The sequence below is a fragment of the Ochotona princeps genome, chromosome 4 (assembly GCF_030435755.1).
Source record: "Ochotona princeps isolate mOchPri1 chromosome 4, mOchPri1.hap1, whole genome shotgun sequence".
Lineage (NCBI taxonomy): Eukaryota > Metazoa > Chordata > Mammalia > Lagomorpha > Ochotonidae > Ochotona > Ochotona princeps.
This window is the reverse complement of record NC_080835.1, coordinates 6,260,265-6,384,865: the sequence shown is the minus strand read 5'-3', so window position 1 is coordinate 6,384,865 and position 124,601 is coordinate 6,260,265. Positions and strand designations below refer to the sequence as shown.

General features: G+C 51.6%; 3 protein-coding genes across 5 annotated transcripts; all 3 read right to left on the bottom strand.

The window, feature by feature from the left end:
- Positions 1-6,066: 6,066 nt before the first annotated feature.
- On the bottom strand, positions 6,067-15,818 carry LOC101536794 (phospholipase A and acyltransferase 2). The gene is made up of 4 exons (XM_058662883.1): positions 15,778-15,818; positions 12,539-12,647; positions 9,523-9,791; positions 6,067-6,214 (listed from the first exon to the last, which is right to left on the bottom strand). Exons 1-4 carry the CDS (start codon positions 15,784-15,786, stop codon positions 6,104-6,106), a joined length of 498 nt encoding a protein of 165 aa, XP_058518866.1. The 5' UTR covers positions 15,787-15,818; the 3' UTR covers positions 6,067-6,103.
- An 11,170-nt stretch (positions 15,819-26,988) lies between these two features.
- LOC101524436 (phospholipase A and acyltransferase 3) lies at positions 26,989-59,870 on the bottom strand. 2 transcript variants are annotated; one of them, XM_004596744.3, is made up of 5 exons: positions 59,734-59,866; positions 59,392-59,463; positions 50,504-50,606; positions 44,994-45,262; positions 26,989-28,726 (listed from the first exon to the last, which is right to left on the bottom strand). In XM_004596744.3, exons 2-5 carry the CDS (start codon positions 59,404-59,406, stop codon positions 28,625-28,627), a joined length of 489 nt encoding a protein of 162 aa, XP_004596801.1. In that variant the 5' UTR covers positions 59,407-59,463; positions 59,734-59,866; the 3' UTR covers positions 26,989-28,624. The 2 variants fall into 2 exon arrangements, with proteins under 2 accessions (XP_004596801.1, XP_058518868.1); XM_058662885.1 differs by lacking the exon at positions 26,989-28,726 and adding an exon at positions 34,746-34,778 and having other exon boundaries at positions 59,734-59,870.
- An 11,397-nt stretch (positions 59,871-71,267) lies between these two features.
- Positions 71,268-117,109, bottom strand: ATL3 (atlastin GTPase 3). 2 transcript variants are annotated; one of them, XM_058662876.1, is made up of 13 exons: positions 116,797-117,109; positions 104,156-104,370; positions 103,884-104,027; positions 92,840-92,944; positions 91,965-92,015; positions 83,870-83,926; positions 82,410-82,502; positions 81,321-81,459; positions 76,772-76,899; positions 76,123-76,179; positions 75,368-75,439; positions 73,354-73,785; positions 71,268-71,493 (listed from the first exon to the last, which is right to left on the bottom strand). In XM_058662876.1, the coding sequence occupies exons 1-13, from the start codon at positions 116,873-116,875 to the stop codon at positions 71,407-71,409; spliced, it is 1,659 nt and encodes a 552-aa protein (XP_058518859.1). In that variant the 5' UTR covers positions 116,876-117,109; the 3' UTR covers positions 71,268-71,406. The 2 variants fall into 2 exon arrangements, with proteins under 2 accessions (XP_058518859.1, XP_058518860.1); XM_058662877.1 differs by lacking the exon at positions 116,797-117,109 and adding an exon at positions 116,461-116,710.
- Positions 117,110-124,601: the final 7,492 nt, after the last annotated feature.

Sequence of the window (124,601 nt, the reverse complement as noted above, 5' to 3'; positions counted from 1 at the left end):
GAGGGGATTCCCACATACAGGTACTCGGGTTCGGGGGTGGGCATCGGGATGTAATTGGGAAGTTCGAGTACCGGTATCTTCTAGTCTTTGTAGACACATTTTCAGGGTGGGTAGAAGCATTCCCTACTAAGAAGGAAAACAGTCAGGTGGTGGCTAAGGTATTGCTTGAGGAAATTATGCCTCGATATGGGGTTCCAGTAATGCTAGGCTTGGACCACAGCCCGGCTTTCATTAATAAAGTCGTACAAGGGCTGGCCCGAGCCGTGGGAACAGATTGGAAGCTACATTGTGAATATAACCCGCAGAGCTCAGGGCAAGAAGAGAGGATGAGCAGAACCATTAAGGAGACCTTATCTAAATTAGCCTTCAAGACTGGAGGAGACTGGGTGACTCTGCTTCCCTTCGCCGTCTTCCGAGCTAGGAATTCTCCTTATGTGCATGGATTGACCCCATTCGAAATTATGTATGGGGCTCCGTTCCCTATTGTCCAACGAACAAGCGGCATCCCTGAACAGGGACTTGAATAAGATAGAAAGCGCAGTAGAGACTACCACAGAGAGAGGTAAGTGGGAATACTGGGCCAGAATCAGTGTAGAATGCAGTCTTTTATCTCTTGTGCAGAAACTTTTAGTGAAATGAAGAGTGGAGTAAAGGTAGCTAGTCCGCGATGCATTCTTATTTAAAGGTTATTTGTGCGTGGACACTCGGTGTCCCAATGAAGGGACACTGAGACCATCCAGGCCTGCTGAGGTCTTGGCCACACCTCCAGGTGGGCGGCACTAGCATTGCCCACCCATTTCCTGATTAAGAGATCACCAGTGGGGGGACATCTTACCTGTAGGTTCCCACCCAACAGGGAGGGGTCAAGGAACGCTTAAAACCCCCAAGAGCCTTCCTCAAATCTTTGGTGTCTCTCCCCGCTTTCCAGAGGCACCCCACCTGCTGGCTTCCTCTCAGGAGGTACTCTCCCCTTCTCTCTCTCTTCCCTGCTCACCTGGTCCCTTCACAAATAAACTTTCCTGTCTGCAACAGATTCCCAGCTTTTTACTTCTATAATAAGCTGAGGAATGACTGGTAACAGACACTAGAAAATGAATTTTAAGGATTTTGCCTAGAAAAATGGTGAAAAGCTCCAAAGGATAGAAGATATTCATGTTAGTTTTTGGATTACGTGTCCTTTAATTAAAGCCATTATTATAATTTTAAAAGGGGAACCTGCAAGAAACTCCCCTAAGAGGATACCCAGCCAAATACAACTGAAAAAGCAATGCTTCATTGTACACATGAGGAGGATGGAAAAGAGAAACCAGTGAGAGGCTTCCCTGAAAGGAGATACCACCATAATGTGACTAAAAAGGAAGTGGCTTATACTACAGATGAGAAAGATAAAAAAGAATATTTAAGAGACCCTCCTAACAGGAGATTCCACTGTAATGCAGCTAAAAGAGAAAGGCCTTATACTACAAATGAGAAAATTAGAAAAAGATAATTCAGGAGACTCCCTTAGTGGGAGATGGCTTCTGTAATGTTGCTAGAAAAGAAACTAAAACTTTCATGTTAAAAAAGCAAAATTGCAGGATTTCTCAGAATCTTCTAGCGGAATAAAGGAGTAGCTAAGTATCAGCGCACGCCGTCTCACCCTCAAGTCTTACCGAGAACATGCACAGGTGTTGGATATTCCCTGGAGACCTCATGAACTACAACCACTTTTCCCAATTATACATAGCCAAAAAATAATAATCACTATCCCGGCTTTTAAGAAAGCAAGTGTGTCCTATGGACCCACTTCTTCCTATGTGTGGGAATATTTAAATTGCTGGATTGAGGGAGCAAATTCTATTCCTTAAGATTTTGAAGTAATAGCAAAAATAGGGCTTGGTCCTTCTCAATATTTACAATGGAAAATGTGGAGGAGCGATATGGCTAAGGAAAAAATTGGAATCTGTAGGACAAGTAGATCAACAAATCCCCAAGGGGGGGGCCATTGGCCTATGTTGATTGGAGATAAACAGTGGACTGCTACAAGAGCAGCAGATACAACTGCCTCAAGCTGCATTTACCCATATGTGGGATGCAGTGCTGTGGGCATGGGAGAAAATTGAAGGGGAGTCTGAATTTGCAGGAACTTACACAAAGGTCATCCAGGAAGCTGTAGACACTTCTGCAGATTTTATAGGACGTTTGACTGGCTCCATAGAATAACCACTACAAAAAAAAGCACTACAAAATAGTCATTAAAGCAATGCACTTCTTTGAACAAGGTCAGATGGCAACGCAGAGAATAGAGAAGCCTGGTACAGGGGGGAAGAAAAGCAGACATGTTTCCATGTAGGATGCACTGATAAGACATGCAGTTAAAAACCATATGACCAAGAATGAGATTCTTTGGAGACAAACCTGAGGTTCGCAAAGGCAAGCTTATCTTCCCCAAGTAGAGCAGATTATAACAGGAGTACAAGGTTCTATTGTGTTCTTATTGGGGTAGGAGCGTAAAGGGCTTTTCTCACTGAATCTGTACAAGGATGCTGTGAGCTGAAGAGCAGCCTTTCACAGAGATGAGGAAATGGACATGGGACCAGGACCTGATGCCTGCTCTGCCGGCTTCTGGAGCCCGGGTCCCCGACTGTCCTGCCGTACATCTCCAGGCTGCATCAGATACCTAGAACCTGGCCCAGAACTCTTCCCATCACATAGACTGTCTTCTCAAAGACTAGCTCTAGCAGTTCACCTTGAGTTACTGTGAGAAAACACTCAAGATTGGCACTTCATAAAGAGAGATTCATTTGGCTTCTTCTTTTAAAAATCTATTTTTATTGAAAAGGCAGATTAGATTTATGGAGAGCAGGAGTGACAGAGAAAAACATCTTCCGTCCACTGGCTCACTCCCCAGATGGCCACAATGGCCAGAGCTGAACCAATCTAAAGCCAGAAGCTTCCTCTGTGTCTCCCACACAGGTGCAGGGTTCCAAGGTTTTGGGCCATCCCCTATTGCTTTCCAAGGTCATAAACATGAAGCTGGATGGGAAATGCAGGAGCCAGGACAAGAGCCTCTGCTCTTACAGGATCCTGACATTTGCAAGGTGAGGATTTAGCCACTAAGCCGCTGAGCTGGATCTTCATTTAGCTTCTATTCCTGGGTGATCAAGAGCGTGGTGCCAGTATCTGCCCAGGGCTGGTGAAGACTTCATGTGCCTGGATCACAATGGTCAGGAAGCCAGAGATCTGGATGGTGCCACGTTCACTGTGCATAACAACCCATCCTCATAGGAACCAGCTCCATCTCATGAGACTCGCATTAATCCTTTGAGGGTGGCACCCATGACCTGATGACCTTCCATGAGGTACCACCCCCTAAAGGTCCCACCATGCAAAACCAGCACACTGGAGATCAAGCTTCCAGCATGTACATCTGGGCCCTAACAGTCACCATGGGCTTTCACAGTCAGCTGGAGGAAAGGAAGGAGCAGGGAGAAAGACATTAACAGAAGCAGAAAATTCTCAGGCTTTCTGAAAAAAAAAAAAAAAAGGTTATTTGTTTATTCATTTGAAAGGCAAAAGTGAGAGAGAGAAAGAGTTAGAATGAGCTGGACCAGGCTAAAACCACCGAGCAGTAACTCCATCTGGATCTCCCTCGTGGGAGGCAGGGACTCAAGTACTTAACCCATCACCTGCTGCTTCCCAGTGACATTAGCTGGAAGTGGAATTAGAAGTGGAGTGACCGGGACTCAGAGCTAACAGTGTAATACGGGATGGGCCATCACCACAATGCCCAGGCCAGTTTCTCAGGGATTCAAAGCGTGATTTCCCATGCTTCGATCCTCACCTTGGGGCCTCACATCTTCCCTTATCCTGTCCTGCTCATGGCCTTCTAGAACAGGGTGGCTGCTGAAGGCCAACAATCATCTCCCAGCCCTTGCTAATCCACTTAGAAGGTGTGGCTCCTTATATCTGACCTTCTACCTAACATGAAAGTGTTGTGAGCTGAATGTCTGACGCCTTTGGGAGGTGGAGAGATCCTGGGGGGAGACGCTGGTGGGCCGGGTTAGCGCTCATATAAAAGCGGCCGGAGGTGACTCCAGCCACACACAGGGGACAGGTTCGGGTCATCTCTGGCAAGGTTTTTTTTCCTCCACCGATCAGATGTAACCCCCTGGCATCTTACGTGAGAACCCCCCACCCCCCACCAATATCTCGTGGCCCCTTCCCCAACTCCCACCCACTTACCAATCACCCTCAAGCAATCAACTGTGACAATCTCAGTCACCAATCCCTTGGGCCCCCCCACACACATTGCAGGCTCACCTGGGTTGAAAAAATGAGCCTCCCCATATGCCCGCTTCCTCTCTCTTCACTTCCCTTTTTCCTCTTGGCTCTCCCACCGCCCCTGTCCCATTCCTACCCTGATGGAATGAAAACTTCCTACGTACCTCATAGCGTCTGGTATTTTGGGCTTAAGGTAAAAGAGGACTTAGCTGTGCAAATCAGCTGCATGTAAGAACTTAAGTGCATTTAAAACCTAACACCCCGAATACTCTGGAATACTAGTCAGCCATCAGAAAAAGCAAATCTCGTCATTGTGACAAGATGGGACAGCAGGCCACTGGGCTCAGTGAACGAAGCCAGGCTTGGGAAGTCCAAAGTGCTTGGCATCTCTCCTCTGTGGCACCTGTAGAAGCTGAGGGTGGAACAGCAGCTGCCAGAGGCTGGGCAGACCGGGGCAGGAGACCGTGGAGAAGTTGGCCAGCACGTAGGAAGTCCCAGCTGGAGGGGAGAAGTGAGTCCTGGCACACCATTGCCCAGCAGTGTGACTATACATGGCAGCTGCGGGCCGTGTATTTCATCACAAATTACAAAAGTAGGAGGAGACACAGGCATCTCCTATTTGGAACATGATCCAAAGCTGCATGCATTAGAGCATCGCATGGCATGCCATGCACATGCGTAATTTCTAGTGTGGATTTAAAAGATCAACACACAAAGAATCAGGCATTCGAGACTTCCTGGTCTGGAGGAGGTGGTGACTGAAGCAGATAACACACAGATAGTCTCCCGGGTGACAGCGCTCACAGGTACAGGTGCTGGGCAATGCCCCACTCTCACAGGACGAGCTGTGGAACTTCAGTCTCTTGCCAGTCATTGGAGTCAACCCTCCCTGGTGGATGAACTCTCTGGGGAAGCCACACAGGTTGATGGGATTTCCCGTGGAGCCAGTCTCTGAGCAGACGGGAAGTTCCCAGAAGCCTTTGGTTTAAGATCATTACAAACCAAAGTTCCATTCTTCAGGGTCATCTGAGCTGCTGGAGATCTAAAGCAGGCATCCACTGGGCCCGGCTCTTCCCACAGGGGCCCCGGCCCTGGAGCCCAAGGACACACAGAAGAGACCATGGTGACAGTGCGCCATGGAGGGACAGGGACCAAGGCTCTGGGCCCAGCTTATCAGAAGCTCACTGTTACAGAGAGGGAGAGTGATCACACAAGACACAGGGTAGGATGTTAGGAGGAGTCTTTATTGGCCAAGCTTGGCGACAGCAGCTCCTGCTACACTCCCGGAGCCACTACACAGCACAGCCAAAGTCAGGGGTCTTTAAGCTCTCATCCTCCCGTTAGCTGGAGAGGCCCACAGCACAAACACAGGTTCTAAGCATTCAACGAGCTAAGTGGCAGGAAGCCAGTTGACAGAACCCAAAATTTCTGTGTAGCCAATCAACATAAGCGGCACGGTGGGGGGCAGGAGTGTGCTGAGCCTAAAGGAAGTAGGAAGGATGGGGTTTCCAAACCTCCATGTTCTCACAGTCTCCACTATCAATTAACCCCGCAAGCAGGTGCTAGCTACCAACAACTGCACCCTAGCACACTCACGCCCCAACAGCTTTTCCTGCCAAGGACAGGAACTGGTTTTCCTGCAAGTGTGTTTGACCCAAAAGTTGCTTCTTTGTGCCTGCAGGGGAGGGCAAAGAGCACAAGGGTGAGGTCCCTGACAGCGGGACTTCACCCTCCGCTTCATTCCTCCCACAGAAAGGCTTCCCGCAAAGCTTCCAGGAGCACAAAAAGCACACACGTGCAGGCGGGCTTCCCTGACAGGCTCGAGGGCAGGGCCTTGGAGTTAGTGTCTCTCCCGCCGGCTTCTGCTCACTGCAAGCCCCAAGAGGCCCAGGACACCCAAGCCTGCTATCACTCCTGCTGCCACGCCCACTGTTTGGACCGCATCCGTGACCTGCAGTGGAAGAGGGAGAGGCATGGGTCAGTGCCAGGGATCTGACGGGGAACGCACTCCGGCAGCCTGGCCCTGTCCACTGTGCCCTCTCTCACGGTCACAGACAGAGACCAGGACGTCCATTCCTTCCCCCTTCTCTCTGCCTCTCCTCCTTCCGTCTCCCCTGCCGTCCCCCATCTTTCCCCTCATCCTTCCCTTCCCTCTTCCTTCCCCCTTTCCTTTTTCCTCTCCTTTCTCTCCCCACTTCTCTCCCGCCTATTTCCCCTTCTCAACCCCCCTCCTCTCGCTTTATCTCTCCCTCTCTCTATCCCTTCTCTTCTCCCCTGACCGGTTCCTCTCCCTTCCCTCTCCCCACCTTTGCCATCCAAATACATAAACGTTTTAAAACAGGAAACAGACACCCTGAGAAACCACAGAGATGGGAGGAAGGACCCCCCCACACCACCGAGCATAGCTGCCCTGCGCCTTTGAGACCCCGTTTCTGAGAGATCCATGGAGAACCTTTGAGAACCACTGCTTTCTAGGGTCGGCCTCATGCTGGGCATGCCCCAGGCCTGGACTTTGCTTCCTATGCCCCATCGCTCTGCACTGCAGGCGTTTTAGCACCACCTTCCAGAGGTGAAGCCTGAGGATGAACCCTGTCAAGAACAAAATCCCACGGACAACAGGTGTCAACAAATTCTAAAGCACACATGGCCGGGGACTAAGAAGCAGGCACAGACAGCCTGTTTCTTCCAAAGACCAAGTTCATCTCCCAGTGACCTGCGTGAATGTGGCCAGACATCATTTCATAGAACCTGCAAAGACACCTGAGTCACCAGTGATGGAGGAGGGGAAACTGAGGCAGAGGCCCCTGGGCAGGGCGTGGCAGGGGACCAGCCTGGGCTCAGCAGAGTCAGAAACATGGGAAAATGCAAAGCATGAGGTTGAATGGCAGTGACCTTCCTGATGCTGACCCTGTCCAGGTCCCTGAGGAAGATGTCAGCACTGTGGGTGGCACCTGGGCAACCCTCATGGCACCAGAGGAAAAAGTCAGAGGCCCATGACAGGTGTCTGGAGCACACCCTACTGCCAGGCGGGGCTGTCTCAGCAGCTGGCCTGAGGGACGCAGCCTTGGCTGCCACAGTGTGGCTGTGCATGAGGTAGGGCGCTGTCCTTAGATATGCAGTGCCTATAGCCTTGTGTTCCTGAAAGGAGAGAACAAGCAAAAGACAGAACAGCAGGCTGACAGCGAAGGCACTTGCAAACTGGCAGAGTCTGAAGAGAAGGCAGTGAGAGGGAGAGGGACAGCCAGGCTCCTGAGCTTCCTGCAAGAGCAGAGGCGCCAGGGCGAGGCAGGAATGAAGTAGAAGACAGGTCCTCCCCAAGGCATCCCACCCATTTGAGCTGTAACTGATGGAAGCACAGAGGAGGCCCAACTCCAAGGCCAGTGCTTGGGAAGAACACAACTGTTAGGTTCGAGTTTGGTTCTAGAAGCAGGCAGCCACACAAAATAAAGTTCAGCTCAAAGTAAACTTTACTGGGAGCCATCCCAGGCGAGGGTCACTGGTCCAGCACAGGCAAGGGACCAGGGAAGTTACACCCAGAAGTTGTCAGGAGGAGACAGCAGAGAGATGGGCAGTTCTGCTAGCTGGCACTGTGGCTCTCATGGCCTCCTTCTGCTGGAGCCCAGGCTTTACTGTAGGTGCCTCCTTTGCCATAAGCAGAGGGAGGGAATGAGGGCGCACAGGACTAGAAGTGGCTGGACTATCTCAGACCAGAGCTCTGTGCTAGAACGTACACACTATATGATCCAAAGCATTTTTGATCATATATGATAGAACGTACACACTATCATAGAACAGACACAATATGATCAAAAGCATTTTTCTTTGCCACAACCATGCATGCTACTTTGTTTCTTCTTTACACCCTGTTTCTCAAGGCCTCACTAGACAATCTTTTAATCAACTCTTCCTAGGCCAGTATAGGCCTCCACTCACTCACGTTCTAGTCTAACCCTCTCAGCAGCCGCTCTTCCACCGGCACCGTAATACAAAAAGACTGGACTGAAAGGCTGAACAGAAGGAACTGCTGAAGTACAGTAGGGAAACTTATCACAAGCCAGGAACACCCGGTAACCTTGGAACACCAAGCAGCAGCCCGGGTTCCACTGCTGTCTCTCCTTCCTGCCTCCCTCTGGCCACAAACAACAGAAACGACAAAAAAAAAGACCTCTTTGCCGAGGTCAAGCAGATATTCCCATCCAGAAATGTTTCAGATGCTGAGTCTGTGCGTAAGATCAATACCCCATCACAACACGTCACAAGCATGCACAAACTAGGAGCTGCCAATGCCCCCAACCCTCACACCTATAATGTGCAAAAGCCCAGTGCTGTAAACCCTGGGTGGCCATTTCCTTCACAGGGTCACCCTGCCAATGTGGAAGTGGTAGGGGCTGTCTCCCACCAGGGAGCAGTACGTCACACCCTGTCTCTCTCTCTCATTCTCTCTCATTCTCTCTCCCCTCCCATTGCCTATCTCTCTCTATCTCCTCCTCACAACCTCCAGGTGCAAATTCCCTGGCCCACTGCCTGTGCTGAACCAATAAACCTCGCCTGCAAGCACTCCCAGTAAAGTTTACTTTGAGTTGAACTCAACTCCTTCGGGAGGGAGGCCAGGTCCTAAGGACCACTGCTGGGCACAGCAGGGCAGTTCCCACACCTGGCAGCTCTCGCTCTGGCGTTCTCTCTGCCACTGCCCAGTATCCAGAAGGTGAATCGTGTATAAACTGCACAGAGACATTTTTCATTGGCTGAGTGAGCTGAATGTGAGAATATGAAGAGAGCTCACGAGGGAAGCATGCATGCCATCAGCAACTGACTAGATTCCAACCTCTGCTGAGTGTTCAGAATCGGGAGGTGTTTAAAAAAAGAAATCCAGTACCACCAGGCACAGATAAAGAAATCACCGGTTCTTCAAGTGACTTTAGAACAGGAGTTGGTAAGCTACACCCCGGGACAGGATCCAGCCCGCTGTGACCATCTCTAATATAAATGCAGAGACATGGCCTGTCATGGGAACATGGATTTGCCAAATCGGCCACTCCCTTCCATGGCCGTCACCTCCATCTGCACTGATCTGGGTCATCCACGTGTGGTTGTGGTCATCCCCAACCGAATGTGATAGCCACAAAGGTGACAAGTCCTTCTCTGCTGTCTTGTCCATGTTCCCTGTTGTACCCCTGGCCCAGCCATGGCAGGTGACCAGCACATGTCCTGAGGACATGGTCTGCTCCTGGGTCAAGGGAGACCCCAATGAGCACTCACCTGGTCACTGCGGGAGATCCCATAGCGCAGCTCATTCACGAAGTGCTCACAATTGTCATGGGTCAGTGAGTAGGGCACCTCATTGCCCACCTTCTCCTTGGCCAGCTGGACAATCTTGTTGGGAGGCAGTGGTGGGTACCTGCCGTCATGCTTGTTATTAACCCGGTACTTGTCCTTCCCAGCCACCTTGGACAGCAGTTCCTTCTTCACTATGGCTTTCTCAGCCAAGACAGACATGACACTGGATGCCCCAGCTCCTGCAAATTCACCTGTGGAAACCATCATGTCAGCCCGGCGCAGGGTCACCAGGGCTGAGAGCAGGTTCCAGCTGAGCCAGCCTCAATGCCCTTGGCCCCATCTCTAAGGACCTGTCCATCTTGCATAGGCTGAAATTCAAGAACAGGTCAAACTGAAGCCTGGATGGCTTTTTGGGAAGTCACCAGGGATCCCAGGTCTCTGGTTTCTTCCTGTCTTAAAAAAAGGTTTTCAAGCACCAGGTGGGTTCACATGTCCCTGAAAGAATCAGGGCTTGAGCTAGTAGACAGCCATGTCTCCATCACCAGCCTAGAAAAAATCGCTGGCTCCCCAACCAGGACCAGCACCGTGCAAGCACCTGCAAGTGAGGGGACATTTGCAGTAGTATGAAAGAGGACCCCTGAACATGACCAAGGCCCACCCTCAGAATCTTGGCTCACTCACCATCAACCTTAGCCAGCCCTGTCCCCACTCATCTCGCAACCTGGCCCCAGGGCCCTGTTCTATGACTTCATCCAAACCTCCAGTTTTCTGATTCATCTTTCCTGGGAGGTCCCCACCTCCTCCGTTTCCCAGGCTGCTGGAAGCTGAGCTGAAACAATGGTTAGTGACCGAGACTAAGTCAGTGGGGAGCAGATGGACCACAGGAAACAGACCAAGCAGACCTGCTGAGAGCTGAGCCCTCCTGGGTGCTAGGGTGCATCTGCCCGTTCACCGCAGGCATGTGGGACATGAACCAGTAGATGAGGCTGCTTTTGCTGTCAACTCTGTGTGTGTGTGTGCGCACGCGCACGTGCGTCTCAAGTAAATGAATAGTTTGTATTGGATTCTGTGATCCATACCCCTTGTTACAGACATAACTGAAAAGAAAAAATAAATAAGTAAATAAATAAATTTTTTAATTAAAAAAAACATAGCTGATGCTCCAGCCTCTGAATCTATGTTTCTCTAATAAATGCTTTAAATTTGGGCCCAGCGATGTGGCCTAGCAGCTAAAGTCCTCGCCTTGAACATGCCAGGATCCCATATGGGCGCCAGTTCTAATCCCAGTGCCTCCACTTCCCATCCAATTCCCTGCTTGTGGCCTGGGAAAGCAGTCGAGGACAGCCCAATGCTTTGGGATCCTGAACCCGTGTGGGAGACCTGGAGGAAGTTCCTGGCTCCTAGCTTCGGATCGGCACAGCACCGGCCATTGCGCTCGCTTGGTGAGTGAATCGTCAGACAGAAGATCTTCATCTCTATCTCTCCTTCTCTCTGTATATCTGACTCTGTAATAAAAATAAATAAATCTTTTGAAAAAATACTTTAAATTCATCAGCCTCAGGGCTGGCACGATGGCTCATCCTCTGTCCTCAAACACCAGCATTCCTTATGCGCATCAGTTCATGTCCCAGCTGCTCCACTTCCCATCCTGCTTCCTGGTGACGACATGAGAAAGCAGCGGAGAATGACCCAAAGCCTTGGGACCCTGCACCCACGAGGCAAATCCAGGGGAGGCTCCTGGCTTCAGATTGGCTCTGCTCTAACCTTTGCGGTCACTTGGGGAGTGAACCAGCAGATGGAAGATTTTTCTCTCTGTCTCTCTTTCTCTCTGGAAATCTGCTTTTCCAACAAAAATAAATAAATCTTTTGAAAAAAGAAATGAAAAAACATTTGGATATGTATTTCTGAAAATTAACCAAAATGGAAGGCATGGTTTGAATATAGCCTCAAACCAAACTCCCACAATAACGTAACTTAATCCTTATTTCTCCCCAAAATACTGGCTCTGTCTACAAAGCAAAGCTACTCTCACATGAACAGGATCTTCCACAAATTGTAGCCAGTCAGCTACAAAGATGCTCGGCCTGTACTCCCCACCTTAGCGGAATGTGGGTTCCAAAACAAATCAGGCAACAATGTGTGCAGAGTCTTCAAAAAGTTCATGGGAAACACAAACCATGAACAAACTATGCGTGGATTTCATTTCTTTTATCCTAGGATTCCCTGGGTCTTTCAAAGATCCCTTATACTTCTTCCTTCATGCTATGCCTGCTCTAAGCCAAGCTTCTTGCCAATTTCGGCTTGAAGTTCCCTCATTCCTGAATTCTTCTTTTCAGTGTGCAATAAGCCTCTCAAAGGTACATACAAGTGTGTACATACACCTGCTGTGTAGCAGCCCAGGACATACAGGGGTGATCTATTTCATCTGAGTCCCTGCTGTTCAATAGGTGAGTGGCTTCCAGGGTCCACCATTCTCCTTGAAGCCATGATGCTCCAACCCTACACCTGCACCTGCTCCTGGGAGGAAGGGAAGTTTATCCTGGCTCCACAGAGAATGCAGCCACATGCTCCAAGTCAGTCAGTGAGCAGAGCAGCCAGGATTCCCCAGTGTTCTGCTTCCATCACACAGCACAGCCAGCCAGCCAGGGTGGACTGTTAGAAGGAAATGACTGTTGTTGGCTGTGGCTTACACCTCCAGAACAACCAACATGTAGGCTATGGGACGCACATGGGGGATGCTGAGCAGGTAGAGAAGGTTTGGCTGGGGCTGAACCACTCACCCCCATAAAAGGGAACAAAGGTCCAGAACCATCTTTCCACCAACTGACTGATAAGAACAGGCAGCTTCTGATACACCCAGCAGGGAAAAGCGTGATTCATTCAACCGAGACTTCATGAGTGCCAACTCCACCGGGCAAGAAACAATAAACATGTTCCCATGACTCTGTTTACCCTCCTGATCTCAGTTAGTGTACTTAGAAACAGAACCCTTACTCACTTGGGGGAGCCAAATGGACCACGTAGCCACATCCCACATAGATGGCCCAGTGTGAGTAGCCAATGCGAAAAATCTCAATCAGATCTCCAACTTTTGGTGTCTGTGAAGCCTACAATAAAAAAGCCAGAGACAGGTAGGGGTAAAGATTTGGAAAGAACATTCTAGAACCTGACCTGCAAGGACTCTTGACCCAGATTGCAGTCTCACTCTGCTCATTGCCTGCAGGGAGAAGGGAGCACTCCTCACACTGGGAAGAATCCCCTCCACTGGCTAGGGCTGCTGGTCCATGATGGTGTTCCACAGGGGACCTGGAGACAATGAAGAGAATTATGGCTAATAGCGATCAGGAGTGTGAGAAATGATGCATATGAGCTGGGAATTGATGTACCATGTGTGTGTCAGCAGGTGACACCTGAAACGTCTCAGTGACGACCACCTGTCACACACGGTTAGCCTGGATCATTCATGTGAGTCACAGGGCTCCAATGTGCAAAGTCCACAACACCAAACCCAGTGTGGAACACTCAACTCATGTCTCCCATCGCATCTTTGGGGGAGAAGAGCATTGCTCCATCTTGAGAGGAGCAGACACTTAAGTCTAAATGACTTTTGATGGAGGTAAGCATTGTGGTGCAGTGGGGCAACCCACCCCTTAGGATGCCCACCTGCATATCAGAGGGTTTGGTTCAAGTCCCAGATCTCTGCTTGCTACTCAGTCTCTTCCTAATGTGCACCCTGGGTGGCAGCAGGTGATGGCCCAAGTGCCTGGGTTCCCACCTCCCGTGTGGGAGGCCTGGCCAGACTTCCTGACCCTTGGCTTCAGCCTGACCCAGCCATGGCTGCTGTGGGCATCTAGAAAGTGAACCAGTGATCTCTCAGCTTCTCTCTCTCTCTCTCGCTCTTTCAGTTTCTCTCTCTCTCTCTCTCTCTCTCTCTCTCTCTCTCTCTGCCCTTAGCAATCCAGACCATCCCAGGAAGCCTGAGACGGCTGACATCTGGGCTCAGGCCAGAAGCAGGGTGACAGATGGCAGGTGTGCCTGCAGTTCCTAATGGGGCAGTGCGCTCAGCTCAAGCAGAAGGAATGCTGCCCTTGCCACAGCGTTCTATTTCTGAACCACTCTGAGGTCAGCAATTGCCACTCCACCCTCTGACTAGGTTGAGCCAGGCCACAAGGGTCAGGTCTACCCTGATCAGGAAGCTAAGGCACAGCTGGGTGGTGCAAAAACTGCTGGCTGGGAGGCTGGGGTCGGATACAGCTGGCAAGACGTTGATGGCCAGATCAAGGGCCACCTGGAGGAGTGGGCATTTGGGCACAGGAGACAAGAGACATCCAGGACACTGGCATCCCATTTTGGGGTGTCTGGACTTGGGTCTCAGCTCTGCTCTCCGTTCCAGCTCTGGGAACCAGAAGGTGATAGTTCAAGTACTCTGATCCGTGTCACCACAAGAGACCCAGATGGGGTTCTGGGCTCCTCACTTCAACCAGGTCAATAGGCATTTGGACAAGTGAACCAGCAGATGGGAGAGCATGCTCTCTCCTCGCCACCTCTTGTTTACAAATAAAGTAAAAACGAATTATTTTTTCCCAAAAAAATTAGCTCGATAAAAGGACAGACAGAGTTATCAGAAGCTTGGGGCCACACATGGGCTGCATCCTATCAAATATGCTGAAACCCAGATGTACATAACAATATTTTTTTAGATTCATTTTATTGGAAAGTCGGAAATACAGAGAGGAGGAGAGACAGAGAGAAAGATCTTCCATCTATTGATTCCATCCCCAAGTGGCCATAATGCACAGAGTTGAACCCATCCAAAGCCAAGCGCCAGGAGCTTCTTCCAGGTCTCCCACAGAGACCCAGTGCAGGTTCCCAAGACTTTGAGACATCCTTGACAGCTTTCCCAGGCCACAAGCAAGGAACTGGATGGGAAGCGGGCCACCAGGACACAAACTGGTGCCCATATGGGAGCCTGGTGCAGGCAAGGCAAAGACATTAGCCACTGGGCTACCATGCCAGGCCCATAACAATATTTTCAAAACTCACAAGGCATCACCAAATTATACAAAGGAATCACCATTTTATTCCCAAAAACTGATAAATAAGGAAAAAGAATCAAGAATATTCTATATAAACTGTGGTCAAGAGACCATATTAAAAACTGCAGTGGGGGGCTCGGCAGCTTTGCCTAGTGGCTAAGGTCCTCGCCTTGATCCCATATGGCCGCTGGTTCTAATCCCAGCAGCTCCACTTCCTCTCTCTCTCCTCCTCTCAGTATATCTGACTTTGTAATAAAAATAAAATAAATCTTTAAAAAAAAAAACTGCAGTGCGGCCTGGGGCAATGACTCAGTGGCTAATCCTCACCTTATACACGCCCAGGACCCCATATGGATGCTGGTTCATGTCCCAGCTGCCCCACTTCTCATCCAGCTCCCTACTCTTGGCCTAGCAAAGCAGTGGAGGGTGGTCTAAATCCTTGGGACCTTATACCTGCATGGGAAACCCGGAAGAAGCTCCTGGCTCCTGGCTCCTGGCTCCTGGCTTCTGATCAGCACAGCTCCAGCCATTGCAGCCACTTGGGGAGTGAACCAGTGAGTGAAGGATCTGTCTCTCCTTCTTCCTGTAAATCTGCCTTTTCAATTTAAATAAATACATCAATCAATCAATCACACAACAAAACCCAAAGCCAAGGGCAGACAGGTGCCACAGAGGTGAAATCATTTCTAGAATTATTTGCCTCCCCTACCGGAGGACTTGGTTTAAATTCTGATTATTCAGCTGCCTATCCAGCTTCCTGCTACTGCACATCCCATGATGCAGCAGGTGACGGACCAAGTGTTTTAGTCCCTGTCATCCTCAGCTTCCTTCCAGGACCTCCACCACTGCCCACACAGCTGTGGGCATCATCCTGAACACAGGCTCCCCACACCCCACTGCCACCCTGCACCCTGGGAGGCCAGGAAGCCACTAGGAATGTGGCCAGATGACACTTGGAAAAGCATAAATCCAGACCCTTGCAGGTGCCACCACTCCCTCCCCAGCCTCTGTGGACCAGAACCCCCACCGCAGCTGAGGCCAAGACACCTTCTGGGCTTTCGTTCCAGGGCCAGGCCAGGGTTCTGTACGGACTGCATCTGAGGGAGCCAGCCCATAGGGCTCAGTGTGTGCCAGAGCTCCCAACGAACCAGGACCCACACAGAACGACCCCTCCCTTCTGATGCTGTGTCTGGGGACTCACCGAAGCCATCCTGTGTCCAGCAGATGACCTGTGTCCAGCTGCCTGCAGGTCCAACCTTTTATTGGCAACGAAGAGTTTCGTTTTCCTTTCTCCACCTGCTTATGCATGGAAATATGTCACATCAAAGACCAAGATTCATACACAAATCATTTGATCATCAAACAAGGGCAGGGCACAGGTATGGAAACTGCAGGAGAGAGGAAACCAGAGTTCAAGAGGGAGACTCCGAGGAATGGGCTTAGGTGTGGTCAGCAGCATCAGTTAGTTAAGCCATGGTCGACAGTGCCAGCATCCCAGACCAGAGCACTGATTCAGGTCCCAGGTACCCCATTTCCCGTGAAACTCTCTACTAAGTGTCTGAAAGGGCAGCAGAAATTACCCAAAGCTTGTGTCCCTGCACCCGTGTGGGAGACAGGCTGGAGTTCTAGGCTCCTGGCTTCATCCCGACCTAATCCTGCTGCTGCAGTCATTTGGGGAGTGAACCAGCCACTGCAAGGTTTCCTTCTCTCTCTCTCTCTAACTCTGCCTTTCAAATACATTTTTAAAATTCTTTAAGTGACCAAGTAGTAAGAAAGGAGGAGAGAAGGGGAGAGAACAAGATCAGAGGATGGGCAAGGGGGAGAGAGAGCCTGGAGCCCACAGGGAGAGTTTCCCAAGGGAGTGTCCACTGCAGAGTCAGCCAGAGGCCAGCACCTCTGCCGTGGGCATGCAGCACAGGAAGGCAGGGACGAGGGTGTTTGGAACCTGGGGCCATGACTTGGACAAGGCCCAAATAACAAGCAGAACAGCCCAAGTTGATTACGGGAAAGATCCTGTGCTTCTTAAGGGCGGGGGCCAACAATCACACAGCCAGGCTGAGCCTCCAGGCCCGGAGACAACGGGGGTCTTGGAAGAGGGACCTTCTGCTGTGTAGACACAGCTTCTCACTGAATGGTTTCTGAAATTTTCCCAGCTGTAGCAGCCCTTCTCTGTCTCCTGCCTCAAGCCCAGGATAAGGGAGGCAGAGCCGGAGATTGAATCGTAGAAACACAGAGACCGCAGGCTTTGCTCGGATTCCCTTAGCTGTCTCCCACCTCACTGCCATGCACTGCAAAGCTGATGGCATGAGAGAAGACACCAGAACACAGGTGTGGCCCCCGCCCTGGCCCTTCCCCACCCAGGCAGCTGCAAAGCAAGTGAGCCTGGCCTGAAGACAGGCAGGAACCATTCTCCTACCTCCCATTCCCAGGTGCCAATCAGAGTCAAAATCTAGGACAGGTGGCTGTGGGAAGCTGCTTTTTGAAAGGCACGGAATCGCAGCACCCCCACCCAAACCCCAAATAGGTTCTCCTCTCCTGATAGCCAATCCCAGCCAACACCCCCAGGCCCGGTGAACAGGAAAGGGTGGGTAGGACTCAGAGAGGCCCTGTGTCCACAAGTGGAGGGCATATGGATGGGCAAACCAGAACTCACAACCTACCTTCTGCAGGCTCTTAGCAAAACAGGAGCTTCTGTGTGAGAGGCTGAGGCCACAAGTGAAACTGAAACGACCAGGTTCTGGCACTTGCTCAGAACAGTTTCTCCTGTGCTGGCCACCCCCTCCTCCTCGGGGTCACAGAGGGACAGTCCTCCCCTTCTGGCTGGAGGGAGGGAGTGGGGTTGGCACAGCCACTTCCCTCTGCCCCCAATGGCCACGGCCACTTGCTGCTCCTTGGTGGTCAGGCGACCTCACAGTGGCATCACTGCCCCGTTGCCCTGAGCAGGAGGACTCGGCTGACTGCTCTCACCTGCGGCAGTGTCTGGCGGGGCTGGCCCAGTGACCAGACTGTGCAAAGCAGAAGTGGGAAGAAGCACCATGTCCTGGCGCTGGGGTCGTAGCTCGCTCCCCACCCCGGGGTGGACAGATGGCGGGAACTGAGGCCCTGGGAGCCGTGCGAAAGGAGAGACCCAGGGCAGGTGGCAATCATTGCATCCCTGCCTGGGCAGAGAAGGCGGCAGTGCAGCCACACACCCAGGCTGCAGGCGAACCCTAGGACCACAGCCTAGAACACGTATATTTTTGGTCAAGTATTTTTTTTTCTTTCATTGAAGAGGGGAAAGTCCCAATATCTTACAATTTCATTTTCCAAGAACTTTTTGTTGTGCCCTCGTATTCTTTTTAGTGAGTTTTATTCACTCTTCTATAGAAGAATATTTGTAACATATGTCTACTATACCAAAAACCAATAAAGCACATATGTACCCACCACCTTGCTGAGGAAATAGAAGTGGCTAGTGCCTTTTTTAAGATATAGATATAGATACTTTGTTTAAATTCAGCAACAGAGGAAGAGAGAGACCTTCTGTCTGCTGCTTCACCACCCAAATGACCATCACAGCCACTCCGGGCCAGACGGAACCCAGGGGCCGGAAACTCCATCCTGGTCTCCCACATGGATGGTAAGGACCCAAGTCCTTGCCCCATCTTCTGCCGCCTTCCCAGGAGCATTCACAGGGAGCTGAGTCACCTGCGGAACAGTCAGGATTTGAACTAGAGCCTGGATGTGGATGCCTGCATCACGAGCGGCAGCTTAAGGTGCTGCCCCACAGCACTGGCCCCAGGTGTGAGCTCTACCTTACATGTGTGCTACAAACGCCTCCCTACTGGTGTTCATAGTGCTACCAGTGTTTACAGTAGCCATGGTGATGAAGGATGTGTTATTGGCTTCTCTGGGCCAGGGGAATTCCAGAGTCGACATCTCTAGGTGTGCCTTTGAGAACACTCAGGATGGACTCTGGGTTAGACTCAGCAGATTGACTAAAGCCAGTGGCCCTCCCCAGTGTAGGCAGGCACCACCCAAGGCACCCAGGACCTGATCAAAACCAAAGGCAGGGGAAGGAGGAGCTTGGCCGGCCAGTGCTTGCCTCACAGCTCAAGCAGGGATGTCTCCCTCATCTTTTCCCAACCTGAGACTGGGATTCACACTTGGAACCTCAGAGGGATTTGCGTCACTGGCTCCCGAGACAGACCCTGCTGGCTCTCCGATATGCAGCTGGTAGATGGTGGCACTTGGTGGCCCCCTTGGCAGCAGGAGCCAATTCCTCATAACAGAACAAGGTATCCAGATAGGGATCAGTGATAGAGGTGGATACATACATGTCTCGATGACAAGATAAACACATACATTAGGTGACTACAAGCAGATGCTGCATGGATGGATATAGTCTTCAAAATGTGTGTGGACATGCATAGTATGATAAGATCACAAGTGGATTTCAAAAATTTTGCCTGGAAATTACTTAATTTTTTTTAATTTGAAAGGCAGAGAGGAAGAGATCAATAAACACAGATCTTCCATCAGTAGATTCATTCCCCAAGAACCTTCCAGGGCCAGCAAGAGTCAGGAACCCAATCACATTTTCCCATGCAAGCAGCAAGGACTCAAGTACAAGGACGTCGTCACCCACTCCCTGTCAGGTTGCAAATTACCGAAGATGGAGAGAGACGTGACACTAGGACGTAAGTCCAGCACACTGATGCAGGATATGTGGGTCCCAAGCACTGTGTTAACCACTGAACCAAACAACCACCCCCAATTAACTTACAATTCCGTTTTTCCATAGACTTTTTTTTAAGATTTTTTTTATTGGAAAGTCAGAATTACAGGGAGAGAGATGGAGAGAAGGATCTTCCATCCACTGATTCAACTCCCCAAGTGATCACAATGACCAGAGCTGAGCTGATGCAATCTGAAGCCAGGAGCTTCTTCCAGATCCCAGGTGCAGGGTTACAAGGCTTTGGGCCAACTTTTACTGCTTTCCCAGACCACAAGCAGGGAGCTGGATGGGAAGTGGAGCAGCCAAGACACAAACCAGTGCCCATAAGGGATCCCAGTGCATGTAAGGCAAAGACATTAGCCGCTAGGCTACCATGCTAGGCCCTTCCACAGACTTTTGGAATTTCCTCGTGCGTGCATCCGTGTGTGTGGGTGTGTGTATTTGTGTGTAACTTAAGTGCATACATAAAGCAAAATTCAATCACCTAGAACACAATGACTACTACACCTCTACCTGAATTACTTGTTCTTAGGTCAAACACACTCTTGTGAAGTTAAATGACTGATAAGGGAAAGCATGGCGCCCTGATGGGGGTAAGGCAGGCAGCCGAGCTGGAGGTCACAATCCACAGGTTTCTCAGAAACTCTCCTGGTTTCTCAGAAACTCTCCTTTTCAGGATGCTTTGCTGGCCTCTGGGGCCTGGGGGGAAGTCTCCAGGTCAATGTGGATGTTAAGGTATTGTAAAGCTTCCAGGTAAGCACATCACCTCACAGCAGGTGGTGCTGGGAGAGCTTCCCTCAGAGACAGACAACAGGAGGTCCTAAGCTGGGACTCCGTGATGGCTTCCCTCCTCCCGGTCCTCAGTTACACCCACTGTGTGTGTGTGTGTGGGTGTGTGGGTGTGTGTGTGGGGGGTGTGTTTGCCTTCCCAAATCCCACCACTTTGTGTGCCCTCCCAGTGCCTGTGCTTAGAATGCTCTGTAATTAGAAGGCAAAAACCACTCCAACCAGCAAACACAGGCACAAATCTATGTTGACAACTCTGAAAATATCTTTAGCTCTTGAAAAAAAATCCCATATGGGATCCCAGAGGATGCAAAGCAATGACTTTAGCCCTCTAGGCTGGCGTGCCAAGCCCACTTTAAAGCAAATCAAAGATCCATATACGCAATATAAATCAACAGGCATTTTTATTACCATAATCTTCCCAAATCACTCTGTATTGGCTCACTTTAGCATAACAGCATGAAAGCTTACATATATGGAACTTATTCATATATATATATATCATATATATAAAGCACTCATTATATATGAGTCATGTATCTTTTTATATGTGCATTATATTTTGTATATTTACATATAAATATATGTGTAGATCATGTGTGTGTGTGTGTATTTAAGACTCGTGTATATACGTATAAAACAACTCTCACTGGAAAACAGTGGCATAAACCAGAAATCTATTGAGTGGTCATTCCCCATTTCATCTCAAGAAGTTCTTATGCCAAGGATTTTCATTCACAGATTTAAATTAAATTTTCTGAACTTTGTAAAACATACACTGAAGGTGATAAAAATAGGATTCTAACCACCCACTGGTATTTTGGCCTGACCCACTGAACTCCCACCCAGGACTCAAAGAACCAGTTTCCTTCATCCATTGCCTAGCAGCCAAAGACCTTGTGTTAACACACCACAGTCCAATTTCAAAGTAGAGGAAAAAGGGGCTAAAGTTCTCACCTTGTATACGCAGAGATCCCATGTGTGCGCTGGTACATGTCCTGACTACTGCATTTCTCATCCAGATCCCTGAATGTGGACTGGGAAAACAGTAGAAGTTGGCCCAAAGCCTTGGGACTCTGCACCTGTGTGGGAGACCTAAAAGAAGTTCCTGGCTCCTGGCTTCAGATTGGCTCAGCTCTGGCCATTGGCAGCCAGTTGAGGGGTGAACCAGCAGATGGAAAATCTTTCTTTCCATCTCTCCTTCTCTCTGTAAATCTGACTTTCAAAATCTCTTGAGCAGGACTCTCAGAGCATGCCCTACTTCAGAGACCCTGGGGTGGTTATCAGGTAGCTGTCCTCCATCCCAGGGTGCAGAGGCGTTTGGGAGGCTGGTGTGGCTTCACTCCTTGTCTTCCCCCTTTCCCCAGATACAAGAAAGGGGAAAAAAGGAATGCGGAAATGGTGCCCTCACCCACCTTCCTGTAGCCCTTGAGCTTTTTTACCCTAATCAACTATGGAAAAATGATCTAAAATAAAAATAATTAAGGAAAAAAAAAAAAGGAAAGAAACAGCATACACAGGAGGTAGGGGAAAGAGTGGGGCTTAACAATTCAGGCCTTCACACAAACACAGTGGAAGCTTGGCGTAATAACCAGATACTGACAGAGTGGAGTCGGAGGCTGGGTGAACAAGCTAAACCAAAGGCTAGGTTTTTTGGTAAGGGGTGCGGATGGAAAGTACCCCAGTTTCCAAGGACACATCCCAGGAGGGGTACGACTGAAGTTTAATACTGCCCATCTAGGTGGCCCTACCCTCCTCCCTCAGGCTGAAGCAAGCCAGGTCGCTTTGACCACCACCGTCCCCTGCTCCAGCAGCCCCACTCCTCCCAGCCTTCTTCACCATGGGATCCCAGCAAGTCAGCCCTGGTGGCCATGTGCCCTTCACACTGTGTTTTGTTAACCTGACAGAGAAATGCTGGCTTCTCTAACTTTAAAGTACATTCCACAAGCCCGGATCCTAATGCAAGCTTCAGCCCCAGCCCTTCCGGTGCCCCTAGATTTCCCCTGGCCACTCACTGCCAGAGCTTTGCCCTGAAAGGAAACCAAGAATGTCAGGAAAGGGGAGCTAGAGTGAGGCCACCTCTCACCTGCTCACACTCACCGTTGATGCACTCAGGGAACTTCGGGGCCAACACCCCAGGAAGTTCCAGCTGAAGGTGAACCCCGGGAGCCAGGGGTGTGGCTGATCAGCAGCTGGGAGGGCAAGTCCCAGGAATATTATGCTGAAGTGAGTAAAGACAGCTCCAGCAGCAAGCGAGTGTGTGGGACCTTCTGAGAGAGGCAGCCCGAATGCTCAGAGAGGGGACTCCCAGAATCACAGCCAGGAGGGGCTTTCCTCTGCAAGAAAGCACCTGGAAAGGAAGTGAGGTGTGTGTGTTGCACCCTCTGCAAAGTTTAGTGCACTCATGTGCACTAAAACAAGCCATCCTGCAAAAGCGCCTGCTTCATGCTTCCCCCGTGAGCCCAGAGGCCTCCCAGCCCGGCGATTTCTGTGCAACGCCCCTGTGACTGTGCAGTAGTCTGACTGCCATCTGGGAGGTGGGGCTCAGGCAATCACAGCCACAGACACTCCTGTTTTGTTTTGCTCTTGTTAACTAAATGAAAAGCCTGAGGTTTAGTTTTTCTCTGAAGATTCACATAGCTGGCTTCTTTATGTCACTCAGGTCTCTGCTCAAGTTTCATTTTTGCTTTTTGTTTTGTTTTTAAGATTTATTTATTGTTATTGGGAAAAGCAAATTTAGCAGAGAGAAGGAAAGACCGAGAGAAAAATCTTCCATCTGCTGTTTCACTCCCCAAATGGCCACAGCAGGCAGAGCTGAGTCAATCCGAAGCCAGGAGCCTGGAGCCTCCCCTGGGTCTCCCATGCAGGTGCAGGGTCCCAAGGCTTTAGACCATCCTCTACTGCTTTCCCAAGTCATGTGCAGGAAGCTGGATGGGAAGTGAGCAGCTGGACACGAACCAGTGCACATAAGAAATCCCGATGCTTGCAAGATTAGCCAATTGAGCCATCATGTCAGAGCCCGAAGCCAGTTAGTCTTCTTCCTGGTTTGTGCAGCCCACGAGCTCAGAAAAGTCTGTGGGCTCTCAAGAGTTGAGAAAAAAGAAAACAAATCCTGACTGGCACATGAGAACTGGATAAAATTCCAGTCTCACGGTTGGTCAGGGACATGGTTGCCTGCTCACTCACCATCGACGGCTGCCTTTGGGACACAGCAGAACCAAGTCACTGAACAAGGGCCAAAGAGCCTAAAACATTCACCACCCACACCTTAACCTCTTTAGCACCCCCATGCACACACTCACACACACACACACACACACACACACACACACACACACCCTGAACAGTTTCTCTTTCACATCACTCATCTGAATGTCATCTAGGCTCTAAATTACACTTTCACTGACTGGAGAGTCTGTTCTGGAGTTTCTACTCAATTCCAAGGGTCAATATCATTATTGCCGCATCAAAGACACCACTTGGGGGGCAGGCAGTTCAAGCACTGTTTAGAGGCTGGAGACTTGGATCAGAGTGCCTGGGTTGGGTTTTCAGTCTACTTCGGATTCAGCTTCTTCCTAGCTTCTTGCCCGGGAGGCAGCACTGGTTGACCCAAGTATTTGAACCCCCGCCACGCATGCAGGAGACTCCAGTGGGGTTCCTGGCTCCTGGCGTCAGCCTGGCCCAGCCCTGGCTGCTGTGGGCATCTGAAAGGTGAACCAGTGAATGGAAGATACAGTTCACTCATTCAGTCTCTCACACTCTGCATTTGAGATAGAACAAAATAATAAAGAACTTTTTAAATGCACCATCTTGATCTCCTATTGGCAATAAGCTTTACTATTTGGTGGCACAAGTCTCCTTACTCAGTGTTCCTTCGCTCATGCCACAGGTGACCCTGCCCACTTTCTCCCATACCAGTTTTAGTGTAATCTGGTTGAAATTCCAAGAAAGATCCTGTTGGCATGTGGTTGAGAACCGCACTGGATGGGAAACATACTCTCTACCTCTCCTTTTTTTTTTTTTTAAGATTTATTTATTTATTGTTATTGGAAAGTCAGATTTACAGAGAGAACGTGAGATAGGGAGAAAGATCTTCCGTCCTCTGGCTTGCTCCCCGAATGGCTGCAAAGGCTGGGACTGAGCCAATCCAAAGCCAGGAGCCTCTTCAGGTTTCCCATGCAAGTGCAGGGTCCCAAGGCTTTGGGCCGTCCTCGACTGCTTTTCCAGGCCACAAGCAGGGAACTGGGTGGGAAGTGGAGCTGCCGGGACACAAACCAGCACCCACGTGTCATCCCGCTGGATGCAAGATGAGGATGTTAGCCTCTAGGCTACCGCTCTGGGACCCTTTCTCTTTCTCATTTTTTTAAACCTCTACTATTGATGATGTTTACATAGTTGATTAGGGTGGGAAGGGTCGAAAAGTGGGTGACATCGCTGTTTCCAATTTTTTTTATTCTTCCTGTAACCAGGGGAATGGGAGAAATAATAAGAGAAGCCGCACCCAACCTCCCAACCACTCAGCACCCAAGAGTGGGTAACGGCCACCTGATGTCATCCCAGGGTCCCCAATGTGGAGCGTGCTCCAAGGGTTCTGTTCAAGTGGTTTTGATAGTTCTCAAATGCTGTTGATTTCACAAGGATGAAGAAATCCTTCCAAGGTCCATTGACTAACACAGTCCTTCCCAGAGTCTCCATTTGCCCAGATACTTGCTGTATCAACACTTGGCTGGGGTAGTTGACCAATTTATTCTGTCCTCCCTCCTCCACTATGGTATCAAATGTCCTCTGCAGGCCCCAATGGACTGCCATATCCTCCATGTTCATGTGGGCATGCTATCCACTGCTCCGTCTTAACCACTTAGGAGGCCCAGTTCTGACACATCACTCCTCGGTCAGACCACAGGTCCTATGATTCTCCCCATGGTTGGAGTTCTGTGTCCAGCGGTTCAGTTGGGAAGATTCCCAAAGAAACCTCATCTGACATGATCCCAGATCCGACTCTTGTATGTGCTTGCCAACACAGGGTCCATCCGAGTCCATCAACCACACTCACCTACACATACACTGGTGGTTGCAATTGCTGGGTCAGTTCTGCCTCCAGCCCCATCTTTTATATAAGCCAATGGATGCTGTGGCCCAACCCAACCCTGCTCACCACACACTCTGCCCTCACATACACCAGTAGGAATTACAACCTAGTCAGAGTGACTCCCAATTACTCTCACCAGGCCCACCCCAGTCCTTGTTCATAAGCTTGCCAGAATATGCAGCAGACCAGTCCAGTCTGTCCCACACCCCATTCAGCTCTCCTACATGTCAATGGGTGTTGAAATCTAGCTGAACCCAACTGCCCAGCCCACACTCATGCTAGCAGGTAACACTGCCAGTCTAGCCAGCCCAACCCCCAGCCTTGGTTCTCATGCCCACCAGTGGGAGGTACAGCTCATCAGAGAGATACCCACCATCTCCCTACTGGGCCCACTCCCAATTTTGGATCTTGTACTCTCCTGGAGGTTCTGCAATCTAGCTGGACAGGATTTACCCCCAGTCCCAGCACTTGCCCGCTGATGCTGCAGCAAAGCCCAAGCAGTCTGCACATACTCTGGCCTGCACATGTACCAGTGGATACATCACTTAGCCCAGCCTGGCTCTCTGCCTAACCCAGCTCACATGCAGACCAATAGGTGTTGTAGCCCTGCCTAGTCTGATCTGCCCCCAATGCCAGTTCTTACACTCACCAGTGGGAGCAATGACCCAAAAGGAGAGTCCCCACAGCTCACCTAATGGGCTCACACCTTATTCTCACCATGTCTCACGTGTGCTGGTGGGTGCTGCAGCCCACTCTGACTTAGCCCACCTCACCTCAGCATTGGTTGGCAGGTGCTGTAGCTTGGCCTGGTTCAGTCTACCCCCAGTTCCAGTTCAGGTTGATGGGTGCCATCACCCAGTCCAGCCCAGTCTGCCCTCAGTCCTGGCCCTAATGTGGACTGTCTGGTGTTACGGCCAACTCAGCCCACCCTGCATCTTGTCCTGTCCCTCAGATCTGCCACTGAATGTTTTGAACTGGCTCAGCCTGGCCTCCTCTGGTCCTGACCCACATGAATGCTGGCACATAACCTGGCTTGGTCTGGGCTGCTCCCAGCTTTGGTTCTGTGCTCACCTGCAGGGACTGCATCCTGACTGAAGAGTTCCCCAAGCTCCTCTCATTCTTAATTTCAGTGTGTACCAGTGGGTGGTGATTGGCAATGGTCGATGCTAACTAGCTCAGCTCAGGTCTCCCACATGGGCAGGTGCATCAGTCTGACCCAGAAAGTTCCTCTAGCTTCCCTCCTCCAAACGGCCTGGTCTCAGCCCCCTCGCTCACCTGCAAGCATCATAGTCTTGTGGGCACGAGTCCCCTAAAGTCATTCCTCACCTGTAACATATCCACCTCCCATACATCCTATGTCCCCTTTCCCTGATCAAACCACAGCCCCTGTGCCCGCAAGCACATGGGTTCCTCCAGTCCAGTCTTCTGGCAGGGTGGTGTGTTGGCCTGAAGTCCTGCCCACCCACCCATGTGCCCAGATCCAGTCTTCCAGCACAGATGCCAGCCTGGGACCCTGCCCCTCTGCCCACCCAAGACTCATGTTAACCAGTCCTCAAGTCCAGTCCAACAGTACACCATGCCAGCATGCCAGCCTGAGCCCCAGCAACCCCTACCCAGCCTGGAACCCGAACAAGCATGGGAGTTCCCAGGTCTGCTCCGTTCTGCCAGCCCCCACCATGAGCCCCCAGGGCCCCCAAGGCCACCTAGGGGTGCCTTATCAGAACTTCTTATCTTCCTTGTCAAGTAATAATTTTTGACTTGAAGCCTGTATCTTCAGGTATCAATATGCCAGTTTTTAATTGATCTTTGCTTAGCATATCTTTTTTAAAACCAAAAGATTTATTTATTTTTATTGGAAATGCAGATTTACAAAAAGAGACAGAAAGATCTTCCATCTGCTGGTTCATTCCCCCAAAGGGCTGTAACAGGTAGAGCTGAGCTGATCCAAAGCCAGGAGCCAGGAACTTCATCCAGTCTTCCATATGGATGCCGATCCAAGGCTTTGGGCCATCCTCCACTGCGTTCCCAGGCCATACGCAGGGAGCTGGATTAGAAGTGGAGCAGCTGCAACATGAACACACGCCTATATGGGATGCAGGTGGAGGATTAGCCAGCTGAGCCATCATACCAACCTCTGCATAGTATACCTTGAGATTTAATTCTTTAAGATTATGTGGTTTTCTTAAAGTAGATTCAAGAGTATTGTTTTATATAAATTTTCAAATTTTATATATTATTAAAGATGTTTGCTATGTAAAACTTTTAACATACGAACAGCAAGAAGTACTAGAAAATCTAGGGCAATGAGTACCCACCAACCACGCACTCGCTGGTTCCATTTAGAGCATATTGTTTTGCCATTTTTATCTGCATTAATTTTTTTATTAGAGCACATTTTTATATACATCTAACACCACTGTTATTAGGTTTTAGTAAAATTAATAATGCCTCCATATTAATACCCAGTTCCTACTCAAACTTTCCCAGTCGCCTTGAATTGTAGTTTGTTTTTAATGTTCTCCTTCCAACACTTCCCTGACCCTAGTTTTCATATATCCTCACTTCTCCTTAATCATATAAAGTTTCTAAAGAACCTGAACAGCTGTCATGGAATATTCCTGTGCCCTTGCATGTCAAGGGTGTTGGCTGTGGACCATGTTCTCTGTGGTAGTCTCTTCAGCCAGTGGGACACTTACCCTTCACTTTGCCAGCATCTTCCATGTACTCTTATTGTGATTACCAAAGTATTTGAAATAGTTCCTCGGATTTCTTAGTTCTATCCATGGCATTATATGAAAGGTTAGTTTTTCCTGCTGGGTTGTTTTTAACTTAACTGAGCATCCTGGTTTGACTTTTTCCTGCATTTGCTTTCTCCTGCTTCCCTCTTCCTCCACGGTTAGCTTGAAGGTCTACACCTTTTGTATCCCTTTCCCTGAGCTTGCCCTATGTCCCTCGGGCTGTGTTTACCCCCTCAACCTTTGAAAGTCTGGGCACAGCTCATGCCATGTGACCTCAAGCCAACAGGCAGTTATTGGCTGAGTGAGGTGATCTGCTCAAAGACAGCCAATGGGTTGGCAGAGCTAGTTGGTGGGCTGAGCCAATCAGATTCTCTCTCAGAAACTTGGCACTGGGAATGCAAGAGCCACCTTAGCCAACCAGAAAAGATGGTGCTGGGCCTCAATCAGAGGAACAGAGCTCACAGCAAATAGTAGCAGCCCAGAGGTCCCTCCCCACCCTGACCCCACCCACTCACCCCACACACAGATTTCACAGTGGGTGGCTTGCTCCATTTCCTCCAATAACACCCCTCCCTTGGGTGCTTTATTCTGGGAAAATAAGCCTTGTATAAAAGCAGAATGAAATCCACAAACTAAGCCCTGAACTCCTGCAAAACAAGCTCCCCCCCCCCCCCCCGCCCACGTATAAAGGCATTGCTGATGGGACAGTCATTCCAGCTTATTGCTTTTGTCTCTTGTTTCTTGAAAACATGACCCCGATCAAGCCCATGGCTGCCAAGCCCACTCCTGCGATGCCCGCGGCCATGACCACATCCCGGACCTGCAACAGACAAGAGGGTGAGTCAGGCACAATCAGGACTCCGAAAACAGGGCAGCCTCGCCTCCCCTCAGGCCTCCCCAACAGCCTCAGGGCTCACCAGGGATGGGAAGGTCAGAATGGGATTTTGCCAGGAACTGACGTGGGTCTGAAGGCAAGAGACTTCACGTACCCTGTGACACTGCTAACAGCTTATAAATGCTCAGGCAAGGCATGCCCTTTACATTCTTCCATGACTCAACACTATTATCCTCAAAATTATCTGAATATCTGATTTATCTTGCTTTTAGCTTTATAAAGAAATTACTAGAGAAGTTAACAATCTCTAGTAAAAAGCCAGCTATGCCTCCTGGGGCCAACAGGGTGGCCATGCTGACTTGGTATCAGAGCCAGTTCAAGCCCCAGCTACTGTTGCTTGTTGCTCATGCGCCTGGGAAGGCAGCAGAAGATGGCTCAAGTGCCTAGTGCTTGGGTCCCTGCCACATTCGTGGGTGACCCAGATGAAACTCCTATCTCCTGGCTTCAGCCTGCCCCAGATCTGGCTGTTGTAGCCATCTGGGAAGTGAACCAATGGTTGAGGATTCTCTCCCTCTGTCTCTGTCTCTCTCTCCAACTCCTCCTCCCTCCCTCTCTGTTACTCTGCCTTTTAAATACATAAATATTAAAAGGAAAAATAAAGTAAGGGTCTCTCAGCCTTATTAAAAAAAAAAAAGACTACTCTCTCCTGATACCCAACTAAATGTGTGTGTGTGTGTTTTTTTTAAGGCATTTGTTTTAGGCATAATTCCATATTGACACAAATAACACCAAACCCTAAGGCCCCAGCAGCAAAGCTTTGGAGGACACTAATTCTACAACCCCATGTGCAATTGGAAACAGGGGCACAGAAAGACAGAGGTTTCATTATGACCTTGGACCTTGACCCCAATGGACATGAGAACATTTATTCCCTGGGGGTAAGAGGGTGGAGGTGCTCGATGTCAGGAAAGAACTGATATATTGTGACGTATCACAACACAAACAAGGAACAGATGCTGTAAATGCAACCCTAACTGCAATGACTCAGTTACATTACAGATAGCTTAAAAATAGCTAACAGCAATCTCCAAACTGATCAGACTTGTTTAACTTAGCCTGGCTGTTGGCGGCCATTTGGGGAGTGAAGCAGTGGATGGTAGGTAGAGCTCTCTCTCTTTCTGTTTTCAAATAAATAAAGTATATCTTAAAAAAAAAAAAAAAGAATTCTCTGTTTCTCCTCCTGTCTGCATATCTGAGTTTCCAATTATAAATATATATTTATATATATAGTGACCTGAGGCAAGCTAAGACTGCAGGACTTCATCCTGCTGTGTAAGTGGTCAAGCTCAAGGTCACCGACCACACCTGGCCAGTTTCAGGATGCTCATCAGGACTGACCGCCTGCCCACAGCCAAAGAAGCTACTACCCTCACTTTCTTCCCTCCCTTTCTCCTTTAAAAAGTTCTGAAAACTTGAGAATCTGAGATTTTGGATTTTGTGACAAAAAGCCCACCGTCTCCTCAAGTGGCCAGCCTCTTGAATAATCTGATTCCTCGCGTCACCTCTCTCATCTGACATGTGCTGGCTTTAGAGTTGGCAGATCCTTGTGTCAGTAACATAAGCATGGGAGGCTCCCAGGCCACCTGTCCCTCAGCACCTCCAGGAATTCACTTCCCACGCAAGAGTTTGGGAGACCTCCAAGTAATCTGAGCAGCCCGAGTAGAAACCACAGAAGAGTCCAGTACCAGGACTCCTTAGAGCCCACCCAGACCACCTCGCATTGGCACATGGTGAGGCCCACTCCACTCTCTCAGAGCTCCTATCAGAAGCAAGCCTCTCACCCTTAACCATGAACTGCAGCCAAGACGCAAGCCTCAGAAGCAGACCTGTAAAAGTGAAGATTAGAAAAACAAAAGCCAAAACAAAAGAAACAGGCTGCAGAGCCAACGGGAAAAAAACTGCCCAGAGAAACAGAAACCGTCTCCAGGAAAGAAAGCAACTGTTGGAAAACTGCCAGTGGAGAATAAGAGAACACACTGCAGTGAATAGGAACTTGGTACCGTGAAAACAACTTAAAGTTGGGAAAGCAGAAACGGTCCACAGAAAATAAACTTAGTATAGAAATGACAAACTCTATAGAAAAAAAAAATCCAAAAAACCAGAGATGAAATGGTAGGGACTAGACCCAGAATCCTTATAGGCACACCCTAGGAAGCAAAAGATGATGGCTCAGGTACTTAGGCTCCAGTGCCCACATGAGAGAACAGGGCTAGTTCCTGACTCCAGCCCCAGCTGTTGCACACATGTGGGGAGCAAACCACTAGAAGGAAGATCTCTGCTTGACTCTCCACCTTTCAAACAAGAAAAAAGTCCAGTTTTGCAAAACAGACATTCTACAAAGGGAAACAATAAGAAGACTCAAAGGAGAAATGATGCATGAAGACTTAACAGAGCCTAACCATGTATATTTTCACATTGAAATGTTATTCTGAGGTCTATCTTACTGGATACAAGCAGACATACATCCAACACAGCACCACGAAATTTTAGAACATGGCGTTAAAAAAAAAAGGTACCGCAACATTTTGAGCAACAGTGGAAAGGTCAGGAATCATAATGACCCCAGATTTCTCCAAAATCACACAGAAAGCAAGAGGATTCAGGAGTGATGCCCCCAAAATTCTGCAGTAAACCTATTTCCAAACTAGGATTCTACTCTCAACCTCTCGAATCAAGTGAGAGAGGAACATTTAAAATAACCCAAAGACACAAGATCTCCAACAGCGTACTTCACCGGCCTCCATTTTCAAGACACCGTGAAGGAAGTTCCACCAAAACAGCGAAGACACAGGATACAGAGGATGGGTGTTCCAGAATGAGACAGACTAGAAAGGCATTTCCACAGCCACGGCAGTGAGAGTCAGTCTGAGGACAGCTCGTTACCAAACAGAGAGAGTGACCGAGAGGCAAGAGCATGGCCAGATGGCACTAGGCCAGGGGCAAGGAGGAATTAAGGATGCAGGTTGACTCAACGTTGCTAATTAAGTCATCCTTAAAATAGGGAGGAGATCCTAGCTAGCACAGCTGGGGCCAATATAATCACAAAGTTCCTTAAAAGACAGAAGTCAGCAGGCAAGGTGTTGGCATTGGGGTGTAATGAAGTAAGCCACTGCCTGCAATGCTGGCATCCCACGTGAGTGCTGGTCCTGCTTCTGATCCAGCCCCCTGGATGCACACGACAAACAAGTGGAAGATCGCCCAAGAGCTTGGGCCTCTCCATCCACATGGGAGGCCAGAAACTCTTGGTTCTTGGTGCCGGCTGACCCAACACTGGCTTTTATGGCCATTTGAGAACTTCCAACCAGATCTCTTTCTGTATATCTCTACCTTTCAAATTAAAATTTTTCTATAAAAAAAGGGTAAAATTACTTTAACGAAAGGCTAGTATCACAAGGATGCTAAAGGGTGAAGGATGCAATCATCCATTGCTGGTTTTGAAAGATGGGAGGGAGCATTAGCCAAGGGATGCCAGCAGCTGCTGGAAATTTAAAATGGCAAGAAAGCAGCTTCTCCCTGAGAGCTTCTAGAAAGGTCTAGAAAAGTCTCACCAGCAGCTGAGTCCGGTGAGACCCATTTGCCTCCAGAACAGAAATCTAACTGTTCTGGAGCTTATGCGATTTTGAGTCACGCAGTATGTAGTGATTGTTTGCAGCCTCAAGAGGAAGCTGAGACATGACCCAGTACAGATGACAGCCTGGTGGCTCCAGAGCCTGGCCCCCTGAGGACTGTCATGGCTTTGTCCTCTCCCACTGTGCTGTCTTCCAGACCTGAACTAACTTCCAGAGGTGACATCTGCCCCAGTAAGGGCAACAGCAAAACAAGAGGTTGGGGGACCAGAAAATGCTACCTAAGAAAGAAAAACCCCAAAGGGAAGACCTGGGCCGAGAAGCAACCAGCATGGACAGAACTCTGGGATGGCTGTGTCCACGGAAAACACAACAAACAGCAGATCCAGACTGGCACTGTGGCACAGGGGGCCAGCGTCTGGTAGAAGCACTGGTTTGGGTGTCAGCTGCCACACTTCCAATCCAGCTCCCTGCAAATGCACCTGGGAGAGCAGCAGGCCATGGCCCAAGTGGCTGGGACCCTGCCGTTCCTTTGGGAGACTCAGATGGAGTTTCAGAGTCCTGGCTGATCCTGCCCCTGCCCTGGCCTTCTGGGGAGCAAACCAACAGAGAGAAGATTGATGTATCTCTCCTCTCTCTCCTCCCTCTGCCCCCTGTCTACAAAAATGAATTTTGATAAAAGATAAAGAACCAGTAGATCACTTGAAATGATTTCCCTTGTTGGCTCATGAGGCAGTGTGGGGAGACGTGACAAGAGGTACAAAGAAAATCAAGCGATGAAAAGCACTCATTGTCATCAAGGAAAAAGAACCCACAGGCAAAACTAAAAGGCAGCTGTCCCAATACACCACAATGCCCAGGTGTGAGTAAAATCTGTGTAGATATACATCAAACATCAAGGACTGATGTAATTATAATGTGTGATACGGAATTGCGCTGAGACAATGAGGCGGCGGGGCAGACAGCGGTCATGAGCAGCCGACTAACAGGGTCTGGGCTCCTGGCTTCCAGCGAGCCCAACCCGGCTGTTCCAGGCATTTGGTGAGTGAGCCAGTGGGTGGAAGATCTCTGCCTGTCTTTTTCTTTGTCTCTGCCTTTCAGATAAAACCAGAAAAATCAGAAGACCACGCAAAGAGAGCGCTGCTCCATCCTCTGCTTTGTTTAAAACAGCCCTGTTTCCCTATGGCTTCTGACCCTGAAGCTGGTCCATGTTAGGTCCCCAAACATGTGGCCGGCACCGCTGTGGGCGTCCCATACTACAGGGACATGTCTGCTGTGGCCACTGAGTTTTCAGTCATCACACTAGACCTGGGTGTTCTTTCAGCTCAAGTACCCGTTCCTTACAGTCAAGTGTTGCAATGGACACCAGACCTGCTCCCGTCCAACCTGAAGGCCTCCCTGGCAGTCTGCGACCTCAGTGAAGGCCAGCAGGCACGACCTCGGCCCCAGCAGCATGAAGAGCCCCAGATCCAGCACGTACAAGTGTCAGCATGAGTGGCACTGGGCATACCCCAAAGTTGAGGCACCGTTCCCCACACAGAACTCAGCTCCCCTAATCTGTACTTTGGCTAGAAGGCCTCTCTGTACCTCTTAAAGTTTGAACAGAATTTTCAAAACATGGAGGAGAGAGACAGAGAAAGAATCTTCCATCTATTGATTCACTCCCGAAATACCTATACAGCCAAGTGTGAGCCATTCCTATGCCATGAGCCAGGAACTCCATCGGGCTCTCCCACACGGCCGGCAGGGACCCAAGAATTTGGGCCACCACTGCTGCCTCTGCAGGCACATTAGCAGGAAGCTGGACTGGAAGCAAGGTGGCCAGACTCAAGCATTCCAAGTGGTACTTAACCCACCACACCACAACACCTGCCCCCTGAACAGGATTTTGCCCCTCACCGCCCAAACTCAGGCAGACATTTAAGCCCAACATTGTGTATTAGTGGTCAATGGATTAATATTAACAGCTGAATCTTATCAATGGCTAAGGTGGACACTTGATTTAATTACCACATCTAAGAGGGCAGCATGTGGGAAGCCTTTAGGAAACTAGAAGTTTGTCTTTGGAAGGCAGTTCTTACCAGATTAGCTACATGAGCAACCATGTTTCTCTCTCTTTCTCTCTCCTCTCTCTCTGCTGGCTCACCATGCAATCATCCCTGTTATCTCCTCTGTCCTCACCAGCCTGAGCCAATAGGGTCCCCCGATGATGGCTGCGAACTTCAAACTAGAAGCCGTAGTAAACCTTCCTGCTTCCTCAGAAGCCCCTCCCGGGTGCCTCAGTTCAGCGTCAACAAGCTGACTTACACAGCAGCCCATGGCCTGCCCCCACCTGCCTTCCCAGTTGTCACCGCCAGGTGCTGTCAGCCATTGTCTCAGACCCATATGTCGGGTCAGGCGCAGCAGCAACCCTGAAAATGAGTAGCAGTGACACACAGCAGCCACAGCGGCGGAGAGCTCAGCTTCTTCCTCTTTCTGGAATGGTCCAGGGCCCGATCCCAGGCCTATCAGCTCCTGTGACAGAGTGATGGACCCCTCCTCAGTTCATAACAACTGTTCCCAGTAAAAGGACCAAGCCCCAAATCAGCAAAACCGCACTGGTCATGAATCAGAAACTCCCGTCCTGGACAAGGGCTATTTGCTCAGTGGCTGAGCCATCAGTTAGGATGCCTGGGTCCCGCCCTGGAGTGCCTGGGTTACATCTCCAGCTCTGGCTGTGGGTTCCGGCTTCCTGCTAGTGCAGACACTGAACACAGCAGTGAGGGCTCCAGCCTGCCACCCACACAGGAGTCCTGAATCCAGTGTCCAGCTCCCAGCTCCCAGGTCCAGCCTGGCCCAGCGCTAGCCATGGCAGGCATTTGGGGAGTGAGCCAACAGGTGGAGGTGCTCGTTCTCTCGCTCTCTCGCTCTCTCTCTCTCTCCCTTTTTCTTGCTCTCTCTCATCTCAAATAAATAATGCTTTAAAAATTAATATATCTGGAGGGCATGAAAACTAGGATGGGGGCTGGGATGGCTAGATAGAGAGGCACTAAACAACACCCGTGAGGGCTGGATGGTTGAGTTGGTTAGATAGAACTAAGCTTTAATATCCATTGACAAGTGCCAGAGCCAAATGGGATGGGGGACAGACTGGTCTTCTGCTACACATACTGGCAAACCAGGGTAGGGGGCGGGCCTGGTGTGGGTTATCGTGGGTCGCCCCGACTAGGCTGCAGCTCCCACTGGTTAGTGTGAGGGCCGAGTACGTGCTGGGCAGAACCAGACTGGACTGCAACACCCATTGGTTCCAGTGCAACTCAGGACTGAAAACAGAACCAACCCAGCAATTGCAACCACCAGCTGATCGTGGTGATGGACTGTGCCGGGCCCTGTGCTTGCTAGAACATACAAGAAACTAGTCTGGGAATACCTCAAAGTTTCTTTGGAGATCTCCCCAATCGAACTGCTGGACTCAGAACTCTAACCAAGAAAAGACAGAAGACAGAGCAGATCAATCATTCACCTCAGCTATATGTTGGCAGCAAAAAATGGGGCAAACGGAGACTTTATGATGGACCATATCAATCAGTGGACGACCTCATTGAGCAAAACTGGCAGCGATTCATAACTGGAGAACTATTAACACCACTCGAGCACATATCTCAAAGCATGCCCCACATCCGGGACTCGGGGTGGGCGGGAAACCGGGTGGGGCTTCCCCCTCAATATCCCCCTTTACCTCAGATACAAGATGGAAACAATATGGACATAATAGTATTACCCACTTCCCTATTCCCCTGAACCTTTTTTTTTCTTTTTCTTTCTTTAACTGTAATTAACTATGTAAAGATTGTCAACAACAACACAATAAAATAGATTATAAAAAAAATTAATATATCTCACCCTAAAATCAAGCCAGGCATTTCAGCAAACTCAAAGGCAATGAAGAGAAAGATTCTTAGTCATGCTTGTATTCCAGGAAGACTAAGACAGTTTATTTAAAAGTAAACAAAAAAGCAATAGAGAGAAAGAATGAAAATGGAGGCATAAGAACCAAAATCTAGGGCTGGTGAGGTAGCATAGCACACTAATCCTCCATCTACAACACCAGCATTCCATATGCAACAGTTCGTGTTCCAGCTGCTGCACTTCTGATCCAGCTCCCTACTTATGGCCTGGGAAAGCAGCAGAGGATGGCTCAAGTGCTTGGGCCTCTGCAGCCATGGGAGACATCTAGAAGAAGCTGCCAACTTCGGACCAGCCTAGCTCTGGCTGTTGTGGCCATTTGGGGAGTGAACCAGCAGACAGAAGAACTCTCTCTGTCTCTGCCTTTCAAATAAAAATAAATAAATAAATCTTAGAAAAAAAAAGATCCAAAATCCACATCCCCACATGACATGATCAACACCATCCTTGCTACTCTGAGCTGAAAGCTGCCAAACATCCTGGCTGACCAACACATACAGCCTACAGGCCTGCCTTCGATGGGTGTTTTAGTTTACCCACAAAGGCACTGCCCAGGCTCATCTGGGCTGCCAGGTGGTCAGTGTAGCCACCAGCACAGGTGGTCAGCACTGTCATTCTTAGCTAGCAAAACTTATGAGGACAAAATGCGGGATGACGCCTCCCACCCGAGGCTGGACGGTCATCCTGCTTTCACCTGTCCTCCTTAGCTTTGCAGTTAGCTGCGTCATGTGTCCCATCTGTGATCCCCTACTCTGTATGCCTGCTAGTGCACGCCCAGGAAGGCAGCCAGGGATGGCTCAAGTGGTCAAGGCCCTGCCATCCTTGGGCAGACATGTCCTGGACTTACAGCTCCTGGCTTCGGCCTGGCCTCGCTGTTATAGAAGAGAAGGGAGCACTCCCTCGCTCTTGCCCTCTCTCCCTCTCAAACGCTGAGTGAATGAACGAATAAGCGTATCTTCCTCTTCCAGCCAGATAATGAGGCATGGTGCAGCAGCAGCCATGATTCCAGTGGGTTAACCTGCATAAGACCACTCACTGTGTGGAGTGCTGTGTCACCATGTCACAGAGCAGGAACACCATGCCCCCAGCTCTTTCAGAACCTCACCAGGGGAGGGCAAATGCTGATGCAGCAGGTCCACCACTACACACGCTTTGTTGAGGGAGACAAGCTGCCTGTGGTCACGCTCTGTGCATAGTGTTGAGCGGGCAGCATGTCCAGACGCACTTTGTCAACCCATAGACCTTGGAAAGATTCTGTCAACTCTGGAGCAATGAAAGCAACAACTTCTCAGAACTATCAAAACCACTCAAGTGGACCACATGTGGTAGCCTAGTGGCTAAAGTCCTCGCCTTAAATGCACCGGGATCCCATGTGGGCACCAATTCATATCCCGGTTGCTCCACTTCCCATCCAGCTCCCTGCTTGTGGCCTGGGAAAGCAATAGAGGATAGCTCAAAGCCTTGGGACCCTGCACCCACATGGGCGATCTGGAAGAAGCTCCTGGCTCCTGGCTTTAAATCGACTCAGCTCCATCCATTGAGGCTACTTGGGAAGTAAACCAGCAGATGGAAGATCTTTATGTCTTCCCTCCTCTCTGTAAATCTAACTTTCCAACAAAAAAATTAATTAATTAAAAAACAAACACCAAGTAACATCCTTGGAGCACTCTTATCTGCATCGGGGTCTAAGTCATCATCAAAGAACCATCTCCCATCCCCCAGTGCTGATGTAGTTTGTCAGCAAGGAGCAGACCCCTCCCTGTTCCCTCCTGTGGACACAGGAGAAAACCTGTGTCCACATCATGTGAACAGGCTCCTGAATGTGTGTCACGCATCTAAAATCAGAATACTAACAAAGAAAGAAAGTGCCCTTTCATAGAAATTCTAAAAAACCTGAGGGCCTGAGCCACAGCACAGCATTTTAGTCCTCCACTTGCAACACTGGAATCTCATATGAGTGCCACTTTGAGTCCTGGCTGCTCCACTTCCCATCCAGCTTCCTGCTTATGGCCTGGGAAAGCAGGAGAGGACAGCCCAAAGCCTTGGGAACCTGCGCCCACATGATGAGACCCAGAAGAAGCTCCTGGCTCCTGGCTTTGGACCAGCCCAGCTCTGGCTGTTGCAGCTTTTTGGGGAGTGAATCAGTGGATGAAAACCTCTCTCTGTGTGTCTCTCCTTCTCACTATGTATATCTGTTATTCAAATAAAAATAAATAATTTGAGAGGGAGAAATGGTAAAGAAATCAGGTTTTTCCAAAGCAGCTGAATTCTAGCGGGCTACATGTGGTGCTGTGTGAACCACACAGCACATGTCTGACTCCTGAGCCATTTCTGAGCTAAAACTGTACTTTCCCTCTCACCACTGTTCTAAGTAGGTTAATGGCAAGCGGAAGTTCAGACTTACCCTGAAAGCAACTGCACTTAGACTGTGCTGGGTCACAAAATATTTGTATAGGAATCAGGTTTCATTTGTAGTCATTTCAAAATAATACCCTCTGTTTATCCAGATTTGTGTCATTTGTATGTTACCATTGGGCACATCTTTACTATTTTACTTAAAAGACATATTTTACAGAGAGAGAACAAGAAATAAATTTTCCATCTGCTAGGTCACTCCCCAAATGGCCACAACAGCTGGGAGTTGTGCCAGGTCAGAAGCCGTGAGTCCAAAACTCCATCCAGGGAGCTGGATGGGAAGTGGAGCAGCCAGGACGTGAACTGGCGCCCATATGGGATGCCAGCACTTACAGGTGGAGAATTAGCTTACTGCATCACAGCACCAGCCCCTGTGATAGCTGGAAAGCATTGCGGAGCTGCCCAGACACTGCTAACTCAGTGTAACTGCTCACAGCTCACATTGGCATCTTACCCATCTTGGCCAGCAGCTCTCAGATGGGATGGGTTGGCCAAGTGAAGAGGAATTTTGGGCTCCTATACCTGGCAGTGTTGAGGGGTACTCAACCTTCCCCAAGGCACATGGCAGGGCACAACAGTGACAAATCATCTGACCCAAAATGTCAATGGTGCTGAGGTTGATCATCCTCATCCTAACCAACTCATAAAAATGAATCTTTGGGGGCCAGTTCCTGACTCTGACTCATGGCCCCTGGTTGTCTCAGCTCCAGCCAATGTGGCCTTTTGGAAAAATGAACCAGCAGAAGGAAGATCTTTCTCTCTGTCCCTCCTTCTCTCTGGAAATCTACTTTCAAATAAAATAAGTCTTAAAAAAAAATAGAGGGTCCAGTGCAATGGCTAATTGGCTCCATCTGCAAATGCTGGGATCCCATATGGGTGCTGGTTCATGTCCCAGTTGCTCCACTTCCCATCCAGCTCCCTGCTCTGGACTGGGAAAGCAGAAGAGTATGGCACAGGTCCTTGGGGCCCTGCACCCATGTGGGAAACCTGGAGGAAGGTCCTGCCTTTGGAAGAATCTTTGAAACGCAATAGATGGTCTGTCTGTTGGTTTTGTAGGACGCAATGAGGCGAGTAGCATTGTTCAGAGTGGTATTGTTCAGGCTGTCTCATCACCATTTTGCCTCTGTCAGTGGAATTGGTGAGTATATAGCATGAAAGCCACAGAAACCAAAGTGCGATATGTCCAATTCATAGTGTTTCACTTTTCAAAGAAGAGTCAAATTCTTACTTCCAAAAGGAACACATGGTAGAAAAGATTCCTTGGCTGTCCACGTCAAGAGCTGGGAGGGAGGCAGCAGCATCACCGAGCAGAGGGTTCGGTTTCGGATTGTGATTCTGGCAGCCCATACGGTTTATGTCCTGACTGCTCCACTTCTGATCCAGGTTCCTGCTAATGCATCCTGGCAAAGCAGTAGAATATGACCCAAGGACTCGGGTCACTATCACCCATGTAGGAGACCCAGATGGAGTTCCTGATTGCTTGGCTTCATCCTGGGCCACACCTGGCTGTTGTGGCTATTTGAGGAGTAAATCAATGACCTGAAGATATCTCTTTCTCTCTCTCACACCCTCCCCCATTTAAATAAACCATATTTAAAATAAATAATAGTGCCAGATGCAATGACTCAATTGGCTAATCCTCCTTTAGCAAGCACCAGGATCCCATGTGGTTGCTGTTTTGTGCCACAGCTGCTCAATTTCCCACCCAGTTTCCTGATTATGGCCTGAGAAAGCAGCAGAGGATGGCCCAAATGAGATCCTACACCCACATGGGAGACCCAGAGGAAGCTCCTGGTTCCTGGCTTCAAATCAGCTCAGCTCCTGCCATTGTGGCCATTTGGGAAGTGAACCAGCAGAGAGAAGATCTTTGTTTCTGTCTCTCCTTCTCTCTGTAAATTTGCCTAATAAAAATAAATAAATCTTTCAAAAATAGTAAAAAGATGGGCCCAGCGTGATGGCGTAGCGGTTAAGGTCCTCACCTTGCACGCGCCGGGATCCCATATGGGCACCAGTTCTAATCCCGGCAGCTCCACTTCCCATCCAGCTCCCTGCTTGTGGCCTGGGAAAGCAGTCGAAGACAGCCCAAACCCTTGGGACCCTGCACCTGCGCGGGAGACCCGGAAGAGGCTCCTGGCTTTGGATTGGCTCAGCACCAGCTGTTGCGGCCGCTTGGGGAGTGAATCATCGGATAGAGGATCTTCCTCTCTGTCTCTCCTCTCTGGATATCCACCTTTCCAATAAAAACAAATAAATCTTTAAAAAAATAGTAAAAAGATGATAAAGAATAAGGATTTTATTTCATCACTCTAAATGCTATTTGTGTCTAAGGAAATGTGTTGCTCTCTAAATTATGCTGTTATTTTGCATTGACACAAAATTCTTTTCTGATATACATTTATTCTTTATTCTACTAATAACTACTGAAAGGATAACCAAAACTGAGAAAATTAAGATACACAAGGATACCTCAGATAGTTCTGGGAAAATGGAATCAAAGAGAAGTTTCCGGAATGCAGGAGGGGTCTTTAAAGTGCTCATGAAAAAATGCATTCCATGTTTGGGCTTAGCCGCAGCATCAACTGGCAGAAGCTGGCACTGGGGACTAATTCTGTCAAGTCAAACCACAGAACCACCCAAAGAGTGCATAAACCGGGACTGAGAGAGACCTGGGAGGGAAATAGTGGGTTCCCCACTCTTGGGTCACTACTCCCACGGGAGGGCATGAAAACTAGGATGGGGGCTGGGGTGGCTAGACAGAGAGGCACTCAACAACATCCATGAGGGCTGGATAGTTGAGTTGGTTAGAAGGAACTAAGCTTTAATACCCACTGACAAGTACAAGAGCCAAATGGGATGTGGGACAGACTGGACTAGTCTGCTATATATACTGGCAAACCAGGGTAGGGGGCGGGCGTGGTGGGGGTTATTGTGGGTCGCCCCAACTAGGCTGCAGCTCTCACTGGTTGATGTAAGGGCCGAGTATATGCTGGGCAGAACCAGACTGGACTGCAACACCCATTGGTTCCAGTCGAAGTCGGGACTGAAAACAGAACCAACCCAGCAATTGAAACCACCAGCTGATCGTGGTGACAGACTGTGCCGGGCCCTGTGCTTGCTTGAACATACAAGAATCTGGTCTGGGAATACCTCAAAGTTTCTTTGGAGATCTCCCCAATCGAACTGCTGAACTCAGAACCCTAGCCAAGAAAAGACAGAGGACAGATCAAGTCAATAAACCACCTCAGCTATATGTTGGCAGAGAAATACTGGGCAAATGAAGACCCTATGATGGACTGTGTCAATCAGTGGACGACCTCATTGAGTGAAACTGGCAGCGATTCATAACTGGAGAACTATTAAAACCACCTGAGCAAGGATCTCAGAGCATGCCCCACATCCGGAACTTGGGGTGGGTGGGAAACTGGGTGGGCTTCCCTCAATATCCCCCTTTACCTCAGATACATGATGGAAACAATATGGACATAATACTATTACCCACTTCCCTATACCCCCTGAACTTTTTTTTTTACCGTAATTAACTATGTAAAGATTGTCAACAAGAATACAATTTTAAAAAAAAGAAAAAATGCATTCCTTAGAAGCTACGAGTGAATTTCATAAATTGTTTGCACTAAAATAAACATCTTTTAATAGTTGCATGAATTTCTGAAGAACCTTCCTTGTTTGTGGACCTAGCAGATATTCGCGATAGCATTCTGAATCCCTCAGAGTAGCTCAGTGCTCTTCAGGCTTGGGTTAGAATCTACGTGGAACGTATTCACCCAATGGGAACCCATGAGCACAGTGCTACCACTAATGAAGGCGCATTCCCCTGCAACAGCTTCTCCTCAATGATGATACTGCCGCTTCTCATTCCTTAAGAAAAACTGGAGCAAGGCCTAACAGTAAATGCTTGTTTTCTTATTTTATTAGATACCTAAATGGGAACCAGAAGAGAGGAAACTAAGAACAGTGCAACAACAGGCTCAGCCAACGTCCTCTTAACCAGAGTCAAAGAAGAAGCAAAATTTCTAAGGACCCAACAGAGACTCGCACAGGACTGGCATGTCCCTCCGTGACATGCCGGGATTCAAGTCCTAACTAAGCCAGATTCCAGCTTGGCAGCAATGACAGCACAAGTGATAGGGTGAACCATGGAAGACCAAACTGAGTTCCAAGCCCTTTGCTTGGCTCTAGCCCGTCTCAGCCATGGCAGGGATTAAGGAATGAGCCAGCACATGGAAGATATGTCTATTTCTATCTCTCTATCTCTCTGCCTTCAAATACCTAAGCAAGCAAAACTTTTCACAGTGAAATTTAAGAACACTAAGGAAAAAGAGAGGATTCCATAGACTTCTAGAAAAGGAAAGTGGGTCACATCCAACAGATTAGAAATGAGAACAATTTCAGATTCATTCACCAAGGCCAGACAACAAAGAGGCAATGATCTCAAATATCTGGAAAATAAAATTAATTCCAACCTAGGAATCCACAGTCAGGCAAGCTGTCAGTCAAACACAAGGATAAGACGGAAATGACCAACCATTTCTCCGTAAACCAGCATGGACAGCAGTTCCCCCCAAAACAAGTCCGCAAGCCAAGAAAGAACACCTGTGAGCCCTAGAGGGTACCCACAGGGACACGGGCGAGAGCCAGAAGGAATCTCCAGAACACTAGAAAAGGGGTGACCCACATTCTGAAGGTCACGGGCCCCCTCCCAGACAGATGCGCTGGTGTTGTGGTCCCAGACCCATCCTCTCCTTCATCACCTTTGTGACGTGGCATGACACAGGTGCTGACAAAGTCCCTCTCCCCGAACTGTCCCCAAAGGTCACATACCCAAACTCTCAGGGAAACAAGCTAGACTGAACTCAGGGACCAAACACGGGTAGCCACTGCCCTTCCCTTAATGACTTAGATGGACTCCTGCTACCTGAGACTCATGGTAATCATATTTGACATTCATATCCAGAAAGAGTTACACAAGGGAGGCTGATGATTGGAAGATGTCTAACATCTCATCACAGCAGGATATAGGGACCTTCCGAGAGACGTGAGGGCCTGTGTGGGAAGCTAACCCCCTTGCGCCAACCACATGGCAATCCTCCAGGACTGCTGTGATAATTTGTGCTTAGCTACATCTCCCAAGATCAAATGAGTCACCCCAAGTTATTTCTAAATGACCCAACTCAAGCCCAAGGTCACGGTTGGATAGTGTTCAACTAGTGGAAACTTAATCCAATTACGGAGTCTTGGGAGATGGGCCTGGTAGGAGGTGTTTGGTCATGGGAGGTGAGCCCAGCTGAGGTGGTCTCATGAATGGATTGGTTATGAAAGCCCAGTAGGGTCTGGCCACTCTCCCTCCTCCATTCATGCTTCACCATGGCCATCTTCTGGCCTCACCAGACTGCCAAACCAACAGCAACCCCTACATCTTGACCTCTGAAGTTTCAAAACCTTGGGTCGAAACAAATCTCATTCCTTCATAGGTCGTTTGCATGGGTGTTTTCCTTATGGGAATCAAACGCTAACCAACAGAGCTGGCCAAAGGCAGAGTCCAGACCCAGCCAGGGTCTGCCTGACTTGGGGAGTCCAAGCCCTCGACCACAGTGCCCAAAGGAGAAGAGATCAGTTTGAGCAATTTTACAAACTCAATGAGAGCAGACAACCCAACAGATCTTAACATCATCACTCGCGGGAAGGAGGAAGATTCCAGGAAGAGAGCATGGCCAGAATCAAACCAAGTCTCAGAATAACACCACATTCCTGGGCTTTCCAGGATTCACCTGAGGATGTGGGCACAATGAGGCTATGTCAAACACACCTGATTCCAAATCCCACCCGTGCTCAGTTGCCAGTGACCCACAGGGGAAGGAAGCCCTGAGGAGGGAGACTCAACACAGTCCTGATGGATGACACGAATGGTCACAGGCAGGTGATGAGTTCTGCAAGTCTCAGTTTCCCAGTCTTTCAAGTGGGGATAATAGAACCCATTACTGCCCCCTGGTTTGTGGCAAGTGGGCATCTCAGGGTCCTGGAGCCTGGGAACACTTAGGAACAAGTCTGACCACCGTGGCTGTCCATCCTGCCAACCATCCTGACCTGTGCGGCCGACTTGCCTGGCTCCACTCTCTTGCCCCACCCTCTCCACCCATCACATCTGCCAGGACAGGTGCCCATCAATGATTTGTGCATGGCTCCACTTCCATTCACACTGATGCCCAGGTGCTGCCAGAGCAGTGAGGGGACAGGCACTGGGAACACACCTGGTCGCTGCGGGGAACTCCATAGCGCAGTTCATTCACAAAGTGCTCGCAGTTCTCGCTGGTCAGCTTGTACAGCACCTCCTGGCCCACCAGCTCCTCGGCCCGCTGGATGATCTTGCTGGGAGGCAGCGGGCTGTACTTGTCATCGTGTTTGTTATTGACCTGGTACTTGTCTGTCCCGGCCACGTCATACAGCAGCTGCTTCTTCACCACGGCCTTGTCGGTCAGGGCAGACATAATGCTGGCTGCACCTGCTCCTGCAATTTCACCTGTGGGACAACCATGGGAAAAACAGAAGGATCAGTCCTGGGCAGGAGCCACGGGGGCTCAGAGCCAGGGGATGGAGAGGATGGATGAGATGTGGAAGGGCCAGGAGAGAGGGCTCAGAAGCATGGCTGTGTGGCTTTGGAGAGGCCACTTGGAGTCTCTGGGTGTTGGTGGAGAAGGCCCCTGATTTAGAGTGACCTGGAGAAAGTGCATCCCAGAACACCTGTGTGGCCCTTTTGATGAGGCAGACACGAGCCACATGCTCACTTGTCCTTCAGGGAGGACAGGGTTCCAACAGGGCTGCAGCCCCTGGACTGCAAAAAGCTGAGGCCTACAGAGAAGGGGAACAGTATATGGGGTCGACCACAAGGACCAAGATGGCAGCAAGGGAAGAGGCTGCCCACACAGAGTGGGCGTCACTCCCAAGGCAACCAGTCTGCACCATGCCAGGGTAAGCACACATGTTGGATGTGGTGGCTAAGATGTGGGCAGGCAGGTGGGCAAAACAGGGCCCAGGAGGCCAGAAGCATCCTAAGAAGAGGTTCCGTGTCCTTGAAGCTCCATCAGGGGCCAGCGTCATGGCCCAGGCTAGCTGGGTAGGCCACTGGAGAGTGAACCAGCAGATGGAAGGTGTCGGCCTCTCCTTCTCTCTCACTCTGCCTTTTTGATAAATCTTTTTTTAAAATTTGCTTTGATTTTAAAAGCAGAATTATAGACAGAAGACACGGAGATCTTCAACTTCTTTCCAGGTCCCCCATGCAGGTCCAGGGTCCCAAGGCTTTGGGCTATCATCTACTGCTTCCCCAGGCCACAAGCAGGGAGCTGGATGGGATGTGGAGCAACCAGGACTTGGACCAGTATCCATATGGGATGCCAGTGTCAGAAGCAGAGGATTAACCACAGCTCCAGTCCCAAGACATAAATCTTAAAAGAATCACTGAGGCCTGGTCCTAAGGCCCCTGCTTCACTGGACAGGACAGGCTACTGTTGTGACATCCATGTGACAGAGACCAGCCTTGGCAGGAAGGAATGATGGGATTCCAGGGCCGGCCGTGCTTGGCTCTCCAAGGAAGCCAAGGCTCTCACCCTTGGCATCCTCCTGGTATTTTAGAAGGGCAGGAGTCTGGCACCTGCTAAGGACAGTGATGACAGGCCTGGGGTCACCGAGGTTCACGGGAGACGGGGTGCATTACTAGAGCCCTGAGTGTGGGGTAGGTGACAGGGCTAGGACAAAGGTGAGCTACAAAACTGCTAGAAGCATCAAAACTCAAGGTGGCACCAGTTCCTGGGCCATGTGAGCAGAGCCAACACTCCTCCATGTCCACCAGTCACCCCTCCCCCGGGATACAACACACACAGGCACCACCAGAGACTCCAGCCCCATGCCTGACCACCTCAGGGGTCTGCACAGGTCCCTGATCTTAGCTGAGCCACCAACATCGCTGCAAAAATACACATCAACACAGGAACCTATAGTTCCTTTCCAACTCATTACTTCATTACATTAGCCTCTTAAAGGAAATATTAAGAAAACAATCACAGAAAAGACATGGCTATGACAAACCAGGAAATGCCAGGCCAGGCACATAAGCACAGAATCAGTGATCCAGCTTGTGAGGGCGGAGTGTCACTCACGCCACCTACCCCCCGTGAGCCTGGACAGCCCCTCATCCCTGCGCCCTGCTTCCTGGTAAAACGGGGATCATGGCAATCCCCGCTGCACAGGGAGCTGTGAGGACTAACAGCCACTGGGGGCAGGCGATTGGTTAGCAGTTGTGACATCAGCTAAGACCCCACACACACATCCCATGTTGGAGTGCCTGGCTTTGGCTCCCAGCTCCGTTCCTGACTGCGGCTTCCTTCCAGCGCACACTCTGTGAGGCCACAGTGAGAGCTCAGGTAACTGGGTCCCTGCCACCCACACAGCATACCTGGGCAGCCTTCCTTGCACCCCAACTTTGGCCCCACCCTGGGACACAGTGCTATAGGAATCTAGGAAATGATTGGTGGATAGGAGTTGCTTGCCCACTCTCTTTTCGCTTTCTCTCACTCTTGCCCTCCCTCTCTGCCTCTTTCCTGGCAGCCATACAGGGCGCCTCCCCTAATCAGGGACAGCAAGTGCCAGCTGCTATTACCACTGTGTTTGTTGCTAAGCTTCCTTCCCACTCGATGACGCATGCAGTAGCCAACCAGTCCTCCTGGCCTCTGCCATGCCACTGGGTCCCTGCAAAGCGTGGACACAGGACAAAGTGTCTTGAGCATCACTAGCCCTCCATACCATGTCCACCTGTCTACCCAAGGCCCTGCCTACCCTTGCCAGCTGTCTCCAGGCGGCACAGAGTGCCGGGCCTCGTGCTGGAGATAAGTGGTGTGAACTATACACATGCCTGCCCGGAGAAGCCCACATTCCTGCCCAAGAGCAAACACACAGCATAAGATATTCCGGGATCCTGAAGGATGCGATGGAGATAATGAAGTAAACTGACATGGAAGACGATGATGGGGGCAGAACAGCAAAGCCAAGGCCTCCGGAAAGATTGGGGCTGGGGAGGATGGGGAGCCAGCCGGACGACCACGTGGATGACATCTGGAGATGCAGAAGGGAAGAGGAGAAAGCATGGTGCTGGGCGACAGCCACCCGGTGCCCCCAGCCCACAGCACAGACGTGGAGGCTTTCTCTGCAGGTACGGAGTTCTCAGCAGAGTGGCAGGACCCAGTTTACTCCTGAGAACAGGGTGCTAGCCGCCCTGTGCAGGCAAGATGCAGGGAGACCAGTCAGGGGCGCCAATGAAAGCAGGTGCAGACAGTGGCCCTGGACACCAGGGGGCGCTGCCGTGAAGGATGCTAAAAAGCAGTGAGATCCACAGTCAACTTGAAAGAACAAAAGCCAACGGGATTTTCTGGTGGATTAGACAAAGAGCAACCAAGATCAAGAATGACACCCCAGGGGCCAGCACGGTGGCATATCAGGCTAATCCTCCATAGAGGCACCAGCTCCCAGCTTGTGGCCTGGGAAAGCAGCGGAGGATGGTCCAAGCCCCTGGACCCCTGCACCCACCTGGGAGACCCAGAGGAAGCTCCTTGGCGCCTGGCTTCAGATTGAAACAGCTCTGGTTAATGCAGCCATTTGGAGTGTGTATCAGTGTACAGAAAAATCTGTCTCTCCTCTCTGTAAATCTGCCTTTCAAGTAAAAGTAAATCTTAAAAAAGAATAGCTACAGCTTTGGGCGCAAGCAGCTAGGTGGCGTCACAGGTTACAGGCTTCCATTCAGGGGACGCCCACGTGGAGACTGCACAAGTTGGAGGCTGGGAGCCGCCAGGCGATCTCCTGCGTCCACTTAGGACATGGGATGCCCCGCCCCCACCTTCTGCCCTCAGGAGACTAAGAAAAAGGACCCCTTGGGAGACAAGTAAACAGCAGACACTCACATCAAAGCTACCAAAAGGGACCGGCATCCCGAGCAGCAGCTGGCTAGCCTAGCAGCTTGGGAAGCCAGAGGAGGGCCTGGTCCTAGCTCTTCCACTGCCCTTCAGCTTCCTGCCTGTACACACCCTGGGAGGCAGCTGCTCAGAGCTGCAGTGCCCCGCCAAGCACATGGGGAGCCCTGAGGGGGCTCCTGGCTCCTGGCTTCAGCCTGGCCCAGTCCCAGCTGTTGAGGGTATTTAGGGAGTGAACCAGTAGATGCCAAAATCACTTTCTGAAAGTTGTAAAAAAAAAAATTAAAGCTACCAAGAGCCAAGTAGGTGAGCCAAAATAAAGGCCTCCGGATTCGTGGAGCCTTGGAAGGTCTTCGGCTGGCCTTGATAGGGGAGCAGGAACTCAGAGGGGACCGGAATGAATCCCAACCCTCCCACTGAGAAGGGGCTGTGAGCAGACGTGCTCTGCGGAGGGTTCCCAAGGACAGGGGGGTGTCCGTGTGGTCACCAGGAGGTCTCTGTGTCACTGGGAATGACCCCACTTACAGGGCTGGGGGCAGGAAGCATCCCAGGCCCCACTCACTAGGCTCTCTCTCTTTTTTTTTTTTTTTTTTTTAAATAAGGGCAGGGTCACCTTCTGCATTTTAAAGAAGAAAAGGGGGCTGGGTTGATGGGGGTGGAGAAGATGGCATCTACTCTGAATACCTCTGGTTTCTCTGTAAGGACACAGGGAGGACGTGGGTTAGCAGCTGTGTTCAAGGCAGCCAACCCAGAGCCAACCTGAAAGACACCTGTGGTGTCTGCACACCAAGGCAACACACAGCCAAGACTCAACAAACAGCAGGCCCTCGTGGAGGTCATGTGACATGGAAGAAGCCAGAATCAAAAGCACAGACTCTGCGTTTCCTGCTCCACAGAGTTCTAGAAGCTGGAGCAGCGGTCACCTGGGCAGAATGGGCAAGAGACTCTCGGGCCACAGACATGTTCTAGATCCTGATTTGGGTCATGGTCACACAAACATGAGAAACTGGCCGATGGATGTACGCTTGCTTTGCTGATAAAGTTTTTGCTACACTATGTAAAACCCTAGTTCCGTAAAAAGCTTCCAGAAAAAGGTGGAGCATTCTCTGCGCCCAGTATTCTCAGCCTCAGATGAAGAAGCAAAGGTGGGGCCGGCATGGTGGCATGAGCTAAGCCACCAGCTGCAATCCAGGCACCCTGTCAGAGCTCTGGTTCAAATCCTGGCTGCTCCACTTCCCATCCAGCTCCCTGCTAGTGGCCTGGGAGAGCAGCAGAGGATGGCGCAAGTTTGGGGTCTCTACCCACATGGGAGACCATGGGAGGACAGGTGATTGGATCTGTAGGCCTAATTTACAAAACAGAGCTATCTCCAGGCAAGGGTGTGGAAACAATTGATGGAATTTATATAGCTAGGCTTATGGGAACTCCCCAGCCTTCCTCCCTCATCGTATGTGACCCTCAGTCCACAAAAGCCTGAAACTACCAATAAATCTCGGCTATTAACCTTCAGTCAGTGGTCCATGTGTGTGATTATCGGCCCTGTGCACCAAGTCCATCGCTGCCCGACAGCGAACAGGAGGCCCAAGTGGGTGCCCTGAACAAGGCCACAGTACCTAAACATAGGGCAGCCCTATGCATGCCCCCGCCTCAGCCCCTACTAGAACAACCTGGGGTCCCAAGGGGCAGAGTTGGGAAACCACTACCCCACACCAAACTGGTAACACTGAATCAGGGAGCCAGGAGCATCCTGGGGTCACCAATCCCTCTCCTCTGCCCACCCACCAGGACCCCCAGGGCCCTCTTACTTGGTGGGGCCAAATGGACCACATATCCATCACCAACATAGATGGCCCAGTGTCGGTAGAATGGGCGGAAAATCTCAATCAGGTCTCCAAGCTTGGGCTCTGGCTGCAAAGGCAAGAACAGGGCAGTCAAAGACAGCGTGAAACCCTAGGAACCAGGGCAGGGATTCAGAGGAGCTGCTGGCGGGGTTGCTCCCCCTCCCCCCCTCCCCCCACCTCCCCGCACAGCCCAGCAGGGCGGAATAGCTCAAGCCGGAGCTGCTGCCGTGCAGAGTGGTCCACCTTCCCCCACACACACACTGACGGGCAAGTGAATGCCATGGGCAATTTGACTTAAGCTGCCCACTGGGGGCTGCTAACCTGAAGGGCATCCTAAGGACATTCCTCTACCTGGTCTCAGGCCACGACAGAGAATTGGCATCAGCTTCAGCAGTTACAGATGAGAGGGCAGGTGTGTGTGAGGAACGCCTCAAAACAGTGACCCTGAGACTGAGCCCGCCAACCAGGACTCAGCGCCAGGCCTTGGTCCCCTTGAATACCTGTTTACCCAGCACTACAGTAAATCTCTTAGGTCTCGGCCCCCTTAAAGCCCACCTGCCTAAGTAAGCTTAGTGACCTGCAGGTTTAAACCGAGTGCTCCCCTGAGGCATTTATCCCTGGCGCCTCCCTCCCTCACAGCTGCAGCCGCCAATCCCTGACCCCGCCTCCAGGCCATAAAGGTGCCTCTCCGGGTGCTCTCGGGTCTCTCAGCTCTCCGCTTTCTCCCTGCCCCAAGGCTACCTCCCGCCCCTGAGATAAAGACCTCCTTGAGTGATTTATTACATCTGGCTTTTGGGTTTGCGGCAATAAAAACTAACAGTGTAGGGCCAAAGGCAGGTGTGCCCAACAAGCCAGGGTGAGCACAAGCAGCCAGTGCACAGGTGTGAGCCCAGGGCTGTGGAGTGCTCATGGGCCTGAGTGTGCAGGTGCGAGCCGGCAAAGGGAGACAAGGACTGTGCTGCCTCCGAGGGGCCCGGCTGCTGGGAGCACAGGGCACAGCGCTGAGGAAACTTCAAAGATCTGAATCATTTCCATCCTTCAATGTCACCAACAGAAACTGTCACACCCTGTGCTGGGTGCTGGGCCTGGGGCACCTCGACTACAACCAGAATCCAGGGTGGCCCGCCCTTGGTCCAGGCCCGCCTTGAGTCTTCTTAATGAGCGAGAAAGCCCTCCCTTGGCGGCGGCCCACTTTCCCTCACTCAGTCTCCAACCACAGGGAGGACCCACACCACAGAGGCGTGGGCAGGGGTGGGACCTCTGGTCCACCACTCTCACAGGCACTGCCTTCATCCCACACCAAGCCCACTGCAGAGACAAGAATCAGGGCCTGGAGGACTCCCCCCGGGGGGGGGGGTAAAAATGACAGGCAGTAGGAGGAGCCAACCAGAGCTCTGCAATGCCTTTGACGCAGGGCCAATGGGCCCGTCTTTGGCTGTTTCATAGCAACATTAAAATTATAAACAGGCACCAGATATAGCAGGGGAGAAAATATTTCCATGGGAGGTTTACAGACAAGTCATATTGTTATTACATGATGCCCAGTTCCTCCTGAGAACCTATTTTAGCACAATGGACAAGGGTCAACATTTATGAATCCCATGTTTCCCAGATAAAAAGGGGGGGAAACTGCCTGGAGTTTGGGCAGGTCTTCAGGGATTCTCAAAGGGAAAGACTGCCAGGAGATCTCTCTGATTAGACAGGGAGAGGGTTGGAAGAAACCCTGGGCTTCAGGAACACTTCTCGGGTCACCTTGGCCTGAGGCGCCCAGACCCTGGGGGCTCACTGTGACCCAGACCCACAGGATGACTCTGTCCTCCCACCACCCCAAAAACAATGTGCCAGCTTAAACAAGAAAAGACAACATCAAGGTAATCAAAGGTAACTGAAAATATTAATTCAGGACCACTGACCCAGCCAGCACACACCTCACGGGAAGCAGGACAGACAAGAGACTCATCACGCTCACCAAAGGACACACCCGAAGCCCACAGCACAGGGGCCACTGGGGGGACGGAAATGAAGGACAGTGAGACAGGGAACACACACACACACACCCACACACACACACACACGGTGGGAAGACAGGTGCCAGGAGGAAGTGTCTAGGTACCCACCCCCATCCCACCATGAGATCTTACTAGAAAAACAACTAAGTGGCTTAGCAAGTTAAGATTTCATCTGTGGGGGCTGGCACTGCAGAGGAGCAGCTAGGTACCTATTCAAGTCCTGGCGTCTCCACTTCAACCCACCTGCCTGTTAATTCACCTGGGAAAAAGCAGTGGAGGATAGCCCAAGTATTTGAGTTCCTGCATCCATGCGACAGACCAGGAAGAAGTTCCTGGCTTCTGGCTTCAGCCTGTCTCTCTCTCTCTTGCTCATTCTGTGTAATTCTAGTATTCAAATAAATTTTATTTATATAAATTTATATATAGTAGTCTAATATATATATATATATATATATATATGAAATTCTATCTGTGGCTCCAACATCCCATTTGGGCGCCAGTTCAAGTTCTAGGTGCTGTCCTTCAGTTCTTCAGCCAGCTCCCTGCTGGTGGTCAGGGAAAGCAGAAGATGACCCACTTGGGTCCCTGCATCCGCTTGGGGAGCCCAGAGGAAGCTCCTGGCTCCCAGCTTCAAGCCCAACCAGCACTGGCTGTTGGGTCTTCTTGGAAAACAAAGCAACAGATGATATCTTTTTCTATCTCCTTTCTCAGTAACTTTGCTTTTCAAGTATAAATCAATACATTTTTTAAATTTTTATTTTATTTTTACTTGTTTTGAAATTATTATCATCATTCTATGATACAGTTCCATAGGCCCTTGGATTTCCCCTATCCCTTCCCAAATCCCCTCCCCACCACAGAATCCACCTATATTATTACTATAGCATAGCTCTTCATAAACAGTCACATGTTCATCGTTGCGGGCATGGACAAAGGCAGAGAGTCCAGCCATTGTTAAGGTACAGCTAACAGTTTTATTAGTAGTCCATCTTTGATCTGGAAGTAGAAATGCACACTGCACTGCATCCTCACATCTGGACTAAATCAATAGATCTTTAAACAGAAAAGAAGGCAGAGGGGGAAAGCAGCTACCTGGTCTCTCTCTCTCTCTCACACACACACACACACACACACACACACACACACAGAGCTACCTGGTCTCTCTCTCTCTCTCTCTCTCTCTCTCACACACACACACACACACACACACACACAGTCAGCTGAATCAAAACCAAGAAAGCCCAAACTTCCATTCTCAAGTCAGAAGCAGACACACAGTAGCCCAGGGACCTAACAGCTCGTGTCTGCTTGCATCTGCAGCCTCAAAACAGCTTCAACTTTTTTTTTTAGTAGATAATGGGAAAGTTTAAAAAAAAAAAGAAAAGAAAAAGAAAAAAAGGGGGGCGGAGAGAGATCATTTGGTGTCGCATGAAATTTGATTTTTCAGTGTCCACAGAGTTGTACCAGGACACAGGCATGCTGTGCTATGTGTATATTCCTGAGCCCTCTAGGACTGGGTGTGTCATCCTTTTTTTTAACATTTATTTATTTTTCTTGGAAAGGTAGATTTACAGAGAGGAGAAAGAGGGTGCTGCCCTTTTACAGAAACAGTTAGCCAGCTTCCACTGTGAATGGACCAGCACCAGCCTAGGGTTCCAGCTGTAGGCTGTCCCAGCTCAGGACTGAGAGGAGGCTGGGGTCTGGGGGGTCTCCTCACAGGGGAGACCTCAGGCCCCCATCAGCACTTGACCTGCAAGCGCTCCCCCACAGCACAGGCAGTGCCAGCAGCGTGAGACTGCGCCCACGGGATTCCAGAACAAAAAGTCTTTCTCTCCCCCATAAAAGCAGGCTTACAGAAAGCTGCACAACAGCCATTTTTCTTAGCAAGCAAACGGAGGAGCTGTTGCTGGCCTGCAAAGATTCCTGTGGGTGATGTGGCAGGGAGCGGGTGGGGGACGCAACAGTCATCAGTAAGGACCAGCAACACAAATGAGCCTGCAGCCCAGGCACGGCCGTCAGAAGGGGAAGGCAGATTGACGGGGAAGACACAAGGTGGCCTGAGCAAGCAGACACGGCATTCCATGTTCACTTAAAATGTATTTTCTATATGTAAGTGGAAATGGATTATACAAGGGTACTTCCAAAAGCTCATGGAAAATTAAATCAGAAGATAAGTATATTTGGAAACAAAAATGTTGCCAAGATACAAGGAGTCCTTAAAAGTTCGCGGAATGACGGCTGGCGTTGCAGCACAGTGCGTTAAGCCACCCTCTGATGCCACAGTAGGGGCAGCAGCACCTGCTGGCCCTTTGGAGGCCCTTGGCTTTGACGGACAGGACCCCTCAGGGTCTGGAGCATGGTAGACTTCGTCTGACTTGGAGTTTTAAGGTCTCTCTGGCTGAGATTATATGCAGGCACAAAGAAGTAGCACACCCCTTAGGGGAGATGCTGTGCAGCTCAGATGGACTGGGAGCGGGGCTGGGGAGAAGGCACAGATTCCAGGTGACCTGAGGGGGCAGCCAACACCCTGGCTGTGGGTTTGCAGAGGATAGGAGTCAGATGCTCCCAGGAGGGGCCTGCACAAGCAGGAGGCTGAGGTGGGTTGGCCACACATGGAGCAGCTGAGGAACAGCTGGGTTCAAAGTGTGTTCCCCAGGCAGCCAAACAGAGAAGCACCTGCATACAGGAGCCTGGAGCCCAGAAGAGTAGCTGGGGGTCGGGAACATCAGTGGTTCATATGACCACAGCCTGGCTAAAGCAGTTCAGGAGTGAATAGGAGGGTCCATTGCAATGGCTCAACTGGCTCATCCTCCCCCATCAAGTGCCAGGGTCCCATTTGGTGCCAGTTCGGGTCCCAGGTGCTCCATTTCCCATCCAGCTTCCTGCTTATGGCCTAGAAAAGCAGGAGAGGAATGGCCCAAAGCCTTGGGACCCTGCATCTCTGTGTTTGACCAGGAAGAAGCTCCTGCTCCTGGCTTCAGAACAGCTCAGTTCCATCCATTGCAGTCATTTGGGGAGGAAAACAGTGAATTAAAAAGCAAAGAGGAGGAGAGGAACCGAAGACCACTTGCAAGAGGCAGCCCCAGGAGAGATGGGAAGTTGCATGCATGTGGTGGAGAAAGAATTCCGATCTAGACCTGAAACACCCAGATCCCGTGAGCAGGAGCTCAGGGAGGCCTTGAGGGACTTAATGCTTCAGCCTTAAGGGATCTCGGAGCTGGGCGGGCAGAGAGCAGAACCCTCAGGACACTCCTGGGCTTAGGCCAGAGCAGGGGCCCTGGGGTAGAACCCAAGCCTGGCAGGTTCTTTTGTTTGTTAAATTTTCCAGGTGATTGGTCAGTTAGAGCCCCAGAGGAGCAGTGGGAACGGAAGAGTAGGGCTGAGCAGTCAGACCACAATGGGTTGTCACACCTCACCTTGCAGGTGGGGACACCAAGGCGGGGGAGCAGCAGTCACCTGCCGAGGGCCAGCCAGAAAGTGCCCAGCCTATTTGTATCTGACAGCCCCTTCCCCACGCCCACAAGGAGGGACGAGCTAAGGCAGTCTCACTCCCTGCCAATACCGCCAGCACAGGTATTGCACAGGATGGGGAAGCGGGCAGTGGGAGAGGAGTGAGGACACTCAGAACTGCTCTCACCTGAAGGGCTGAAACACACAACAAAAAGCGGCTGGCATTGTAGCACAACACATTACAGCCGCGGCCTGCAGTGTGCTGGTTTGGGTCCCAGCTGCTCCACTTCCCATCACGCTCCCTGCTAACGCACCAGTGAAGATGAGCCCTAGAGCTTGGGCCCCTGCGCCTCCAGGGAAGCTCCTCGCTCCTAGTTTGGTCAGTGAACCAGCACAGGGAAGCTCTTTCTGTCTTATCCTCTCTTGTCACACTGCCTCTCAAAAAAAAAAAATATATATATATATATATATACACATATATATACATATATATATACATACATATATATTTTATAAGAGCATTTTCTTTTCATTGGAAGGTACTCAGGAAGATTTCTGTCCACCCCTGCCCCCGCCCCTGTCCTCCCCTGCTTGTCCCCCTCTGTCTCCACAGGGTGTGGGGGTTTTGTGTGTTTGTATGAAGGACCGCAGGAACCTGAGCACTCTGCTTCCAGGACAAGCTGGCTGTGACTTCCAGCAGTAACACTGAGCTGTGCAGGCTCTGCCTGGGCCAGCCCCCAACCTTGTCCCACCTCACTGTCCCCGGATGATGACAGCATTGACTGGTCCCCAGGGACATCCCCAGAAAGCGCTCAGCACCCAGCCAGGAGCAGCCCATGGGTGTCAGGGTTATAGCCAGCACGTGTCAGGGGAAGCCGGTAAAGTGGATTTGGAGAGCTCGCCCAGAGCCCCTGCCCCTGAGACCTGGTTGAGGGGCTGTGAGACCCATCCAGAGACAGCGCTCAGGCTCGTCTCCTACCAAGTGAAGATCCCCAAGCTGGCTTCTTCCTCTTCAGAGTCTCTGGGGGAAGAGTGGGGGCACTTATGACAAAGCAGGCTGAAGTGCAGGCATGTGAGAAGGGACTCCCTGCAGGGAGCTAGGGGCACCCCAGCCAAGGGCTCCACCACCCCACCCCGCACAGCCCTGTTTCTGGGACGTTGGAGAATGTTTGTCTGAGCCACCTCCATGTTCTAGTCCCAAGCAAGCATCAAACCCCCTACCCCCTCAACACACACACACGCTGCTGCTTGAGAAGGGTCCAGGGACAAACCAGAAGGCCCAGCAAGCTCAAAAGATAACAAAGCAGCCCAGACAGGGAGAAGCCAGTTCCAATCTCCCAACCACCCCACACAGTAGTTGCCCAGCAAATTCCTGATGCGCGAGGCCAAGGTGGGAGGTGGAGCAGGAGAAAAGGCAAACTCCCAACCCATCCACTGCGGCACTCTGGAACCCTGGCGAGGGGACATCTCAGATCGGCCCACATCGTGGGTACCATGGGTGCATGAAAGGAGCCAGCGCAAGGGGGACGTGGCTTCTTCCCCAGGAGGTGCCCTGGGAACAGCAAGTGGGGAGAAGGACAAACAGGGACCAGCTGACTGTGGAAAACCTAGATGCAACAACAAACCCCAGCCCAAGCCGGGCTGCTTCTGGCTACTGCCACGTGCTGGCAGGTGTTCACACTCTCCCCGATTGAGTTCTAATTGCTGCAGTCACCCAGGTCCAATGGTTTCTAGACAAAAGAGCACATTTTTTCTTTTGCAAATTTTTAAAATGTATTTTTCCTGTCATTTATTTGAAAGGCAGAAATAAACGCACACGAAGAGATTGTCACCCACTCATTTACTCCCCAAATGCCCACCACAGCTGAACCTGCACCAGACAAAAGCTGGGAGCCAAGAACTCCATCTGGGGGTCTCCCCGGTGCATGACAGGGCCCCAGGGTCTGAAGCAGCAGGAAGCTGAGGGCGGGAGCCACAGCCCAGACTTGAGCCAGCCACAAAGCTCTCTTTATGTACTTTAACTGTGCGTTAGGCATGCAGGCTATTTCTGTTCCTTTTAAAAAAAAAAAAAAAAAAAACAGCACCTTCTACATCTTAAAATGGAAGATGTCCTTTGTACAGTCAGTCCCTGACACACGACCCAGTCACTTCGATGGCTTTGACTTTTTCAGCAGAAGGGAAACTTGGGGGATTTTGCCAAGCAAGAAGACATACTTCAGGTGGATTTTCTGCTGATGATGTCTTAGTGATACGGTTGTGAATCTGGAAATATTTAGAAGCTGCTAGAACTGATTTTTTTAAAAATTAAAACTACATAACGTGTTGTAACATCTGGAATGATGAAATTGGATTTTAATAAACTTCTGTCAGTGCAATCCAGGGCTCAAGGCTTTGCTGAACTGTTGCTTCATGTAACAGCAGTTTTCAAAATCAAAATTGATACAAACACTTCTTCCTCCAACTGTGGGCAAAGATGGGTTGAGAAATCTAACTCTATTCAGTACCCAACATGAATATGCAAGGAAGATGGAGCCTAACAAGGTCAAAGGCAACTTTGTACAAGCACAGAAACTTAAGTATTAAAATTATTCGTCCTGATGACTAACCCATATGCAAGAACACATTCCCATGAAACAGGCATTGAACCTGGCAGTTCAGACCCCTGCATCCCACATCGTGGAGCACCTGGGTTCACGGCGTAAATCCAGCTCCCAGCTAAGGCAGACACCCCCTCTCCGGGGGGAGGCAGCCGCTGAGGCTCAAGGCAGTGGACTCCTGCCAGGCTTTAATGTCTCAGACATTTTTACTATCCATCGCATGACTGTGGCTGCGGGTTTTGCCACGTGGGGGAGAGAGGGCTAGAACAAAAGGGACCAGTGGGGGGGGGTCAAATATGCCAGATACACACACCATGTCACCCACCCGGCTGAAGCTCTCCATGTGACCGAAAGGATGGCGACAATGACACAGCGCTGACACATTCAGCGCCCCTGGCACGGTTCCCAGCGTTTCTGGACCTGTGCTTGATCAAAACACACAACCTAACTCCAAGTTACTCTGCTTGCTCGGGTCCTGCCCAGCTAGCTGCGGGCCGCGTGCTGAGCCGCGACCGGGTCAAAAAGAGGAAAGGCGGGGCTGGCCAGGAGCTGAGTCAGCTGACCCTGGGAGAGCTGACCCAGAGAGAAGACCCTGGGGCAGCTGCAGCTCCAGGCTGGTACCACTGTCCCAGATCCTGCCTCCGCTGACCTCAGGGCGGCCTCCCAAAGGCCAGGACACCACAGATGACACCTGAGGGCTGGGCGGTCCCGCACCAGCCCCGGGCCACACACCCAAGCTCCAAGGCTGCGGGTCACCATCCCCGCGCGCCCTACCCGTCCCAGGCCTGGTACTCACGATGGGCGCGCGCATCTTCGTGCCGGACGTGGACACTCAAGTTGAGGCTCAGTAAACTCGCAGCGCAAACACCTGATACACGGGGAGGAGGGACTCATTATGTCAGTAACAGGAGGCGGGGACCCCGTACCAGGACCGTCCCACCCCGTCCGCCACAACAGCCAACCTCTCCCTGTGCTGGGAACGGGGACGATTTCTCCCGGCCCGCGGAGAGCGGCTGTGTGCCGGAGGTTCGCAAACTTGTTTACTTGCTCCGGGCCGGCAGTCAGCGGAGCCCGGGCGCGGTGCCCGCAGCGTCTTCCCTTCGCTGTCATTCCCCCAGAAAACCACCGCTCCACCCACCTGTCGCACTAGGGAGGTAACGCGGCAGCCGCGGAGACCAGAGCCGGTTTAATGGCGTGACCTGGCTCGGCCCCTCCCCGAGTGGCCGACTAATGAGAGCCTCGCCAGCGCTCCCATCCCAGCCTCTGGGTACTGCTGGATGCCGCCCGGGGCCCCACCCCTTCCTCCACCCCGCCCCAGTGCCAAAGGGCCCAGTGGACACAGCCTGTGCCACATTGCAGTTACCCCAGCGTCCCTCCCCTGCGAGTGCACTCTGGGTTTAAAAACAGATGGAGGCCCGGCGTGGTAGCCTAGCGCTAAACCTTGCCTGCTCTGGGATCCCATATGGGTGCCGGTTCCTATCCTGGCCGCTCTGCTTGCCATCCAGTCCCTGCACGTGGCCTGGGAAAGCAGTCCAGGACAGCCTAAAGCCCTGGGACCCTGCACCCTCGTGGGAAGAAGCTCTTGGCTTTGGACTGGCTCAGTTCTAGCTGTTGCAGTCATTTGGGGAGTGATCCAATGGATGGAACATCTTTCTGTACATCTGACTTTCCAATCATGAGAGAGAGAGAAAAGAGATAGAATCCTGTGCTCAAGTTCAGTCGCAAGGAAACTCCGATCTGACTGCTAAAACAACTCCTTTGGCGGGGGTTGGGGGAGTGGTGGCGGGGGTACCTGTGCAACAGAATAATCCTCTTCCTTGCAGCGTCAGCATCCCATATGGGCTGTGGTTTGTGTCCTGGCTACTCCACTTCCCCCATTCAGCTCCCTGCTCATGGACTAGGAAAGCAGCAGAGGATGGTCCAAGGATTTGGGCCCCTGCGCCCATATGGGAGACCCAGAGGATCCTCTCAGCTTTGGCCATTGAGGCTGCCTGCTGAGTGAGCCAGCAAATGGAAGATCTTTCTCTCCTTCTTTCTTGCAAGCCTCCCCTGATAAGGTGTGGTAATGTTGCCCAGAATCTGACACGAAACACAGCAGCAGCCTCATTTCTTGTCTTACATGAAAGAAGAATTTTCCTGCAGACAACTCTAGTTTGCAAAGCAAGATTTATTTAGGAAAGAGAACTCACACCCCTCTTGTAGTGACAGGAGGGGGCTCCAAGGAAAGGTCCCCAAGAAACAGTGGTGATGGTGTCTCAGATACCCTGTCAGACGGGACAAAAGGACAAAACGAAAAGAGAAACTCATTCAAGGGGCAGCGACGTAGCACCTTGTCCAGAACCAAAGGGCATCAGGAGGGTGGGGGCACCTTGTCCACAACAAAAGGGCATCGGGAGGGTGGGGGCACCTTGTCCAGAACCGAAGGGCATCAGGAGGGTGGGGGCACCTTGTCCAGAACCGAAGGGCATCGGGAGGGTGGGGCTGGTGGCTTGCTCTTGGCGTTCTGCGAATGCTGAAACGGTACTGACACGTCGATTCTGTCCTCAGCTCTCCTTCAAGGGGAAAATACACTCTTGGAAAGGTAAGAAATGGGGAAATGCACGATTTTACATTTTATTTTATATATTTTTCAAGATTTATATATTTTTATTGAAAAGGCAGATATACAGAGAGGGGAGACAAAGAAGAAGATCTTCCATCCAATGATTCACTCCCCAGGTGGCCACAATGGCCAGACCTGAGTCAACCTGAAGTCAGAAGCCAGGAGCCTTTTCTGGATCTCCCAAGGCCTTGGGCTGTCCTTGACTGCTTTCCCAGGCCACAGGCAGGAAGCTGGATAGGAAGCAGGGCTGCTGGGGTTAGAAACGGTGCCCACATGTGATCCTGGGTGTACAAGACAAAACCTTTAGCCACTAGGCTACTGTGCTGGGCCCTGATGTTACATTTTAAAAGGTAACTTTACCAGGGACCAGAGACCTTAACCTCCTGCTATCCCGTCTGACTCCTTACAGTAGCTTCTCACCTTGTCCAGTTCAGTACAGAAATAACCAGCTGTTTCTCGGGTCTTCCGTGACCATAGAAGGCTCCCAGCTCTGTGAAATTTGTTTTAAAGAAATTTTAGGGTCTGGTGCAATGGCTCAGTGGCTAAATTCTTGTCTTTCAGGCACTGACATCCCATGTGGGCACCAGTCCATGTCCCAGCTGCTCCTCTTCCCATCCAGCTCCCTGTTTGTGGCCTGGGAGAGCAGCAGAGGACGGCCCAAGGCCTTGGGATCCTGCATCTGTGTGGGAGACCCAGGGGAGTCTCCTGGCTTCAGATCAAGTTGGATCCAACCATTGTGGCCATTTGGGGAGTAAAGCAGTGTATGGAAGTTCTTTCTCTCTGTCTCTCCTTCTCTGTAACTTTGCCTTTCCAACAAAAATTTAAAAAAAAAAATCTTTAAGAAGCAGAAGAGGAGGGCCTGGCGCGATAGCATAATGGTTAAGGTCCTTGCCTTGAACATGCCAGGATCCCATATGGGCGCCGGTTCTATTCCTGGCAGCTCCACTTCCCATCCAGCTCCCTGCTTGTGGCCTGGGAAAGCAGTTGAGGACAGTCCAAAGCTTTGGGACCCTGCACCCGCGTGGGAGACCCGGAAGAGCTCCAGGCTTCCGGCTTCGGATCGGCGCAGCACTGGCCGTTGCAGCCACTTGGGGAGTGAATCATCGGATGGAAGATCTCCCTCTCTGTCTCTCCTCCTCTCTGTACATCTGCCTTTCCAATAAAAATAGATAAAAATCTTCAAAAAATAAAAAAGAAGTAGAATAAGGAAGGGAAGTAGGCAAAAAGAAAGAGAGAAAAAGAAAGGGAGAGAGGGAAGGAGGGAAGGAGGAAGGGAGGGAATGAGGGAGGGAGGGAGGAAGGGAGGGAGGGAAAAAGAAAGAAGCAAACAAACCTTTAGGGTCTTACATTGGAAGAAATAGCTCAGATGCAACTCAGGGTATCTGGCTTTGAGAACTGGCTCCCCACCCCAGCAGCAGCAGCAGCAGCAACGGAGTTTCCACTCCTGGGAAACCTGGACTGAGTTCCCTGTGTTTTGGGTCTACATATCTTTACCCTTCTTCCTGGGTCTGTCCTGCCCCCACTGAGATAAGGATTCAAAGCTGAGAAGCTGTTGTGGACATTTGGGGAGTGAACCAGCTGGTGGGCAATCTCACACACGTTCCCGGCCTTTCCAGTAAGTTTTTAAAAGCAATCTATATGACTTTTCCTTTCTCTTATGTTACCATCTCTTACCTCAGTTTGAACTTGGGCTCAGCCAGGCCCGTGGAGGATGAAGCTGGATGCTTGCTGCCCACTGTGTTTCTCAGCTTTTCCTGTGACAGTGAAATACACCAGGGAAGCAGCTAGTGGAGGAAGGCAGCTGCTGGCTCAGAGCTGTGCAGGCTCCTAAGTGGCCCCCAGGGATGGCCATCCTTGCAGGCAGAGTCCCCAGGCAGCCCAGAGGAGTGCACAGCTGTCTCTGTGCCTCTCCAGATCTGACCTGAGGACTCCACCCCAACAGCCTAATCTGCCATGGTCACGCCCCGGAGCCCTACCTCTGAATGTCAGAACTGGTCTCGGCTTCCGCCCTCTCAGAATCATTAATGTAGGACTTCAGGGGTGGAACCTTTAGCGTGTGACCACTGGGGACACCCACACTCACAGCCCAACCACAGCACCCCTCCAAAGCTGTATTCAATGTAAACTCATTCAGAGGCAAAGGCAGGGTCTGGCAGAAAGGAAGAACTTTCAATTATGCTCTTCAGACTTTATGATTGGTATTATTTCAAGGGCAAAGTTACAGAGAGAGCTTCCATCCACTGGTTCACTCCCCCGCCATAAGAGACGTAATTGGGCCAGGCTACAGTCAGGAACCTGGAACTCCATCTGGGTCTCTCACATGGACCAGCAGCAGTGACACTAAAACGACAAGACACACTCTTGAGGGTCTGGGAAAAGCCGGAACCGCAACCAGACCCCTCACCGCCAAAAGAGGCTGCATTTAAAACCTTCTCTCCTCTGCTCCTGTCCCCATCGGTCTAAGCTTTCCCCCCTGCTTCTTCTGACACCCTTCCTCCCACCCATCCTCCTTCTCCCTCGGCCCGTCTTTCTCCGTCCGCCGTCCGTCTGTCGTCCGTCATCTCAGTCCGTCTATCCTTTGACCGGCCACTTTTATATCATTCTCCATCAATCACTTCTCCCCGTGGGTCCACTTGGTGCTGCGTGATAGGCCAGTAATCACAGCGAGGGCATTAGCCTATCCCTGTGACATCCTGTTTACCTGCTGGCGAGACCAACTCTGCCTCCTGGCCCTGGGCCAGCCGCCATCTTGAGACAGCCCCTATCAATCCTGGAGTGGCTTCAGCAGCCCGCTCCCCACAGATGGCAGGGATCCTGGGACCTGGACCATCCTCTGCTGCTTTCCCAGGGAGCTGGACCAGAAGTGGAGCAGCCAGGACTTGAACCAGCTCACTGATAGGCCATGTCATAAACATCCCAAACAGGAGGGTAGCTACACCTGCATTGCCACAGCGCTATCCCCAGAAGGTACTTGTAACTACTGGATCCCAAGCCACCGGATATCCTCCAGACCTCTGCATAGATGCATAGATGCATAGATGAACGGGCTCCTGGCCAGCCCAGTCCAGAACAGAGTAGCTCTCCTCCCTCTCTGTTCCTGTCTCTCCCACTGCAGCCCTGCATTGTGGGGTCAGGATGCTTGTGCCAAACCCTGGCCTGGCCAGGCCACCGGCTAGCTATGTTCATCTGTAAAACAAGGTGGTGGTGATACTGTGTACTATGCAAGAATACACCCCGCCCCAGGTGACAAAGGAAATCACGAAGTGCTGAGTGTGCGCCACGTGCTGGCTGCTATTGTCCCGCAGAGGCACAGGCGCTCGTCACATGCTCACTGGCTTCCCGACCAGGAGAGTCAGAGGCCCCAAATGCCAGAGCTTTATGTGCATTCACTCACCGCAGGAGCCAGCAAGCACACCAGCCAGGACCACCTGCCGGGCCATCCAAGCCCAGCCTTGAGCACACCACACTGATTTCCACCTCTCTACCCTCCCCTTCCAGAAGGAACTAGATGCCATCCCCCTTGCCTGGGGTGTGTGTGTGTGTGTGTGTGTGAGAGAGAGAGAGAGAGAGAGAGAGAGAGAGAGAGAGAGAGAGAGAGAGAGAGAGAGAAGGCTATGTCAGGAAAAATTAAAGGCAAAACAAGACAAAAATCATACAGAGCAAAGAAAGACGCGGGTCCCAAGACACACAGAGCTACCGACCTGTGTCCTGAAGCCTCTTCACCCTGTGCCAATAGGAGTGCCAACACCAGGAGGTTTATAGAGGTCAGAGGCAGTTTGGCTCACAGTCCTGCAGGCTGGCACTAGCCTCTGCTTGGCACCTGATGAGCAACTTCTTGCTGTATCAGTACACCAGGGAAGGGCACCATGTGGCAACACCAAGCTGGCATGCCAAGAGAGAATCTTCCATCCTCTGGTTCACCTGCCAAATGACTGCAATGGCTGGGGCTGGACAGGCTGGCAGGGACCCAATCACACAGGCCATCTTCCACTACTTTCCCAGGCATAGTAGCATGGAGCTGGATCCAAAGTAAAGCAGCTGGAATTTGAACCAGCACTTGTTTTGGATGCCAGTATCACAGGAGGTAGGTTAATCCACTGTGCCACAATGTTGGCCTATAGAGACCACTTATGGGTCTCGTAACAGGGCTACGGCCACGGGAACCCACCAATTCATAGAGCCACAAAAGGATTCATCTTTTTCTCAGGTCAGAGCGCTCAGGAGCCAATCAGCTGCCAATGACCCTGCCTCTGTAAGATAACTGAGAGCTTGGGGGATCAACATTCCAACAGGTAGAATGTGAAGGGCACAGTCAAGCCCTGGCTGGCATACAGGTTTGGTGGACAGGTGGGCAGCAGGCTGGGCACTAACTACTACCTGGCTCCCAGACTGGTCTGCACCCCTCAGGCCACAAGCCCCATTGGGATATGGCCAGCAGCAGGGAGGAAACTTTGATTTTGAAGCTTTTTTTTTTTTAATTTAATTGTTTTTTTTGGAAAATAAGATTTACAGAGAAGGAAAGACAGAGAGAAACATCTTCCATCCAATGGTTCACTCCCCAAATAGCCAAAACAGCCAGAGCTGAGTCAATCCAAAATCAAGAGCTTCTTTGGATCTCCCACATGGGTCCAAGGTCCCAAGGCTTTGGGCCATCCTCTACTGCTTTCCCGGGCCACAAGCAGGGAGCTGGATGGGAAATGGAGCTGCCGGGACACAAATTGGTGCCCATATGGGATCCTGGTGCATGCAAGGCAAGGATTTAGTCACTAGGCCATCACACCGGCCCCAAATTTAAATTCTTAATCTCTATTTTCCGCTTTCTAAGATATGCTCTTCTCAGAGAATTCACGGCTTTGCTGACTCTCCGAGGAAGGAGCAACAGAGCAAGTCTCAGTGGCTGTGCACCCTGGGGAGACCCTAGGGGAAGCTGAGCAGGTGTGGCGGGGTATGACAAGGGCAGGGCAAGGAAGCAGGGGGTGGTGTGAGTCGGCCGTCTGCCCCAGCTGCTCACAGCAGTTCTGAGCATGGCAGCATGGCAGCACTGCTCCTCTGCCAGCCAGCCACTGCAGTGTGACTATCCCCGCTCACCCCACCAAGGGGAGATCCATGAAAATGCCAATTTTGACACTTGAACCAGAAGATTCAGGCTTTTATCAAAGCAAGGGGGTGACATGTAACTTCCTTCTGAAACCATCTCTCTGAAATCTGTCAGATCCTACTGAAGAGGCAGAACAAATCTCTACTGAAATTTCTACCATGCCGGTTCTGCTGCCTATCTCTCCTTCAAAGAACATTCCAGAACATTTGATCTGGGAAAAATGTCCCAGGCTTTCAATCCCAGGCCTATAGTGCAGTATTACATTGCTTAGGACACCAGAGTGACTGGGATGGAAGCCCACCTTGCTGCCAACTCCAGCTTCCTGTTAACGTGCACCCTGGGAGGCAACAGGCAATGGCTCATATGCCCACCCTCCAGCTGCAACCCAGGTGTTACAGGTGTTTAAGGAATGAACGAGTAGATGGCAGTTCTCTCTGCATTCTGAATAACCAAAAGTGGATCAGTATTGTGGCATAATGGCCTAAGCTTCGGCCTGCAGTGCCGGCATTCCATATGGACACCAGTTCAAGTCCTGGCTACTGCACTTCTGCTTCAACTCTCTGCTAATGTGCTTGGGAAAGCAGAAGTTGGTCCAAGTGCTTGGACTCCTCCATCTACGTGGGAGACCCAAAAGAAGCTCCTGGATCCAGCCTGGTCCAACCCCAGGTACTGCAGTCATGTGGGGAAGAGAAGCAGCAGACGGCAGATCCCCGTCTCGCCCTTAAGCCCTACCTCTGCCTTTTGAATAAATCAACCTTTTAAAGTAATAATTATAAGTGGCCAAGCTGCCAGCGAGTTCTGGTCTCCCAGCGGTCTTTGATCTGGTGACTGAGTAGCTCCAAGTGGGGCCGTCCATCAGAGCATCCCATCACTCTGACCCACACCTGTGACCCTAGGTCAGGCTGCTCAAGGTGCCCAAGCCCCAGGCTACAGGGTGGACCTGGAAGGAGCATGACTCAAGCCAAACCAAAGAGAAGGCTTCCCGGGATGGACACACACACACACACACACACACACACCTTTTTAATCAACAGTAATGGGGAAAGCTCCTGCCTCTGGGGACGCTAAGTGGAATGCAGTGAGCCTAGACCCACCTCCGCCTGTCCTCCCTGGGGCATGCAGGAAACACATCTGCAAACAGATAATTTGGCCACTGCACATTGAGATAAGAGCCCTGTTGACAGCTGAGTTCAAGTGCACAAGGTCACATTCACCCTAGACATCCAATTACAAGAATCCTTTTCCCAGCTGCAATTCTTTTCTAGGCCCTCTTTGTGATTAAGCTAGAGCCGGACTAGACATTTCCAACTGGCACCATGATGGCCGAAGATAACCCAAGCCCGAGTTTGCCGGGCACCCCCGCCCCCCAACCGCTGTTCGCGGCCACACCCCTCTGCTCCCCTTTCCTGCCCAGCTCTTGCTGATGGAGGCACTAAAGCTGCTCGTGGGTCTCGGCCTTGACCGCGCTCCCTTTGTACAGGCCGCCGCACCCCCTGATCAGGGACCCAGGCCTCCAAGCCCGCTCACTCAAATACCCCAAGGTATTTGAGAAGTTCCAGGCAGCCTCCTGCCGCCTCCATGTCACCAACAGAGCTTTCCTTTCCTCTCCCCAGGGAAGAAACCTTCGTTACCAGCTGCTGGCTCTGCAGCGGGCAGCCAAAGTCAAGGGCTAAAGACTCCAAAGTCCTCCCAAGTCCTTGTTACCCCCCTGACATCTGTGTCCACTTTCCTTCCCCCAGCCAGCAGCACGGCCTTCTCCAGCAGCGTGGGGGTCACGCCCCGGTCCCAGCGTGGGCCACACCCTCCCACATCCTAGCCACTCTACCAAGCTCCCCACCCCCACCCCCCACTACAGACCAGAGACAATGGCACAGACAGCCCAGCGTTGCGATCTTTATTCCATTAAATGATCTTACGACTCCAATATAAAATGGAAAGCCATCCAGGGCAGAGGTTTAGCAGAAAATATTTTAATAAATCATTTTTTAAAGAAACATGCACACACACGAGACACCCCAGGAACATTTATACGTATTCCAGATTCGCATGAACTCCTTTCAAGGCAAACATCTAAGGCACCACCTATTCACGCCCGTTGGAAAGCTCTGGGAGCTGAAGGAATCTTCCCTTGATCAAACACTTGAATTCATGGCCCACGGAAGTCCTTCCCAAAGGCAGACTTTTCAAAACCATTCCACCCCTAAGCCTAGTTTGAAAATTTCAGTTGCAACTTATCAGTTAGTGGCAGCCTTTTCTAAGTTTCAACCTGTCTTCAAGGTTTGCTGTGTGTGTGGAAGATTCAAGGGTTAAGTCACAGCGCTGGATTTTGTTTGTTACATGAAAAAAAAAAAAGCTATCATCAAGACTTGTTTTTAAAATCCCAGTTACACCTGCTAATCAACAGGAAAACTGGACATTCATTTTCCAGAGAAGGCGCCGTGAGGAACTACAAACACAGCTCTAAGGCACTTGGACGCAGCCTAGTCAAGCCCCCGGAGCCGAGGCGGCCTCACTGACCAAGTGCTGAGCCGGCTGTCCCCCTGCAGGCAGCAGACACGTGACCCCTGAACCACCCAATCCCACTCACTCACCCAGACCCCTCCTTATTCAAGGTACCATTTTTCTAAGTTGGGAAGAACACTGTGTGTGATCTGCTGCCGAAGGTGACTACAATACCTGGCCGTGTGTGTGCGTGTGCGCGCACGTGGGTGTAGCATATGTGTGTGCGTATGTCAAGAGTGAGTGAGAGAAAAGAGAAAGAACAGGGAAAGCAGGAGGGGGTCCCAGGCGCCTGCCCCCAGCGCAGCCCCCACAGGACACCTTCTGCTGGGTGCTGACCCTCCTCAGCCAGGCTGCCCACCTTCACGGCAGCCTGTCCTCACTTTGTCTTGGAGAAACCCGGAAAGATTCCTCAGCCAAAGAGGCGAAGCTTTGACTTCTGTTATTTTTACATAAGAAACAAACTGGGAAGTCATTTTTCAAGCTAGCAACAACTAACTTGTCCTGAGATCTTTTAAAAAAAAAAAAAAAAATTCGGGAAATGTCCTTACGTTCACCGGAACATGCTCCAAGTGCATGCTGGGGCTGGTGAGAGAGAGCCGGGCAAGGGGAGGGGCAGAGCGAGCAGCACGCAGAGCCAAACTGTGGCACAGACTAACGGGCACTCCAGGCCCACGGCTAGTCACAGCCAGCAGTGACCGTGCAAACGCTCTGTCTGCTGTGAAGGGAAAAAAGGGGCCAAAGAAGGCTCCTTGACCTGCCCAGAGGAGATGCTGTACATTTTTTCTAGAAGCAGACCAGCCAACTAAAGAGGGAGCGAAGCTTCCCTGGATGAGCAGGCCAAGATAACTGCTTCACAAAACCGGAGCAGAAACACTGGGCTGCAGCATAACCAGAGCCCAATGTTCCCGCAGCCGCCAGGGCCCCCGGTGCTGCGGTGTGAGCTCACTTTCAGGCACGTGACCCTTTCCTCTACCAATTTACCTATGGAATTTACACTCCAATTTAACCTATCCGCCTCCTGCAACAAAATTAAATTATCATGAAAAGCAAGGCTCAGAGACCTGAGTGTTCATACAAATACAGCCGAGTGTGAGAAAGGTTAAAAACCCATAGGAACTCATCATTAGAAACTGGAGAAAAAAGCAGCCAACAGACAAAACGCTTACCTTACCAAAGGGTAAGATTTGGGTCCTTATGAAGCCAGAGCAATTTTAAAGCCACAGAAGACTATTGGAGGGAAAATGAAGGATACAGACAAGTGACGAATTTAGCTCCATTGTTAGGGAACACTACACAGTGCACGGGAGAAGGCACCTTGGGAAGGACTGTGACGCAGGCCACTTCATTATTAATTACTGCTCAGCCACAGGAACCGGGCCATCCACTACAGGCACTAAAACGTGGTCATGTCTATCCTGGAATCCTTGCTTGGGCAGAACTCAGAGATAAAAGCCACGGAGAGCTGCATTCCCACAGATATGAACCCCTGGGCGCCTGAGCAAGGCACAAGCCCAACTTCTCCGAGGCAGGTGGCCGACTTCTCTGAGGCCACGGAGTTCGCTTCCAACCCAGCTTTTGCTGTAGCAGCCCCCGCTCGTCCCTTCGACGTGAGCCGACCTGGCTTTTTCAAGGAATATCTGCCTCTTATCTAGAAAGAAGCTACTGGAACACTTTGCAACTAAACTCTCAGACTGCCCAGCGACCCTCTGACCTTCCGTTGGAGAACACGGCGTATGGAAACATGGTGGGATGTTCTGCACACGCTGCGACAAACAGGATTCACTAGTTAGGATGACAGACAGACCTTCTGAAGCGTAATGGTGTCCCTTTCGGATGCTCTGTGGTTCTTTAGCTCTTTTAAGTTTGTAAACTTTTAGGAAAGAGTAGGATATAAAAAAGCAGTGCTGATCTGCACCCACCGGGGCATGCACCCTGCATGGGGTGCCCCTCCCCGCCACCCCGCACCCACCAGGGCACCCACCCTGCACGGGGGGCCCCTCCCCGCCGCCCGCACCCACCAGGGCACCCACCCTGCACGGGGGGCCCCTCCCCGCCGCCCGTACCCACCAGGGCACCCACCCTGCACGGGGGGCCCCTCCCCGCCGCCCCGCACCCACCAGGGCACCCACCCTGCACGGGGGGCCCCTCCCCGCCGCCCCGCACCCACCAGGGCACCCACCCTGCACGGGGGGCCCCTCCCCGCCGCCCGCACCCACCAGGGCACCCACCCTGCACGGGGGGCCCCTCCCCGCCGCCCCATACAGTGCAGCAGCAGTTCCGGCCAGGCCACCGCCCAAGGCACTGGCACAGCACTCAGAGGACAGAGGCGGTCTGGCACCAAGTCCTCGAGCTCCCTCCCACCTCCCTTAAAGTGCACAAAGCAGAGAGTAATAAGAAAACAGATGTAGGCTTGGATCTGGGCCGGCGAGGCAAGCAAAGGCTTCCGAGGGAACTGGAAGTTGAGTCGAAGGATCTGGAACCGTGGAGAAGCCGGGTGTTTATTCCAGCACCGAGGCACACAGCTCTCCCCCCGGCCCCGGGGTGGAGCTCCTCCGACCGGCCTGTGGTGCTGCTGGCCGGTCTTTGCCGGATCTTCACGTCTCATGACGCTACTGGGCTTTCTTCTCCCCAGGCGGTTTCCCGACCACGGCCTCCCGCACCGCGGCCTGAGTGGAATTTCCAATGTGAGAAGACGCCTGGCAAGAGTCCACGGATTCCACACGTGAGTTAGCAGAACAGCACACAGCACCACGAGAGGACACGGGCTTGGACACCTCTACCTCCCCTGACCGTGTCTAACACAGAGGAACCAGCTGCCCTGCGGGAGGTGGTCACCTCCTCAGGCAAGTCGCCCGGCTGACCTAACCCGCCTGCGGCTCTTACTCCGAGACATGAACCCCCAAAGCTGCCTGCACCTGGGGCAGAACGTCACCATCAGAGCCCTGAGCACTGTGGGAAGATTTTAAGTGAAAGAAATGCCATCCATTTTGAAACCAGCAGTGCATCAGGCTCCACAACACAGTGGCTCAGCAGGCTAATTCTGTACCTGCAAGTGCCAGGATCCCATATGGCTGCTGGTTCATGTGCTGGCAGCTCCACTTCCCATCCAGTTCCCAGCTTAGAACCTGGGAGAGCAGCAGAGGACGGCCCAAGTCCTTGAGAGCCTCCACTCACGTGGGATACCCAGGAAAAGTTCCTGGCTCCTGGCTTTGGGTTGGTTCAGCTCGATTGTTGTGGCCATTTGGGGAGTAAATCAGCAAATGGAAGATATATTTCTCTCTCTCACCCCCTACTGTCTGTTAATCTGTTTTTCAAGTAAAAATAAATAAATAAATCTTTAAAAAAAAAAAAAAAGATTAGAGCAGCAGGACTCAAAATAGAAAATCGTGCTAAGTTCATCCTTTTTTTCCAAGAGTTCTTGAAGCAACTTAATGGAAAGGAGACAGAAAGACACGGGAGTGGGGATTTCCACGAGCAACGCAGTGTGTTGAAGCTGAAACTTTTTTTTTTTAAGATTTGTTTTTATTGGAAAGGCAGATTTTTCAAAGAGACAGAGAGAAAGATCCTCCATCCACTGGTTCACTTCCCAAATGGCCACACAGCCAGAGCTGAGTCAATCTGAAGCCAGAAGCTTCTTCTGGGTCTCTCATGAAGGTGCAGGGTCCCAAAGCTTTGGGCCATCCTGGACTGCTTTCCCAGACCACAAGCAGGGAGCTGGATGGGAAGTGGAGCAGGTAAGACATGAACCGTCACCCACATGGGATGTCAGCACTTGCAAGGCAAGGATTTAACCACTGAGCTATTATGCCAGGCCCAAAGCTGAAACCTTGTATATACAAAAGGCCATCTTTAGGCATGAAAATAAATTATCAGGAATAGCTGCCCATGTCCTAACAAGGTATAACAGAATAACAGGAAACTTAAATAACCAAGGGACGCTTTTTGTGCCTGCTTTCACTTAGCCAACCCTTCCCTAACCCTGACCCTGACCCTAACCCTGACCCTAACCCTGACCCTAACCCTGACCCTAACCCTGACCCTAACCCTGATCCTAACCCTGACCCTAACCCTGATCCTAACCCTGGCCCTGACCCTGACCCTGAACCTAACCCTGATCCTAACCCTGACCCTAACCCTGGCCCTGACCCTGACCCTGAACCTAACCCTGATCCTAACCCTGACCCTAACCCTGACCATAACCCTGCCCCTGACCCAGGCCCTGACCCTGACCCTGACCCTAACCCTGATCCTAACCCTGGCCCTGACCCTGACCCTAAACCTAACCCTGATCCTAACCCTGACCCTAACCCTGGCCCTGACCCTGAACCTAACCCTGATCCTAACCCTGACCCTAACCCTGACCATAACCCTGACCCTGACCCTGGCCCTGACCCTGACCCTGACCCTAACCCTGATCCTAACCCTGGCCCTGACCCTGACCCTGAACCTAACCCTGATCCTAACCCTGACCCTAACCCTGACCATGACCCTGACCCTGACCCTGGCCCTGACCCTGACCCTAACCCTGACCCTCCACCACCACCGCGCCCACTCACCTGCTCCAGCACGTAGGCGGCGCCGACGTCGATGGCCCCGCCCAGTTCGCGGTACTGGCCCGAGTAGCGGACGTAGCCCCAGGTGAGCAGCGCGATCAGCAGCAGCCCCACCATGCAGTTGAAGAGCTGGGCCACGACCTCGAGGCCCAGGAAGCCGGTGAGGCCCGAGGCGAGGTAGAGCGCCGCGATGCCCGCGAAGAGCACGGCGGGCGTGCGGAAGGTGCTGAAGACGTTCTTGCTGCTGTTGTGTTTGCAGAAGTTCCCGTACAGCTCCCCGATCTCGTCCTCCAGCTCCTGCTGGTAGCGCAGGCTGAAGTCCCTCCCGCCCATCTTCTTGGTCTTCTTGAAGTGATCCAGAGCCAGCTGTTTGAATTCACAGTGCTTCTCCTCCAGGGCGTCTGGGGACAAGTACGGCTTCTCTCCGCCACAAACCTACGGGAAACAAGGGCGCCAGCCAAAAGACACGGGGATACAACGGTTTCCTATTTTTAAAAACAAAGTGACTTTATTTGGGTGTTTTATTTGAAAAGTATATCAACAGAGAGAGGGAGAGTCTGGCTCCATCCGCTGGCTCATTCCCCAAATGGCTGCAACGGCCGGAGCAGAGCCGAGCCAAAGCCAGAAGAAGCTGGGTCTCCCACACAGGCGCAGGGGTCCAAGGACTTGAGCCATCCTCTGTTGCTTTCCCAGCACATTAGCAGGGAACTGGATCGGAACTGGAGCAGCCAGGATAACACAAGTGCCATAGTCAGAAGCTTCAAGTTGGCAGTTGGGGTAGTTTAGCATGGTGTCTCAACAAACTAGTCCTCCGCTTGCCAGTGTTGGCATCAATGTGGGCGTCAATTCTAGTCCTGGCTGCTCCACTTCCCATTCAATTCCCTGTCTGTGGCCTGGGAGAGAAGCAGAGGATGACCCAAGTCCGTGGGCCCCTTCACCCACACGGGAGACCTGGAAGAAGCTCCTGTCTCCTAGGTTTCGATCGGCTCAGCTTCGGCTGTTGTGGCCATTTGGGGAGTGAACCAGCGGATGGAAGACCTCTCTCTCTCTTGACTCTGCCTTTCCAATACAAACTTCAAAATAAATCTTTAGAAAAAGGGTATTAGACATTCACTTTCTGTGGCTGGCACTGTGGTGGAGCAGGCTGGGCCTTGTTGGCAGTGCCAGCATCCACGTGGGTGCCGCTTCACATGCGGTCAGCGCAAGCCCTGGAACCAGACGAGCTTGCCATTCCAAGTGGTGATCAGAAGGACTTGGCGACCAGGTAGGCCTGGGCACAGCCTTGCTGCCTCCTGACTTTGCTTTCGTGTTTTGTTTTGGAATATTTTTTTAATGTCTTTTATTCCTTTGACATGCACAGTGACAGAAGGAGAGGAAGCGGTCTTCCATCTGCTGGTTCACTTCCCAGATGAACGGCAACGGACAGGAGCCGGGCAAGGCCGAAGCCGGGAACCCCGAGCTCCACCCAGGGCTCCCACGTGGGTGGCGGGGCCCAAGCACTTGGGTCATCTTCTGCCACCTCCCTAGACGCATGAGCAGGGAGCCAGACCGGAGGCTGAGCAGCTGGGACTCAAACAAGCGGTAGTTTAACCTACTGTACCCGACAGGAGCCCCGGTTCCATGTCCGCAGCTGCCTTAAGTCGGGTGGAGCTTGGGCCTCCGAAGCCAGCACCCCCACCACCACAGACACCAAGCAGCCCCGCCTAGCCCCGCCTAGCCCCGCCTAGCCCCGCCTAGCCCCGCCTAGCCCCGCCTAGCCCCGCCTAGCCCCGCCTAGCCCCGCCTAGCCCCGCCTAGCCCCGCCTAGCCCCGCCTAGCCCCGCCTAGCCCCGCCTAGCCCCGCCTAGCCCCGCCTAGCCCCGCCTAGCCCCGCCTAGCCCCGCCTAGCCCCGCCTAGCCCCGCCTAGCCCCGCCTAGCCCCGCCTAGCCCCGCCTAGCCCCGCCTAGCCCCGCCTAGCCCCGCCTAGCCCCGCCTAGCCCCGCCTAGCCCCGCCTAGCCCCGCCTAGCCCCGCCTACCTCTTCCATCTTGTTGTAATAGACATCCTTGGCAGAGGCTGCGGCTGCTAAGTTGTTGGCTTCGGCAGTGGCCTTTTAAGAAAAACGCGAAGGATGAACTATGACGAACGTTTCCCACCAATTACCACGGGCCAGGCCCTCGCCCTCCCCGCGCGTTCTTCAACTGATGAAATAAAATACATCTTTTCTGCCAGATTTTCAACCGGAAAAAAAAAATTTTACATTCTTTAATCTATGAAAATCATTCACACAAGTTAAACCTCCAAAATCGAGGAAGATATCACTTCCTTGGCTCCGGTTTTAAATATAAGAAACAGTGTGAGTCAAAAATAGAAAAAGAAGGAGGCACAAGTTCAGCTCCGAGACGCTGGCCGCCCTTGCCCCGCCGTAACAGCGCCCTGCTCCTAAAGGAACCGGCGTTTGCGATGCCTGGGCAGAGAAGGTCAGAGACGATCCACCATCACAAAATGACAGCTTTCATGCAAAAATGGTGAAAACTGGCCCGTGAGTCATGAACACGTGTGTCAGGACATGTTCTATAGAAAGACATGCCACGCAGCAGGCCCCGGCTGCTCTAGCCCGGCAGGGCTGTCCTGCCTGGGATCGCCAGCCCCGGCGAGGAGAGGCCCTTCTGTCTTCAGGTGGACCCACGGGCAAGACCAGCAGGTGGTCACACTGCTGCCGATGACCTAGCCGACAGACCAGGTGCGCGTGTGACTGGCAGGTGCCACTCAAAAGTCAGAGGAGTTTCTTACCTGAAGCATGGATTTGGGGTGAGGCAGATCTTCCCCTTGGTAAATTTTGATATATGCCTTCGAACACAAACATTAAACAAGATTATAAAGGATGCTGTTCTTGTTCGATTGGATTCACGTTTTAAAACTGGTGACCACACAGCTGAGTTTTCCTTAACACCTGGAGCGACAACCGGGGAAATTAGCGGAAACACAGCACACCCTACAAGTGCGTGTTAGAGCTCTCAGTTCACTAAAGCTAGTCCCAAGCAGCGCAGGCCTGCGGGGCCAGGACTCCACGGGAGGCCCATGCACGCTGCTCCCACCGCTGCCTGGGGGCAGAGTGACCGTCCGCTCTACAGCAGTCAGGACACATCTCGGCGGCAGCTCCTACGCACCCACCTCCTGCGACCACATCTTCCTCCGGGAATCGTCTTCCTTTAGCCACAGCAATTGCTCCTCTAAGAGCGGGGACGTCCACGGGGTTCTTAGACCGGTACTGCCACCCAGTGGCCTACTCCTGGAAGGACACTTGGGTCTCTGAAAATGCCTCTCACCAGCAGCCCCCACAACCCAGGGAAACGTCTGAATCCACCAGGATGAGTTCCACGCCTACACCAGTTTTAGCAAGAATCAAACATTTTAGCAATAAAAAAAAAATCACATCTACCTTAAAGTACTCCAACAGTCCCCGACAGGTCACTTTTGAGCCGTTGATCTCCTTTTCCATTAACTTGGAGGGATTTAACACATACGGGATCAGGATCTGTAACTGCTCCTTGAATTCACCAGCAATGTCTGTTTGCAGGACCATGGGGAAGGACACAACAAACCAGGTGGCCTTAGTCCACCGAGGTGAGCACAGGACACAATCCTCACAGTCTAGTTAGTCATTTCCTAAGATTTCTTTGAAAGAGAGACAGAAAAATCTATCAGCTGCTTCACTCTCCAAAAGGCCGCAGCAGCCAAGGGCGGGCCTGGGTGAAGCCAGGAGCCTGGGCCTCCGTCCAGGTCTCCCACGTCGGTGGCCGGGACCCAAGAATCCTAGTCATTATTATTCACTGCTTCTCAGGTGCTCTGGCAGGCCGCTGGCTCGGATGCAGAGCAGCCAGGACTTGAACCAGAACTCCTGTACAGAGTGCAGGTGTCCCGAGCTGCAGCACGGAGCCCACCCTCCTGTGTCCACATTCGGTAGACCCATGAGAGGGAGGCTGTGAGCAGGCTGCTGCCAGAGCCAGCACTCCTCGGCGTCTGCTTCCCGCCTGCGGTGCGGGTCCACGCAAGCTCAGCACAGGCTCATCTGGGGGCTTGGGTCTGCATGCTCACCATCCCGGCCCTCGCCCCAGAGCCGCGTGTCAACGGCCTGCTCCAGAGGGTGGGGCTCGCAAGGGATGGTGGAAACATCAGAGGCAGGACCCAGGAAGAGGTCCTCAGGGAGCTGGGGACTGCCGTGGCGAAGTCGTGCAGGCAGCTGGCAGTGGAAGGCCAAGGTGGAGCCTGGCCACGCTCCACTTCCCGGCTTGCCCGGGGATCCTTCCTCCGGCCCTGTTCTGCCATGTGCCGGGGGGTCCCTCGCTGGGCAGCCTGCGCTGACATCTGGACTCTGAACCCGACAACAACTGTGAGCTAGATGTAAGCAGGCTGCCTCAGCTATTCTGTTACAGTAACAGAAACGGACTCACACACATGGCTCTCCTTCAGGGGAGTTGGCACCGTGCAGCAAGTCGAGAAATTTAATTTGTAAAGAATTTGATTAACAATCTTTCCGTCTCCTTCTTTGTGTATCTCTACCTTTCATATAAAGATAATTAAATCTGCACCCGGCGCAGTACCCTAGTGGCTGAAAGCCTTGCCTTGTGTGTGCTGGGGTCCCATATGGGCGCCAGTTCTAATCCCGGCGGCCTCGCTTCCCATCCAACTCCGTGCTTGTGGCCTGGGAAAGCAGTCGAGGACGGCCCAAGGCCTTGGGACCCTGCACCTGTGTGGGAGACCTAGAAGAAGCTCCTCCTGGCTCCTGGCTTTGGATCAGTTTGGCTCTAGCCGTTGTGACTATATAGGAAGTGAACCAGTGGATGGAAGATCTCTTTGACTCTGCCTCTCTATATAAATTAACCTTTCAAATAAAAGTAATTTTTTTTTTAAGTAATTAACAAGTTCCTCAAACACCATGTGTCAGAGGCAAGCATTTGGCCTAACAGTGAAAACACTCCCTGGGGTGCACATGCAGGACACCAACACCAGGTGGCAGCAGTGCTGGCTCGAGTGGCTGGGCTTCCCTGTCCATAGGAGAAACGCAGATACATTTCCGGCTTCCGGCTCCAGACCCAGTGACTATTGGCATCTGGGAACTAAACCAACAGACAGAACACTCTCCCTTTCTCTCTGCCTCTCAATCAATCAAGAACTTATTGAAAACCAATAGTTGGACCCGGCACAATGGCCCAATGGCTAAATCCTCCCCTTGTATGTGCTAGAATCCCATGTGGACATTGGTTCTAATCCTGGCTGTCCCACTTCCCATCCTGCTCCCTGTTTGTGGCCTGGAAAAGCAGTCGAGGATGGCCCAAAGCCTTGGGACCCTGCACCCGTGTGGGAGACCCTGAAGCCTGAAGACCCTGGCTCCTGGTTTCAGATTGGCTCAGCTCTGGCCATTGCAGTCACTTGGGTTGTGAACCAATGGATGGAGATCTTTCTGTCTCTCCTTTCTCTGTAAATCTGCCTTCCCAATAAACATAGCCTAAATCTTAAAAAAAAAAAAAAAAAAAAAAAGCAAGCAAGTCGGCCCAGCGCGGTGCCCTAGTGGCTAAAATCCTTGCCTTGCACAAGCTGGTTTCCCACATGGGTGCCGGTTCTAATCCCGGCAGCCCCACTTCCCATCCAGCTCCCTGCTTGTGGCCTGGGACAGCAGTCGAGGACGGCCCAGAGCCTTGGGACCCTGCACCTGTGTGGGAGACCTGCAGGAAGTTCCTGGCTCCTGGCTTCGGATCAGTTCAGCTCTGGCCATTGTGGCTGATTGGGGAGTGAACCATCGGATGAAAGATCTTCCCGTCTCTCCTCCTCTCTGTATATTTGCCTTTCCAGAAAAAAAACAAATAAATCTTTAAAAAAAGAAGGAAAAGAATTTGCAGTAGAACATGGGCGCTGTCCCAGAGGCTGGTGCTCACATCCCACCCAGACTGCCAGGGTCCGAGTGCTAACGCTCTGCTTCTAGTGCAGCTTCCCACCTCCGGGAGGCGGCAGTGACGGCTCAGGGGCAGGGCTCTTACCGCACTCCTAGGGGACTCACAGGGCATTCCAGGCTCCCAGCCTTGGCCAGTCCAGCCCCAGCTGTGCACATCTGGGGGGTGAACCAGTGAGTGGAAGATCTCTGTGCCCTGCCCCCCTCTCTCTGTTATATTTCTCTCTTACTCTCACCCTGCCTTTCAAATAAATAAAAATAAATCTTACAAGAGAATAAAAAATAAAAAAGCATCCCCTTGGATATTTTCCCCATCAGTGACGAGCTTGCTAAAAGCGCAACCAGCAACAGGCCACCACAGCTGCAAAGGACTCCGTGACCTGCGCACAGACACCATGTGCCCTCCAGCCCCTTGCCCTGCTCAGCTCTGAAAATTCCCTCTCAGCGGCTTTGCAGGTGCAAGGCCCTGGCTCCAGCGCTTGCACAGGCCGGCTTCCCTCCCAAGGCCAGGCCTGGGCGGCTCAGCGGCCGCGTCACAGGCCTGGAGGCCCTTCTCAGGGAGGTGAAGGTCAATTCTGCTTCTCTGACCACATTAAGACCAGCTGGGATGGGCACCCAGCGTCAGACAAGGACATACGAAAAAACGCATTGTGAACTAAAGACAAACAGGGTTATGAAAACCTTCCCAGTTGGATGGCAAGCCCCCCTGGCACCTAGACAGCACAGCCTCAAACGCGGGACCTCCGTGTGACAGAGGGCGTGAGTCGTCGGAGGGAGCCCTGCCTGGTTTCACAGAACTCCCAGGTCTGTGGCACAGTGGGGGGACCCCACGGTCTCCAAGGCGGGCAGCTATGACCATAACACTCCACGGGCAGCCCGGGAGGCTCGAACAAGCTTATAAACAAAGCACTCAGTTTACTGCGTGTGTAAACCATGGGCCAGCTACTCGGTGACTCAGGTCTCTATGAGGTCACTGGACCCCTGAGTCTTGACTCGGAGTCTTCTCGTCTGCCAGCTGACGGGCACTTCCGGGCAGCACGTGACCCAGGCTCAGGCTGTGGCGTAATCACAAGTGATGCGAGAACAGCGGGCCACGCGGCCGGGGCCTCTCTCCTGCAGAAGCTAATGCACCCAACAAATCGACTTCTGTTTAGTCTCCCTTTATTTAGCACCTGGACCCCTTACAAAGCAGTAACCACAGCGTATCCTTTAGAAAGACCATGAGTGGATGCTTCTAGAAGGCTCAGGAACTGAGGTAAACAAATTCTGACCATTGCAGCACATGAGAACACAACCTGGCCTTGGAAGAGCAGTCTTCCGCGGAGGCCACACCAGGCAGGTGCAGGCCCTGCTCGATGCCTGGCTCACAGTGTCATGTTAACTCATGTGTGCCCGATGCCTGGCTCATAGTGTCATGTTAACTCACGTGTGCCCGATGCCTGGCTCACGGTGTCATGTTAACTCACGTGTGCCCGATGCCTGGCTCATAGTGTCATGTTAACTCACGTGTGCCTGATGCCTGGCTCACAGTGAGTGTCATGTTAACTCACGTGTGCCCGATGCCTGGCTCACGGTGAGTGTTATGTTAACTCACGTGTGCCTGATGCCTGGCTCACGGTGAGTGTCATGTTAACTCACGTGTGCCCGATGCCTGGCTCACGGTGAGTGTCATGTTAACTCACGTGTGCCCGATGCCTGGCTCACGGTGAGTGTCATGTTAACTCACGTGCGCCCGATGCCTGGCTCACGTTGTCATGTTAACTCACGTGTGCCCAATGCCTGGCTCACAGTGTCATGTTAACTCATGTGTGCCCGATGCCTGGCTCACAGTGTCATGTTAACTCACGTGTGCCCGATGCCTGGCTCACGGTGAGTGTCATGTTAACTCACGTGTGCCCGATGCCTGGCTCACGGTGAGTGTCATGTTAACTCACGTGTGCCCGATGCCTGGCTCACGGTGAGTGTCATGTTAACTCACGTGTGCCCGATGCCTGGCTCACGGTGTCATGTTACTTCCGTGTGTAACATCTGCAACACACACCTTTCAGTTTCCCATCGAAGTCAGGGCTTGTGGCCACCTGGAGCCCCGGATGCGGCAGGAGGAAACACGTGACGTCAGAGAAGCATGAGTGGATGTGGTTCCGGACATTCTGGATTTCCTCGTGTTGGTGTTCCTTCACCTGCAACGCGGACCGGTGAGTCACCATGCGAGACCAGAGGCCCTCGGGGGAGAACAGAGGCAGGCAGGCACACTCGAGAGGCCGGCCAGGAAACGCAGAGCCCGAAGGGGCACAGTAACCGGCGGTCTGGCTCCCGCAGCTAACACAACACAAGGCAGGAGGCATTTCTTAGAAGAGAATCTTGTGCAAATACTGAGCACAAGGGAAGGGCTGTGTGCAGGAGGAAGGATCTAACCGCCTAAAAGTGACTGACAAAGGAGCCCTGTGTTTTGGTTTTCGGGGAACAGGCTGGACCTGTTTATGCCTGTGCCAAAACAAATGAGAATTTTGAAGGAAAACAAAATTTTTAAAAATTTGAATATAGGGACCAGCACTCAACAGGCTAATCCTCCGCCTGCAGGCAATGGCATCCCATGTGGGCGCCAGTTCTAGCCCTGGCTGCTCCACCTGCCATCTAAGCTCCCTGCTTGCGGCCTGGGAAGGCAGTTGAGGATGGCCCAGGTCGTTGAGCTCCTGCACCCCGGGTGGGAGACCCAGAAGAGGCTCCTGACTCCTGAATACCTCAGCTCTGGCCTCACAGTCGTTTGGGAAATGAGTCAGCCGGTGAAGGATCTCTTCCTCGCTCTGTCTCTCCTTCTCTCTGTAAATTTGCTTTTCAAATAAAACTATCTTTAAAAATTTTTTTGAACACAACACCTTACGGACACATACAGAATCTGTGATGTGAGATGGAAATTGTCTTCAAAGCTTGGGCTTTAGCCGCGGGTTTTCTCCACCACCCTGCGCATTATGCACCATGAATAAATGATACTGGTTTGTGCTAAGACTCATACATATTTAACAACTGAAGATCATGCCCAGCAATCTGTTTTAAACGCAACAGCCAGAAGCAGATGAGAAGGTCGCCGTGACTCCTGGCTCACTTCTTGGGAGGGCACGCGCCCGCTCACCTGCAAACGCTTGTTCAGGAACGCCATGCCCCCTTGCAGGCCGTAGCTGTACTCGTAAGGAAAGCTCCAGTCCCGAACCAGAAACATCAGGGTCTGTTCAGGGAAAGCACACAGCACAGCGTGAGGGCGCGTGAAGGCATTCTCAGCACAGCAGATGACAACTGCTTCCAAGGGACACACAACTGTATCGAAGCATTTCCCTACTTTTTTTTTTTAAGGATTCTGAGGCTGACACTGCGGCTGGCACCTGCTGTTATTAGTAACACCGCCACCAGAAACGCTGCATCCCATATGAACACTGGCTCACGTCCTGGTGGCTTCACTTCCAATCCAGTTCCCAGCTAACGGCCCAGGAAACGCAGCAGAAGATGGCCCAAGCTTCTGGGTCCCTGCCACTCATATGAGAGACCCGGATGGAAGCTCCTGGGGTCTCACATAAGAGACTCCTGGCTCCTGACTTCAGCCTGGCCCTGCACTAGCCATTGTGGCTTTTGGGGAGCGAACCAAATGGAAGATCTGTATCTCCTCCTAATAGTCTGACCTTAAAAAAGAAAGAAAGAAAGAAATTTGCTTAAAAGGTAGAGTTCACCAAGAGAGGGAAAGAGAGGAAAGCAGAGGGAAAAGAGAGGGAAGGGGGAAGGAAAGGAGGGAGAGAGATCTTCCATCTCCAGGTTCGCTCCCCAAACGGCTGCCAATGGCCAGGGCTGGCCACGCTGCGGCCAGGAGCTTCCTCCGTGTCTCCCACATGGGTGCAGGGGCCCAAGCACTTACTCCATCCTCCGCTACCTGCCCTGGGACATTAACAGGGAGCAGCTGGTACCCAAACGGATGCCTACCCAGGATGCCAATATTGCAGGTGACAGATAACACGCCAAGACACGATGCTGGCCCCAGGATTTATCCACTTTGTAATAGCTTAGAAACTTTAAAAACACCAGAAGGACCAGAACTAGCCGAAATTTAAGGCTAGCTTCTCCGGTCTGTCCTTTTTGTTGGTATGGGTTAACTGGAACAGAAGGGAGACACGAGAAAACGTCAAGTTCTGCGCTCAGCCCTAAAGCTGAGAACAGGGAACACAGTAAAGGACAAGGGAGAGAACATCACGGCCAGGTGGGTCCCCAAACCAGACCTGCTGCTGAGTGACACGCCGCAGGCACCCCTCATCTACAGCAGGCGACAGAGCACACGTGCCCTAAGGGGCCAGAGGGCATGGCAAGCAACCGCTGGGCTCCGCGTGGTGGCAGGGGGTGGCGGCCCGTGCACATGGGCACGCAGTGAGCCTGGCTGCAGTCCCTGAGAACTCAGCAGCGGGCGCCAACATCTGGGCTTCAGACCACTGACACATGTAATAAAGCATTATTCTCCTTTTTACACTTCTTCAACCATCTGGGTGTTCAAACCATGCGTCACTCACTCTGCCATACGAAATCGTGAACTAAATCCCATCATCGGTATTTTACCTGGAAGGGTTTCTGGAAAATTTCATCCATTGCCAGGCGGCCATACTCCGTGAAGAGCTGTTAAAATAAAAGAAAGAAAGAAAAGGGGTTCTGGTTTATCTAAAGCTAAACTACTTAAAATAGCTCTACTGCCATTCTTCAGCCAAGTGTTCATTTAACAAGCTAAATAATGCTCACACGAGACCAAGGTGCAGTTTCTAACCACCACAGGCGAAACCCACCCTGAAGTCAGCTCGGCTACGGCCCCGTCACATCCCACACCCCGGTTCACGGGCAAATCCAGAATACGATCACACTCACCCCCACACGGCCCGAGATACTCCAACAGCCTCCAAGGGGCCTGTGCACAGCCAGCCCTCCCCGCAGACCACTCCCAGTGACAGCAGACCAGCCGTTGTGGGGAACAAGGGTGGTTAGGCCCTACACCACTTCTACTCAAAACCTTGTCATCTCATCCAGTATAAAGGCTGGCCCCGAGACAGACACCGGACACAGTGGTTCGTCTGCTATTTGGGGGGGACACATCTACTAGCGAGGGCCTGGGCTTGAGTCCCTCCCGACTACCCCTGGGAGGCAGCAGGGGACGGTCTGGGGGATGCCTGCCACCGTGTGGAAGTCCCGGATGAGCCGCAGGCTCCTGGCCTAGACCTGGCCGGCCCTGGTGCCCACGGGCAACTAGAGAGGGAACCCACAGGTGGATCTCTCTCTGCCTCTCCACCCACCTCACTCGCGCTCTCTACCTTTTAAACAAAATAAATAATAACATCAAACACAAATTTAAAAAGCCAGTCATTAGTGTGATTCAGCCACACTGGTCTTTCTTCTTTTAAAATGATTTATTTTTATTTAAAACGCAGATTTATAGCGAGAGAGGGAGACAAGAGCTCTGCTCCCCACTGGCTCCCTCCGCAAGTGACAGCAAAAGCTGCCCCCGCTAGCCAGGGGGCAGTCCAGGATGGAGGCCCAGGCCCTTGTGTTCCCGCTAGGCTGCAGCTAGGAATCCCTTCCGGGTCTCCCACACAGGCACAGGGGCCCAGGGCTCTGAGCCATCCTCTGCTGCCTTCCCAGGCCACAAGCAGGGAGCTGGATGGGAAGTGGCGCCACCAGGACATATGGGATCCCGGCACCCACAAGGCGAGGACTCTAGCCACTAGGCTATGGCACCAAGCCCAGCTCCCTCGCCTCTTAACTCACCTCCTCCTCAGTGAAGACATCTACCTAAAACAAGATCACTAAACCCGAGTTCAGGCACTGACGCAACTCCACGGATTCTCTAAGGTTAGGGTTCACGCAGACATTCACCTCTGCTTATTCACAAACCCAAGCAAAGCTTCAAAGTTACAAACCCACAGACACTGTGACAGCAGACAAGAATGGTTAAAGACATTCTGAACAGAAAACTGATGACAAAAACTCGGGTTTGCCTCCTTCTGTAGAGCTAAGGAACCTGAGAGAAGCGGGGGCCACCAGGAATCTAGAAGATTCTCTCAGAAGAATCCTTGGGAGACTCAGAAAACACAAGCACACAGTTACCTTGACTTAGGAGTGTGGCGATGAGGGAAACGTCTGGAAGTCTCTCTAGACTCCCCACTCTCGCCCCACCTGCTCCCTGGCCCCCAGCAAGGCGTGGGAACAGAGGCTCCTGTCTTCCCATAAGACACTTCATTGAGACAGGGAGTGTGGGAAGCAAGCCAGGACAGAGCTGCCAGGCCAGGCGGGCAACTCGGCCCGGGACCGTCCAGTCTACACTCGCACCGGGTTATTTATGGGCATGCACACAAATTCCCTTGTCATTTCTCTTCCCTCACTCCCCTTCCTGTGAGATACTGCTGGGCGCAAAACGGGGGGAATTCCTGCAAGGCCTTCAAGACACGGTGTTACCAGACCAAGCAGCGCGTGGCGCCAGGCTGGAGACCCGGTAAATGCCAGTGTTGCCCGCCCTCCCTCACACCCTGCAGGGGCTCCCATTCTTGTTCCTTCGGCCCCTTTTCTACACAGGCCGATGTTTACCTTCCCACCAGACACCTAGAAAGGACAAATAACAGTGTAGCCCAGGGTGCCAACCTCAGCTGAGGCTTGCAGCGAGTCCCCCACCTTCCTGGAAACAAGCGCGTTACGTTCCAGCACAGATACGGGGCCAGGAGACGCCTCAGCTCCCTTCAGCGGACGGCAGGAGAGCTTCGAGGCCCTGCCCGACGGCCTCGCTGTGATCCAAAGGACAGCCTGAGTCCCACTCTCTCACCAAAAAGCTCGCGTGCTTGGTGGCCCGCTCTGTATGCAGGGGGCCGAGGACTGGGACCCCTGAGGGAAGCCTCGGGCATGCAGAGCAAATACCCCTGCCCCTCAGAGCCTCACCCTGCGTCCCTGCTGCCGTCCTCGCTTCCCTCCACTCTACCACTGCCCGCATGTGAAGCCTCTCCCCTGTGGACACCTCCCCTCTCCTGCACCTCTGTCCTCCCACTGCCTATCTCTCTCCTCTCTCTTCTCTCTCTCCTTCACTGCCCTGCCATTTTTCTATTCTTTGTATCTTCATTCAACCTGCTAGGGAAACTTTCCATGGTGTATATATACTTTTTTTTTTTAAAGATTTTATTATTATTGCAAAGTCAGATATACAGAGAGGAGGAGAGACAGAGAGGAAGATCTTCCGTCCGATGATTCACTCCCCAAGTGAGCCGCAACGGGCCGGTACGCGCCAATCCGATGCCGGGACCAGGAACCTCTTCCGGGTCTCCCACGCGGGTGCAGGGTCCCAAAGCTTTGGGACGTCCTCAACTGCTTTCCCAGGCCACAAGCAGGGAGCTGGATGGGAAGTGGAGCTGCCGGGATTAGAACCGGTGCCCATATGGGATCCCGGGGCTTTCAAGGCGAGGACTTTAGCCGCTAGGCCATGCCGCCGGGCCCGGTGTATATATACTTTTTAAGAGGTTGTGACAGAGATCTGCCATCTGCTGGCTCACTCCCCGAATGGCCACCACCACCCGGGCTGCTCCGGGACAAAGGTAGGAGCCAGAAATGCCATCCAAGTCTCCCACATGAGTGGCAGGAGTCCAGGTGCGTGGGCCGTCTGCTGCTGCTTTCCCAGGCGTGTCACTCAGGAGCTGGATTGAAAGCTGAGATTCAAATCAGCTCTCTGACTCTGGCACCACCGACAGCGGCATAACCCTCAGTGCTATGACGCCAGCCCCTCTGATACAAACTCTAACTCTCCCTCAGCTGCGCTTCCATGCTTGCTGTCATGGTCTCACTTTCCAGGAGCCCTGACTGACTCTCGGTAGGCTGCTTTTTAACAACGTGTTACTGTGACTCAGCTTCAGCAACACGGATAATATCTCACCTTCCACCTACAGGCTTACCAAGGAGGAGGAAAACCAATCGCCATGGAGATTCAAGCCAAATCAGAGAGGCGATGGGTGGGATGAAAAGACTCAGGGCTCCGACCACTGGGGCTGCAGCAGCCACACTGGAGCCTGGAAGGAGGCGAGGCAATGCCCGCGTGATTTTTTTTTCGACGGGGGTGGTAAGATTTATTTTGCTTATTTGAAAGGCAGAGTTAGAGAGAGTGCCCATCCACTGCTTCACCTCCCAATAGGCCCAACGGCGAGCGCTGGGTCAGGCCGAAGCCAGGAGCCAGGAGGTCTTTCTGATCCTCCATGTGGGTGCAGAGGCCCAAGCATTTGGGCTATCCATTCTTGCTTTTCCAGGTGCAGTAACAGGAAACTGGATCAGCAGCCAGGACTCAAACCACTACCCATATGGGATGCTGGAGTTACAGGCAATGGCTTAACCCACTATGCCACAGCCCCAGTGCCTTCACTATTCTAAATCAAACTTACCTTCATTCAATAATTTTTGTGTGAAAGTAAGGTATTTCAGAGGGTGCAGCGGGTAAAGCCAGTCCCTCCCTTGGCTGCCCCATTTCTGAGCAGCGCATGCAGCTGGGGAAACAGTGCAAGGTGGTCCTAGTCCTTGGGCTCTGCACCCGCGTGCAAGACTCAGTGTCAGGGTCCTGGCTTCAGTGCCACAGCGCTGGCCACTGCAGTCTCTCTCCTCGTCCACGCCTCCTGTAACTGCCTTTCAAATCAATCAATCAATCTTTAAAAAACACAGATTCTCAGACCTGCAAGACCTCAGAAAGAGTTACCGCCCACACATCCTTTCTCAAGAGCCTGCTGGAGAAGGGAAAGGGTGAGGATGAAGTAACAAAAGCTCCAACGGGATCCAGCTGAGGGGCCAAGGGAGAAGCCGCCAAGACATGGCAAAGGTGACAGCTGCGCGCCTGCCCGGAAGAGGCTCCGGCCAGTGACCGCAGGAGCACACAGCTCCCGAACTGGACACAGGGCAGGACCCGGAGCACCAGGAGCCTGTTGGTGCACAGGAACCGAAACCGAAACAAGAAGGACGAAGACATGCAGAAGAAACGTGGTGGTGGCTCAGCAACAGGCCTCAGCTGTGAGGAGTGCGTACACGCACCTGCACTGCACAGTCAGCGCAAAGGTTTCCATCAACCAAAACACTGGGATCCAAACACCGGAAGAACAGGGACAGGAAACTGCAGGGGAAGGGTGGGGAAGCAGTAAAGAGAGCTCAGACTCGGGCAGGTGCTGGCCTGGCAGTGATGAAGGAGCTGGGATGCCCACACCCTGTGTAGGGTGCCTGGGTGTGACAGCCAGCCCCGCTCCTGACTCGCTTCCCAGGGATACAGGCCCTGGACGGCAGCAAAGGCAACCCAAGCAGCCGCTGGGTCTCTGCCACCCACGTCGGAGGCCTGGACTGAGTTCCCACATCCTGGCTTCAGCTTGCCCCAGCGTGGCTGGGCTGCACGCACTTCAGGGGTGACGCAGGACACGGAACGTCTCTCCCTCTTTCTCCCTCTTCCCTCTCTCCCGCCACCTCTCTCTCTCAAATAAACAAATTTCAAAAAAAAAAGTGTTGACACAGAGGCAACACCTCTAAGCCCATTTTTAAGACTCTCAAAGGGAGTCGCCCGCCTTTCCAGCGTTGGTGTTTATGCAGTCACTGTCGGCCACCACCCTGCCGACTGAGCCAAGTCCATTGGCCCTTCGGTCAGTCACGTGATGTGACTGAGCTGGAGTCCCACCTGGCCCCTGTTCTCAGCAGTGAATGCCCTAGTGGTAGCCACACATCCGCACCTTTGCCTCACCATCCAAGGCCCTGCCACGCCCGTGATGCCCCAGGCCTGTCCCCACAGCCACACTCCCGCTTCAGGTCCACAGGAAATGGACTTTCCCACATTCACAGCAACTTCTCTGGTCACTCCTGCCTTGCAGACCCCTGTGGCTGCTCTCTCGCACTCCAGGGATCTCGGGGCCATCCAGTTCCCCACTTGTGTGCTGGGAAAGCAGTCGAGGACGGCCCAAAGCCTTGGGACCCTGCACCCACGTGGGAGACCTGCAAGAGGCTCCTGGCTTCAGATTGGTTCAGCTCCAGCCACTGCGGCCCCTTGGGGAAGGAACCAGCAGATGGAAGACCTTTCTCTCTCTCCTTCTCTCTATAAATCCACCTTTCTAATTAAATTAAATAAATCTTTAAAAAAAAAAAAAAAAGAAGCCTATGGAGGACAGAAAGAACCAGAAAAGGTTGGTGGGAAGATGAATATGGGAAAGACATGCTTAAGACCTGAGGAATCGGGCCTGGCACGATAGCATAGTGGTTGAAGTCCTCACCTTGAGCTCACCAGGATCCCATATGGACATCAGTTCTAATCCCGGCAGCCCCGCTTCCCATCCTGCTCCCTGCTTGTGGCCTGGGACAGCAGTTGAGGATGGGCCAAAGCCTTGGGACCTGCAGCCATGTGGGAGACCTGAAAGAAGCTCCTGGCTCCTGGCTTCGGATTGGCTCAGCTCCAGCTGTTGCAGCCGCTTAGGGGTGAATCATCAGATGGAGGATCTTCTCTCTGTCTCTCCTCCTCTGTACATCCGCCTTTCCAATAAAAAATAAATCTTAAAAAAAAAAAAAAAAAAGACCTGAGGACTCTGAGGATGGTGGAGCTCTTGGGAAGAGACCAAAGGAACTGAGCCATCACTTCCTTACCGCATGTCTAGGGTGAAATACCTCCTGCAAGAAAGTTAGGAAGTCCTGACCTCCAGCGCCTCGGAACCTGAACTTCTTTTTGGAAAGAAAGCAAAGTCCTCATCAGTTTATGACAAGGCCATTGGGCAGGCCCTAGTCCAGTATGACTGGTGTCCTCAAAAGGAAAATAAAAACACAGAAAGAGGGCCCAGCACAGTAGCCTAGTGGCTAAAGTCCTAGCCTTGCACTCACTGGGCGCCGGTTCATGTCCCAGTAGTCCTGCTTCCCATCCAGCTCCCTGCTTGTGGCCTTAGAGGACGGCCCAAAGCCTTGGAACCCTGCACCCACATGACAGACCAGGAAGAGGTTCCGGGCTCCTGCCTTCGGATCAGCTCAGCTCTAGGCATTATGGCCACTTGGGGAGTGAATCATCAGATGGAAGATCTTCCTCTCTGTCTCTGCTCCTCTCTGTATATCTAACTTTCCAATAAAAAATAAATCAGTCTTAAAAAAAAAAATTTGAAAGAAAGCCACAGAGGGCCCGGTGGTGTGGCCTAGCAGCTAAAGTCCTCGCCTTGAAAGCCCCGGGACCCCATATGGGCGCCCGTTCTAATCCCGGCAGCTCCACTTCCCATCCAGCTCCCTGCTTGTGGCCTGGGAAAGCAGTCGAGGACGGCCCAAAGCTTTGGGACCCTGCACCCGCGTGGGAGACCTGGAAGAGGTTCCTGGTTCCCGGCTTCAGATCGGTGCAGCACCGGCCGTTGCGGGTCACTTGGGGAAGATCTTCCTCTCTGTCTCTCCTCCTCTTTGTATATCTGACTTTGTAATAAAATAAATAAATCTTTAAAAAAAAAAAAAGAAATAAAGCCACAGAGCGACAGGGGAGGAAGCCGGCAGCCCTGAGAACGCCGAGGCAGAGCTAGGGGGCTGCACCTGCACACGGAGGGTGGCTGAGAGCGGCCAGGGGCAGCCTAGGCGGCCAGCAGCCCCCAGAAGCCGGGAGGAGCCGGCAGAGGCCCCAGCCTCCAGGCCTTTCCACCCCTTTACGCGTGGCTTCTGGCCTTGGAACTATGACAGCAAGCATTTCTGCAGCTTTAAACCCCATTCCCCAGGAACCCCAGGCAGCACCCCACGCCTGTCCATGCACGCTCCTCTCGTGAACATGAGAACCACATCCACTCCAGAACAGATCCACAACACTGACAGTGAAGTATAAGCGCCGGCCCTCATGGCGATGCTGAAGGCCCATGGCTAAAAACTACAAAACAGAACCCATCCAAGGAGACCCCTAGAGTACAGAGGGATGGGCAGCCAGACTGCGTTCCTCCTCGGGTATCCGTGGGCAAGGGGGCCAGAGAAGCACCACAGCACCCACACTCAACCTGACTCCCTTCCTCTGAGGAGCTTCTGGCAAGAACCAGTGAGGTCGGGGGCTCCAGAGGCCGGGTGGGCTGCCAGAGCGGCAGCCTGACAATGGTGGCGAGCTGGGCTCTGGGGCGGCCAGCGCCTCCGGGCACACATGGCTGCAGGCATCCAGCCGACACGCCTACACTCCCACCTTCCAGCTTTGGAGCCCCGGGATGGTCTCGCTGAGTGCGTCCTTACGCCTCCTCCAGTAGCCCTGCAGCCGGCCCAAGATCTAAACCCAGCAGCCAGTGTGAGGCAACATCAGCCCTCCCAGGTCCAAACTGCCACGGTGCGGATGACGCTCAGAGGAAAAGCCCAGCGCTACCCCGCCTGACAGCAACCTCACTGCCCCCTGGACTGTCGCTTAGCCCTGCTCTGCCACACTCACTGGCCTCCTTGCCCGTCCTTTATCCCTCCAGCTCAGGGGCTTTCTTCTTGCCACTTTCTGTCCCAGAACACCTCTCCCCCAAACTACCCACCAATCAGCATGGGCTTCTCTGACCACCCCTGCCCCACGCAGGCATGGGGTCACCCTGAGCCACAAACTCCCAACCACATGTCAGTCTCCCGCTAGACAACTACCCCGTTCTAAAACCTCCATCCTGGAACTTCAAGCTGACATGTGACGGTGTGACGATGCTGATGAGACACATACCTGCAGCTGCTGGAGGTCATCTTCCTGAATGTTCTGGGACAAATTGTAGATCTAGGAAACAAAAATCCACGTTGATACGATCGGCTGACTTCCGACACCTGAAATCAGCCGCAAGCACTAAATGGACACCATGTATGATTATAGGTTCTGCACGCAAGAGTGGGACATTAAAACCAGAACAGTATACACTGTCTGTGTCTGGGAAACTATGGACAAGAGGTTGAAACTGCAAAATCCCATAATTTAAAGCATGGTTCTCTGTGCTGGAGCTGCAGTCCAGTAGTTTAAGCAGCTCCCTGCACAGCCAGCAGAGCCCTGGCTGGAGTCCCGGCTATTGTGCTTGCAATCCAACTTCCTACCAAAGCAGCTGCGAAGGTACCAGAAGATGGCCCCAATGCTGGGCCCCCGCTAGCCAGGGGACAGTCCAGGATGGAGGCCCAGGCCCTTGGGCCCCGCTAGCCAGGGGACAGTCCAGGATGGAGGCCCAGGCCCTTGGCTTCTACAGCGCCTAGCCCTGGCTGTTATAGCTATTTGGGGTATGAACCAACAAATGGAAGATCTCTCTTTGTAACTCTGCTTTTCAAATAAACAAATAGATAAATAAATTATGGTTTTCCTAAGTTTTCTAAGTAGTTTTCCAAATCCACACTTTCCGTGTGACTTATTTCTACTTTTCACATCTTGGTGCATTTTATTTATAATTATATGAACTCCTCCTGGAGCATCTAGGAGTCTGCGGAGGGCATCCCCATGGCACCACGGTGCTCGGGAAGGGCACAGCGCCACGGTGCTCGGGAAGGGCAGTCACTGAACTAGACATCCCGACTTTCGTCTTACATCCCCTACAAACACCTGCTCAAGTCACATGACCTCACCTGGACCGAACTGGTCATGGTACTCAGAGCAAAGATGGTGGCACAGTCCTTCACAGTCGACTGGCTGTCAAACGCTCCCTGGGTGTCCATCAGGACGACTGCCACCTACAGAACGGGAAGACACAAAATATGTTAACGTAAGCAGGGGGAAATGGAAACGGTTGGGTAGCATGCACGTGAGCCTTCAGCACCTGCTCCAACCACCTCGCAGGGGACAGCCTGCTCTGACCTGGCAAGCTGTAGGAGGCACACGGAGCAGTGTGGGGAAGGCACGCTGTCCCAGCCATCAGGACAGCCACAGGCTGCCCAGCCGGTCACCTGGCTGTCTGTGGTTGCTAAGAAACAATTTCTAAGTATAAATTTGACTTCATTTACATTCATCGTGCTGATTTCTGGTGTAAAAATTCACATCATTTCAATCTTTACCAAAGACAGGACAGGATACAACAAAGATGTCAAATGAAAGCAAGAAGAACCTGGAAGAACCTGGGCTGCCGCTGCCTCCATAAAACACAGCTGGGCTCCGGGAACCTCCAGGCTCTCCTACGGGCTACGGCCCCACCCGCTCCCACACTGGAAAGGAACTATGTAAAATGCAAGGCACACACAGCCTCATTATCCTAATGTCACTTGCTAGGATCTTCAGCCATGTAACTTAAACATAAGGCCTTTTCAATATGCATATAAGAGGACCCAATGTTGACAAAAATGAGTAAATTCATTGGATTTTTTCCCAGTGCCTAAATTATTACAGAAGCCAGAGCAAAGAAGCTTTCTATAAAATTCTGCTGAGTCCCAAGAAAAAGAGTATAGTTGAGGCCCTTCACAGCCAACACATTTTTTATAATGATGAAAATATTACATACACTGTATTTTTAATTTTAGAAACAGCCTAACTGTGGTTTACATTCAAATCTCATTCATCATATTTATTTTTATTTTCATATCCTAACCCGCTATTGTGCTAGAAGAAATTTGATAACAGTTCAAGCAAGAGAGAATTCTATGCAAAAAGAAAATATACTGAAACCAAATAAAGTTTCTAGCCTGAATACATGCAAAGCTAATGAGAAACAATCTGAACTTACCCACAATTAATTCACTGTGGGAAGGATACTAGTAAAAATAAACAGCCACAAAAATGGATTTCCGCATAGAAAAGAACAGTGCTGGATCCCTACCTCACACGATACACAGAGCAGTGCCGGATCCCTACCTCACTCGATACACAGAGCAGTGCCGGATCCCTACCTCACACGATACACAGAGCAGTGCCGGATCCCTACCTCATACGATACACAGAGCAGTGCCGGATCCCTACCTCACACGATACACAGAGCAATGCTGGATCCCTACCTCACACGATATACAGAAGTTCACACTTGGCAAAGGCCTACTACATGGAAGAGCTAAAATCATCCAACTCTTAAAAAGTCAGAACAGGTACAAGGGTTGACATTGTGGCCCAGTGGGTTAAGCTGCCTCCTGTGATGACGGAGTTGGAGTCTAGGCTGTTCTACTTCTGAAGCAGTTCCCTGCCAATGTACCTGGGAAGGCAGCCAAATGTGGCTTCGGTGCGTGAGCTTGGGTGCCACCCACATGGGAGATGGAGCAGACAGAGGTCAGGCTCCTGGCACAGCCCCAGCCATTGTGGCCATCTGGGGAATGAAACAGCAGGTGGAAGACCTTCTCTGTCTCTCCTCTATAAAAATCTACATTTCCAACAAAAAATTAAATAGGCTTTTTTTTAAAAAAAAAGATTTATTTATTTTTATTGGAAAGTCAGATACACAGAGAGGAAGAGAGACAGAGAGGAAGAGAGACAGAGAGGAAGATCTTTCATCCACTGATTCACTCCCCAGGCAGCTACAACAGCTGGAGCTGAACTTATCTGAACCCAGGAGCCAGGAGCCTCCTCCAGGTCTCCCATGGGGTACCGGGTCCCAAGGCTGTGGGCCGTCCTCCACTGCTTTCCCAGACCACAAGCAGGGAGCTGGATGGGAAGCAGCGCTGCCGGGATTAAAACCAATATCCACATAACTGGTGTTATAGCACAGCTGATTAAGACACACCTGCAATGCCACCATCCCATAAAAGCACAGGTTCAAGTCCTGGCTGCTCCACTTTGGATTCAGCTCCCTGCTAACTCGACTAGGAAGGCAGCAAAGAACAGCTCAAGTACTCGGGCTGTTCCTGCCTTCCATGGGAGACCCGGATGCACCTGCCTTCAGCCTGGACCAGTATTAACCTCTGTAGCCATCTGAGGAGCAAACCAGTGAATAGAAAATCTCTCTTTCTCTCTCTCTGTGTAACTCTGCCTTTCAAATAAATAAATCTTTAAAATATTAATTTAATTTAATTTCTCCTGAGAAGACACACAAATACCAAAAGACACGTGAAAAAGATGTTCCAACTCCGTTAATCACTAGGCAAATAGAAACGTAAATCCAAACGGCAATGAAATATCACTTTATACCTACTAGGCTGCATGTGACCAAAAAGACAAACACGGTACCAACACGACGACACAGCAGGTAAAGCTGTCGCCTGCATTCCCTGTGGGCACCGGTTCTCGTCCCAGCTGCTCCAATGCCCATCCAGCTCCCTGTCCACGCACCTGGGAACAGCAGGGGAAGACGCCCAGGTGCTGACACGTGGGTGATCCTGATGAAGTTCGTGGCTTCTGCCAGGCCCACCCATGGCTGCTGCGACCATCTGGAGAGTGGCTTTTAGCTCTCTAACTCTGCCTTTCCAAGGAGATCAACACATCTTTAGGGAATATCAAGTGTTGGCAAGGACGTGGAGACCACGGCCTGGTACAGGGCTGGCACAGCTGCTTTGAGAAGGCCTCTGGCAGCTCTCTGAAAGGTTAGTCATGAGGCTGCCAGGACTCGGAGACTCCACTCCAGGGCACACACCCGACAGAGCTGAGGACATACGTTTACACAAAAACTACATGAACAGTCATGCTGATATTATCCATAACTGCCAAAAAGTGAAAACAGTGCAAATGCCCAACATCTGGACGGACAACAGGTGTATTTATAAAATGGAACCAGATGAGCCACAGGACCCTGGCTGAGCTGGGGAGGCCGGACACACCAGATCCTGTTCGTTCCATGCTTCTACGAGATGTGCAGACCAGGCACCCAGATGCCTGCAGACGCCAGGGCTGGGAGAAGAGGGGAGAGGAGGGCCTGCAGTCTGAGGGTGGTGCACCTGCACAGTCCTGGGGTGCCCTGAAAAGCACAGGCTTCCACACTTCCAAAGTCTGCAATATGGGAACTCTATCACAACCAGGGTACATCATTACTGCCCAGGAAAATGAGGCTCCATAAAGGAAACCAGCAGGAACACCAAGCCCTGGAAGAACAGCACTTTATCGAAGCGCTGCACAAGTGGGGGAAATGGTATTTTCGTTCCACAAACTTCCGTAACCACTATCAGGAGAGGCTGGGAACAGACATCTCAGGAGAGAGGAAATGGGCCCAGGCACTCTCACCCCCAGCGACTCCACTTCCGGTCGTTCACCAGCGATCACAGCTGGAACGCATGGTAAGAACCAGCCCTAGGAGGGTCCTTCCAAATGTCTGTGGAAAAATGGGACTAAAATATGATTAATTTAGTGCAGAAAGATTCTGAAATCCACACATGGGTTTTTTCAAGAAAACACATTTCTCATGCGCTGTGTGAAATCCCCCTCGTGTATCATGACCAAGTACACACAGCTAAAGCTGAGCTAGGTTATTATAAGGTATGCCCTGATCGTTTCTACTCTACCCTAGTTCTTTCTTAAATTCCAGTCAGGAGCTCAGAGACTGATTTCAGACACAGTTTTGAAAAGCATGGACTACAGACACCATTACTCCAGAAGACATGTATCCCCAAGCTGTAGGCAACAGCCTAGGTTCCTCATACCTGGGCAAGTGTCACACTGCTGGGAGGAAAGAAGCCAGTAGCTGGCAGGCATTCTGGGCCTGGTTAATGCCAAATCTGGGTTAAACATGCCACCGTGCCAACATAGTTGCCTATTTTTTCTTTTTCTTTTCTGTTAAAGATCTGGGAGAGGGCCCAGCGCAATAGCCTAGCAGCTAAAGTCCTCTCCTTGAACATGCCAGGATCCCATATGGGCGCCGGTTCTAATCCCGGCAGCCCCGCTTCCCATCCAGCTCCCTGCTTGTGGCCTGGGAAAGCAGTCAAGGACAGTCCAAAGCCTTGGGACCCTGCACCCGCATGAAAGACCCGGAAGAAGTTTCAGGCTCCAGGCTTCAGATTGGCTCCGCTCAGTCCGTTGTGGCCACCTGGGGAGTGAACCATCGGATGGAAGATCTTCCTCTCTGTCTCTCCTCCTCTGTATATCTGCCTTTCCAACAAAAATAAATAAATCTTCAAAAAAAAAAAAAGATCTGAGAGAATAAGATGGAGCACCTGCCACACCACTATGGCTGCATGCCAGTTAGTGCCACCCGAACACTACCCACTGCCACCATGAGCACATTGAGGCGGACATACACTGCTCGAGATGGGGACTGAAGACAGGAATAGGGGCCACTGAGGGCTGGTTTGATGTTGATTTCTGGGGTGCTTCCACAGACTCAGCCACTGCACCCACAGGTGATCAACAGAGCTGAGATGAAATGGATCAGAAGGGGGAATCCAGAGGAGCGCCCTGGGTCAGGCCAACACCCCAGTCTAAACACGTGGTCTGGGAGCAGGCTAGGCCAGGCCAAAGCACCTGCTGGCACATGCAAGAGCTGGGTCTGGGGACTAACTCAAGCAGGGTCTCTTAAGGGCCAGCAGGTTGGGTCCATCCCACTCGATCCCCAACCTCACGGAACACCACAGGGACATACGGTCTGGCCTTGGAGCACAGATTGTGTGCTCTGTGTAAGGCAAGACAGCAAACTGGGATGTACATGGAGGATAGCCAGCCACCCCTCTGATTCTGCAGAGGACCTGAGTGCCCCGGCACGAGGTGGAAGGAAGACACGGCTCAACAAGGCTACAGGAAGAATCTCCACCAAAACACAGAGAGACGGCAGGTGTGCGCCATGGGGTCTTACACCTGGCGCAAGAAAGCCAGCAGCACCCTCAGAACACTCCTCCCACCAGGGTCCCTGGGACAACATCAGTGGGCCACCTCTGTCCCCTAATGCTGATGGGATCTGGCAGCAAGGAGCAGCAACATCTCCCCCTCCCCGGGCCCTGCAGTCACGGGAGGGAGGGCGGGGTCTTTCCCTCACCCTGCCCTGTCCCTTGCTAACCCACCCAGAGACCTGCATGAGTCTGCAATCCCCTCACCTCTGCAACATACATTTAAAAACAAATACAATTTAACTTAACAAAAGAGGAAGACATTTATCAGGATAGTCACTACAGCAAGGACCATGGAAAAGCATTGAGAATGTCTGCCAAAAGGAAATGGGTGAATGTGATAATATTTATATGATAGACTTAAGAACACTGACTTCTTAATCTAAAAAGTAGAAAACAAATGGAATCCTCTACTTAGAATCACAAGTTCTAAACAGAAAAAATGGAGCCTGGCGCAGTGACCTAGTGGCTAAAGTCTCGCCTTACATGCGCCCGCATCTGAAGTGGGCGCCAGTTAGTATCCCAGATGATCCACTTCCCTTCCAGTCCATGACTATAGCCTGGGAAAGCAGTTGAGGACAGCCCAAAGCCTTGGGACCCTGCACCTGTGTGAAAGACCTGGAAGAATCTCCTGGCTCCTAGTTTCAGATCAGCTCAGCTCTGGCTGTTGGGGCCGCTAGGGGAGTGAACTACCAGAGGGAAGATCTTTCTCTCAGTCTTTCCTATCTGCAGATCTGCCTTTCCAATATAAATAAATAAATAAATCTTTTTAAAAATAAAATTTAATTTAAAAAATAGGGTCTGGCGGTGTGGCCTAGCAACTAAAGTCCTTGCCTCACACACGCCAGGATCCCATAAGGACTCCAGTTCTAATCCCGGCAGCCCCACTTCCCATCCAGCTCCCTGCTTGTGGCCTGGGAAAGCAGTCGAGGACGGCCCTGCACTTGTGTGGGAGACTCAGAAGAGGCTCTTGGCTCCTGGCTTTGGATCAGTGCAGCTCCAGTCATCGTGGCTGCTTGGGGAATAAATCAGCAGATGGAAGATCTTCCTCTCTGCCTCTCCTTCTCACTGTATACCTGACTGTCCAATAAAAATAAATCTTTAAAAAATAATAATTAAAAAAGTAAAACACACCCAAAAAAATAAGAAGCACAAGTTCTAAGCAAAAAATCTCACTGGGTACAAAAACAAGACAATTATCCTAGACTTTGTTTTTCTCTTGCTAACTTCTAAACAATTGCTATGAATCCAACAATTTCTCCGACAGTTTCCCTGACTTTTGGAAACACTCTGGATCCTGCTGGATGACTGAATGTGATGCTTTTGAAAAGAGTAGGAAAGCTGATGATGAGCTACACTAGGCTGCGCACCTGTCGGGATGACAGGCACCAACACCAGCCAGGAGGCAAAGCCGCCAGCAAGGGCGAAGCAGGACAGCCACCTCGGAAGACAGCCGGGCACGTGCCTACAACACCAAGCGTGCTCCTGCTGCCCACTCCAGCCAGCGTGCTCCTCGGCACACATCCACAGGAGCTGAGAAACGGTGCTGCAACTAGAAATCCACACATGGACACTCACGGAGGCTTTATCCAACGCACAGCCCGTGGCACATCCATACGGTGGGATATTACCCAGCCATCCAGAGCAACGGCTGCCAAGACACAGACGTAAAGGAATCTTCGTCATCACTTCCCGGCCTCTGGACAAACAAGTGCAGAGAAGTGCAATGGAGAGTAGAAACTAGTGGTTGGCAGGAGTACAGGGCAACAGAAGGGAGGGACAAATAGATGGGTCACCAAGGAGTTGCTAAGGCAGTGTGACTGTTTCGTGTGATACAACAGTGGACCTGTCACTGCTTGTCGCTGTCAAAATCCAGAAAATAACACACTGAGCAGACTAATGTAAACGATGAACTCTGGTTAGGGATGCCAGACTAAGTGTGACCCATGTGTCACACTACCAAGTTGCACATTACTGACAGAGGGCCATAAATGTGGGAAATCTTGCACTTTTCTCTCAATTTTCCTGTAAAACCTAAAACCATTCTAAAAACAATAAAGCCTTTCATTTTTTAAAGAGCAGAAAACCAAAATGACAATAAAACATGTCAAGTTTTATGCATATGTCGATTCAATAAGATAAAATCAAAGGAGCCAGAAAGGTCAGAGGATTGAAAACCAAACTTCCTCACCTCTGGTATTACAGAGATCTAAGCTATTAAGGACAATCAGTGTGTCAAACGCCCAAAGAATAAATGCAAAAATGAAAGCTAGTCCATTAGGTGTCAGTACTCTATATAAAAACATCATGTAGTCAAAAAAAAAAAAAAAAAGCCAGGGGAGTGGCACTAGGGACATGATGGCATGCTGCGACACCAGCATCCTCTACGGTGCCAGTTCATGACCCGGCTGCGCCAGGGCAGACCCCGCTCCCTGCCAATGCACCCGAAAAGCAGGGAGGATGGCCCGAGTGCTTGTGCCTCCGCTACCCAGGTGGGAAACCTGGAAGAAGCCTCCAGCTCCTAGCTTCAGACTGACCGCCCCTGACTGTTACGGCAATATGGGGAGTGAACCACTGGGTGAAAGACCTCTGCCTCTCTGTAACTTTGACCTTCAACTACATTAACTAATTAAAAATGAATAAATTATGTGCCTGGGGCCAGGATCGTGGCACCATGCTTTAAGCCACTTCTTGCAACATCAGAGTACAGAGTGAAGTCCCGGCCGCTCCCACGCCGATCCCGCTCGCTGCTGACGCACCTAGGAGGAGCACTGGGGCCTCTACTATCCTGGTGAGAGACCAGGATGGAACTTATGGCTCTTGGCTTTGCTCTGCCTCAGACCTAGCTGTTGCAGCCATCTGGGAAATAAAATCAGAGGACAGAAGGGGTGTGTGTGTGTGTGAACCTCTTGTCTCTGTTGCTCTGCTTTTCCAAATAAAATTATGAAAATATTTACTGTCCAATGCTAATAATGCAGAAAGAGGGCACGACGTGGATCAACGACACTGAAACGCAATCCACACGATGCCAACCCAGCATGGCCGCTTGACGGCAGAGGCCCACTCGTCACTGTCTGCAAAACGAGGTGAGTGACTTTCCACCTCCAACCAAGACTGACCAATAGACATCAGACTTACCCACCCGGCTAAAAATCACAAGATAACGGACAATACACCGAGACACAGGACCCCAGGGAACAAAGGATGACGAGCCCTGTGAGAAGGGACATGGAGGAGATGAGTGAGCCCTTGCCTGCTCAGTGTACAGCCCCAGCTCCAGAGGGCAGGAACCCAACACAGCCTGGCGGGCTGTCCGTGCTCAAGAGCGTCCAGGAGACCAAGGTTACTGCAGTTCACAGGCAGCACACAGGAACCCCAGGAGGGGGAGAGGGCTCCCCTGGGGTGCTGAGCTGAGGACTGCGTAGCACATGTAAACGAGGATCAAGAACAGCCCCGACAGGCTAAGAGGAACAGCTCCAGGGCTCCCACAGGACCCAGGGCCATGCCTGCTTCTTCCAGGCAAAACTTCTTCCGCAAAACTTTCATGACTGCAGACAGGTTGTGGGGAGCCCCCAGAACACAGCCTCTACACTGAGCCACAAAGCACTCGGAGCCATCTCAGGGGGTCCAAAAAGCCAGAGCTGCCACACTGCTTAACTGCGTTCCAGAACAAAGTGGAATATGGCATAGGGATACAGAAATATTCCGAACCCAACAAGGCAACATTCCCAAGACTAGCATCGGATCGAAAACTTGCAGGCACAAACAGAAGTAGAAAAAATAGGACCCAAACAAGGAAAAACATCCACCAGTCCAAGCTGACTCAGAACTGAAAGATGTTCACATTGACAGAAACCGGCTTTAATAAGTATTATGGAGACAGACACTTGTGATAGTTAAGAGACTGGGCGGGGCACTCCAATCCCACCCCCGAAGGCCAGGGTTCAATTCCTGGCTCCAGCTTCCAGCTTCCTACTGACGCAGACCCCACAAGGCACTGGGGATGTATCAAGTAATCGGGCTCCTGCCCCCACGTGGGAGACATGGGTCGGGTTTAGTTCCCAAGTTCAGCCCACGTCCAGTCCAGCACGTCACTGCAGCATCTAGGGTCATAACCAGCAAATGGCAGCAGGCTCTCTCTGCCTCACAAACAAGTTCAATTAAAACAGACACACACACAAACTAGCATTCTAACTGTAATCCGCACATTCAAAAAGTAATTACATACAGAAATTGAAGAAATCCCAAAATAAACTGCTGTGGTAGTTAATGTAGAGAGCATACAAATTATATGGGTAGAGCCAGCACAATGGCTCACTGGTTAAAGTCCTTGCCTTGTATGAGCCAGGATCCCAAATGGGCGCTGGTTCATGTCCCAGCTGCTCCACTTCCCATCCAGCTCCCTGCTTGTGGCCTGGGAAAGCAGTCAATGATGGCCCACAAACCTTACGACCCTGCACCTGCATGGGAGACCCGGTAGAAGCTCCTGGTTCCTGGCGTCAGATTGGCTCAGCTGCAGCCATTGCAGCCATTTGGGGAGTGAGCCAATGGAGAGATTTTTCTGTCTCTGCTTCTCCCTGTAAATCTGGTCTGCCTTTCCAAAAAAAGAAAAAAAAAAAAAAAACTTGGAAAAAAAGACATGACTCACCCCTCCCAACCTGTACAAGGAAACAGCAGCGGCTTACCAGGCAGGGGTGAGGCAGGAGGAAGGAGAGCCAGAAGAGCAGCTGCTGCCCACCTTCTCATCAAGAGGCGTCCTAGTGGCCCCCCCCGCTGCACCCCCAGAACAGCGGCCAGGTCTGTGTCACCCCAGGGGGAGGAAGCAACTGAGAGAACCCCTGTGACAGCGGACAGCAGCAGCCTCGGGGCAGGAGGGCAGAACTGAACTGAGACAGCCACTCTCACAGAAGGCTCTCAGGGCCACGGTGCTTTCCAAACTACATCGACACGCTATTTTTAAACCCTGCACTCGGAACATTTTGATTAAAAAAAAAAAGGATGACAAAGCATTTTTGAGAACTCACACTGTGGTACAGACAAGGGTACCAGCTGCAGCCTGCAATGCCAACATCCTACATGGGCGCCGGTTCCAATCCAGCTCCCTGCTAACGCACCTGAGAAGGCAGTGGGAACCCGGCTCAAGGCCTGGGGCACCCGCACCCCACATCAGAGACCCACCCTGAGAAGGCACTGGGAGCCCGGCTGAAGGCCTGGGGTACCCGCACCCCACATCAGAGACCCACCCTGAGAAGGCACTGGGAGCCCGGCTGAAGGCCTGGGGTACCCGCACCCGCATCCCACATCAGAGACCCACCCTGAGAAGACAGTGGGAACCCGGCTCAAGGCCTGGGGCACCCGCACCCCACATCAGAGACGCACCCTGAGAAGGCACTGGGAGCCCGGCTGAAGGCCTGGGGTACCCGCACCCCGCCTCAGAGACCCACCCTGAGAAGGCACTGGGAGCCCGGCTGAAGGCCTGGGCTACCCGCACCCGCACCCCACATCAGAGACCCACCCTGAGAAGGCACTGGGAACCCGGCTCAAGGCCTGGGGTCCTGCACCCCAATCAGAGACCCACCCTGAGAAGGCACTGGGAACCCGGCTCAAGGCCTGGGGCACCCGCACCCCGCATCAGAGACCCACCCTGAGAAGACAGTGGGAACCCGGCTCAAGGCCTGGGGCACCCGCACCCCAATCAGAGACCCAGCTGGAGTTCCAGACTCCTAGCTTTGGCCTGGCCCAGCCCTGGCTGCTGCACTCATTTGAGGAGTGAACCAACTGATGGAAGATCTCATTTTATTTGTTTCTCCCTCTTTCTCTCTCCCCACCTTCCTCTCCCGTAACTTTCTTTCAAATAAATACATAAATAAATATTGAAAAAAATTTTAATTAGGTTAAGCCAATACACATGGATGGTCTCCAGCAGTTCATCCTTGAAAGTTTCTCCTACCTTCTTCCCGCCCGGCTTCTCCACAGTGAACACCTCACTCCAGATCTGGATCCCCGTGGTCTCCGGGTCCGAGCCCCCGCGCCAGGAAAAGCCAGTCAGCGGCTCTTCTGCGTCACCCAACCAATTGGAATGACCACCTTCTTTCTATAGAAGAAACAAGAAACATCTATGAAATGTAACTGTGTTTACCAGAGATAATCCATGAGCTTATTTTGCCTTGTTTTTTAATATCGAAGTTTCTGATCTGCAGCAGTGAAATAATTCTGCCTTACCTGAGAATATAAGTATCGCAGCATGAAGTCCAGAATAAAGGACTTGCCCTTCCGGAAGGCGCCAGCCACTGACACCACGACCACATCGAGATCGCGGATGTGGTCCTGCAGGAGGATGCTGGCCAAAGCTTTCTCTTCTAGCTCGAAGGAATGTTGCTCTTTGTGAACCAAAACAACCTGCACTGGTCCAGGTTTGCCGTTCTCCATGGCATCACCTAGTTGGACGCGGAGGAAAGAAAGTCAGCATTTAGTCAATTAATGAGCTGATTGAAAAGCAGAGTGACAAGAGACGGAGACAGCCAGACACAGAGATCTCCCACTTGCTGGCTCACTCCCCAAATGGTCCAACAGCCACAGCTGACAGGCCTGAAACCAGGAGCAAGGAGCTTTTTCTGAATCTCCTACGTGGGTGCAGAGGCCCAAGCACGCGGGCCTTGTCCTGCTGATTTCCTAGGTGCATTGGCAGGGAGGCAGATCAGGAGTGGAGCAGCCAGGACTCAAACCAGTGCACACGTGGAATACCAGTGCTGTATGCAGAGGTTTGACCTGTACCCCACAGCACTGGCCCCAGAGCAAAAGACAGTGTAAGAGCCTTAACTACAAAAAGAAGGAAAAATGACAAATTAGACTTCATTTCCCGGTGGGTAATTAAAAGGACATTTTTTATTTTTCTTTTTAAAAGCTTATTTAATCTTATTTGAAATGTAGTTACAGGCAGGGGGAGACAGAGATCTTCCAAGCGCTGGCACATTCCCCGAAGGGCCTCGAGAGCCAGGGCTGGGACCTAGGGAAGCTCGGACCTGGAACTGCATCGGGGTCTCCTGCTGGCACTGCAGGTGGCACAACCTACTGCACCACAATGGCTCCGATCTATTTTAATAATTATATGCATGAACACATATTAGAAAACACCACCAAGCCAAGGCTTCAATGAATTCTTACTTTAAGAGGCCGAATTAACTAAGTGCATGAATGGGGGTAATACTGGCGTCCCAAGTGAGCGCCAGTAAGAGTCCTGGCTGCCCCACTTCCAACGCAGCTACCTGCTACTGCATGCAGGGAGGGCAGCAGCCGATGACCCTGCCACCTGCACAGGAGACCCGGATGGCGTTTCAGGCTCCGGGCTTCAGCCTGGCCCAGCCTCAGGCACTTAGGGAGTGAGTCAGGGCATGGAAGCTCTTCTCTCTAACACTGCCTTTCAAATCAGTAAGCTTTTTATAAAGTGTGCATCAGTGTGAAGGCAATGTGAGGGCACACACTGAGGGAAATCTACCAGAGAAGCAGGTGCAGCCACGCATCTTTCATCCGAGAAGCGCACAAGCTGTGTGAGGGCACAAGAGCATGTCGGCCGACAAGCCATGGGCACTACTGCTCACGCCTCACACTCACAGTGGCAGAGACACACGTGCCCCCACCCCCATTTCCAGTCTGTGCAGACCACCACAGGAATAAATACAGGCCAAGTGTCATGCTGCCAAGGCAGCGACACTCTTCCGCTGCTGCCCAGGGATAATCCCGGAGCTTTACCGCAGGTAAATCCAAGACCTCAAGCCCTCCACAGAAGAGCTGCTGAGAGGGACGGCGCGGTGGCACAAAGCCGTCACTGGGACACCCACCTCGCCCACTGTGGTGCCGCTCTGGTTCAGTTCAGTCCTGGCTTGCCGCTAAGACTTGTGGGAGCTAGAAGAAGATGGTCCAAGACCTTGGGGTCCTGACACCCACTTGGGAGACCCAGACGGAATGCCAGATTGCTGGTCCCAGCCCAGCTCTCGTGGGCACTGGGACATGAACCAGTGGATGGGAGTTTCTCGCTCTCTTCCCTGTCCCACTCTACTTTCAAGTAAATTAATGTTTTTTTAAATAACTAACTAATGAGAACGACTTATTCAGCCCCTCCTGGATAAGCTGTAGTGTTAAGTACTGCGCATGACCCAGAGGAGTACAAAATAGATTCCTCACTGGCAAGAAGAGCCATGCTCACCTTCTGCTAGAAAAGACTAAAACAAAAGAGTTACAGAGTAGGAGAGGGAGAGAGATCTTCCATCTGCTGACTCACTCCCCTAATGGCCTCAATGGCCACAGCTGAGCTGATGGGAAGCCAGCAGCCAAGAGCTTGCTTCAGGCCTCCCACACGGGCACAGGGGCCCAGGGCCTGTGGCCGTCCTCCACTGCCTTCCCAGACTAGCAGCAGGACAGCAGAGCAGGACTTTAACTGGCGCCCCTATGGGGGTGCCAGCGTGGCAGGCAGAGGATTAGCCTGCTACAACACCATTCTGGCCCCCAGAGAGCAGACATTTTTTAGCAGTCATGTAAACCAGGTGGCTAGGGCATGATCAGGTGACCAAGCTCTCATCAGTGCGGAGTGACGGGAATGACACAGGGCGCGTCCAGGTGGCATACTCTCCCCCTGCCTGCAGGCTCCCTGTACAAGTGGGATGACTCATTCCGGGCCGGGCCCATGAGGCCGACGCAGGAAACAGCGAGGCAATGAGCAGCAGGCCCTACCACCTTAGCAGCAGAACTGCCATACTGGTTCACTTTTACAAGACAGAAAATGGTCTACCTTGCTTCTGATGGCTTTCATTTACAGCCAAACCTCATAACCAACGCAGCAGTCTCCCAGGTTTTCACAACTAAGTTCACGATGCCAGACCTTTCAGTTTTGTCTATGGGTGTTTCCCGACGAAACTTGACTGAGCAGGGGCCAGCCCAGTGGCATAGTAGGCTAAGCCTCCACCTGCAGGTGTTGGCATCTCATGTGGGAACTGGCTCAAGTCCTGGCTTCTCCAGTTCTGATCCAGTTCTCTGCTTATGGCGTGGGAAAGCAAGGGAGTGTGGCCCAAGGCCTCAGGCCCCTGCACTCAACATGGGAGACCCGGAAGAGGCTTTAGGCTTCCAACTTCATAAGAACCCAGGTCTGGCCACTGAGGCCATTTGGGAAGTAAACCAGCAGATGGAACACCTCTGTTTCTCCTTCTCTCAGTCAAAATCTGCCTTTCAAACAAAAATAAATAAGTCTTTAAAAAAAAACTTTACTGCAAGCAGGCACACAGCAAGCAACTACAAAGAGGATGGTGTGTGCAGGAACAGGACGGGCGACTGCGCCTGAGCACACAGGCAGCACCGTCAGGGCAACAGGCACACAAGCTAAGGTCCCAGGTTCACAGGCCGGGCGGACAATCCAGCGACACAAACGCACGCGGCTCTGCACGACCAACTCCCCTTCAGGAACAGCTGAGGGTCACTGAGGATGGCTGGAAAGGCCTAACTCAGCTCCTCCTCCTTCCCTGTCTGCAGCCGGGCCTCAGGAAAGGAGAATGCCCAGCTGTGCTCCGTCGGGGGGCTGCAGGACAGGTGGGGGTGCTCCGCCAGGGGGGGTTGCAGGACAGGTGGGGGTGCTCCGCCGGGGGGCTGGACAGGTGAGGGTGCTCCGCCAGGGGGTGTTGCAGGACTGGTGGGGGTACTCCGCCAGGGGGCTGGACAGGTGAGGGTGCTCCGCCAGGGGGGGTTGCAGGACTGGTGGGGGTGCTCCGCCGGGGGGCTGGACAGGTGGGGGTGCTCCGCCGGGGGGCTGGACAGGTGGGGGTGCTCTGCTGGGGGACTACAGGACTGGTGGGGGTGCTCCGCCGGGGGGCTGGACAGGTGAGGGTGCTCCGCCAGGGGGCTGGACAGATGGGGGTGCTCCGTTGGGGGCAGCAGCACAGGTACGGGTGCTCTGCCGGGGAGCTGCAGAACAAGTGGGGTGCTCCACTGGGTGGCTGTAGAACAGGCACCAGATTTCCAGCCTCGTGCTCATTCTAACCACACATACTTCTCGGAACTTGATCCGCACACATGCGGCTGCTCGCCTGCCATCACGCCATCCAGACGTTTCGCATGGAACTCCTACTGCTCTTCCAAGCAAACGCTTCCTTTCCATTCATCTTCCAGGTGCCCATTAAGGTCCTTTGCTTATTTATCAACACAATCTCTTAGACCCCCCCTTTACCAAAATGAACCAGGGCTCAGCGCTGTAGCACAGTGGGCCAAGCCATCCCTTGTAATCCACAGGAGGATCCTTCCAAGTTCAGGGGTCACGAGTACTCCACTTCCAATCTACCTTCCTACATGTGCAAAGTGGAAGGTGGCTCAAGTGCTTGGGCCCCTGCCACCTGCACAGGAGACAGGTTCTTGTACGCATATACCCGTGTCGGAGACCTGGAAGAGACTCCATGCTCCTGGTTTTGGATGAGTCAGCTCCAGCCATTACAGCTGCTTGGGGAGTGAACCATCGGATGGAAGATCTTCCTCTCTGTCTCTCCTCCCCTCTCTCTCTCCCAACTCCCCTTTAAAAAATAATCATTCAAAAATAAAACAGAGTAGGCATACCAGGTTAAGCCACTGCCTGCAGTGCTAACATCCCACTTGAGTACTGGTTTGTATCCCTGCTAACGGTTGACAAAAGCAACGAGAATGACCCAAGTGCTTGGGCCCTGCCAGCCCTGTGGGAGACCTGCAGACACTGCAGGCTCCAGCCTTGCCCAGCGCTGATCGCTGTGGTCAGGGGCCAGATCTCAGTCTCCCCTCTCATTGTAACTCTTCCAAATGAATAAATAAATCTTTAATGAACATAATAAAACACACCTTGGGGTCATCTCCCCGACCGGTGGCAGCCTTGCCCACAGCTGTCCACCTGATGTCACCAGCCACTCTCAAGTGTTATTGCACCCCAGGTCCCCCCTTGGGGTGCACACTAACACTCCACTGTGGCACAGTAACACGTCACATCAGCAGCTACAGGATTCCAGAAACACCTCACAGACTTTTTTCAAATGGATCAAAGCTAAAATTTGCAACCTCTTGGGTCAGTATTCCCTTAACTCCCCATTCTCCGTATCCTCCCAGGAAAATGCATTTCATCAGTCTTTCCACTGGGACAAAAATCTGGCTTTAGGACCTGTCTGGTCCTGAAATGCCACTGGGATCTCCCACGTGGTCAGCCGGGGCCCGAGTTACCCAAGGGAGCCGGACCGAAAGAGAAGCTAGAACCTGTACCAGCACCCCAGCAATGACAGCACAGGCGGGCGGTTGAACCCACACAGCCAGCTGCGGGGATGTTTTCACTCACTACACACTCATCCCCTCCTTCCCAGCTCGCAACCTGGTTCTCACTCCGTCTCTCTGCCAAGTGAACTTTTTTACCGATGACCTTTCTTGAAATATCCAATGTCCTCCTTCTGATCCTCATTCATCTGCTCTGTGACGAAACACAACTCCCACCCACTTTAAACCTGGGGCTGGCTTTGCAGCATACTGGGTAAACCCACCACCTGCGACACCGACGTCCGATATGGACACACTGGTTCATGACCAAGCTGCTCTGCTTCTGATCCAGCAACCTGTTCCTGCTTTTAGGAAAATAACAGAAAAGGCCCCAAGTGCTTGGATTCTTGCATCCACATGGGAGACCCAGAGGAAGCTCCTGGCTCCCACCTCCAGCCTGGTCTAGCCCCAGCAGTCCTGGCCGGCTGGGGGAGTGCACAAGCGGATGGAAGGTTGTCTCTCTAAAATGCGTGAACTCAGGCCCGGCGGCGTGGCCTAGCAGCTAAAGTCCTCGCCTTGAACGCGCCGGGATCCCATATGGGTGCGTTCAGACAGATCTTCCCTTCTGTCTCTCCTCCTCTCTGTATATCTGACTTTGTAATAAAATAAATAAATAAATCTTAAAAATAAATAAATAAATAAAATGCGTGAACTCCGTGCGGTTCCCTTCTCCATCTTCCCCTCCCCGCCCCCATGAGCCCGCGCCAGCACTCTACCGCTCACGCCCTCAATGAGCTCTTTCTTCTTGCCACTTCAACTATCCCCTCTATTTGGCTGGCCTACTGTCATAATTCCAGCACCTGCACTGAATCCAACCATGCCACTGCCTGCAGAACCAATCACCTGGATGTTCCAACATCACCTCACTCCTCGGGGTGTGGCCTGCCCCTGCTCCAGGTCGGCCACTGGAGGCCTGTGTGATCCCAGGCAGGCCTGGTCAGCGTCAAACCACTGGCCACCCTTCCAGCTGGGCCCGCTCAGGACGGATCCTCCCGGCGTCTCCCAGTCCTCAAGGCCTTCCCAGGTTCCCCAGCTCTGTCCTCACAAACCCCAGCACCCTCCTTCCATGATGTCATGCTCTTTTTTTGGCAAAGGCTGTCCTTGCATCGAGGTCCACCGTAACAATCATTAAAGACCCACCTTCGGGCCCACACCAGAGCTGCCGGGAACAGCTTAACCCGGGCTGACCAACACACTCAATGTGGGTGTTCAAAGAAAATTGGTGGTGATCCCATTTCACAGACAAGCTCTGCTTTAAGATAACAAGCCTGGGTTGGCATGGTGACGAGTAGGCTAATCCTCCAACTCAACACTTGATCTTAGCCAAAAGGCTGAGAAGCAATCAATCCTCCAGCTGCTAACGTCAGTATCCCATGTGGGTGACAGTTCACGTCCCAACTGCTCCACTTTCAACAGAATTCCCTGCTTCTGGCCTGGGAAAGCAGTTGAGGATGGCCCAACACCTGGGAATCCTGCACCCACATGGGAGACCTGGAAAAAGCAGCTGGCTCCTGGCTTCAGATTGGCTCAGTTCCAGCCGTTGCGGCCACTCAGGGAGTGAATTTAGGGGTGGCAAATCTCTCTGTCTCGCCTCTCTGTAGAGCTGCCTTTTCAATGAAAATAAATAAATCTTAAAAAAAAAAAAAAAAAAAGATTTATTTATTTTCATTGAAAAGGCAGATATAGGGCCCGGCGCGATAGCGTAGTGGTTAAGGTCCTCACCTTGCATGCCCTGGATCCTATATGGGTGCCAGTTCTAATCCCAGCAGCTCCACTTCCCATCCGGCTCCCTGCTTGTGGCCTGGGAAAGCAGTCAAGGATGGCCCAAAGCCTTGGGACCCTGTGCTCGTGTGGGAGACCTGGAAGACGCTCCAAGCTCCTGGCTTCGGATTGGCTCAGCTCCAGCCACTGCAGCCGCTTGGGGAGTGAACCATTGGACGGAAGATCTTCCTCTCTGTCTCTCCTCCTCTCTGTATGTCTGTCTTTTATTACTGGGAATAATCACAGCCACATGTGTATCACAGCACAGACTTTGCAGAATTTGCTCATAATTCCAGATTTTTAAAGGTCTTTGAAAAAAAAAAAAGGAGCTGTACCAAGTGGATGAGTTGCTAAATCATAATTGGCCTTCTCAGCAGCATATGCACAAAAATCAAGAAATAAGCTCTACTGTAAAAATATATATATATATAGGGAGAGAGAGAGAAAACGGAGGAACAGGCCTTGGGCCCAGGACTCAGGACAACCCCACCGCGCATCGGGGAGGGCCCGAGTGGCGGCTCCGGCTGCCGACCCCTGACTTCCCACCAACGCAGATCCTGCGAGGCAATTCCGTGACGCCTCAAGCGCCCAAGTTCTGCCGCCCACGAGACCCGGACTGAGATCCCAACTCCGCTGCAGCCTGAGATCCCCGCAGCTCCAGTTCCAGCCCTGGGTGCTCCACTCATCCAGCTCTCTGATAAGTGCGCCCAGGGAAACCAGCGGGAGGCAGTCCGAGCATTGGCGCCTCCTCCCGCACCAGAGCTCCAGGCTCGCGGCCCACCCCTCCTCACTGCGGCCATTCGTGGAGGAAATCATTAAATGGAGCCAGGCCTGTCACTCCGCCTTCTGAATCAATCAATCCTAAAAAGTGCCATTTCTTTAAAAAAAAAAAAAAAAGAAAGAAAAAACGTAAATGTCCCTCAGATACTTTGAAAAGATCCGCACAGTGACAGATTTGATGAAACCAGCTACTCGGAAGTAGTTACTACTATTATTTCAAGACAGTCCCACAGAACTGAGTTGGTTCCACTGGCAGCCTCGGCCAGTGTTTCTCCAGCGCTCTGCTGAAGTGGGGGAATGCCGGGGAGTGTGTGCCCTGAGAGTGAGCAGCATTCAGGCCTCTACTCACTAACCACAGTGATGCTGGGCTGGGGCTATGACCCCCCCCCCCCCGAACTGCCTCTAGCCTTTAGTAAAAGTAAGGTGTCGGGGAGAAAGGAAGGAAGGAAGGAGTTAAGGAAGAAAAGAAAGAGGGAAGAAAGGAAGGGAGGAATCACCCGGCGGAAGCCCCACCAGGGCACGCCCAGGCTCAGGGCTCCCCACCAGGGCACGCCCAGGCTCAGGGCTCACCCGCATGGAGTTCTGAACCAAGTGAAGAAAAGCACTCTGCTTGGCAGACAGCACAACTGACTCACCGGGGAACTATGACCTGGGTTTCCAACTTTCCCGCGGCCAGGAAAAACACAGCCAAATGCAGAGCCAGAGGAAACATCACAGCTCCAAGAGCTCCAAGCCCCCAGCTCAACAGGCTTGCGCCGGGACTCAGCACAGAGGGGCTGGGGCTGGAGAACTGAAGGGACTCGGCGCAGAGGCAGGCGCACACACACACACACACACACACACACACACAGCTTAAGGCTGCGGGAAGACCATTCCTCAGAACAAGCACAACATTGGCAGCAATTCTGTTCTACTTCATCCAAGGCTTTAGCAGGAAGCTGCTTCGATAGCAAAGCTTGTGCCTCAGCTCCGAACGCCCAACAGAGCACTTTCATTAAAAAGATTTATTTATTTTTATTGGTTAGATATACAGAGAGGAGGAGAGACAGAGAAGAAGATCCTCCACCTGCTGACTCACTCCCCAAGTGGTCGCAAAGGCCAGAGCTGCACGGATCCAAAGCCAGGAGCCAGGTGGGAGACCCAGCATGTGAGAGACCCAGAAGAAGCTCCTGGCTCCTTCAGATGAGCTCAGCTCAACTCCAGCCATTGAGACTACTTGGGGAGTGAATCAGCAGACAGCAGATCTTTTTCTCTGGAAATCGGCCTTTCCAATAGAAAATAATAAAATAAAGCTTAAAAAAAAGTGAGTTCAGGGGCTAGCATGGTGGCACGGCAAGCTATTCCTCTACCTACAGTACCAGTGTCCTGTATGGGTACCAGTTAGAGTCCCAGCTGCTCTACTTTCAAGCCAGCTCCTTGCTAACGGCCTGGGGAAGCACAAGCTGGCCCATGGCCTTGGGCCCCCACATGCTCATGGAAGACCCAGAAGGATCTCCTGGCTTCCAGCTTCAAACTGGCCCAGCTCTGGCCATTGCAGCCATTTAGAGAATGAATCAGCAGGTGGAAGATCTTTTCCTCTACCCCTCTTCAAGAGAAATAAATAAATCTTAAAAAAAAAAAAATCAATAGTGATTTCATTTGCCTTTTTCTGAAATGTGAGACCCACAAAATCAATTCGATTACCTGGGTTTCATCAGCTGTTTCCGAGTTAGTAATCTGTGGCCTCATCATGTGAGGCCCTACACTTCTTCCCCCACTCCTTTCGTACACACCCACACTAGTAAACCTGGGTCCTCATTTGTAACACGCTTCAGCTATGACACGGATTTCACATGTTCTAATACTCAGTGTGCATGCAAATCAAAGGCTTTTGTTTCAAAATGCACACAACAGGGCTTCAGTTTCTCAACAGAAACACTCCATAGCGGGGACCACTGCCATGGCAAAGTAAGTTAAGCTGTCATTTGCAACACGGGCACACCCTCTCAGTGTGCTGGTTCAAATCCCGATGGCTCCACTTCCAATCCAGTGCCCTGCTATTGTGCCTGGGAAGGCAGCAAAATATGGCCGAAGAGCTGATTTTGTAAGTGTGTGTATTACACATGATTGCATACGAGTGCACAAAATGCAATTACTGGGGATTCGTGTGACTTGCTGCACATAGAGTCCACCCTGGGCAGGCTGGGGGCAGGTGGCTGGTAGGAATTGTGGGGTTAGAGTTCCCAGCTGCGGGCTCCGGCCAGGCAGAGCCAGGGCTGCTGCACACACCTGGGAAGCAGACAGCACACAGAATGTCTCTTTTGAACTGTCCTGTCTCCCAGCCTTTCAAAAAACATGAATTTTTTTTTTTAACCTAGAATAAATGTTTCTGGGTAATTGTGCAGCAGAGCTGCACAGCTGCCAGGAGAAAATCACTTGCTTTTAAATAAAAGCTTGCGCCTCAACTTTTCCTCCTGGTACGCTTTAGATAACATGCCCCCAGTCTCAGAGAACTCAGTAAAATATTTTACAATTCAGAGCTTTTCAAAGTAATTGGAAACTTAACAGTTACAAAGAAACAAGAACAAACCATCCATAGGTTCATACCCCCAAGTGGATACAACTTCCAGGGCTGCACAGACAGAAGCCAAAAGCTTCATCTGGGTCTCCCCAAAATCAAGTGTGGGGTTGACATTGTGGCATAGCACATTAAGCCACCACCTGCAATGCCAGCATCCCACAGAAGCACCAATACAGGTCCCAGATGCTCCACCTAAAATCCAGCTCCCCGATAATGTGCCTGGGAAAGCGGCAGATGGCCCAAGTGCTTGGGCCCCTGACCCTGAGTAGGCGACCCAAAAAAAGCTCCCGGCTCAACCTCGAACAGTCCTTGCCAAGGCAACCATTGTAGCGTGAAACCAGCAGATGGAAGATACGTGTCTCTCTCTCTCTCTCTCTGAAATTTTCAAGCCAATAAAAAACATGTAAAAGCTAGACGTAGTTGTGTTGCTTGAACACTTACTACGAAACACAAAGCCAGAGACCTTTGAACAGACAGGTGCTAAAGCAGTTCTCAAGTTCACACACATCTAGGGTCCCCGAGGAACTCTACAGACATCATGCAGAGTACAAGCCATTAATGACCACCTTTGGGAAATGGGGAGGGGGAGGCATTTCTTATATTTTGTGTGCATTCAATTCTGTTACTTTAAACAATGAGTGCTGAGCCTGGTGTAACGGCTTCACTGATCCTCTACCTTCAAGCTCCAGGGTCCCATGTTGGGACTGGTTCGTGTCCCAGCTGCTCTGCTTCCCTTCTAGCTCCTGCTTGTGGCCTGGGAAGGCAGTAGAGGGCCCTGCACCCGCGTGGGAGACCAGGAGAAACGCTCCTGGCTCCCGGCTTCAGATAAGCTCAGCCCTGGTTCTGGCCACTGTGGCCACTTCAGGAATGAATCAATGGATGGAAGATCTTTCTCTCTGTCTCTCCTCTCTGTAAATCTGATTTTCCAATAAAAATAAATAAATCTTTTTTTAAAAGTATATTTTAGTCCCCAAAACTAAGAAAATTATGCCAGGACACATCACACAGCCCCGGTCACTATCTTCCCTAACTTCACGGAGCTAGCAGCTACAGCGAGACCACATACAGCAGCTAGAAAGACAGTGTGTGGGAGCAGGGACTGCTCAGGCACCCAGTCTTTACCGCTACAGGTGTGAACGCAGCAACAGGAATTTCTAGAGTACAAACCAGTTCGTGTGGGAGCCTGGGAAGGGAGGGCACCTGGCTTGCGATGTTGAAAACCTGACAGAATGCAGTAGGTTCTGCTTCTGACATCTGCGACTACGAAAGTAAAACTAATGGGCCATCCGTCATCTTTCACTGCACTACTTCCGGCTCACATTCCCCGCCAACCTCTCACAGCACTAAAGGATTTCTGCAAATACGGCTCTTTTCCTTCCTTCCACCCCCCTTTTAGACGGCGACTTAAATGTCTGCTTCACCAGGGCACACTTTCAGCAAGAACAAAGTCAGACAAAAATGACAGGCGGAACTGTCTCTATGAGCCCGCGCCGACTTTTATTTAAGGCAAAAGCTTGAAATCCGTTTTTTTTTTTTCTGTGACTGCTTGCTGACTTCAGGAAAGCGTGCTAAGTGCTACGACAACTTTCCCCAAAACCAACAGAGGCCGATTCTTTGATCTCCTTGGGAGCGGGGGTTAGGTGGGTGATCAACGGAGGCTGAAAACCGACTTTGGAGAAAACTGTAGGCCTAAGGAAGCCCCCCGCCTCGGATGCAAGCCTCCGGCCCGGCCTCGTTAACGCCGCCCAGAGCCGCTCGGGGCCCCCAAGGACCCCGGTGCCAGGCAGGGCGCAGGCGGCCAGCCCAAGGCCGGGCGCTCCGGGGCCGGACGACGGCGGACAGCAACCCCCCGCCCGGGGCCACCGGCCCTCGAGGACGTCCCGGGGGGCGTCCAGGGGAGCCAAGCGGCCTGCCCGGGTGCCGGCCCGAGCCCTGAGGGCGGCCGGGCAGAGCCAGGCGCCGCCCGCGCCATCCCGATCCCCGCGAGAGGTCCTGGACCCCCAGAAGTGGGCGAGGGGCGCGTTGGGGCCCAAGTCCTGGACGAGGAAGGACGGCGCGGGCGGGGTCCGAGGAGCCACGGCCAGGATGGCAGCGAGTCCCGCAGGGGAGTCGGGCGCCTCACCTGCTCCTCTCGAAGCAGCCGCTACCGCTCGCTGAGGGGACAACATGGAGCCACCGCCTTCAGCGCAAGCAGCAGGGGCGCCAACAAGAGGGGCGGGCTAGGGCGGGCACGAACCAAGCCCTGGAGGCGGGAAACGGGCGGAGCCTGGGCTCTAGAAGAAACTCAGGCGAGGGGAGGGACGCGGGAGCCGCCAGGGCACCGAGCGCACGCCGCCGAGTCGACGAAGCCCGACGGCGGCACGAGGCGTGGCAAGCGCTCGCCCGATCGCGGCGGGAAAGCGCACGCGGCCGAGGCGGGGGCCGCGCGGGGCGTGTGCGCGTGCGCGCCACCGATTACCTGTGGCTGCAAACAGGGTTCTGCGGCCCGTTGGGATTTGTAGTCCCAAGTACTCAGGGTTCCCACCGGCGGGCCCCATGTCGGCTTAGGAGGAGGAAGCGGAGCAGAAGAGGGGCGAGGTTCAGAGTTCGGCCAAGTGGAACTACAACTCCCAGCAGGCCTTGCGAGAAATGGGAGGCCCCGCCCGGCGCCTAGCGTAGAGACCAGGCCCCGGGCGGAGGCCTGGGGGAGCCGGTCGCCGGCGTTGGTCTCCGGCCGGCCCGAGGGCGAGGTGGTTCGGTGTTGACCGCCGGCTAAGGCCGAGGGGGGTGGCGGCAAAAGGGAGGCCTAGCCCGTAGGTGACATTGCACGTTACAGGGTTTTTGATGATTTTGACTTCACAAGGAAAGGTGGCCGTGATTCATGGCTTCATCATCATCACCCCATATTCCTGGCCAAGCCTGCCCGGAGGCGGTCGCGGCTCCTGGAGCACACGGAGCGACTTCCCGGGGCGGCCAGTCCAAGCCGTGACCATGAACCTGTGAACCTCGTGCTTACGGGAGTTTGTTTTAAACCTGTTTTGTGGTGGTGGGGTTTTTTTTCCCCCCAAGTACACTTTATGCTTAAAAAACTGGTAGATGGGCACAAGACAAGGAAGGTGCTCAATCCCCACTGCCCGCTTGGGAAAGCATCGTCACAGGATGGTGGTTTTGGAGTTGTGGGATTTGGAATGGTGACCTTGAGGGGGAAAAGGCGGGGCCCCACCTCTGCCTTGAGTGTGCCCGAGGCAGCACCTGCAGGGTGTGAGGCCAGCCCTGGGCACACAGAGCCGGTGCCAGAGGCCAGTGACCTGTCCACACCATGCAGGAGTTTAAAACTGCACTCATCCCCGGTGCTTTCCCCTCCTGTGTCACTTGACTCCCCAAGATCCCCTTCACCTCCTGACTTGATGCCTGCCCTGTCCTTTGCGTCATCCTCATAGTCTGTTTTGTTTTTAAGATTTTATCTATTTAAAGTCAGATTTACAGAGAGAAAGATCTTCCATCCAATGATTCACTCCCCAAGTGACTGCAACGGCTGGAGCTGAGCCCATCTGAAGCCAGGAGCCTCTTCCAGGGCTCCCACACAAATGCAGGGTCCCAAGGCTTTGGGCCATCCTCAACTGTTTTCCCAGGCGACAAGCAGGGAGCTGGATGGAAAGTGAGCCTGCCAGGATATGAACCATCACCCGTATGGGATCTCAGCCTATGTAAGGCAAGGACTTTAGCTGTTAGGCTACTGTGCCAGGCCCTTGCTAGAATATTTACAACTTTGTTCCCCCACTTCATCCCCAGTATCTCAAATAGGGGTTGAATTAATGAATGAAGAAGGTACCTGTTAACAGCTAACACCACACACTCACTTTCTGGGGGTTTTGTTTTATTTGAAAGACTGGAAAGATCCCCATGCCCAGAATAGCCAGGGACAGGCCAGCCCAAGATCAGGAGCCAGGAACCCCAGTCCGTCTCCCCCAGGGGGTGACAGGGTACCAGTCACTCTGCCTTCCCCTTGCTAAGGGCTGCATTTACCAGGAGGTTGCAGTCAGAAGAGCTGGGACTAAAACCGGAGCACGGCTGTGTGGGAGGCATGCCAGTAGCATGCTAACGGCTGCACGAAACTCCTGCCCCTACATTCTGCTGCTTTTCAGAGTCCCAAACTTGTGCTGTAAAGTAGAATACCCTGTTCTACTGTAAGGATCCCCAACCAAGAGCCGCAGAAATCCTATCCCATCATATGCTGCTGGGCATCTGGCCTGACGCAGCCGTCATGGTCAGTGTCACCAACTTCCCCATACCTTGTTGATGTTTGGAATTTTAAGCTACACTGTACAAATTACAGATGGATTTTAGGATTAGTGTAACCATTATCAGTGTGGAATGTTCTGTGGTTACTTCCTTCTCAGCCACGGTCATCCCAACTAAATATTGGTAATTATGCAGTATGACGTTGACTCAGAAGTTAAGCTTCTCTTGTGGCTTCTCGGAAGCAGGTGACATGGGAAGTTAAGACCACTGGCCGTGCAGCCTGGGGTGCATACCCCTGAACCCATCTCTTCATCCCCCAAAATCATTCCAGGACCCACAGCTTCTGTATCTTTCAGGAGAGGTAAGTGTTTAGCAACGATTATTGATGCATAGTCAGTGCTCACAGTGGGTAATGATCATCTTCCTTCCAGAAAAGCCAAGCAAAGTCATAAACATGAGACTCAAAAAGTGTTTTACGAGGCACCAAAATTACAAAATTGTTTTCTGCAAGGACAGCCACTGTGACTCAGGTCCCAAAGATTTCCAGAAATAGACCAGATCCTGTTGAAAGGCAACAGTGCTGCCAAAGACGCATTCCTGTCCTTCAGAGACTTGTGGGGTAACCAGCCACGGCAGGGTCCCTGCCTGTGAGCCACTAGAACCCAGCGCAGCGTGCTGCCTCCTGCATCCGCAGGCACAACGGAAACCTGTTAGTTCACCTGCATTAAAGTGGCATGATGAGAGGTTGGCGTCGGGCGTGAGACTCCCTTATCCCATGTCAAGTGCCTGAGTTCAAGTCCTGGTTCCACTGCCTGGTTCAACTTCCTGCTAATGCCTCAAATGCTTGGGTCCCTGCTGCCCACATGGGGAGACCCGGATGGAGTTCCCATTGGGGCACTTGTGGAGTAAACCCACAGAGGGGGGTGTCTCTGTATCTGTGAAGTTATGATGTAATGATTTGATAAGCTCATTTTTAAAAAGAAAACAGGCCTTCATAGAGCTTATCAAGTTCAGTATTAGAACCACAACATGGTGACAAATTTAGTTTGGCACAAACTGGTCATTTGCTGCGTCATTAGTGGTTCAACCAACAACACGGGTCATTAAGGCCTCAAAAATAACAATGCGCATAACACTATGTACTGCATGCCACTGTGTGTTAAAGTGGGTTGAAGAGGATATAGACTTGCCACATTGATCTTGGGACGCATTTGCCACCAAAAGATCTCAAGATGTTACCTGTGCTTGTAGGAGGGAGAGAAGACTGGTGACCAGAGGAAATGTGAGGGGCTGGCAGTGTGGCATGGCAAGTTAAGCCACCGCCTGGAACATCAGCATGTCATATGGGCATAGGTTTCAGACCTTACTACTCCCCTTCTGATCCTGCTTCTTATTACTGTGCCTGAGGAAGCAGCAGACAATACGCCAAGTGCTTAGGCCCCTGCACCCACATAGGGAACCTGGAAGATGCTCTGGGCTCCTGGCTTTGGCCTAGCCCAGCCCTGGTCCTTGAGGCCATTTGCAGAATGAAAGTAACAAGTGGATGATCTCTGTTCTTACCTCTCTCTGAAACTCTGACTTTCAGATAAATAAACTAAATCTCTAACAAAAGAAAGAACTTTACAGTATAGCCATACACTGCGTGACGACATTACAGACACCATCAGACCCTGTGTACAAAGGTGGTCCCGAAAGATCACGGTGGGTCTGCAGGGAGCCCATTGCCTAGAGATCCCGTAGCGTTGGGCATTAGTCACGTGTTGGCAATCCTGGTGAGAGCAAACCTCAGACATAGCAAAGCACACACAGGTCCATCCAGTGCACAGCACTGCACAGCAAACGACTCTGCTTTAGGTTTCTGTACTTACTTTTGTTACAACATTAGAGTACCGATTGTGTTTATAAATTAAAAAAAACGTCAAACAGTGTGCCGCGTTATGGTAGCAGTAGCTTCATATGTCTCATGTTGTTTGGGGAAAAAATTGTATTTAAGTGACAAAGTTGAAAAACGGAGAGACACAGGGGGAAGTCCATCTCCTGGTTCGGTCCCTCCCCCGAATGACCGTAGCAGCTGGAGCTGGGTCAGCTGGAACTCCAGTCAGGTCTCCATGGAGGCTGGCAGGGACCCAAGTTCTCAGGGCAGCTTCTGACACTTTCCCAGGCACATGAGCAGGAAGCTGGATCAGAAGTGGAGCAGCCAGGATTCAAACCAGTGTTCATGTAGGATGCCGGAGTCACAAACAGTGACCTAATCCACTCTGGCTCACGTAGGCCTCTGCAGTGTCTCTTTTTCAAAGATGTATTTTCTTTTTATTGGAAATGCAGATTTACAAAGAGAAGGAGAGACAGAAAGATCTTCCATCTGCTGGCTCTCTGCCCAGGTGGCTGCAACAGCTGAAGCTGAGCTGATCCAAATCCAGGAGTCAGGAACTTCTGGGATTGCCACATCAGTGCAGAGTCCCAAGGCTTTAGGCCGTCCTCCACCGCCATCCCAGGTCACAAGCAGGGAGCTGGATGGGAAGTGGAGCACCCAGGATATGAATCAGCGCCCATCTGGGATTCCGGCACTTACAAATTGAGCCATTGTGCCTGATCCCCTGTGGTGTCTTTTGATACAATGAAAAGGCCACATGGCATTTCTCAGAACATACCCCATGAAGCAACATATGAACCAGATATATTCTTTTTTTCTTTTAAAATAAATTTATTAATTACATTGTATTATGTGAGTATATATATATTTTTGAAAGCATATGCAAAAGTTCTTTAAAAAAGTTTATGGAAGGGGTTGGTGTGATGGCTTGACTGGCTAATTCTCTGCTTTCCTGTGCCAGGATCCCATTCAGATGCTAGTTTCTATCTTGGCTTCTCCACTTCCCATTCAGCTCCCTGCCTGTGGCCTGGGAAAGCAGTCAAGGATGGCCCAAAGCCCTGGGACCTTGCACCCACATAGAAAACCCAGAAGACGCCCCGGGTTCCTGGCTCCAGATCAGCTTAGCTCTGACTATTGTGGCCATTTGGGGAATGAACCGTGGATGGAAGATATTTTTGTCTTTCCTTTTCTCTGCTTTTCCAAAAAACATAAATATTTTTGTTTTAATTATGGCAAATGAGATTGAACTGTAAGTATATACAATGGAATATTACTCAGCAATAAAAAATAATGGAATTTTGACATTTGCAACAGTTGGTGATCATGGTAATCAGAGGACCAAGAATTCATTTATCTGTACAGTTAGGTGCATTTCTTGGCTTATATACTGTATTTCAATAAAATGTTTCAAAAAGGCACAAGCTTATTTTGGTTGAAAAGTTTTGAAATCTATGCACATCCAAATATACCTATGTGCACAAAGGTATTTCAAGAATGTGGAAAATTGATTACAAGATTAATTTATTTTGATAGCAATTTCTTAAAGTCCTCACACCGTTTTACACAATATGCATTTTCATGAACGTTTTGAAAGCCTGCATGTGTATAAAATGTGAGTGCATTCTATCTCTGAAGTATGACCATCGAGACGCACAGGGTCCTGAGAAGGCTTCGAAGCTGCGGTGGGAGGTTGAGAAAATGTCAGTTGGTAGAGGAAGGGCGGGCCCTGCACAGGCCCCACAGTGAATGCTGCGTGGTGGAACTCTTGAAAAACGGCCGTGCTCCAGGGGGTACTTTAAGAAATGCCCTCTGAGCCAGTCCCTGTCCAAAAACTTCCACTGAATTTTCTTCTGCCTTAAGACAAAGCCTTGGTTTCCCTTTGAAATGCCTTTATTTTATTTGAAAAGCAAAGAAAAACCTTCCCTGTGCTAGTTCACCTCCCTAAATGCTCACAGCAGCAAGGGCCACGCTAGGCTGAGTGTGGATCTCCTGCCAGGCCTCCCACGTGGGGCCGAGGACCCAGCGACTGGAGCCCTCCACCTGTGGCCTCCCAGGCCTCCCACGTGGGGCCGAGGACCCAGCGACTGGAGTCCTCCACCTGTGGCCTCCCAGCTTGCCCGTGAGCAGACGGCCAACAGCAGAGGCCAATCCAGGACACCTTGCTGAGGCTGCACTCTGCTCCCAACACATCTTCCCCGTTTTGATTCTTGACCCGCCCCTGGATCCAGTCACTGTGACCTAACCAACACCCAAAACACCATACACCTGATCCCACTTCTGAGCCTTTAACCGCCCCCTATAGTTAGTTGTGCAGTTGGGCTTAGCACCAAGGCAGCCTATAGATCAAATCCAGGATGCATTCTGCTAGATGATCAGCAGGGAACTGCATCATGGGAGGAAAAGATGGGTATTTTGTGATTCCTCTGCTCTGAAGAGTGCCCCCTTTAAGGTTTATTTTCGTTTCAAAGGCAGATTTACAGAGAGAGGAGGACACAGATCATCCACTGGTTCACTCCCCATATGGCTACAGTGGCCAGAGCTGAGCCTGTCAGGAGCTGGTTCTGGCTCTCCCACACAGGTCCAGGAGCCCAAGGATCTGGGCCGTCCTCCACTGCTTTCTCAGGCCACAAGCAGGGAGCTGGATGGAAAGTGGAGCTGCCAGGACTAGAACTGATATACATATGGGATGCCAACGCTTCAAGGCAGAGGATTAGCCTATTGAGCCACGAGAGACCAGCCCCAGAAAGGAGCCCTTCTGTAAACACAAAGAAACACATCCCCAGTGTCTGTTTCACTCCATCCTGACCAGCCTCTAATAACAACTGTTGGGGTTCAGTGAATCCGAGCGTGACTCCGAGCGAGTAAGATGATTTTAATGTTTAGTCCAAGGGGCAACCTCTTGCCATAAGTAAGAAGTGCCCCGCACGAAATAATCCTGGGGTTTTTACAGTTAAAGAATCAAAAGCTGCGTGACAGTGAGCAAGTACATGATTGGGGGCTGACAGTGGCACAAACCAGAAAGCATGTGACAGGAATTTACAACCTATAGGCTTGGGGGTCCTGATCATATCACTTCAACTCAGACAGTAACAAAATAGCATGCCTCAAAGGTAGCTGTCTTTCCTGTAAATCCAAAAACTCCAAGGTTATCCCTATTTCTTGCCTGCCTCCTGGTTTTTCAGGAAACGGGAGCTTTGCTTGTAACAAGATGCAGGTGTCTCTCTGGAGATTCCAAACTTTCAGGAGTACACTCATCTTTACAATTAACGCTTTCAAACAACCTTACGATTCCAGACTCCTATCATACCGGGAGCATCTTCATAAAACCTCCCCAGGCCACCACTCACTTCTTCCATATTATTTCCTTCTGGTCTTTTAAACTCCTGCAACTCAGGCGCTGTGTAGTCAAACCTTCATAGTTTTGCATTGTATGGGATATTCGTGATCACTCTTTAATCTCTGTTATTTCAATATTTCAATGGATGTGCTCCATGCTTCAACTGGTTTCAAAGCTCAGTGAAGGTGGGGGAGTGACATCATGTCTGGGGAGGGATTCTCCAGGTAAATGGCAGGTGATCAGTAAGTGTTCATGGAATAGACTGCATACACAAATATGCAAGCATCCTTAGGAAGAACCAAGGTACGACCGAGCAAGAGGAAAGATTTAGCGCAAAAGTTAAAAGGTCAGGGGAGATCACCAAGTCCATGTCAAGTGTAGTTGTTTCTCTAGATTCCCAGGTATTCAGGGAAATAGCCTTCCTTTCCAGCCAGGTCTTACAGATTAACAGGGTTAGGAACCAGCACAATTTCTCATCTAGCACTCAATAATATATATACAAAGAAACAACCACCACCGCCACCGTCCGAAAGGCAGTTAACTGGCTCGGTTATCCAATTAGCTTCAGTTTCCCTCTGTCCTCTCTGGAGAGTTCCCTGCCTGTTCAACAGATACCCTGAGCACCAGGCTAAGATAGCCATCAGGAGGTTATTTGGGAAAAGATTGTTGAGTGCCTCTCCGAGTGCTGCGGCAGCTAGGAGGCTCCCTCCCCCTCTGCAGCCTCTGCACACCCGACCTTAACAAAGGTCAAAGGGCACCTGGGTCGCCACAGCCTCCTCTAGATGTCCTCTGCTCGTGTTGTTGATTCCCTGCCCCTTCGAGACTCAGTCCC

Bases quoted from the DNA above. Each gene is read 5' to 3' on its own strand.
- LOC101536794 (XM_058662883.1), bottom strand. The intron at 9,792-12,538 runs GTGAGTAAGGGT...TGGTTTCCACAG, and splicing joins GGTCCATTTGGCTCCCCCAA to GTGAATTTGCAGGAGCTGGG. The intron at 6,215-9,522 runs GTGAGTGCTCAT...CTTCCACTGCAG, and splicing joins GGATCTCCCGCAGTGACCAG to GTCACGGATGCGGTCCAAAC.
- LOC101524436 (XM_004596744.3), bottom strand. The intron at 45,263-50,503 runs GTAAGAGGGCCC...GTTGTCCCACAG, and splicing joins GGTCCATTTGGCCCCACCAA to GTGAAATTGCAGGAGCAGGT. The intron at 28,727-44,993 runs GTGTGTTCCCAG...TGTCTGTTGCAG, and splicing joins GAGTTCCCCGCAGCGACCAG to GTCCGGGATGTGGTCATGGC.
- ATL3 (XM_058662876.1), bottom strand. From the start codon at position 116,875: ATGGGGCCCGCCGGTGGGAACCCTGAGTACTTGGGACTACAAATCCCA. The intron at 104,371-116,796 runs GTAATCGGTGGC...GCGTCCAACTAG, and splicing joins AACCCTGTTTGCAGCCACAG to GTGATGCCATGGAGAACGGC. The intron at 92,016-92,839 runs GTGAGGTCATGT...TTTGTTTCCTAG, and splicing joins CCATGACCAGTTCGGTCCAG to ATCTACAATTTGTCCCAGAA.